At 43.7% G+C, this 140,569-nt stretch overlaps 32 non-coding genes across 32 annotated transcripts; 14 read left to right on the forward strand and 18 right to left on the reverse strand.

Moving 5' to 3' along the window:
- Positions 1 to 28,264: 28,264 nt before the first annotated feature.
- trnan-guu (transfer RNA asparagine (anticodon GUU)) lies at positions 28,265 to 28,338 on the reverse strand. The gene has a single exon. It is a non-coding gene; the product is annotated as a tRNA-Asn (tRNA).
- Positions 28,339 to 29,085: 747 nt separating this feature from the next.
- On the forward strand, positions 29,086 to 29,157 carry trnaq-cug (transfer RNA glutamine (anticodon CUG)). The gene has a single exon. It is a non-coding gene; the product is annotated as a tRNA-Gln (tRNA).
- A 1,514-nt stretch (positions 29,158 to 30,671) lies between these two features.
- trnan-guu (transfer RNA asparagine (anticodon GUU)) lies at positions 30,672 to 30,745 on the reverse strand. The gene has a single exon. It is a non-coding gene; the product is annotated as a tRNA-Asn (tRNA).
- A 747-nt stretch (positions 30,746 to 31,492) lies between these two features.
- On the forward strand, positions 31,493 to 31,564 carry trnaq-cug (transfer RNA glutamine (anticodon CUG)). The gene has a single exon. It is a non-coding gene; the product is annotated as a tRNA-Gln (tRNA).
- A 1,514-nt stretch (positions 31,565 to 33,078) lies between these two features.
- On the reverse strand, positions 33,079 to 33,152 carry trnan-guu (transfer RNA asparagine (anticodon GUU)). The gene has a single exon. It is a non-coding gene; the product is annotated as a tRNA-Asn (tRNA).
- Positions 33,153 to 35,333: 2,181 nt separating this feature from the next.
- On the reverse strand, positions 35,334 to 35,405 carry trnaq-cug (transfer RNA glutamine (anticodon CUG)). The gene has a single exon. It is a non-coding gene; the product is annotated as a tRNA-Gln (tRNA).
- A 1,496-nt stretch (positions 35,406 to 36,901) lies between these two features.
- Positions 36,902 to 36,975, reverse strand: trnan-guu (transfer RNA asparagine (anticodon GUU)). Its single transcript has one exon. It is a non-coding gene; the product is annotated as a tRNA-Asn (tRNA).
- A 747-nt stretch (positions 36,976 to 37,722) lies between these two features.
- trnaq-cug (transfer RNA glutamine (anticodon CUG)) lies at positions 37,723 to 37,794 on the forward strand. Its single transcript has one exon. It is a non-coding gene; the product is annotated as a tRNA-Gln (tRNA).
- A 1,525-nt stretch (positions 37,795 to 39,319) lies between these two features.
- trnan-guu (transfer RNA asparagine (anticodon GUU)) lies at positions 39,320 to 39,393 on the reverse strand. The gene has a single exon. It is a non-coding gene; the product is annotated as a tRNA-Asn (tRNA).
- A 2,181-nt stretch (positions 39,394 to 41,574) lies between these two features.
- Positions 41,575 to 41,646, reverse strand: trnaq-cug (transfer RNA glutamine (anticodon CUG)). Its single transcript has one exon. It is a non-coding gene; the product is annotated as a tRNA-Gln (tRNA).
- Positions 41,647 to 43,142: 1,496 nt separating this feature from the next.
- Positions 43,143 to 43,216, reverse strand: trnan-guu (transfer RNA asparagine (anticodon GUU)). The gene has a single exon. It is a non-coding gene; the product is annotated as a tRNA-Asn (tRNA).
- A 747-nt stretch (positions 43,217 to 43,963) lies between these two features.
- trnaq-cug (transfer RNA glutamine (anticodon CUG)) lies at positions 43,964 to 44,035 on the forward strand. The gene has a single exon. It is a non-coding gene; the product is annotated as a tRNA-Gln (tRNA).
- A 1,514-nt stretch (positions 44,036 to 45,549) lies between these two features.
- On the reverse strand, positions 45,550 to 45,623 carry trnan-guu (transfer RNA asparagine (anticodon GUU)). The gene has a single exon. It is a non-coding gene; the product is annotated as a tRNA-Asn (tRNA).
- Positions 45,624 to 46,370: 747 nt separating this feature from the next.
- Positions 46,371 to 46,442, forward strand: trnaq-cug (transfer RNA glutamine (anticodon CUG)). The gene has a single exon. It is a non-coding gene; the product is annotated as a tRNA-Gln (tRNA).
- A 1,514-nt stretch (positions 46,443 to 47,956) lies between these two features.
- trnan-guu (transfer RNA asparagine (anticodon GUU)) lies at positions 47,957 to 48,030 on the reverse strand. The gene has a single exon. It is a non-coding gene; the product is annotated as a tRNA-Asn (tRNA).
- Positions 48,031 to 48,777: 747 nt separating this feature from the next.
- Positions 48,778 to 48,849, forward strand: trnaq-cug (transfer RNA glutamine (anticodon CUG)). Its single transcript has one exon. It is a non-coding gene; the product is annotated as a tRNA-Gln (tRNA).
- Positions 48,850 to 50,363: 1,514 nt separating this feature from the next.
- trnan-guu (transfer RNA asparagine (anticodon GUU)) lies at positions 50,364 to 50,437 on the reverse strand. Its single transcript has one exon. It is a non-coding gene; the product is annotated as a tRNA-Asn (tRNA).
- A 747-nt stretch (positions 50,438 to 51,184) lies between these two features.
- trnaq-cug (transfer RNA glutamine (anticodon CUG)) lies at positions 51,185 to 51,256 on the forward strand. The gene has a single exon. It is a non-coding gene; the product is annotated as a tRNA-Gln (tRNA).
- Positions 51,257 to 52,770: 1,514 nt separating this feature from the next.
- trnan-guu (transfer RNA asparagine (anticodon GUU)) lies at positions 52,771 to 52,844 on the reverse strand. Its single transcript has one exon. It is a non-coding gene; the product is annotated as a tRNA-Asn (tRNA).
- A 747-nt stretch (positions 52,845 to 53,591) lies between these two features.
- Positions 53,592 to 53,663, forward strand: trnaq-cug (transfer RNA glutamine (anticodon CUG)). The gene has a single exon. It is a non-coding gene; the product is annotated as a tRNA-Gln (tRNA).
- A 1,515-nt stretch (positions 53,664 to 55,178) lies between these two features.
- On the reverse strand, positions 55,179 to 55,252 carry trnan-guu (transfer RNA asparagine (anticodon GUU)). The gene has a single exon. It is a non-coding gene; the product is annotated as a tRNA-Asn (tRNA).
- Positions 55,253 to 55,999: 747 nt separating this feature from the next.
- Positions 56,000 to 56,071, forward strand: trnaq-cug (transfer RNA glutamine (anticodon CUG)). The gene has a single exon. It is a non-coding gene; the product is annotated as a tRNA-Gln (tRNA).
- Positions 56,072 to 57,585: 1,514 nt separating this feature from the next.
- trnan-guu (transfer RNA asparagine (anticodon GUU)) lies at positions 57,586 to 57,659 on the reverse strand. Its single transcript has one exon. It is a non-coding gene; the product is annotated as a tRNA-Asn (tRNA).
- Positions 57,660 to 58,406: 747 nt separating this feature from the next.
- trnaq-cug (transfer RNA glutamine (anticodon CUG)) lies at positions 58,407 to 58,478 on the forward strand. The gene has a single exon. It is a non-coding gene; the product is annotated as a tRNA-Gln (tRNA).
- Positions 58,479 to 59,993: 1,515 nt separating this feature from the next.
- On the reverse strand, positions 59,994 to 60,067 carry trnan-guu (transfer RNA asparagine (anticodon GUU)). Its single transcript has one exon. It is a non-coding gene; the product is annotated as a tRNA-Asn (tRNA).
- Positions 60,068 to 60,814: 747 nt separating this feature from the next.
- Positions 60,815 to 60,886, forward strand: trnaq-cug (transfer RNA glutamine (anticodon CUG)). Its single transcript has one exon. It is a non-coding gene; the product is annotated as a tRNA-Gln (tRNA).
- Positions 60,887 to 62,401: 1,515 nt separating this feature from the next.
- trnan-guu (transfer RNA asparagine (anticodon GUU)) lies at positions 62,402 to 62,475 on the reverse strand. Its single transcript has one exon. It is a non-coding gene; the product is annotated as a tRNA-Asn (tRNA).
- Positions 62,476 to 63,222: 747 nt separating this feature from the next.
- Positions 63,223 to 63,294, forward strand: trnaq-cug (transfer RNA glutamine (anticodon CUG)). The gene has a single exon. It is a non-coding gene; the product is annotated as a tRNA-Gln (tRNA).
- Positions 63,295 to 64,809: 1,515 nt separating this feature from the next.
- On the reverse strand, positions 64,810 to 64,883 carry trnan-guu (transfer RNA asparagine (anticodon GUU)). Its single transcript has one exon. It is a non-coding gene; the product is annotated as a tRNA-Asn (tRNA).
- Positions 64,884 to 65,630: 747 nt separating this feature from the next.
- On the forward strand, positions 65,631 to 65,702 carry trnaq-cug (transfer RNA glutamine (anticodon CUG)). Its single transcript has one exon. It is a non-coding gene; the product is annotated as a tRNA-Gln (tRNA).
- A 1,515-nt stretch (positions 65,703 to 67,217) lies between these two features.
- On the reverse strand, positions 67,218 to 67,291 carry trnan-guu (transfer RNA asparagine (anticodon GUU)). Its single transcript has one exon. It is a non-coding gene; the product is annotated as a tRNA-Asn (tRNA).
- A 747-nt stretch (positions 67,292 to 68,038) lies between these two features.
- On the forward strand, positions 68,039 to 68,110 carry trnaq-cug (transfer RNA glutamine (anticodon CUG)). The gene has a single exon. It is a non-coding gene; the product is annotated as a tRNA-Gln (tRNA).
- The last annotated feature ends 72,459 nt before the right edge of the window (positions 68,111 to 140,569 follow it).

Genomic DNA, 140,569 nt, shown 5'->3' on the forward strand with positions numbered 1-140,569 from the left:
CCAAAAAATCGGAAAAATGTTGTTAAAGTTTTCATATAACTTTCCTTGACATAATGGAATTGAACATTTCAGTTTCTGAATATTTCAGTGAGTGTCCTGTGTTTAGGAAAGAACCGCTGTGTGGGACGTTGGAAGAGCACAAAAACATCCCCATTGGGACGCACGGTGGAGGAAACATCATGGATTGTGGGCTGCTATACTGTTCCAGATTCTTGTTGGTTTATCAAGAAACTGAATTTCAGAGATTATTAACATTTTCTGGAGAGCTGTATTTTGTCAGGAGTGACTGACTGTTAGTATGATGCTGGAAAAGGTCAGATTTTATGACACTCCTAGACTTTGCAAGCATAATCGTATTTTATGAAAGATTAACTTGTCAGTGTGTATCAACTCCAGACCTGGTGTATATGCACAGTAAAATTAATCATCTCTGATACCAGTTAATCCAGCAGAATCCAACACTTCGCGTACACCGAGTCTGGAGGCGCCGGAGCAGTGGGTGTGGCTACGATGACGACAATGAATGATTTGTGGAAAAGCTTAAGCCCGACTATGAACACAAGGAGTCACGCTCCGGTGTTGCTGGTCCGGTTTGAGACTCTGTGACAAATGACCACGTGTCTCCTTTTGTCACCCGAGGATCAACTTAGTTGTTTTAATCCTCTTCACCTCATGCAGTGGCTCAACGGTTCTATTGATGATATTTGGTTTGGGTTTTTTTTTTTTTTTTTTAATACATGGCCACGTGTCATTTTTCACCATTTGCCTGAATGTAACCAGTTGAACACGTCTCCTTTCTAATGCTAATTTACCAGAAAAAAAAAAACCACGCACACACACAACCGGGATATTTTTAAATGTGGAAGAAGTCATGTGAGATGAGATCTGCCGACTGTTGAATGTTTGCTTCAGCTTTAAGCTGTGAGGCTTCAGGGGGATGGTTGGGTTTTGAATGATCAGACCTTGGTTTGAGTTCCTGTCTGCACAGAGTTTGGATGACCTCTTCGTGGCCTTTCTTTTGGTTTTCTGTGTTTCCTCCCACTGTATCCAAAAGGTGTACCCGGTCTAACCTTATTAATCCACGACAAGCCCCGGCGGCAATAATTTGGACAAAACAGTATTAAACACACACACACACACACACACACACACACACACACACACACACACACACACACACACACACACACACACACACACACACACACACACACGATCGATGCTGCTTCAGTCAGAACAACTGCAGCCACTAGATGTCACCATAAATCTCTCTATTATATCAAGTTTGGGACCAGTAGACCTTCAATAAACCATCAATTGTTGTGATAAAACCTGGAACTGTTCAGTTTTCATGTGACGGGTTATAGATTTCTGTTGGATTTCTGAAGGTATATTGGACAATGCAGGCATACATGTTGAAAACGAATGGCTGTATAAAGTGTATTTATCCAATATTGCGAAGTCAACCATCAATAGAATATGAAAAACACCCATTTCCATTTTTTTCTGTTTGTATGTGCTCTTACCAGAGGATTAGTTGACATTTATATGAAAAAATACATTTAAAAAAATGGTCACACATCACTTCCATTTCTCGGTTAATCTGTAGTTTAATAAATTCTCAGAGTTAATTGACACAAAATGCTGTTTTGTGCCTGTTTTCTAAGGTCTGTGATTCTAAGGTTCTATGTTAAACACATTTTACAAAAAGAGACGCTTCCATCAGGCTAGAGATCACAAAGGGAAGCAAAACATCAACTGAGAAGTACCAGAAGTTAAAAAAAAAAAAAGAAAAGAAAGTTATTGTCTATATCATTATAATCACAGAATGTCAGCCTTGGGTATAAAGCCTCTCATCAGTCTGAGACAGTTTAAAGTTATTTTTTAGCAGTAACCTTGCGTGTGTCAAAGAGTCAGGATTTCGCGAGTCAAAACATCATCTTTGTCTCGACAAGGCTTCTGATTCGCTTTAAACCTTGGATTTAGTTTCTCCTCATCCACTTCTCCTCCTCAAGAGGCTGTTTGGAATTGGACGGGTTTGTTTCTTAATAAAAATGATATCCATTGAACGGCGTCTCAGGCAGCGGCAACAGAAAGTCCTTGTGTGGCAGAGAAAGAGACGGATAACCTCTGACCTCCAGGAGGAGCAGGAGCGGGTGGGAAATATGGTTTGAGAGGAGGCGAAATGAGGCAAACGTCTGAAGACGGGAGAGTTAGGAGAGAGAGAGTCGACAAAGGGAAGAAAAACACATTGTAATTCAAGTTCTTGACAGAAGAGGACAAACGGTACGAGAAGAAAGGAGGAGAGAGGAGGATGTATGTTTCCAAACTCCTTCAACTGCGGAAGAAAAGTTACCTGAAAAACTTCAGTAACTCTTCACACCGACTGGAAGCTTCTCCACATTTTTCAAGGAGCCGGACGTCCTTCTCAAAATGTTTCAGTTGCAAACGTAAATCTTTTCAGAAACAAAAAAGCAAAAAGACGTTGTATACATGGGACCTAAATGTGTCTTAACAACGACGACTGTTTTCTTTAATGTGTACAGCTGCACTCTGGGTAATTTACTCACAGCGTGAGGTATTTCTGGTTCTTCCACCGCTCTGACACTTTGACTCGTACGCTTTATGTCTGCTCTCCTTCCACTGCACTGAAAGATGGGCAGAAGCAGATGATTGATCTGACTCCTCACGCTTGAGCCCCTGCAGTTTTACACATATTTGTCTAAAGGATTCCTGTCAGTGTCAAAGACAACATGTCATTCACACATGAGGTGGTACGGAAGCCATCCTGTTCAGCCAGTTCTCGCAGTCTGGATTTCAATACTCTGTCCCAGAATAAGTTTGAATCCTCGGGCACGGACTGTTCCTGCTCTCACTTCTGCAAACACGCAGCCAAACAGCTGAGACTTCAGTCACTGTGGTAACTCCAAATCCTTGTCGGGGTTTGTAGATTTTGTGGAGTCTGTGGATAAAATGAGGCGAGAAAAGTCCCTTTTATTGTTCATCCTTCAAAACACAGATGACCTTGGACGCTCATGATGCATTATGTATTCAATAACAGACTGCAGCGTCTGAATGCAGATTACACACCGCAGCAGGATGGAGACCGGCTGAAACCCACAGCTCCGTCATCTCCAGATTCACACTAAATATTGACATATGAGTCTGTGTTTGACAGAATTATGTACTCTACAATTTAAGATGAGAAGAAGCGACTTCTGATGGGAGTCTGTAGCTACAGTGCCTCCTGCTGGTGATAACCGCACATGACAACCAAAAGCTGTTTGCACTGAAGGAAAGGCAGATTTATGTTTCTCAGTCACAAGAAGGAGAAAATGAAAGGTGAATAAAGCAGAAAAGGGTCATTAAATATGTGATGGATGTCCTCTTTTTTTATTAGATGTGACTTTAACTCAGGAAAATTTGGTATTGTATTATTCAAACTATTTGTTTTAGGAATCAAGGGTCTTGCTCAGGGACGCGTCTTCTGGTCTACCTGCTGCTGATGCTGGGAAAGCCGAAGTCTTGTTATACTCTACAGGTTGTATCAGAAAAAAAGCTTTCAGGATGGCAGGTCAAAGGCCGTTTGAGGAACATTTGAGTCAGATGTCAGTTGAAGTTCCTCCAAATTGACATAGAATTTGTACTTTACACTAAATTAGCAGCAACAACTCAAATAAATCCTCAAAGTGGATCACATGTTTTATTTGAAAATAATAAAGATCTGTGAGAAATGTTAAAAAAAACCAACTAAATTTGGAGGAAGCTTTGGCAACTTGAAATGTGACTTATTGTTCAAAAATCAACAATCCGATTTGAATAAGGAGAAGCAGCACTTGTTGTCTAAATGTGCTCCGTTACCCTCCAGCTTGGCTGACATTCTCAGGCTGAACTCCACAGTCCGTCCCTGCAGTGTGCTTGTGAAGGCATCCGCTGTAAACACAGTTAATTAAAGAAATGTTAGCAGCAGTGACATTTTGCTTACCTTTTCTCAGTGTCTTCTCGCACCTTTAATAACGCGCCTCTCCTCGGTGATGAGCCTGGATACACATGCAAGATTTATGGCATTTTCCTCCAAATGTCAACCAATCCTGCAGTTTACAGTCTGGAGAGGATACGTGAGCTGGAGCATCGCCCATCCAAAAAAACAAAAACAAACTAAACAAACAAAGAAAAAAAGCTGAGACGTTTCGAGCTGATTTTTAATCCTTCACTTATTAATAATATTTTCTGTCTTTGAGACCCAGAAGACATTGCTGGTTCTGGACAACCAAAACACAGTTTTAGTTTGTGTGTTGTATCTTTCAGGGTTGCTCCATTTCCCTGAACTAACGAGCTGCCAGGTGATAAGAAACGACCACTAGCACAGAGACAACAACTCCCAGAAGCCACCAGGAGACAGACAGGCCAACGGGCTCCGGCCACCTGATAGAGGAAGACTGGAGACGAAGAGAGGGAAAGAGTTGTTTCCTCGTTTTTTTCTGAACTTTCTTTTTGAGTTACTACAAAGCAGGTAGAGGAAACCCAGTTTTTCATTTGCCTGATTCTCTGCTCTTCACACCGGATTCTTGCAGTCCTGCTCTGCTCTTCCTCTTGTGGCGCCAAAGTACTAATTGGGTTTTGCATTTGTTCTCCAGATTTAATGACCGTGTAGTGGCTTTTACACACGTATGATGGTTTTTGCATGTGTATTCTGGCTTTTGCTTGCATGTTGTGACTTTTGCACACATCTTGTGGCTTTTGCCATGGCTTTTTCATGTGTATTCTGACTTTTTCATGCACGGCTTTTGCATGCATCTTGTGGCTTTTTTATGCAGGTGTGGCTTTTGTATGTATATTGTGGATTTTGCGTATATGTTGTCGGGTTTTGCATACGTGTTGTGGTTTGCATGGGTGTTATATCTTTTAAGTGTCTTATGGCTGTTGCATGTGCGTGTTGCGGTTTTGCGTTTGTTGCAGCTTATGCATCTTTGCAGCTTTTGCACTCACGCTGCAACTCTTACACCCTGTCTTACTTGTGATCAAAGTAATTTCCACCATGAATTGTCCTCACCTCACTCGCACTCATTTGCAGTCACTGTTGTGACAGAATGATAATTAGCTCACATCAGCCACATGTTTAACGCTGTATAAGAACGTCACAGTGTCTTCCGCTGCTTTCCTAGTTCCAAAGCAGGCGGAGCTCATTTGGAGAAAAGCAGCTTGATGTCTGTATAAACAGACCGATGGGACGTGGCAGGCACAGAGTTAACTTTTCTAATTAAAGTAGTTTGAGGCCGTGCTGATAGCGTTGTCGGAGAATTACAAAGCGCAGGAACTTTCGCGATTGCCATTTAAACTGCGAGTCTCCAGTTAAACCCCGAATGTGTTTAATTAAATAGCAGTCGGGAAGTCATCATGCTTTTTTTTTTTTCCTTTTCACTTTGCAGTTAAGGTGGAGAAATGACATGAAAATTAGTATATGTGCTTTTCCTGAACTCAACTCACTGTTTAATTCAGAAACAATCAAACAGACTGAAAATGATTCAATGTTTTTGTGATATGTCATGGTTGCTTCTTCATTTTTTTTTTTTTTTCTTTTTTTCAGTGCGTTACAGTGTTTATCGTCCCCGTCTATATTCCCTCTTCAGACGGCTCAGGCCTGTCCAATACTCCGCTCATGATAAACTAACTCAAACTGAGCTGAAAGGATTTCTGTCACGGCCCGGCCAGCGTCGTATAATCCTACACATACATTTTTATTGATGTTTCATAATGAGGACATCTATTCCTCTGCCGCAGTTTATTGCTGACAAGGCTGGATTATCAAAGAGGAGTCGGTGAATGCCAGAGGGTGGGTGTGATCGGGTCCACCCTTGCTAGGAGTTCCCAGGTTCACACGATGGCAATTAGCGCGTGGGAATGTGATTAATTGCAAAAAAATTGCCAGGGACTGTGCGCCGCTAAAGCACGACATCAGCTGAAACGATCGGAGCCCTCGGCGAGGTTCTGCGTTTTCTGGACCGTGTTCCTCTTGGGGAGAGGAAGCGACGTGCCGACGGCCCCTCGGTTCATCCAACACTTTATCATAACAGCGTCGGGAATGATGCTTTGTTGAAATCTACACGTTTCTTCGAGAGAAAATCAAGCCAATGGGATTTTTTAAAATATGACTTATAGGTTTAATGTGCTCACATGCAACTTTTAAGTGTTGGTGTTTATGATTAATACTCTAATTTCTGCTAAATTGTACAAAAGCCTTGCAGATTTTTCCCTCTTTTAGTTTATTACTGAAAACCAGAGGCACATCTTCTTATGAAACACCAGACTGGTAATAAAAAAAAACACCACAAAAGTGTCCAAAAAAAAAAAAAAAAATGGAAATTGTAAATCACAGGGCTATTTTTCTGGGACATTTGCTGTCACTGCATAAGAACAACCAGACAGACCCAAATCTTGGCTTCGGAGATGAAGATTGCAGTGAATACAAATGGAAGACATACGAGCCTCGGCGAACTCTGGATGATTAGCAGCGTTCTGCACATTTTGACAGGCAAGTTGACACGTTTCCTCATCACGCTGATAAACACCATGTCAAGCTAATCACTTCAGAAAATGCTGCTGCAGTTTAGAAAAAAAAAAAGAGAGACAGAAAGAAGATGGGATCAGATCAGGTTTTATTACTGCAAACAAACCATTTTTAACAAACTTTAGAGTTTTATAGTCAATCTGTAAAGTTTGATAGCTTCATAAATGTTTTATCAGAAATGTTTAGAATTGTCATATATTTTGATCTCGTAGAAGCTGTTTGTAGGGATGCATTGATGCCATTTTTCCCAAGTTAGCTGCCATATGAGTATTTGTTGAATGCCATAAAGCCTAATTATGCTCTCGATGGATTTGTTTGTCATGGCATGCAGCATTGCTGGTGTGTTTGAGCCCCACATCGCTCTGACTCAGCTGATAAATGTCTGTGCCGGTTAAGTCGCCGGTGTTGTGTGAGTCATCTTTCTCCTCCTCTGGATATTTTGTCAGAACGTAATTTACAGTCTGTCTTTTTTTTGTCATCCTCATTAATAGTGAATACTCTCCAAACATCGCTCGTCGTCTCTTAGCTGTCTGCTGCTGATGAATCCTTCCTTTCTCACACCTAAACGGGAGGCAGCCTTTATAGGAAATGATCATAAATGTCTTGGAGACGGTGCACTTCTACATTATTTGACGTCGATCGAGGCGATCAGACAAGCGCTTATACATCATTTTCTCATCTGCCTGTTTAGAAAAGATGCTGGTTCCTTCCTGAAGTCTTCAAAATACAAGAAAACAATATGGGAACAATTAGTTTTCTCACAAATTTTGTTACGAGTGAGTCAAGACTTTGTGGAAACTGTGCAAACGAACTATGAGCTGTACGATTAGTATGATATCATCAGCATAAATGTTTACGGTGTGCTGTACTGTAAGCATGGAGTTAATCGCTTTCCCAACCTCTCCCTTCATGTCTTGTAAAACCTGGACATCATTTCTGTTTTTCTATTTAATCTACAAAAAAAACAGAAGATGAAGAAACATGTTAACTATTTTGAAAGCAATGCAAGTATTTGGAAACTAAGAATTTCAACACTAAGATGATGAATGAATATGTAAAAACCTGTGCTGCCTGTGTTTCAACAGTTGTGTAAATAGGGCCTTGGTCTCATACTTTAACAGATTGTGGGTTTTAATATTGATCAGAGCTCGTATGATTTTCTATTTCCAAGCGGGACATGACTTTCTGGAGCGGCTGCAGAAGGTTTTTAATGCCGTTCAGTTTATTGTCAGTACTCTCTCAGGTTTTGTAGTCTTTCGATTCCACTTGCAAGAGAAGGTTATTGAGACTGAAAACACCCCAAGAAAAGCCAAGATTTTATGAGCTTCTGTTAACGGCGGAGCGGAGACACACTCGTAGCAAGGTCGGAGCCGGGAGCGCCGTGACCCTGACATCAGAGGCTTTTACACGAACAGCCGGTGAATTCAGAGTTTCCTGCGTGTCAAGGTCCGGTTTGAAGTCTCTCCGTGCGTTCGGGAGTGGCGATGACGTGAGTCACACCAAGGTCGAGCCGACGAAAACAATGAGAAAGTGAAGTGAAAATTAAAAAATCATCTCCCTCTGTTGTTTTCTTCTCTTTCCTCTCTCTAATGATCAGTCACCTTTCTGTGGTAACTAAGAATTAAAGCGCTCCGATGGCTGAATTCACTGTCGGGACGCGTTTGAGGGTCTCGGAGAGAAGCAGAAATGCTCGTCTTTTGAGTGAAGGAGATGAAGCGGCTCTTTGATGAGACAAACAGAGCAGAGAGGAGAAGCAGGTGATACTGGAGGAGCGGGAGAATTAATCAAACACAAAGAACCGAGGGAGAAAAAAAGAAAAAATTACGATTCAATTCGTGTTTCCCTGCTGGAAACGTGAAGTGACAGGAAGACCTTTTCTTCGTCGGCAAACAGTTTTGACACATTGTTCCACGGCCCGTCACAAGTGATCACTTCATTTGTGACGCGGCCGGCGCGACTCATAAATCAGTATTTATGAATGTGCCGCGCGGCGGCGAGGAGCCCGCATGAATGTGTTAATCATCAGGTTATTAAGAGAGCAACTTTAATTCCATGCTCAGGGGAATCCTGCCCGACCCGTCGCCTATCATTTATTACTGTCCTGGCAGAATTAACGGCCACGCGCCATTTAGAGGGGACGGAGGTGGGGTGTGTCTCCGGTAGCGCTGGATCCTCACTTCTTCGTTCTCTGATGCGACGTGAAGGTTTTCTCCTCGAGGGTGAATTCCTCTCGCTGTTGTCAGCTTTTTTTCCCTCTATCTACAGGAGTCAGATTTTTTATAAAAAAAAAAAAGTTACAACAAAACTGCAAGTATTGTGGTTTATGTATTTGTGCAATATGTGCAACCCCTGAGCCACACAGACATTGTGCGGAAGTGTTGGGAGTAAAATCGAAAAAGGCAAACATTGGAAATGTCAGAAGTGATGGCAAATGGCAGCAATTACAAACGCTGCCTTTTGAACAAAACACACACAAACAATGTGTTTTCACGTTAATGTGTAAAGCGTATTGTTCCCTGGATGTGTGTGTGTGTGGTTTCATTACAAAAACAACCAAGTCGTGGCCCAACATGTATATATTCTCAGATTTTCTGCCATTTCTGTGTAAAGGAAAGTATTTTTGAAGCTCAAAGTCCACATTTAGAATTGGACCCACAAACTGGGGTTTTACTGGTTTTCTGTTTGTCAGGATCCTGTTCAGGCAGGCAGCAGGCCGTCCCAGTCTCCCTGGGTCCTGCCTGAACAGGATCCTGACGCTATTCATGTTTTCCTTTTATGGGCTCACAACATTGAGGTTCAATCCTCCAGCTGTCCGTGTACCGAAGTGTCTTCAAGCAAGACACCGAACCCCAAGCTGTTCCGGACTGAGCTGCGTGAGTGACCCCGTAGAGCGCTTTGTGTGCCGTTAATAAATGGAAAAGTGCTGCGTAAGTGAACTAACTTCGTTCTCCGCTCTGTCTGCGCGCCGTGTTCCCTCCAGCTCGTCGTGTTGGTCGTCCTCGGCTGCAGGTGAGAGAGCAGGAGTGGTTCTCACAGAGACGCCGTTGAGGGAGGACTAACGGTGTCAGCAGGTCTCATCAGTGACTCTTGATGTGGAAACGCTGTGCCTGGATGATTTTGTGTCTCATTTCCTCATAATAAATCCAGTCGTGCTGCTGAAGGCTCCACTTCTTCCTCTTCTTTTCTCTTTTTTTTTGTGGGTCTGACCGACCGACTCCTCTCACACCTGCGCCTCATTTTCCTTCGTTTCCCTGAAATGTGTGTTGAGATGAATCATGGCTGCCAATTCTTCATTACAGAACCAAATGAGGTTTTTTACACCAATCAGAATTTTTGGAGATTAGTCCAGTAAGACAAAACCACTTTTTTTCAGCACGGCTGCACTCTTTATCAGAAGCGAGGTCGATGTTTGAAAAACTGCCGGATGGAAATTGAGGAACGATTATCCCGTGTTCTTACTCTTCAAATAAGAAAAGTTTGAATTCTGCACAAATTCCATCAGCCTGTTTTCTCTAACTGGCGCCCAGGAGAGCCGTGCATGATCGCAACATCACGCCTGATTCAAGCTGCAGTTTCACCTCGAACCGATTCACTGAAGAAAAATGTTTTTTTATCGAGCCGTTTCTCACTGGAATAACCTCCCACCACAAATAACTCCAGGAGAGCAGTTCTCTAAAGAAAATTGAAGGAAGCAGTTGTGAATAAGGAAATGACTGTATGTTGCTTGTAGTTTAACTTTTTCAAAGCCACAGTTTTGGTTGATTTTCTGTTTTCCTCTTAGTTTTTGCTTGTGAATGTCTCTGTGGGGGTAATTCTCCATTTATGGATTTTATGACTGATTCACAAATACCACATGATGGAAACATGAAGGACTTTCTGGACCCTGGGAAGATTAGCTGCGGCAACAGGTGGAGTTCCTGTAACAAATACACATATACGACATATTTAAGCACCTCTAACTGAACATTTGAAGAAAAGAAAAAAAAATCAATCTCATGAAAAAGAAACTTATTGTTAAAAGACTCAGCAAAACACTCAAAGTGTCCTTATCTTAGGAAAACAAAGGATTAAAGGACAGATGGATTCGAGAAACAGATCAATACGTTCCCTGTATTTTTGTTTTTTAGGATACATTCATATAAGCACACTCCAGATATAAAATGGAGTTAACCTGCTCATACTGTAACATTATTTTGTGAACAGTTTGGAAGCTGTAATGCAGGAAATAATTCCCTCTGGTTGTTTGAAAACCTCTTCTAATGTGAAACAGGAAGTTCGGCATCGAGCAGAAACCTGCAGCTTGGCGTGAGCGCAGGCTGGGGTGGAATGTGTGTCACGCTCCGTGTGTGAGATTTGCCCTGGGATGACTGTGGTGCATTCAGCAGCGACTTTGAACTTCTGAGATGGAAAAATCCATCTGAATGCTGTCGAGCTGTTCAATTCTCGCTGGGTTAGTTTGAAGTTTGGGAGATTTCTCAGACGCTCACGTCAGTCAGCGCGGTGGCATTAAACAGAGCCTCGGTGCAGTCAGACTACAAATAACAAGGCTTTATTACACGCTTTGCTGGCTCCGAGCGAACCAAAGTATTCTGATACATCTGTTGACGACGTGTCATTTTTCTGAAAATGATCACATTTCTTCGTCATTTGTTATCACCGCCTCTGAAATAGGACTGGCATCATTCCCAGCTGGAAGAACACACCATTGATCTATTGGTGATTTGATTAGTTCATTCTGCATCATGTTTAGCATTTGATGATGATGATTTTTTTTTTTTTTTGAGTTTGGATTTTTTTCCCCACTCCGAACCAGAGTCCTGAATTTTCAGGATTCTTTTCATTTAGTTCAGTTTTATTTCGATGGAGCCAAATTCCACACAGTCATTTCAAGGTGCTTTTACAGCGAGACGAGAGCAAGTAGAGGAGACAGTGGGAAGAAGGAAAAAAATCCTTTAGCAGGAAGAAACCTGCAGAACCAGACTCAGAGGAGGAGATTTCCTGCAGAACCTGGATGGATGGATGGATGGATGGATGGATGGATGGATGGATGCTGTCCAGGTACTCTACTTTCCTCCCACATGCCAAAGCTGTACATTTAGAATTAATTGACGACCTTAAATCTCCCCTACGTGATTGTAAATGTGGTGATGTCTTGTACAGTGTGTAACCTGCATTCATGACCCCAAAAGCAGCACAGAGGACAGATATAGATGGAAGGTACATTAGTAAAGGGAACATACTCACCTCTTGTAAAAACACCCCGTCCTCTGCTCTGTTCAGAATATGGGATGCAAATCCACATCATTGCAACTCTGTTTTATTTACACTTGACACGAAGTCCCGATCAGTCTGCTGCCGGTGGTCGTAGCTGTACAAACCTTCCGGCAGACGGATATGAGCGTTTAAGTGAAACCATTTCCATCGTGCAATTTCATTTTAACAAAGCTCGATAGTAGCTGAAGGGAATATTCAGCCATTTCCTTGCAAATTACAACCCTTATGGCAAATTCTCAAACAATAAATTGTTAAATCCTCCAGACTGTGAAGTGCTTAATTGAACATTTGTTCCCGCGGAGGCAAATCACTTTTTTTTTTTTTTTCCTTTCGATAAAAGTATTTGTAGTATTTTCTCGGAATTGGTGAAAAGCATTCCAGCTGCAAAGCACGTCGTGGCACGCCATCGATCATGAAACGGTAGATAGCATTAAAGCAAAAAAATAAAAAAAACTTGTCATGTTTCTTCCCACTTTAGTGGAAAGTCATCGGGCTGATACGTCTCACCCCTTTGGACTGCTTTGACTTTGGCCGGGTTTTTATAACCTTCTGCAGCAGCCAAGTCCCCTCTGATAGATGATTAATGATCCACTGACTTGCTTTGCCAGAATGAGGCCATCTACATTGTGACTCTATCACTTAAGACAGTGAAGGGCAAAACCCAATAATGTAGACTGCACCATCAATGCAACACCATCCACTCTGCGAGTGTGTGTGTGTGTGTGTGAGAGAGAGAGAGGGTTTTTTTCTCAGTATCATGGGATACATGTTACAGCTCAGCGGGTGTGTGTGGACGAGGACCTGGCGACACTTATTCAAAATTTGACCATTCTTTGGCCATTATGAAACATTAAAGGTTGTTGGATCGATAGTTCCGGAAAGGTCGGGTGACTCGTGTGCAATGTGAAGGAGGGGGCGCTCGGAAAGAACGATCCATCACTCAATAGTGTAATTTAAGTCGTACTCTTTTAGTTTTTTGAACTCATAAATCCTGCTTTTGTCAGCCAAGTTTTCCGCCGTGACAGAAATGCTGGTCACTGCAAAAAGAAAAAGAAAAAAAAATGGTAGCAGCTTCACTCACTAGAGCAGTGAAGACTCTCATACGAATGTTAACACTGGTGATTGTTAGATTATTAATAAAATCTTTAAGTTAACCTTCTTTGCAACTGTGAGCTTACTGTCAGAAGACCCTGCTTCAGTCCATCCAGTTCCTGGAAGTTTCATCCAGTTTAAATGATTCCAAAACATACTTTGTGGAAAAATCAGTGGAAAAATTCCCCTGTAATGAAGTGGTGGGGTGCTGGAGCTTTCCCTGGGAAAACCAAAGCACCCCCCAGAAATATATCAATATGAGCCTTACAATGTGAAAAGCAAAGTAGGTGATCGAAATTATGTGATTCCCGCCTCAGGCCGGCGCCGTGTCACACACTTGTGTCATATTAATGACATTTAGCCATATTTAATGCCAAACAGCCCATTCGACCGTGAATGCATCCTCGGAGCTGTCCACTGCTGGTGGTGCTGAATGACCTGTGTGCTGGTCTGAGAAAACAATGGACAGCAAAATGATATGATAACACACATTGTTCAATATGTTTATAGTATTCCCGCCATAATCTCAGTTCTCTTTATGTCTTGTCTATAGGTCACCATGTATAGTCCTCTTTCCTTCCCTGTTCTCTGCCTCGTATATGAGGTAAAGGTGCTTGTCTTCAGTTATTTCTTCAGGCTGTTGAACGGCCTCATTCTCATCACCGGCAGCTGGTGAATCAATATCTCGTGTCTCGGCGACGTGGTCGTCCGTCTCTGCGTCCCGCTGTTTGCAGGCAGCTTCTGCGACGTCCCGCGACCATGAAACCGGCTCATTAGGTACACCTGTTTTGTGATCACTATAAAAAAGAGAGAGGAAAAAAAAATAACAGAAAACCTGCTGTTTAGACATTTTGTTGAAGAACAACTGCTGGGTAATTCAGGCCTTCAGCGTGTTCTGCACCATCGAGGGTTATGACCTGCTGGCACTGGCTGTGGGTTTGCGTTGCAGAGGTTGTGTGTGCTGCAGAAAATGGCCTCTATCGGATCGGGTGATGTTATCACAGTTTGTGATATCTTATCATACATTCTGCACTATGACTCCTTGTTTGTCATTTAGTCATATGGCCTAAAGACTTTTCCTGGATATAAGTTATGTTTTACACATTACTCGTGAATTTTTGATGGGTAAACCAACAACAACCGTACTGTCTAACATTCACATAAGATGTTATTTCTGTGGTTTAGGGCAAAAAACTATTATCTAGCTTACTATTAAGTGGAATCTCTACAGAGGGAACATGGAAATTAAACTTTATTGAGCATCTGTTGTAAGTCCTTAATGATCTTGTGAGTTTTTAGTGCTGTTGGACTGACGTCAGGGTAGTTTGGGATTGGACTGACTCAAACCAGCCTGGCAGAAAAGACTCCTCTGCTTTTGGTGTCTGACCTCAAGGTTTTTCAAAGATATTAGCGTCCACCTCCGTGCTGCGGCCTCCATGCTTCAATAGTTTGGACAAATCCAAGGTTCTCTTTCATTCCTCTTCTTCGTTTCATGACTGCTGCGTGTTTAGTGGCTGTTCATCAAAGGAGCGACGCGGGTAGCAACCAGACTGGAGAATAAGAAGAAATCAGAAGCGGCACTTTTCATCAACATCTCACAACCTGGATAAAATCTCAAAAGAAAAGTCGACCTGCTTCTCCCAACTCATCTTTTGTGAATCCCAAGTATTTAATTAATGGATTTATTTTATGTAGAACAATGGCTCAAGTGTCAAGGAGACTTTAACATGTGTACAGAAGGGGAGAGTGAACCTCTAACCTTACAATTAAGAGCCGTCTGTCAGCTGAATCACAGTGTGTGAAAACCCTACAGACTAAGATTAATTAATGTAATCCAAAACAACACTTTCTGAACAAAATTTTTTTGTCACAGTTGATATGTTGAAGCAATAAAAACTCCGGGTTTTGGTTCCAGTCAGCGCTGACTGCCAGTTGGAGCGGCAGTCATCAAGTATTTACACCCAGCAATTTGCATGAGCCACTGGCCAAGAAAGACTTATGCACAAATGCCTGCTCGCAGTGGTATTTTAAGCAGTATTTCAACCAGAAACACCTGAAACATGGAGGAAGGGCTGATGGACTGGAGGATGAGCTGCAGGTTCATTGAGGCAACGCTCACAGCAGGCTGGATCCGAAGCAGCAGAGCATGTTTGATTAGTTAACTTGTTCAGCACTGCAGACCCCGCACTTGAACTCTCCAAAAGTTGCATTTTCAGCGCCTCTGAGCACTGCTGTTCTCTGAACGGGGCCCTATTGCACCTTTAGGAAATGATCCACTGTAAAAATCAACAACCTCTACAAGCTTTTGGTCTCTCCTTCAGTCTCACTTCACTGAAAGTGTGTCGAAGTACCACTGAAAACACATATTTGAACTCTTGTCAACCCAGACAAATAAAATCACCTGGACGAGGCCGCTGCATTCAGTGATGCAGGAGGGAGCCATTAAAATCTGGCTCATGTTTCTGTTTCCTCCGCCTTTTGTTTCTTTGTCTACCTCTGCCGCCTTCACTCCGCAAACCGCCTTCCGCGCTCCTAATATGAAACGCATTTCCGGGAGAATCGGCGTGAAACGATACGAAATGACCTGTGTCCGTCGTCTGGCTCCGAAAATTGCCGCAGTAATTGGTTTTGTCTTCAAAAAGCTCTCCGCTCGCTTCATCTTTATGTATTAACCCGCAGCCGGCGGCCGGAGCTTCCTGCCGCTCCATTGTATTCTCAGGTGAGCGAGTGAGTTATTAGGTCTGGTAAACACGGCGTGCCTCCACCCAGACGGCGAGGGGGAAAGATTTTAAAAAATGATGGATAACAAGGAGATTAAAAATAAACAAACCTTGATGTTGGGGAGGAAGAATGGCGGGCGAAGGGGAGCTGGGAGGAGAGTGGCGGTGTCGGCGCGCTCAGGATTGTTTGCTTCATTTATGGAAATCATTCAAGGCCTGTTTGGCTCCTCTCGAACCAGAGAGCCTCTCTATTCATTTCCTGCTGAACAAGCAGCGATTATGCAACAACCTTGAATATCAGTGAATTCCAGGCGGCGATCGGAGACGAGGATTACAGCTGCCGTCAGTCACCCGATCCGCCGGTACAGGTGGGACCCTCAGAGCGGGAGCAGCGAGGGGAGCGACGTGGCGCCGGCTGCTTTGATCGCGACGGCTGCGGTATAAATAATGCACGGGCGGCACATCAATTATTCCTCTTGTCCCTCCAACCTGTAGGATTTTTTTTTCTTTCCCGCCCTCCCCTCCTATCGGAGGAAGCGGCGCCGTAAACAGCCTTGAGACGGGAGAGCTCCGCCAGCCGTCAGCCTCGCCCGACACGCCGGCGAGGACAGAAAGCCGTCCGCCCGGCGCCATCGCTGCAAAACTTCCTTCACTTGTCAACTGAAACTATTTCTCACTCCTGACATCTGTGTTGCCTTTCCATCTTGTCCGCAAATTGAATCACAGATCCCCCCCCTCCCCCTCCCCCTCCCCTACCCGTTTTTTTTTTTTTTTTCTGTGAAAAAAATGAAAGACACTCGATGAATCCACAAACAAGACTCAAACCACAAAGATGAATTTCTTGTCCTGTGGTGCAGCAAATTGTGTTTTTCCTCTCCTCGCCCCACTCCTTGCTCCGGGATACGTCGTCTGTAATTAATAAACATGAAGCAGAGCGATTTCTTTCAGACATCTGGATGCATTTTGAGGAAGGATTTCTTCATTAAGGTGTATGAATGCAGAAATGGGCACCGAAACGTGGATTAATATACAACCGCGCGCGGGGACAAAGAATCTAATTTACGAGCAAACGGAGAGGTTGTCCGTCTTAATCCGGAGCAGAAATTACATATTTCATTCGCGATGGCGAGCGCCATCGATCAAGAGGACCGCGGTAACTCTCTCATTGTCAGGCTCACCTGTGCCTCTTCGCCGGCGCTGGCATTGAATCTTGGAGGATCCAGAATGTGGTGTGTTGATAAACCTTGGCACTCTCCGTCTGCGGAACCCATTTTCGCGGCGGCACGTCGAGAGACGCGCGTCGGATCTCACGCCGCTTTCAGCGGTTTAATGAGATTCTGTGGCGGCGTCGATGGGAGGCAGAGGAGAAACTATCAGAGCGAAATGTCAGCTCCGTGTGATGAAGGGAAAACTTTGCCGTGAAGCGAGGGGGACTGGCACAGATGCGGCTGCTGGAGGCTGGAGCAGGGGCTGATGGGAGGCGGTGAAGCAGTTCACTGCTGCGCGTGCATCGTTCGCTTTGGCAGAGCGCGCCGCGGAGAGAAAATAGCAGGCTGGCAGCGAACGCTGACATGTTCCACCAACACAGACGTCGGTACGGAACAAAACATCAAATTCGACGGTAGTATTCTCGTTCAGCAACATGTTGGAAACTGAAATAGGCAAACTTTTTAGGAACTTCATAAAGTCTACAGAGAGGTACAAATTCAGAATTCTTCAAACCATAAACTGGATTTTTTTTTTTCTGAAAAAAGTTCTTCAAAATAACTTTGCTGCCCCTGGTGCTTTATAAATAAAGCTGAATTGAATTGAACATTTATCATATGTGCATAAATAACCATTTAGGTTTTACTCTGTGCTGTGTTTTCTAAATTAATACAGAATTTCTTTCTTTTAATCTGTTTTCACAGAAAAGCTGAACACACAAGGCAACTGTAACAACCAGCAAGAGAGGCTAACGGTGAGCATAGCACTTAGCTTCTCATCCACCACTGAAATAAAACACACCTTAAACAGTAAAAAACTACAAAACTGAGTTCAAATATCCTTTACACTAAACAAAACCACGCATAATACTTAACGCTCACTGAAGACACAAAGAACTTCTGAAAGACACGGATTGAAGAAAACAAACAGGAAACGATCAATGAAAGGTTTTAGTGAAACACAACAGTTATCTCGATAAAGCCGTTACACACATAAAACCAGTTCATTTTCGTCCTATATTGCACTTTGTAGAAATTGAAGCATCTGTAGCTGGTGATTTTGTACCTGCATCCTGTCTGGTCCTCTGTTTTATATAAAGGGAGGAATAGGTGTGTGTCACTGTCGTCACGTGACATCTAAAGTTAGAGAACGGACTGATAAAGAAGTGTTGAACCAACCTCTGGTCCTGGAAATGAGATGGAGCGTTCCATCTAATGAAACTTCAGCAACTCAGTCTCATCCTATGTTTTCAGTTCAGAGCGTTTCAGTATTTATTCCACACATATCAGGAATGATTTCAGCTGCCCAACAAAGACTTCAAAGCAATCTTCTCTGTCACTTTATCCATATTCAGTTATGGGGTTACATATAGAGACACATATACAGGTAATTTGTGGTTAAGCACATGTTTGTGAACCCAGAAAACATTTGGTTTGGACCCGAACCCCCAAACCTCCTCATGCAAGAGTGTGGACCATTATTCTGAAATCTTGCCTGATGTTCGAGGATTCAGGCCCGGTTTAAGCGCCAATGGCGTTCATTGCTTTGAGCATTTCTGCCGTGTCCACATAAACATAAAAAGTTTTCAAAAAGTTGCTACGTAAGCGAAAAGTTTTTATGAAACGAAAACACAAAAATTATGCCTTTCCTCTTGAAGCGTCTTGTAAACAGAGCCTCAGAGGAGCAGCGGCTGTCGTCTTTCACTTGTAGAGGCATGGACTGTAAAATCCTTCTTATTATATATTGTGCGGTGCTTTGCTCAACGTCCTCTCCAGCATGCAGCGGCGACAGCAGCACTGTCAGGTCGATGCTGGAGCGTTGTCTGACGAGAGGCGCTGCAGCATCTCGCAGCTGTATATGTGTTATTCCCTTGAAAGAGTGAGTGATGGCGGCGTGGAAGCATCCAGAAATATTCGGAGAAACCTTGGAGCAGCCTCTCTATCAGCACGACCGACATCCTGGACCCTGTCTCTCCGGTGGCAGCGACCTCTTTAAGCAGCGTTATGCTCCTCGCCATCCTGGCGATAAAGTTCAGGAATGATGTGAGGAACGTGACAAAGGTTTCAGTGTTAATTCAGCCGTCAAATTTCGTTCACTTTCAGAAACTGATACAGTCTGTTCCTAACACCTTAGAGTCCAATGCTAAAAGATAGATTGATCCTTAATGTGTCCTTTCAACACAATCTGAATGCATTATTTTTAACCATTTAATCCTTTATCTGCAATACTTGGTGTTTTGGTTTTGCTTCATTCACACAACAAATATGCTCCTTTTTAAGATGAAATGGCCTTTTAAAGATACTGTTTTACATTTAACAACCAAACATTACATTTCATTTGTTTTTCCCACATTGAGACAGAGAAAGTTGTGTGTTGCTCTCTGTTTTTGTGCAATGATTTTTTTTCAAAGTTCAGTTTCACCTTTGGGGAGAAAAAACCTTGAATGAAATAAACTTTTTGGAACATCATCCATATACCATTTTTTAAATTATTTATCAAAGTTCAATTGATTATTTTTTTAAATTCAAGGTGTGGCAGTGTTTTGAGATGTCTGGAATTGTAGGAGTGGGGCATCAAATTTGTTTCACTGGCAAATTTTGTGAAAAAAGCCAATCTGAAAGCTCACATTTCACAATAAGAGCAAGATATGTCAGCCAAAAATTCCCTTTCTCAGTACCTCCAGTGTTAAATGTAATTATTGACTTGTTAAGAATCAGGACTCAACTGTCTGGACTCGAGACTCAATAACAGTCTGACAAGAATGGAGTGTAACTGGTTTATTCTGCAAGAAAAGGGATATGTCCATCAGTCCATCCAGACTGGTATCACTGCTTCTACAGTCTCCTCCATCCAGTCGACTCTCTGACCTCTGAAAGTGTGACATTGCAGGCAAAATCGATGAATCGCAGGTCACCCTTTATTTTTGCATAAATTCCTGTGACCTCCTCAGCAGCTTGAAGATCCACTGAACAGAGAAACACAAGTCAGCAACTCCGACTTTTAACTGATATGACTGAGATTTTTTTTATTACCCTCTCCATGAGATCTTCACCTGAGCTCTAAAGAAGGAACATATAATCAGCAGCAGAGAATGTAGTTACTAACAGCTCAGTTTGTTCCAGTGACCTTTCCTGTCCGTCAGGATTCCTCCTCCTTCAACAGCATCAAAGTTCCTGCAGATGAAAATGGGTTGTGAAAACCCACGAAAAGAGCAGAAACTGTGACAATTACACTTTGCTTAATTTCAAAACTCAGTTAACATCTAACAGCTGACATTTTACTTTGATAATGCGATCCTCAAACAACTGTTAGGATTCTTCATGACGATCAAAACCCCTTCTGGGAAAGTAATGATCTCGTTTAAAGACTCAGCTTTCAACACAGTGGAGTGCAGGCTAAATATGTCAGTGTTTCAGTCGTTTCTGTCACAATACACACACACACGCACACACACGCCTATAGAACTGCTACTGTAGCGCTCTGGGCTCTGATTGGTCTTGTTACATCCACAGCTGAATGACTCATCCAGATGTTTCTGGGACTTTCTGATGTTTCTGGGCTTCTACGTCCACAGCTGAATCAATAAAGGATTGCATCTGAAAAAACAAATGAAAAAACATCGATCACCATCATTCATGTTTCCCTTAACTTACTGATCACTTATTGATGAATCCAAAATTGCAAACATCTAAATGATTCATTGCAGCAGTTTGTAACCACTGATTGTGTTCTTATGCACTGATTACAACACAGCAATTATTAGTTATTGACACACACATCAATAACTGGTACAGGACGGGTCAGTGTCTCCAGCAAGCCTGAGAAATTAGGCTTTTTGATAAACACACTCATGGAAAGAGGATAGAAAGAGTAAACAACATAGATATGGAGAAGCTAACACTTAGCATACCCACCACTACTCCCTCGAAAATACTGGTATAACTAAACCAAATTTCTGTCTTTCAATATCTACTGCAGGAGGAGATTTTCATTGGAAAGAAGACAATTCTTCATCTTAACACCAGACAATCCGTGAATCTGCTCTGCTTAACATGTATTTTATGCATATCTTAAATATGCCTTAAATACCTTTTTAACACAGACAAAGAACAGCAGAACAGTAAAATCACCTCACAACAGTTCATGTGAGACATAGATGTATTTTTTTCTGTTGTAGCCTGGAGTTTCTCAATAAAAACCATCAAAGTTTTGTAAAATGTTTTAAAATCATTCATTTCAAATCATTTCACCGACGGCGTCTTGCGTCATTTCCACAAGTACGGCAGGGAGCATATAGGCGGCCATATTTGTTACGTCTGCATTCTCTCAAACATTTCTGAAAGAAAAATGTGAAAACGATGCGTTTTCTCTTGAACTGCTGTTGTGTAAATAATACCTTTTCAAATCACTTCAGTTATGAATCAAAAAGCTTTCATTTTTATTTACAACCCAAACTTACTTTAAGTTTGAATCTTTATCTTTCTATTTGGAATTGAAAATTTTCAGTCCGGTTAAAATATCTCCACCAGTCTTTCTTTTAAAACTAATTGCGAGGCCTCTAAAATAGGCTTCTGTATTTCCTAGGGAAGTGTGGTGAAACGCGATCACGGGCTTCCGTAGTCGCGGGAGTGTGACGTCACCCGTGTACCGAGCCGCCGTTGTGGACACGTTCGAGAGTCGTTGTGAGTTCAATAAATGGCACTGAATGCCGCAGCCGATCAACTGAGTCCTCATTTCCACGCACATGAGTAAAACTCATGACAGGAAGGAAAAACTAACATAAGGATATAGTTTTTATGATCCTTAAATGTGTGTTTTTGTGAAAGAAATTGTAAACAACTCATGTAATTTTGTCCAATGAGGGAAAAAAGTCATGAAGACATGTAAAACTGCATGAAGTCATGAAGATATAAGACGAGAATATTCTGAAAAGTGTTAAAAAAAATTTTTATCAAGATGTTCTCCATCCTATGGATAATTTTAAGGTTTTCGTTTGACCTGCAGTTTGATTATTGAGGGAACAGCAGACACCTGGAGCACCATCTCAGTCTAACCACAGGTGTGTAAAACGCATCGTTTTCAGAATGTCAACGTGAAACTTTTCTGAAACACATACGCCACGTCTTCACTCGAAACATGAAAACGGGGCCTCGGTGCGAGCAGCCGCCTCCGATTCATCGTTCATCATTTAAGAAACCACTTTTATTTGCAGGCTTGTAGAGAGAAATCTGCCTGCAAACGGACTCCTGTTTACCTCTCCTCCTCCTGAATGAGCGCCGATAGTCCGGAGCTCTCGCTGTGACTCACAAGGCTTTGCATTGCAAAAAGGGAGCGAGAGAAAGAAATGGCTGGAAGAAGAAAAACCACCCACTTTCGCCTCTCTTTGAGACTTGTCATCCCAAACCAAAGTCTATTTTCTTGCTGCCAGTCATGCAGGGATAGTACTCCAAGGTCTGTGAAGGTTGAAAGCAAGAGACACGGCGGATGCAAGAAGCCTCTCCTCGTGCTCCTTTGTCACTTCTGACAATACCTATAGCCTTGCAAACTCTTATTTGGAGGCTACGAATGGGCAGATCGGCGGCGGGCGGCGAGATCGCGCGGCATTGAATTTGTCACACGCCGTACACTTTGAGAAAAAGGTCAGCGGAGCGGTTTTGTGATGCGCTGGGATCTGGAGCTTTATTATAAGTGACAATGACACCGAGCCCAGTAATGAAATGGAAGGAACGAGCAGAGAGAGAGAGAGAGAGAGGGGCAGAAGTGCAAAGGAGAGAGGTGGAAGGTAGAGTGACGGCTGTTTATGGCGCGGCTGTGTAAAAGAGCTGTTATGTGAGGTGGTGGGGGTGGGGGGGTGGGTGGGTGGGTGGGTGGGGGTTTGCAACAAGCCCTAAAGCTGAGTTTTTCCCTCAGTGATGCTGCTGCGGCTTCTTCTGCTGCTTCTCCTGCTGCTGCTGCAATCCCTCGGCCCATCACGCCAAGGATCAATTTTAATGTCAGGGCAGACTTTCACGGCGTAATCCTTCTCGCCGGCTTCAAACAGAACGGCAACAATCACAGGGAAAAAGTAGGTCGCACATGACAATCGTGCAAATGCAGATCATTAATTCATTACTGTGATGTGGAGGGCGTCTTTGAATGTTGTGTGTAAATGCATAATTAATTATTGGCATTGGAGCGCTGGGAAAGAAATCGCATGCAACAAAGAGGGAATGTAAATATAAACAGTCCTCGAAATGAAGCGAGGAAGAGGAGAAAGGTGGAAAACAGGCCCGTTTCTTTTCTGAGGGACTTTGCCAGCTGAGGGTCTTGCATCACGGTCTTCTCCGCAGTGAAAAAGAGAGTCAAGTACCGTGAAAAGATTACATGGTTGGAGGGGATTACTTTTCTCACTCGAGAACCTGAGGCATAAATATGCAGGTATGCAGCGTGCGCACTAAAAAAAAATAAAAATAAATAAATAAAAAAACAGCTCAGAGTGGAGGAGCAGAAGCAAAACAAGTTCTCTCCTCCATTATGAGTGCAGCTAAAACAAATGAGAGACATGCAATCCATTGTTTTCATGTATGTTGAAGCACAAGCTATTTTCAGCCTGTCAGATCGATGTCGCGCTGAGAGAAATCAATGAGTTTGGATTGCGTTCTCGCGCGGCGTATATCTTATTGATCCGTCGCCTCGCGTACAAGGCGCAAAAAATCCAAGGCTCTGGCAGGATTGGAGGGCGTTGCGATGTCTGGTGGCGCTGGTGATGTGTCAAAAGGATCAAGGAGGCACATTACGGCGTGACGCCGCCCTCGTTTCTCACTGTGTAATCGAGGATGGATAAGCCCTTGTCTCTCCATGCTTATGTCTTATGTTTTCCCCCTGAGAGCCCACAGGCCCAGGATGTCGTCCCGCCATGGGAATACGCTCATAAACTCTTGCTGAGAGACCCTGTGTTCCTCCTTTATCCTTCCACCACAAACTACAGATGTGGGGAATTAAGAGATAAACAGGGTGGAAATAATCCAATTAGCTCTAATGGGCATGGAAGTGTCTGAGAAGGAGGAGGAGGAGGAGGAGGCGGCGCCGTGAGTCCTCCCAAAGCCTGCTCTAATTACTGTAACTGTGTTTACAAGAAGACATTTCCAAGGTGAGTTATAAAGTAAAGCATGCTAAATTTTACGGGGCGAGGAAGCAGCTCTTAAAGCTGAGGTGACAAACAGAAGAGGCGTGTGATGAATCGGATGTGAAAGACCCAAGGTGCAGAGTCGGGATCAAAACAATGAGTGGCGCCTAATGAAGGCAAAATCAACAAACAAAAGCTGTTCGCTTTCAAAATGAAGAATCGGAGGCAAAAAAATAAAAATCCCATGAGAAAGAGGCGAGGCTGCAAGAAAACTGAAGAGATGAAGTGACAACTCACAACTCTGAGAAAGAAACATACACACAAACTTTGGGTTTTAATTCTGATTTTATTCTGAATAAAAATGAATTTCTGCTTTAAAAAGATTATTATTGACCTTGTAAACACCTAATCCCAAACTAAAATTATCCAAGTTAAATTTAATCCTACATAAAATATCTGATTTATTCTGATTTTAAAGCTGAATGAAATAATCCTTCAATCATGGAAACATTCATTCTACTTTTATTAATTATTAATTACGTTAATTCTGGTCATTTTGCTCATGCTCGTTCTCTTGTCCTGTCCTGAAGGTGAACATATTCCAAGATAGCTGCCCAAAGCAGGCGTTGGACTCAGACGAAGGCTACTTATTTAATTAGAAGACCTAGAAGAAACAGACATAATGAAAAGAATGGATGGGTGGAAGTGTAAGAATGAGGAGCTTTTTAAAGCTGTACCACCAAAGTCAATCATGAAAGAAAAAGAAAAGAAGCAGTTTCATTATAAAAATAACCAACAGCACCACCTTATCTTCTGGCATGCAAACTACATCATTTTCAGTGCTACTTCTGTTTCTGTGTAAAAGAACATTCACTGCAAAACATTTCCATGTAAATGCAAATTCTTTCTGAGATAAAAAACTGAAAAACGACGAGTTTTCACTTGAAAGTTATTTAATGAGGCACAGTTGACTAAAAATTAAGCAAAAACATACTGAACTGAACACAGGCTGGGAACAGGAAACCAAACATGGAAACCAAACAACATAACTTCAAGGACGTCAGGAAACAAAGCACCAAATCATAAATAAAAACACCACAACAACAGACGAGGAATTTCCTGCAGGATTGGTTTGTTGTTTTCTCAGTGTTCATCTGCTCATAAGTCACAATCCAAAGCAACACATTAACAGATCATTCAAAATATGATTGTACGAGTTCACAATATAACATTCATCATGGTATAGAAAATACAGTATGTTTTCTCTGCTGGAAACTGGTCTTTCAGCAAAGGGGTAAAAATATTGGCTTTTAATTCCAATCTGATTTTCTTTGTCTTTCGTTCTTCAATAACCCCAAGACTTGTTAAGCTATATTTTCAATTCAAATCAAATTTATTTCTCTGGCACCAAAAGCAATGCAGTCGTCTCAAGGCACTTTTACAGAGAGACACCCAACAACTCCACAAGAGCAAACAGATGAGAAAATGGAGAGGAAAAATGTCCTTTTAACAAGAAGAAACCTGCAGAACCAAACTCAGAGAAGGTGACTGCTGCCCATGAAGAAGTCTTCATTCTCTGGTTTGCTGAATCATAATGGTGAAGCCAAACACTTCTGAATATACAAATCGCATCAACATACATGAGCAGCAGACAGCTTCCATGTTCTGCACTGCATTATTGAAGGTTTTCTTAATGTACTGACTTTGAAAATCAGGACAAGTCAGGTTGTTCTGAGTGATTTTCTTCGTCCTACATCCATATTTCCATGCAGAGGAGAGTAGTCTAGGTCGCAGTGTGACCATCCATTTGGTACAAGGCATAACTGGTTTAAAAATAATGTGAGTCACATGATACAAAGGCTTTGAAAGTTGCATGACATCGACCCATGTGAATAATCATGGGGGTTGGACTATAGATAGCTCTGTCTACTACCCTCAACAAAACATAAAAAATATACTAACTCACTTATAAGGATGACAATCATATCTTCTGTGGAGTCGAGCTCTGGAGACAAGAGTCAGTCTGCACTGAGGCCACTCTGATGGCTCACTGTGTTGTGCAAGGCAATGAAAAGTGATTACAGTTGTGGTTACGACCTCAAAAAGAAGTCAGCTATTGAAAATATTGATTGTAAAAATAAATGTATCAACTTTCTAGGGAGAGTAACATTGACGTTGTTCTATAATTGTAAAAGCCTCATCTACAGCTCCCATATTATGCTATTTTTCAGTCACGTCATATAGGTCACAGAAGCCCAAAAACATAGTATATAAGTTTGTTTGCCCCAAATTCATCCTATGTTCGGAGTTTGAGCAGTGGCTTGAGTCAGAACAGGTTGTTTGTCACAGCCCACTTTCTGGGATGCACTTGAACGCATCTGGCCACGCCCGCTCTCTCACACATGGTGGGGACACAGTCAGGGGCACATCCCCTCGACTGGTTGAGCTTAAGTTTCAGTTTCATTCTCAAAAATGTGATGTAGCGAGACAAGGAGGAAAAAGACAATTTTAAAATTTGAACGTCTTAATGAGTCTACGGCAACACATACCACCATAAGAAACTCTTTACAAAGTGAAAAAGGCATCATATGTCATTTAATCAGAGCACCGTTTGCAAGCAGATACACACACGGCATAAAAGGATTTTTCCGGGGGCTGAAAAAACACTTGTCTGGGGCGCTGTCACCAACCTGGAGGAGGCGCGATTTGTTTTTGACGTCACAAACCAGAGAATTTCAAAACCGAGCGTTTGAGCACACATTTGCTGAAAGGTCGAGCAAGCAAGAGAAGGAGAAAATAGACTTTTCTCATTCTGGGGGGGTTTGTGGACAGGCTCAGGATGTACATTATTGTTAGAAAACCATTGTAAAGTGCATTTTGCATAATATGGGACCTTTAACACATAACTTATCCTTGTTGCTACGGAGATTGGTGGTCAAGGGTCATGCTGAATAGTTTGGTGGAGCAGCTCTCGATTTAGACGGTTGCCAAGTTGTGACTAAAAACAACTTTGCCAAAGAAATATCACAAAAAAGCATGCTGGTTAAGCATCCACATAATAAGTTTTGGGCTCCAAATCCCAGTTTGAGCCAAAAAATACTGAGTTAAAAAGTAACTCATGTTACCTTCATAGAAGGATCGGTGCAGATTATTAAAACCTATCAGTAGAATAAAAAAACGAAACAAAAGTGCAGCCTACTAATGGGTCTGAATGCCAGTTTGAAATGTGACCAAGTTTCCTGTGAAGTGGATCATTGAGAACTGTCTCACATTGCTACACCTCCTCCAGCACAAGAAACCAATCACACCTCAAATCTGACTGGTCATAACTGCTTTCAGCTGCCTGAGGATCTGACAACAGTGCAGGGATTGGATGGCACCCTTCCAGGAGTCTCTGTACCATGTCGTCAGTGTTGCTGAACTTCTGCTTAGGTTCTGGATCAGCTTGTACTCTGGAGAGTTCATTTATTGTCTTGTCTTTGGGCATTTCACTGCTCCTGAGGAGTTGCGCTCAGTTTCCTGTCGCACCAACTAGTGTCTTTTTGCTAGAGAGAGCAGCAGAAAAGAGCCCAACTATATTGATTTTTAACGATTCCACCCAGTAGCGACCATGAAGGTGCTGTGACAGCGAGTCTCTCCACCGGTCAAAAGCTTTCATTTGGTAGACTAACGCCCAAACTTGTTCTTGTTCCAGCGACCGCAATGTGGAGACCAGGGTGGACGCCTGGCAGTTGGCCTGTCCGCAGGTTCCATGATTTAATTTCACAGCTTGGATGATGACATGACAAGACACCTCAAGATCTTCCTTTGGTCCACACATCGGCAGTGACTCTCAGGTCGCTGTCACAATCATTTGTTGTGTCTTCAATCCCACGTGCTACATTTGCCTGTACTATCTGAAGTTGCACATTGAATGTGTTGAATGTCACTGTTTTGGTTCAAGTGGGCTTCGTCACATGTCTCGGAAGAGGCTTTGTCCATTCTCAAAACGGATTGATTAGTTTGTGGTGTCAGCTTGACAAGATTGGCAGATGTGGCAGATGTGGCAGTAAATGCATGTCATTTATGGACTTTGAAATTGTCAGCAAAGGTTTCACAATGCTAATAAGCCACTAATCCAAGGAGAATGTTGACTGCAGTTGTCAGTGCGACATGAAGTTGAAGAGAAAGAGAGATGAAATGATTTCATCTGTTGAAATGATGGAAGAAGGTCCAACCGGAGAAAAGTGTCACATGAAGGCAGACTGCTGATAGTGAGTCAATGCCAAGACCTTGAAACCTGGCAGGAAGAATGGCCAACGTCCCTGGGTGGGCTTGAACCACCAACCTTTCGGTTAACAGCCAAACGCGCTGACCTATTGCGCCACAGAGACAGACACCAAAAGAGGGCGTGGTCAATTTTTTTAAACCATAATAAACACGATGGCCAAGAAGTATTGGCACAGATTAGTAAAACCTGTCAGTGGAATTAAAATACAAAGAAAAACATACGTGCACCCTTGAAAAATATGACCACCCTATCCAGAATCATCAGTCAATCTAAACACGCCAATCTTCAGCTTTGCATTGAAAAATCGGAGATAAGTCATGGCGCGAATGCCAAAGGCAGTTTGTTCCACAGTGTGGGAGCAGCAAAAGCAGAAGAAAAAAAGAAAAACAAAGAGTCATCTCACTGTTTGTGTGGACCTTGAATGCTTCCAACAGAAGCTGACCTGAGGAAAGCAAGGTCCTGCCATGCTCACGGATAGTTAAAATCTCACAGTGTTAGGAAGGAGTCAGGCCATGAATGGCACTGAAAACAAATGACAGGAGTTTAAAATTGTTTGTAAAATGTCAACGTCGTCTTCTCAATTGGTCATGTGTTGAATCACTGAATCTCATTATTTGACTTTTGCATCTCTGTTGGATGACAAAACACACTGTGTCTTTAGCAGAGGATGATACTGGCCAAGGAACCTCGGGGTTATGGGCCCAGCGCACTGCCGCTTCACCACTCAGCTCTTTATAAATCTTTTTAATGTATGTAGAAATACAAATGCATGAAATGATGCAACGTTTCCAGTTGAAGCCATAATTTTTCCTAGATGTCTGTGAAAGCAAGATATTGGCACCTTGTCAGTGGTTCCATGGTGTAATGGTGAGCACTCTGGACTCTGAATCCAGCTATCCGAGTTCAACTCTCGGTGGAACCTGAATTGCCGTTCACAACACTGAGCCCGTTACAGAGTGGCGGGTTTACCTCTGTTCCTACAGTTATTGAGCTGTGTGCCTCAGTCCACTGGGAAGGACAGGCTTCTCACAAGACAAACTGTAGTACTGTCACAATTGATTTTCTATTTGATTGAAATTTGAAGCCACGCTCGCATGTAAGAGTCGCTGTGTCTGTGGCGAAAATTGGTGAGAGCGTGTGGCCGTTAACTGAAAAGCAGGTGGACCAAGCCCTCCTTGGGAAGTGACTTACTGGCAAATGACTTGGAATCACTTCTGCAGAGCATGTGGTCAAGGTCAAAAAGGCGTTTCACAATTCACATTCCTCTTCCAAAAGACAGAAACCAGTTGAAGCTCCCCTCACCACCTGTAGGTAGTACTGAAGCATTTGTTGTCAGCTAAAACACAACTCGGCCTGAATGCACGTGTGAAATGTGACCAAGTTTCCTGTAAAGTGGGTCATTGAGAACTGTTTCACATTGCTACACCTCCTCCAGCACAAGAAACCAATCACACCTCAAATCTGACTGGTCATAACCGCTTTCAGCTGCCTGAGGATCTGACAACAGTGCAGGGATTGGATGGCACCCTTCCAGGAGTCTCTGTACCATGTCGTCAGTGTTGCTGAACTTCTGCTTAGGTTCTGGATCAGCTTGTACTCTGGAGAGTTCATTTATTGTCTTGTCTTTGGGCATTTCACTGCTCCTGAGGAGTTGCGCTCAGTTTCCTGTCGCACCAACTAGTGTCTTTTTGCTAGAGAGAGCAGCAGAAAAGAGCCCAACTATATTGATTTTTAACGATTCCACCCAGTAGCGACCATGAAGGTGCTGTGACAGCGAGTCTCTCCACCGGTCAAAAGCTTTCATTTGGTAGACTAACGCCCAAACTTGTTCTTGTTCCAGCGACCGCAATGTGGAGACCAGGGTGGACGCCTGGCAGTTGGCCTGTCCACAGGTTCCATGATTTAATTTCACAGCTTGGATGATGACATGACACGACACCTCAAGATCTTCCTTTGGTCCACACATCGGCAGTGACTCTCAGGTCGCTGTCACAATCATTTGTTGTGTCTTCAATCCCACGTGCTACATTTGCCTGTACTATCTGAAGTTGCACATTGAATGTGTTGAATGTCACTGTTTTGGTTCAAGTGGGCTTCGTCACATGTCTCGGAAGAGGCTTTGTCCATTCTCAAAACGGATTGATTAGTTTGTGGTGTCAGCTTGACAAGATTGGCAGATGTGGCAGTAAATGCATGTCATTCATGGACTTTGAAATTGTCAGCAAAGGTTTCACAATGCTAATAAGCCAGCAATCCAAGGAGAGTGTTGACTGCAGTTGTCAGTGCGACATGAAGTCGAAGAGAAAGAGAGATGAAATGATTTCATCTGTTGAAATGATGGAAGAAGGTCCAACCGGAGAAAAGTGTCACATGAAGGCAGACTGCTGATAGTGAGTCAATGCCAAGACCTTGAAACCTGGCAGGAAGAATGGCCAACGTCCCTGGGTGGGCTTGAACCACCAACCTTTCGGTTAACAGCCGAACGCGCTGACCTATTGCGCCACAGAGACAGACACCAAAAGAGGGCGTGGTCAATTTTTTTAAACCATAATAAACACGATGGCCAAGAAGTATTGGCACAGATTAGTAAAACCTGTCAGTGGAATTAAAATACAAAGAAAAACATACGTGCACCCTTGAAAAATATGACCACCCTATCCAGAATCATCAGTCAATCTAAACACGCCAATCTTCAGCTTTGCATTGAAAAATCGGAGATAAGTCATGGCGCGAATGCCAAAGGCAGTTTGTTCCACAGTGTGGGAGCAGCAAAAGCAGAAGAAAAAAAGAAAAACAAAGAGTCATCTCACTGTTTGTGTGGAACTTGAATGCTTCCAACAGAAGCTGACCTGAGGAAAGCAAGGTCCTGCCATGCTCACGGATAGTTAAAATCTCACAGTGTTAGGAAGGAGTCAGGCCATGAATGGCACTGAAAACAAATGACAGGAGTTTAAAATTGTTTGTAAAATGTCAACGTCGTCTTCTCAATTGGTCATGTGTTGAATCACTGAATCTCATTATTTGACTTTTGCATCTCTGTTGGATGACAAAACACACTGTGTCTTTAGCAGAGGATGATACTGGCCAAGGAACCTCGGGGTTATGGGCCCAGCGCACTGCCGCTTCACCACTCAGCTCTTTATAAATCTTTTTAATGTATGTAGAAATACAAATGCATGAAATGATGCAACGTTTCCAGTTGAAGCCATAATTTTTCCTAGATGTCTGTGAAAGCAAGATATTGGCACCTTGTCAGTGGTTCCATGGTGTAATGGTGAGCACTCTGGACTCTGAATCCAGCTATCCGAGTTCAACTCTCGGTGGAACCTGAATTGCCGTTCACAACACTGAGCCCGTTACAGAGTGGCGGGTTTACCTCTGTTCCTACAGTTATTGAGCTGTGTGCCTCAGTCCACTGGGAAGGACAGGCTTCTCACAAGACAAACTGTAGTACTGTCACAATTGATTTTCTATTTGATTGAAATTTGAAGCCACGCTCGCATGTAAGAGTCGCTGTGTCTGTGGCGAAAATTGGTGAGAGCGTGTGGCCGTTAACTGAAAAGCAGGTGGACCAAGCCCTCCTTGGGAAGTGACTTACTGGCAAATGACTTGGAATCACTTCTGCAGAGCATGTGGTCAAGGTCAAAAAGGCGTTTCACAATTCACATTCCTCTTCCAAAAGACAGAAACCAGTTGAAGCTCCCCTCACCACCTGTAGGTAGTACTGAAGCATTTGTTGTCAGCTAAAACACAACTCGGCCTGAATGCACGTGTGAAATGTGACCAAGTTTCCTGTAAAGTGGGTCATTGAGAACTGTTTCACATTGCTACACCTCCTCCAGCACAAGAAACCAATCACACCTCAAATCTGACTGGTCATAACCGCTTTCAGCTGCCTGAGGATCTGACAACAGTGCAGGGATTGGATGGCACCCTTCCAGGAGTCTCTGTACCATGTCGTCAGTGTTGCTGAACTTCTGCTTAGGTTCTGGATCAGCTTGTACTCTGGAGAGTTCATTTATTGTCTTGTCTTTGGGCATTTCACTGCTCCTGAGGAGTTGCGCTCAGTTTCCTGTCGCACCAACTAGTGTCTTTTTGCTAGAGAGAGCAGCAGAAAAGAGCCCAACTATATTGATTTTTAACGATTCCACCCAGTAGCGACCATGAAGGTGCTGTGACAGCGAGTCTCTCCACCGGTCAAAAGCTTTCATTTGGTAGACTAACGCCCAAACTTGTTCTTGTTCCAGCGACCGCAATGTGGAGACCAGGGTGGACGCCTGGCAGTTGGCCTGTCCACAGGTTCCATGATTTAATTTCACAGCTTGGATGATGACATGACACGACACCTCAAAATCTTCCTTTGGTCCACACATCGGCAGTGATTCTCAGGTCGCTGTCACACTCATTTGTTGTGTCTTCAATCCCACGTGCTACATTTGCCTGTACTATCTGAAGTTGCACATTGAATGTGTTGAATGTCACTGTTTTGGTTCAAGTGGGCTTCGTCACATGTCTCGGAAGAGGCTTTGTCCATTCTCAAAACGGATTGATTAGTTTGTGGTGTCAGCTTGACAAGATTGGCAGATGTGGCAGTAAATGCATGTCATTCATGGACTTTGAAATTGTCAGCAAAGGTTTCACAATGCTAATAAGCCAGCAATCCAAGGAGAGTGTTGACTGCAGTTGTCAGTGCGACATGAAGTTGAAGAGAAAGAGAGATGAAATGATTTCATCTGTTGAAATGATGGAAGAAGGTCCAACCGGAGAAAAGTGTCACATGAAGACAGACTGCTGATAGTGAGTCAATGCCAAGACCTTGAAACCTGGCAGGAAGAATGGCTAACGTCCCTGGGTGGGCTTGAACCACCAACCTTTCGGTTAACAGCCGAACGCGCTGACCTATTGCGCCACAGAGACAGACACCAAAAGGGGGCGTGGTCAATTTTTTTAAACCATAATAAACACGATGGCCAAGAAGTATTGGCACAGATTAGTAAAACCTGTCAGTGGAATTAAAATACAAAGAAAAACATACGTGCACCCTTGAAAAATATGACCACCCTATCCAGAATCATCAGTCAATCTAAACACGCCAATCTTCAGCTTTGCATTGAAAAATCGGAGATAAGTCATGGCGCGAATGCCAAAGGCAGTTTGTTCCACAGTGTGGGAGCAGCAAAAGCAGAAGAAAAAAAGAAAAACAAAGAGTCATCTCACTGTTTGTGTGGAACTTGAATGCTTCCAACAGAAGCTGACCTGAGGAAAGCAAGGTCCTGCCATGCTCACGGATAGTTAAAATCTCACAGTGTTAGGAAGGAGTCAGGCCATGAATGGCACTGAAAACAAATGACAGGAGTTTAAAATTGTTTGTAAAATGTCAACGTCGTCTTCTCAATTGGTCATGTGTTGAATCACTGAATCTCATTATTTGACTTTTGCATCTCTGTTGGATGACAAAACACACTGTGTCTTTAGCAGAGGATGATACTGGCCAAGGAACCTCGGGGTTATGGGCCCAGCGCACTGCCGCTTCACCACTCAGCTCTTTATAAATCTTTTTAATGTATGTAGAAATACAAATGCATGAAATGATGCAACGTTTCCAGTTGAAGCCATAATTTTTCCTAGATGTCTGTGAAAGCAAGATATTGGCACCTTGTCAGTGGTTCCATGGTGTAATGGTGAGCACTCTGGACTCTGAATCCAGCAATCCTTTCTCTTCAACTTCATGTCGCACTGACAACTGCAGTCAACACTCTCCTTGGATTACTGGCTTATTAGCATTGTGAAACCTTTGCTGACAATTTCAAAGTCCATGAATGACATGCATTTACTGCCACATCTGCCAATCTTGTCAAGCTGACACCACAAACTAATCAAACCATTTTGAGAATGGACAAAGCCTCTTCCGAGACATGTGACGAAGCCCACTTGAACCAAAACAGAGACATTCAACACATTCAATGTGCAACTTCAGATAGTACAGGCAAATGTAGCACGTGGGATTGAAGACACAACAAATGATTGTGACAGCGACCTGAGAGTCACTGCCGATGTGTGGACCAAAGGAAGATCTTGAGGTGTCTTGTCATGTCATCATCCAAGCTGTGAAATTAAATCATGGAACCTGTGGACAGGCCAACTGCCAGGCGTCCACCCTGGTCTCCACATTGCGGTCGCTGGAACAAGAACAAGTTTGGGCGTTAGTCTACCAAATGAAAGCTTTTGACCGGTGGAGAGACTCGCTGTCACAGCACCTTCATGGTCGCTACTGGATGGAATCGTTAAAAATCAATATAGTTGGGCTCTTTTCTGCTGCTCTCTCTAGCAAAAAGACACGAGTTGGTGCGACAGGAAACTGAGCGCAACTCCTCAGGAGCAGTGAAATGCCCAAAGACAAGACAATAAATGAACTCTCCAGAGTACAAGCTGATCCAGAACCTAAGCAGAAGTTCAGCAATACTGACGACATGGTACAGAGACTCCTGGAAGGGTGCCATCCAATCCCTGCACTGTTGTCAGATCCTCAGGCAGCTGAAAGCGGTTATGACCAGTCAGATTTGAGGTGTGATTGGTTTCTTGTGCTGGAGGAGGTGTAGCAATGTGAAACAGTTCTCAATGACCCACTTTACAGGAAACTTGGTCACATTTCACACGTGCATTCAGGCCGAGTTGTGTTTTAGCTGACAACAAATGCTTCAGTACTACCTACAGGTGGTGAGGGGAGCTTCAACTGGTTTCTGTCTTTTGGAAGAGGAATGTGAATTGTGAAACGCCTTTTTGACCTTGACCACATGCTCTGCAGAAGTGATTCCAAGTCATTTGCCAGTAAGTCACTTCCCAAGGTGGGCTTGGTCCACCAGTATTTTAAGTTAACGGCCACACGCTCTCACCAATTTTCGCCACAGACACAGCGACTCTTACATGCGAGCGTGGCTTCAAATTTCAGTCAAATAGAAAATCAATTGTGACAGTACTACAGTTTGTCTTGTGAGAAGCCTGTCCTTCCCAGTGGACTGAGGCACACAGCTCAATAACTGTAGGAACAGAGGTAAACCCGCCACTCTGTGACGGGCTTAGTGTTGTGAATGGCAATTCAGGTTCCACCGAGAGTTGAACTCGGATAGCTGGATTCAGAGTCCAGAGTGCTCACCATTACACCATGGAACCACTGACAAGGTGCCAATATCTTGCTTTCTGCTTGTTCCTACAGTTATTGAGCTGTGTGCCTCAGTCCACTGGGAAGGACAGGCTTCTCACAAGACAAACTGTAGTACTGTCACAATTGATTTTCTATTTGATTGAAATTTGAAGTCACGCTCGCATGTAAGAGTCGCTGTGTCTGTGGCGAAAATTGGTGAGAGCGTGTGGCCGTTAACTGAAAAGCAGGTGGACCAAGCCCTCCTTGGGAAGTGACTTACTGGCAAATGACTTGGAATCACTTCTGCAGAGCATGTGGTCAAGGTCAAAAAGGCGTTTCACAATTCACATTCCTCTTCCAAAAGACAGAAACCAGTTGAAGCTCCCCTCACCACCTGTAGGTAGTACTGAAGCATTTGTTGTCAGCTAAAACACAACTCGGCCTGAATGCACGTGTGAAATGTGACCAAGTTTCCTGTAAAGTGGGTCATTGAGAACTGTTTCACATTGCTACACCTCCTCCAGCACAAGAAACCAATCACACCTCAAATCTGACTGGTCATAACCGCTTTCAGCTGCCTGAGGATCTGACAACAGTGCAGGGATTGGATGGCACCCTTCCAGGAGTCTCTGTACCATGTCGTCAGTGTTGCTGAACTTCTGCTTAGGTTCTGGATCAGCTTGTACTCTGGAGAGTTCATTTATTGTCTTGTCTTTGGGCATTTCACTGCTCCTGAGGAGTTGCGCTCAGTTTCCTGTCGCACCAACTAGTGTCTTTTTGCTAGAGAGAGCAGCAGAAAAGAGCCCAACTATATTGATTTTTAACGATTCCACCCAGTAGCGACCATGAAGGTGCTGTGACAGCGAGTCTCTCCACCGGTCAAAAGCTTTCATTTGGTAGACTAACGCCCAAACTTGTTCTTGTTCCAGCGACCGCAATGTGGAGACCAGGGTGGACGCCTGGCAGTTGGCCTGTCCACAGGTTCCATGATTTAATTTCACAGCTTGGATGATGACATGACACGACACCTCAAGATCTTCCTTTGGTCCACACATCGGCAGTGATTCTCAGGTCGCTGTCACACTCATTTGTTGTGTCTTCAATCCCACGTGCTACATTTGCCTGTACTATCTGAAGTTGCACATTGAATGTGTTGAATGTCACTGTTTTGGTTCAAGTGGGCTTCGTCACATGTCTCGGAAGAGGCTTTGTCCATTCTCAAAACGGATTGATTAGTTTGTGGCGTCAGCTTGACAAGATTGGCAGATGTGGCAGTAAATGCATGTCATTCATGGACTTTGAAATTGTCAGCAAAGGTTTCACAATGCTAATAAGCCAGCAATCCAAGGAGAGTGTTGACTGCAGTTGTCAGTGCGACATGAAGTTGAAGAGAAAGAGAGATGAAATGATTTCATCTGTTGAAATGATGGAAGAAGGTCCAACCGGAGAAAAGTGTCACATGAAGGCAGACTGCTGATAGTGAGTCAATGCCAAGACCTTGAAACCTGGCAGGAAGAATGGCCAACGTCCCTGGGTGGGCTTGAACCACCAACCTTTCGGTTAACAGCCGAACGCGCTGACCTATTGCGCCACAGAGACAGACACCAAAAGGGGGCGTGGTCAATTTTTTTAAACCATAATAAACACGATGGCCAAGAAGTATTGGCACAGATTAGTAAAACCTGTCAGTGGAATTAAAATACAAAGAAAAACATACGTGCACCCTTGAAAAATATGACCACCCTATCCAGAATCATCAGTCAATCTAAACACGCCAATCTTCAGCTTTGCATTGAAAAATCGGAGATAAGTCATGGCGCGAATGCCAAAGGCAGTTTGTTCCACAGTGTGGGAGCAGCAAAAGCAGAAGAAAAAAAGAAAAACAAAGAGTCATCTCACTGTTTGTGTGGAACTTGAATGCTTCCAACAGAAGCTGACCTGAGGAAAGCAAGGTCCTGCCATGCTCACGGATAGTTAAAATCTCACAGTGTTAGGAAGGAGTCAGGCCATGAATGGCACTGAAAACAAATGACAGGAGTTTAAAATTGTTTGTAAAATGTCAACGTCGTCTTCTCAATTGGTCATGTGTTGAATCACTGAATCTCATTATTTGACTTTTGCATCTCTGTTGGATGACAAAACACACTGTGTCTTTAGCAGAGGATGATACTGGCCAAGGAACCTCGGGGTTATGGGCCCAGCGCACTGCCGCTTCACCACTCAGCTCTTTATAAATCTTTTTAATGTATGTAGAAATACAAATGCATGAAATGATGCAACGTTTCCAGTTGAAGCCATAATTTTTCCTAGATGTCTGTGAAAGCAAGATATTGGCACCTTGTCAGTGGTTCCATGGTGTAATGGTGAGCACTCTGGACTCTGAATCCAGCAATCCGAGTTCAACTCTCGGTGGAACCTGAATTGCCGTTCACAACACTGAGCCCGTTACAGAGTGACGGGTTTACCTCTGTTCCTACAGTTATTGAGCTGTGTGCCTCAGTCCACTGGGAAGGACAGGCTTCTCACAAGACAAACTGTAGTACTGTCACAATTGATTTTCTATTTGATTGAAATTTGAAGCCACGCTCGCATGTAAGAGTCGCTGTGTCTGTGGCGAAAATTGGTGAGAGCGTGTGGCCGTTAACTGAAAAGCTGGTGGACCAAGCCCACCTTGGGAAGTGACTTACTGGCAAATGACTTGGAATCACTTCTGCAGAGCATGTGGTCAAGGTCAAAAAGGCGTTTCACAATTCACATTCCTCTTCCAAAAGACAGAAACCAGTTGAAGCTCCCCTCACCACCTGTAGGTAGTACTGAAGCATTTGTTGTCAGCTAAAACACAACTCGGCCTGAATGCACGTGTGAAATGTGACCAAGTTTCCTGTAAAGTGGGTCATTGAGAACTGTTTCACATTGCTACACCTCCTCCAGCACAAGAAACCAATCACACCTCAAATCTGACTGGTCATAACCGCTTTCAGCTGCCTGAGGATCTGACAACAGTGCAGGGATTGGATGGCACCCTTCCAGGAGTCTCTGTACCATGTCGTCAGTGTTGCTGAACTTCTGCTTAGGTTCTGGATCAGCTTGTACTCTGGAGAGTTCATTTATTGTCTTGTCTTTGGGCATTTCACTGCTCCTGAGGAGTTGCGCTCAGTTTCCTGTCAGCACCAACTAGTGTCTTTTTGCTAGAGAGAGCAGCAGAAAAGAGCCCAACTATATTGATTTTTAACGATTCCACCCAGTAGCGACCATGAAGGTGCTGTGACAGCGAGTCTCTCCACCGGTCAAAAGCTTTCATTTGGTAGACTAACGCCCAAACTTGTTCTTGTTCCAGCGACCGCAATGTGGAGACCAGGGTGGACGCCTGGCAGTTGGCCTGTCCGCAGGTTCCATGATTTAATTTCACAGCTTGGATGATGACATGACAAGACACCTCAAGATCTTCCTTTGGTCCACACATCGGCAGTGATTCTCAGGTCGCTGTCACACTCATTTGTTGTGTCTTCAATCCCACGTGCTACATTTGCCTGTACTATCTGAAGTTGCACATTGAATGTGTTGAATGTCACTGTTTTGGTTCAAGTGGGCTTCGTCACATGTCTCGGAAGAGGCTTTGTCCATTCTCAAAACGGATTGATTAGTTTGTGGTGTCAGCTTGACAAGATTGGCAGATGTGGCAGATGTGGCAGTAAATGCATGTCATTTATGGACTTTGAAATTGTCAGCAAAGGTTTCACAATGCTAATAAGCCAGCAATCCAAGGAGAAGTGTTGACTGCAGTTGTCAGTGCGACATGAAGTTGAAGAGAAAGAGAGATGAAATGATTTCATCTGTTGAAATGATGGAAGAAGGTCCAACCGGAGAAAAGTGTCACATGAAGACAGACTGCTGATAGTGAGTCAATGCCAAGACCTTGAAACCTGGCAGGAAGAATGGCCAACGTCCCTGGGTGGGCTTGAACCACCAACCTTTCGGTTAACAGCCGAACGCGCTGACCTATTGCGCCACAGAGACAGACACCAAAAGTGGGCGTGGTCAATTTTTTTAAACCATAATAAACACGATGGCCAAGAAGTATTGGCACAGATTAGTAAAACCTGTCAGTGGAATTAAAATACAAAGAAAAACATACGTGCACCCTTGAAAAATATGACCACCCTATCCAGAATCATCAGTCAATCTAAACACGCCAATCTTCAGCTTTGCATTGAAAAATCGGAGATAAGTCATGGCGCGAATGCCAAAGGCAGTTTGTTCCACAGTGTGGGAGCAGCAAAAGCAGAAGAAAAAAAGAAAAACAAAGAGTCATCTCACTGTTTGTGTGGAACTTGAATGCTTCCAACAGAAGCTGACCTGAGGAAAGCAAGGTCCTGCCATGCTCACGGATAGTTAAAATCTCACAGTGTTAGGAAGGAGTCAGGCCATGAATGGCACTGAAAACAAATGACAGGAGTTTAAAATTGTTTGTAAAATGTCAACGTCGTCTTCTCAATTGGTCATGTGTTGAATCACTGAATCTCATTATTTGACTTTTGCATCTCTGTTGGATGACAAAACACACTGTGTCTTTAGCAGAGGATGATACTGGCCAAGGAACCTCGGGGTTATGGGCCCAGCGCACTGCCGCTTCACCACTCAGCTCTTTATAAATCTTTTTAATGTATGTAGAAATACAAATGCATGAAATGATGCAACGTTTCCAGTTGAAGCCATAATTTTTCCTAGATGTCTGTGAAAGCAAGATATTGGCACCTTGTCAGTGGTTCCATGGTGTAATGGTGAGCACTCTGGACTCTGAATCCAGCAATCCTTTCTCTTCAACTTCATGTCGCACTGACAACTGCAGTCAACACTCTCCTTGGATTACTGGCTTATTAGCATTGTGAAACCTTTGCTGACAATTTCAAAGTCCATGAATGACATGCATTTACTGCCACATCTGCCAATCTTGTCAAGCTGACACCACAAACTAATCAAACCATTTTGAGAATGGACAAAGCCTCTTCCGAGACATGTGACGAAGCCCACTTGAACCAAAACAGTGACATTCAACACATTCAATGTGCAACTTCAGATAGTACAGGCAAATGTAGCACGTGGGATTGAAGACACAACAAATGATTGTGACAGCGACCTGAGAGTCACTGCCGATGTGTGGACCAAAGGAAGATCTTGAGGTGTCTTGTCATGTCATCATCCAAGCTGTGAAATTAAATCATGGAACCTGTGGACAGGCCAACTGCCAGGCGTCCACCCTGGTCTCCACATTGCGGTCGCTGGAACAAGAACAAGTTTGGGCGTTAGTCTACCAAATGAAAGCTTTTGACCGGTGGAGAGACTCGCTGTCACAGCACCTTCATGGTCGCTACTGGATGGAATCGTTAAAAATCAATATAGTTGGGCTCTTTTCTGCTGCTCTCTCTAGCAAAAAGACACGAGTTGGTGCGACAGGAAACTGAGCGCAACTCCTCAGGAGCAGTGAAATGCCCAAAGACAAGACAATAAATGAACTCTCCAGAGTACAAGCTGATCCAGAACCTAAGCAGAAGTTCAGCAATACTGACGACATGGTACAGAGACTCCTGGAAGGGTGCCATCCAATCCCTGCACTGTTGTCAGATCCTCAGGCAGCTGAAAGCGGTTATGACCAGTCAGATTTGAGGTGTGATTGGTTTCTTGTGCTGGAGGAGGTGTAGCAATGTGAAACAGTTCTCAATGACCCACTTTACAGGAAACTTGGTCACATTTCACACGTGCATTCAGGCCGAGTTGTGTTTTAGCTGACAACAAATGCTTCAGTACTACCTACAGGTGGTGAGGGGAGCTTCAACTGGTTTCTGTCTTTTGGAAGAGGAATGTGAATTGTGAAACGCCTTTTTGACCTTGACCACATGCTCTGCAGAAGTGATTCCAAGTCATTTGCCAGTAAGTCACTTCCCAAGGTGGGCTTGGTCCACCAGTATTTTAAGTTAACGGCCACACGCTCTCACCAATTTTCGCCACAGACACAGCGACTCTTACATGCGAGCGTGGCTTCAAATTTCAGTCAAATAGAAAATCAATTGTGACAGTACTACAGTTTGTCTTGTGAGAAGCCTGTCCTTCCCAGTGGACTGAGGCACACAGCTCAATAACTGTAGGAACAGAGGTAAACCCGCCACTCTGTGACGGGCTTAGTGTTGTGAATGGCAATTCAGGTTCCACCGAAAGTTGAACTCGGATAGCTGGATTCAGAGTCCAGAGTGCTCACCATTACACCATGGAACCACTGACAAGGTGCCAATATCTTGCTTTCTGCTTGTTCCTACAGTTATTGAGCTGTGTGCCTCAGTCCACTGGGAAGGACAGGCTTCTCACAAGACAAACTGTAGTACTGTCACAATTGATTTTCTATTTGATTGAAATTTGAAGTCACGCTCGCATGTAAGAGTCGCTGTGTCTGTGGCGAAAATTGGTGAGAGCGTGTGGCCGTTAACTGAAAAGCAGGTGGACCAAGCCCTCCTTGGGAAGTGACTTACTGGCAAATGACTTGGAATCACTTCTGCAGAGCATGTGGTCAAGGTCAAAAAGGCGTTTCACAATTCACATTCCTCTTCCAAAAGACAGAAACCAGTTGAAGCTCCCCTAACCACCTGTAGGTAGTACTGAAGCATTTGTTGTCAGCTAAAACACAACTCGGCCTGAATGCACGTGTGAAATGTGACCAAGTTTCCTGTAAAGTGGGTCATTGAGAACTGTTTCACATTGCTACACCTCCTCCAGCACAAGAAACCAATCACACCTCAAATCTGACTGGTCATAACCGCTTTCAGCTGCCTGAGGATCTGACAACAGTGCAGGGATTGGATGGCACCCTTCCAGGAGTCTCTGTACCATGTCGTCAGTGTTGCTGAACTTCTGCTTAGGTTCTGGATCAGCTTGTACTCTGGAGAGTTCATTTATTGTCTTGTCTTTGGGCATTTCACTGCTCCTGAGGAGTTGCGCTCAGTTTCCTGTCGCACCAACTAGTGTCTTTTTGCTAGAGAGAGCAGCAGAAAAGAGCCCAACTATATTGATTTTTAACGATTCCACCCAGTAGCGACCATGAAGGTGCTGTGACAGCGAGTCTCTCCACCGGTCAAAAGCTTTCATTTGGTAGACTAACGCCCAAACTTGTTCTTGTTCCAGCGACCGCAATGTGGAGACCAGGGTGGACGCCTGGCAGTTGGCCTGTCCACAGGTTCCATGATTTAATTTCACAGCTTGGATGATGACATGACACGACACCTCAAGATCTTCCTTTGGTCCACACATCGGCAGTGATTCTCAGGTCGCTGTCACACTCATTTGTTGTGTCTTCAATCCCACGTGCTACATTTGCCTGTACTATCTGAAGTTGCACATTGAATGTGTTGAATGTCACTGTTTTGGTTCAAGTGGGCTTCGTCACATGTCTCGGAAGAGGCTTTGTCCATTCTCAAAACGGATTGATTAGTTTGTGGCGTCAGCTTGACAAGATTGGCAGATGTGGCAGTAAATGCATGTCATTCATGGACTTTGAAATTGTCAGCAAAGGTTTCACAATGCTAATAAGCCAGCAATCCAAGGAGAGTGTTGACTGCAGTTGTCAGTGCGACATGAAGTTGAAGAGAAAGAGAGATGAAATGATTTCATCTGTTGAAATGATGGAAGAAGGTCCAACCGGAGAAAAGTGTCACATGAAGGCAGACTGCTGATAGTGAGTCAATGCCAAGACCTTGAAACCTGGCAGGAAGAATGGCCAACGTCCCTGGGTGGGCTTGAACCACCAACCTTTCGGTTAACAGCCGAACGCGCTGACCTATTGCGCCACAGAGACAGACACCAAAAGGGGGCGTGGTCAATTTTTTTAAACCATAATAAACACGATGGCCAAGAAGTATTGGCACAGATTAGTAAAACCTGTCAGTGGAATTAAAATACAAAGAAAAACATACGTGCACCCTTGAAAAATATGACCACCCTATCCAGAATCATCAGTCAATCTAAACACGCCAATCTTCAGCTTTGCATTGAAAAATCGGAGATAAGTCATGGCGCGAATGCCAAAGGCAGTTTGTTCCACAGTGTGGGAGCAGCAAAAGCAGAAGAAAAAAAGAAAAACAAAGAGTCATCTCACTGTTTGTGTGGAACTTGAATGCTTCCAACAGAAGCTGACCTGAGGAAAGCAAGGTCCTGCCATGCTCACGGATAGTTAAAATCTCACAGTGTTAGGAAGGAGTCAGGCCATGAATGGCACTGAAAACAAATGACAGGAGTTTAAAATTGTTTGTAAAATGTCAACGTCGTCTTCTCAATTGGTCATGTGTTGAATCACTGAATCTCATTATTTGACTTTTGCATCTCTGTTGGATGACAAAACACACTGTGTCTTTAGCAGAGGATGATACTGGCCAAGGAACCTCGGGGTTATGGGCCCAGCGCACTGCCGCTTCACCACTCAGCTCTTTATAAATCTTTTTAATGTATGTAGAAATACAAATGCATGAAATGATGCAACGTTTCCAGTTGAAGCCATAATTTTTCCTAGATGTCTGTGAAAGCAAGATATTGGCACCTTGTCAGTGGTTCCATGGTGTAATGGTGAGCACTCTGGACTCTGAATCCAGCAATCCGAGTTCAACTCTCGGTGGAACCTGAATTGCCGTTCACAACACTGAGCCCGTTACAGAGTGACGGGTTTACCTCTTTTCCTACAGTTATTGAGCTGTGTGCCTCAGTCCACTGGGAAGGACAGGCTTCTCACAAGACAAACTGTAGTACTGTCACAATTGATTTTCTATTTGATTGAAATTTGAAGCCACGCTCGCATGTAAGAGTCGCTGTGTCTGTGGCGAAAATTGGTGAGAGCGTGTGGCCGTTAACTGAAAAGCTGGTGGACCAAGCCCACCTTGGGAAGTGACTTACTGGCAAATGACTTGGAATCACTTCTGCAGAGCATGTGGTCAAGGTCAAAAAGGCGTTTCACAATTCACATTCCTCTTCCAAAAGACAGAAACCAGTTGAAGCTCCCCTCACCACCTGTAGGTAGTACTGAAGCATTTGTTGTCAGCTAAAACACAACTCGGCCTGAATGCACGTGTGAAATGTGACCAAGTTTCCTGTAAAGTGGGTCATTGAGAACTGTTTCACATTGCTACACCTCCTCCAGCACAAGAAACCAATCACACCTCAAATCTGACTGGTCATAACCGCTTTCAGCTGCCTGAGGATCTGACAACAGTGCAGGGATTGGATGGCACCCTTCCAGGAGTCTCTGTACCATGTCGTCAGTGTTGCTGAACTTCTGCTTAGGTTCTGGATCAGCTTGTACTCTGGAGAGTTCATTTATTGTCTTGTCTTTGGGCATTTCACTGCTCCTGAGGAGTTGCGCTCAGTTTCCTGTCACACCAACTAGTGTCTTTTTGCTAGAGAGAGCAGCAGAAAAGAGCCCAACTATATTGATTTTTAACGATTCCACCCAGTAGCGACCATGAAGGTGCTGTGACAGCGAGTCTCTCCACCGGTCAAAAGCTTTCATTTGGTAGACTAACGCCCAAACTTGTTCTTGTTCCAGCGACCGCAATGTGGAGACCAGGGTGGACGCCTGGCAGTTGGCCTGTCCACAGGTTCCATGATTTAATTTCACAGCTTGGATGATGACATGACACGACACCTCAAGATCTTCCTTTGGTCCACACATCGGCAGTGATTCTCAGGTCGCTGTCACACTCATTTGTTGTGTCTTCAATCCCACGTGCTACATTTGCCTGTACTATCTGAAGTTGCACATTGAATGTGTTGAATGTCACTGTTTTGGTTCAAGTGGGCTTCGTCACATGTCTCGGAAGAGGCTTTGTCCATTCTCAAAACGGATTGATTAGTTTGTGGTGTCAGCTTGACAAGATTGGCAGATGTGGCAGTAAATGCATGTCATTCATGGACTTTGAAATTGTCAGCAAAGGTTTCACAATGCTAATAAGCCAGCAATCCAAGGAGAGTGTTGACTGCAGTTGTCAGTGCGACATGAAGTCGAAGAGAAAGAGAGATGAAATGATTTCATCTGTTGAAATGATGGAAGAAGGTCCAACCGGAGAAAAGTGTCACATGAAGGCAGACTGCTGATAGTGAGTCAATGCCAAGACCTTGAAACCTGGCAGGAAGAATGGCCAACGTCCCTGGGTGGGCTTGAACCACCAACCTTTCGGTTAACAGCCGAACGCGCTGACCTATTGCGCCACAGAGACAGACACCAAAAGTGGGCGTGGTCAATTTTTTTAAACCATAATAAACACGATGGCCAAGAAGTATTGGCACAGATTAGTAAAACCTGTCAGTGGAATTAAAATACAAAGAAAAACATACGTGCACCCTTGAAAAACATGACCACCCTATCCAGAATCATCAGTCAATCTAAACACGCATATCTTCAGCTTTGCATTGAAAAATCGGAGATAAGTCATGGCGCGAATGCCAAAGGCAGTTTGTTCCACAGTGTGGGAGCAGCAAAAGCAGAAGAAAAAAAGAAAAACAAAGAGTCATCTCACTGTTTGTGTGGAACTTGAATGCTTCCAACAGAAGCTGACCTGAGGAAAGCAAGGTCCTGCCATGCTCACGGATAGTTAAAATCTCACAGTGTTAGGAAGGAGTCAGGCCATGAATGGCACTGAAAACAAATGACAGGAGTTTAAAATTGTTTGTAAAATGTCAACGTCGTCTTCTCAATTGGTCATGTGTTGAATCACTGAATCTCATTATTTGACTTTTGCATCTCTGTTGGATGACAAAACACACTGTGTCTTTAGCAGAGGATGATACTGGCCAAGGAACCTCGGGGTTATGGGCCCAGCGCACTGCCGCTTCACCACTCAGCTCTTTATAAATCTTTTTAATGTATGTAGAAATACAAATGCATGAAATGATGCAACGTTTCCAGTTGAAGCCATAATTTTTCCTAGATGTCTGTGAAAGCAAGATATTGGCACCTTGTCAGTGGTTCCATGGTGTAATGGTGAGCACTCTGGACTCTGAATCCAGCAATCCGAGTTCAACTCTCGGTGGAACCTGAATTGCCGTTCACAACACTGAGCCCGTTACAGAGTGGCGGGTTTACCTCTGTTCCTACAGTTATTGAGCTGTGTGCCTCAGTCCACTGGGAAGGACAGGCTTCTCACAAGACAAACTGTAGTACTGTCACAATTGATTTTCTATTTGATTGAAATTTGAAGTCACGCTCGCATGTAAGAGTCGCTGTGTCTGTGGCGAAAATTGGTGAGAGCGTGTGGCCGTTAACTGAAAAGCAGGTGGACCAAGCCCTCCTTGGGAAGTGACTTACTGGCAAATGACTTGGAATCACTTCTGCAGAGCATGTGGTCAAGGTCAAAAAGGCGTTTCACAATTCACATTCCTCTTCCAAAAGACAGAAACCAGTTGAAGCTCCCCTCACCACCTGTAGGTAGTACTGAAGCATTTGTTGTCAGCTAAAACACAACTCGGCCTGAATGCACGTGTGAAATGTGACCAAGTTTCCTGTAAAGTGGGTCATTGAGAACTGTTTCACATTGCTACACCTCCTCCAGCACAAGAAACCAATCACACCTCAAATCTGACTGGTCATAACCGCTTTCAGCTGCCTGAGGATCTCACAACAGTGCAGGGATTGGATGGCACCCTTCCAGGAGTCTCTGTACCATGTCGTCAGTGTTGCTGAACTTCTGCTTAGGTTCTGGATCAGCTTGTACTCTGGAGAGTTCATTTATTGTCTTGTCTTTGGGCATTTCACTGCTCCTGAGGAGTTGCGCTCAGTTTCCTGTCGCACCAACTAGTGTCTTTTTGCTAGAGAGAGCAGCAGAAAAGAGCCCAACTATATTGATTTTTAACGATTCCACCCAGTAGCGACCATGAAGGTGCTGTGACAGCGAGTCTCTCCACCGGTCAAAAGCTTTCATTTGGTAGACTAACGCCCAAACTTGTTCTTGTTCCAGCGACCGCAATGTGGAGACCAGGGTGGACGCCTGGCAGTTGGCCTGTCCACAGGTTCCATGATTTAATTTCACAGCTTGGATGATGACATGACACGACACCTCAAGATCTTCCTTTGGTCCACACATCGGCAGTGATTCTCAGGTCGCTGTCACACTCATTTGTTGTGTCTTCAATCCCACGTGCTACATTTGCCTGTACTATCTGAAGTTGCACATTGAATGTGTTGAATGTCACTGTTTTGGTTCAAGTGGGCTTCGTCACATGTCTCGGAAGAGGCTTTGTCCATTCTCAAAACGGATTGATTAGTTTGTGGCGTCAGCTTGACAAGATTGGCAGATGTGGCAGTAAATGCATGTCATTCATGGACTTTGAAATTGTCAGCAAAGGTTTCACAATGCTAATAAGCCAGCAATCCAAGGAGAGTGTTGACTGCAGTTGTCAGTGCGACATGAAGTTGAAGAGAAAGAGAGATGAAATGATTTCATCTGTTGAAATGATGGAAGAAGGTCCAACCGGAGAAAAGTGTCACATGAAGGCAGACTGCTGATAGTGAGTCAATGCCAAGACCTTGAAACCTGGCAGGAAGAATGGCCAACGTCCCTGGGTGGGCTTGAACCACCAACCTTTCGGTTAACAGCCGAACGCGCTGACCTATTGCGCCACAGAGACAGACACCAAAAGGGGGCGTGGTCAATTTTTTTAAACCATAATAAACACGATGGCCAAGAAGTATTGGCACAGATTAGTAAAACCTGTCAGTGGAATTAAAATACAAAGAAAAACATACGTGCACCCTTGAAAAATATGACCACCCTATCCAGAATCATCAGTCAATCTAAACACGCCAATCTTCAGCTTTGCATTGAAAAATCGGAGATAAGTCATGGCGCGAATGCCAAAGGCAGTTTGTTCCACAGTGTGGGAGCAGCAAAAGCAGAAGAAAAAAAGAAAAACAAAGAGTCATCTCACTGTTTGTGTGGAACTTGAATGCTTCCAACAGAAGCTGACCTGAGGAAAGCAAGGTCCTGCCATGCTCACGGATAGTTAAAATCTCACAGTGTTAGGAAGGAGTCAGGCCATGAATGGCACTGAAAACAAATGACAGGAGTTTAAAATTGTTTGTAAAATGTCAACGTCGTCTTCTCAATTGGTCATGTGTTGAATCACTGAATCTCATTATTTGACTTTTGCATCTCTGTTGGATGACAAAACACACTGTGTCTTTAGCAGAGGATGATACTGGCCAAGGAACCTCGGGGTTATGGGCCCAGCGCACTGCCGCTTCACCACTCAGCTCTTTATAAATCTTTTTAATGTATGTAGAAATACAAATGCATGAAATGATGCAACGTTTCCAGTTGAAGCCATAATTTTTCCTAGATGTCTGTGAAAGCAAGATATTGGCACCTTGTCAGTGGTTCCATGGTGTAATGGTGAGCACTCTGGACTCTGAATCCAGCAATCCGAGTTCAACTCTCGGTGGAACCTGAATTGCCGTTCACAACACTGAGCCCGTTACAGAGTGACGGGTTTACCTCTGTTCCTACAGTTATTGAGCTGTGTGCCTCAGTCCACTGGGAAGGACAGGCTTCTCACAAGACAAACTGTAGTACTGTCACAATTGATTTTCTATTTGATTGAAATTTGAAGCCACGCTCGCATGTAAGAGTCGCTGTGTCTGTGGCGAAAATTGGTGAGAGCGTGTGGCCGTTAACTGAAAAGCTGGTGGACCAAGCCCACCTTGGGAAGTGACTTACTGGCAAATGACTTGGAATCACTTCTGCAGAGCATGTGGTCAAGGTCAAAAAGGCGTTTCACAATTCACATTCCTCTTCCAAAAGACAGAAACCAGTTGAAGCTCCCCTCACCACCTGTAGGTAGTACTGAAGCATTTGTTGTCAGCTAAAACACAACTCGGCCTGAATGCACGTGTGAAATGTGACCAAGTTTCCTGTAAAGTGGGTCATTGAGAACTGTTTCACATTGCTACACCTCCTCCAGCACAAGAAACCAATCACACCTCAAATCTGACTGGTCATAACCGCTTTCAGCTGCCTGAGGATCTGACAACAGTGCAGGGATTGGATGGCACCCTTCCAGGAGTCTCTGTACCATGTCGTCAGTGTTGCTGAACTTCTGCTTAGGTTCTGGATCAGCTTGTACTCTGGAGAGTTCATTTATTGTCTTGTCTTTGGGCATTTCACTGCTCCTGAGGAGTTGCGCTCAGTTTCCTGTCACACCAACTAGTGTCTTTTTGCTAGAGAGAGCAGCAGAAAAGAGCCCAACTATATTGATTTTTAACGATTCCACCCAGTAGCGACCATGAAGGTGCTGTGACAGCGAGTCTCTCCACCGGTCAAAAGCTTTCATTTGGTAGACTAACGCCCAAACTTGTTCTTGTTCCAGCGACCGCAATGTGGAGACCAGGGTGGACGCCTGGCAGTTGGCCTGTCCACAGGTTCCATGATTTAATTTCACAGCTTGGATGATGACATGACACGACACCTCAAGATCTTCCTTTGGTCCACACATCGGCAGTGATTCTCAGGTCGCTGTCACACTCATTTGTTGTGTCTTCAATCCCACGTGCTACATTTGCCTGTACTATCTGAAGTTGCACATTGAATGTGTTGAATGTCACTGTTTTGGTTCAAGTGGGCTTCGTCACATGTCTCGGAAGAGGCTTTGTCCATTCTCAAAATGGTTTGATTAGTTTGTGGTGTCAGCTTGACAAGATTGGCAGATGTGGCAGTAAATGCATGTCATTCATGGACTTTGAAATTGTCAGCAAAGGTTTCACAATGCTAATAAGCCAGCAATCCAAGGAGAGTGTTGACTGCAGTTGTCAGTGCGACATGAAGTTGAAGAGAAAGAGAGATGAAATGATTTCATCTGTTGAAATGATGGAAGAAGGTCCAACCGGAGAAAAGTGTCACATGAAGGCAGACTGCTGATAGTGAGTCAATGCCAAGACCTTGAAACCTGGCAGGAAGAATGGCCAACGTCCCTGGGTGGGCTTGAACCACCAACCTTTCGGTTAACAGCCGAACGCGCTGACCTATTGCGCCACAGAGACAGACACCAAAAGTGGGCGTGGTCAATTTTTTTAAACCATAATAAACACGATGGCCAAGAAGTATTGGCACAGATTAGTAAAACCTGTCAGTGGAATTAAAATACAAAGAAAAACATACGTGCACCCTTGAAAAACATGACCACCCTATCCAGAATCATCAGTCAATCTAAACACGCATATCTTCAGCTTTGCATTGAAAAATCGGAGATAAGTCATGGCGCGAATGCCAAAGGCAGTTTGTTCCACAGTGTGGGAGCAGCAAAAGCAGAAGAAAAAAAGAAAAACAAAGAGTCATCTCACTGTTTGTGTGGAACTTGAATGCTTCCAACAGAAGCTGACCTGAGGAAAGCAAGGTCCTGCCATGCTCACGGATAGTTAAAATCTCACAGTGTTAGGAAGGAGTCAGGCCATGAATGGCACTGAAAACAAATGACAGGAGTTTAAAATTGTTTGTAAAATGTCAACGTCGTCTTCTCAATTGGTCATGTGTTGAATCACTGAATCTCATTATTTGACTTTTGCATCTCTGTTGGATGACAAAACACACTGTGTCTTTAGCAGAGGATGATACTGGCCAAGGAACCTCGGGGTTATGGGCCCAGCGCACTGCCGCTTCACCACTCAGCTCTTTATAAATCTTTTTAATGTATGTAGAAATACAAATGCATGAAATGATGCAACGTTTCCAGTTGAAGCCATAATTTTTCCTAGATGTCTGTGAAAGCAAGATATTGGCACCTTGTCAGTGGTTCCATGGTGTAATGGTGAGCACTCTGGACTCTGAATCCAGCAATCCGAGTTCAACTCTCGGTGGAACCTGAATTGCCGTTCACAACACTGAGCCCGTTACAGAGTGGCGGGTTTACCTCTGTTCCTACAGTTATTGAGCTGTGTGCCTCAGTCCACTGGGAAGGACAGGCTTCTCACAAGACAAACCGTAGTACTGTCACAATTGATTTTCTATTTGATTGAAATTTGAAGCCACGCTCGCATGTAAGAGTCGCTGTGTCTGTGGCGAAAATTGGTGAGAGCGTGTGGCCGTTAACTGAAAAGCAGGTGGACCAAGCCCTCCTTGGGAAGTGACTTACTGGCAAATGACTTGGAATCACTTCTGCAGAGCATGTGGTCAAGGTCAAAAAGGCGTTTCACAATTCACATTCCTCTTCCAAAAGGCAGAAACCAGTTGAAGCTCCCCTCACCACCTGTAGGTAGTACTGAAGCATTTGTTGTCAGCTAAAACACAACTCGGCCTGAATGCACGTGTGAAATGTGACCAAGTTTCCTGTAAAGTGGGTCATTGAGAACTGTTTCACATTGCTACACCTCCTCCAGCACAAGAAACCAATCACACCTCAAATCTGACTGGTCATAACCGCTTTCAGCTGCCTGAGGATCTCACAACAGTGCAGGGATTGGATGGCACCCTTCCAGGAGTCTCTGTACCATGTCGTCAGTGTTGCTGAACTTCTGCTTAGGTTCTGGATCAGCTTGTACTCTGGAGAGTTCATTTATTGTCTTGTCTTTGGGCATTTCACTGCTCCTGAGGAGTTGCGCTCAGTTTCCTGTCGCACCAACTAGTGTCTTTTTGCTAGAGAGAGCAGCAGAAAAGAGCCCAACTATATTGATTTTTAACGATTCCACCCAGTAGCGACCATGAAGGTGCTGTGACAGCGAGTCTCTCCACCGGTCAAAAGCTTTCATTTGGTAGACTAACGCCCAAACTTGTTCTTGTTCCAGCGACCGCAATGTGGAGACCAGGGTGGACGCCTGGCAGTTGGCCTGTCCACAGGTTCCATGATTTAATTTCACAGCTTGGATGATGACATGACACGACACCTCAAGATCTTCCTTTGGTCCACACATCGGCAGTGACTCTCAGGTCGCTGTCACAATCATTTGTTGTGTCTTCAATCCCACGTGCTACATTTGCCTGTACTATCTGAAGTTGCACATTGAATGTGTTGAATGTCACTGTTTTGGTTCAAGTGGGCTTCGTCACATGTCTCGGAAGAGGCTTTGTCCATTCTCAAAACGGATTGATTAGTTTGTGGTGTCAGCTTGACAAGATTGGCAGATGTGGCAGTAAATGCATGTCATTCATGGACTTTGAAATTGTCAGCAAAGGTTTCACAATGCTAATAAGCCAGCAATCCAAGGAGAGTGTTGACTGCAGTTGTCAGTGCGACATGAAGTCGAAGAGAAAGAGAGATGAAATGATTTCATCTGTTGAAATGATGGAAGAAGGTCCAACCGGAGAAAAGTGTCACATGAAGGCAGACTGCTGATAGTGAGTCAATGCCAAGACCTTGAAACCTGGCAGGAAGAATGGCCAACGTCCCTGGGTGGGCTTGAACCACCAACCTTTCGGTTAACAGCCGAACGCGCTGACCTATTGCGCCACAGAGACAGACACCAAAAGTGGGCGTGGTCAATTTTTTTAAACCATAATAAACACGATGGCCAAGAAGTATTGGCACAGATTAGTAAAACCTGTCAGTGGAATTAAAATACAAAGAAAAACATACGTGCACCCTTGAAAAATATGACCACCCTATCCAGAATCATCAGTCAATCTAAACACGCCAATCTTCAGCTTTGCATTGAAAAATCGGAGATAAGTCATGGCGCGAATGCCAAAGGCAGTTTGTTCCACAGTGTGGGAGCAGCAAAAGCAGAAGAAAAAAAGAAAAACAAAGAGTCATCTCACTGTTTGTGTGGAACTTGAATGCTTCCAACAGAAGCTGACCTGAGGAAAGCAAGGTCCTGCCATGCTCACGGATAGTTAAAATCTCACAGTGTTAGGAAGGAGTCAGGCCATGAATGGCACTGAAAACAAATGACAGGAGTTTAAAATTGTTTGTAAAATGTCAACGTCGTCTTCTCAATTGGTCATGTGTTGAATCACTGAATCTCATTATTTGACTTTTGCATCTCTGTTGGATGACAAAACACACTGTGTCTTTAGCAGAGGATGATACTGGCCAAGGAACCTCGGGGTTATGGGCCCAGCGCACTGCCGCTTCACCACTCAGCTCTTTATAAATCTTTTTAATGTATGTAGAAATACAAATGCATGAAATGATGCAACGTTTCCAGTTGAAGCCATAATTTTTCCTAGATGTCTGTGAAAGCAAGATATTGGCACCTTGTCAGTGGTTCCATGGTGTAATGGTGAGCACTCTGGACTCTGAATCCAGCTATCCGAGTTCAACTTTCGGTGGAACCTGAATTGCCATTCACAACACTGAGCCCGTCACAGAGTGGCGGGTTTACCTCTGTTCCTACAGTTATTGAGCTGTGTGCCTCAGTCCACTGGGAAGGACAGGCTTCTCACAAGACAAACTGTAGTACTGTCACAATTGATTTTCTATTTGACTGAAATTTGAAGCCACGCTCGCATGTAAGAGTCGCTGTGTCTGTGGCGAAAATTGGTGAGAGCGTGTGGCCGTTAACTTAAAATACTGGTGGACCAAGCCCACCTTGGGAAGTGACTTACTGGCAAATGACTTGGAATCACTTCTGCAGAGCATGTGGTCAAGGTCAAAAAGGCGTTTCACAATTCACATTCCTCTTCCAAAAGACAGAAACCAGTTGAAGCTCCCCTCACCACCTGTAGGTAGTACTGAAGCATTTGTTGTCAGCTAAAACACAACTCGGCCTGAATGCACGTGTGAAATGTGACCAAGTTTCCTGTAAAGTGGGTCATTGAGAACTGTTTCACATTGCTACACCTCCTCCAGCACAAGAAACCAATCACACCTCAAATCTGACTGGTCATAACCGCTTTCAGCTGCCTGAGGATCTGACAACAGTGCAGGGATTGGATGGCACCCTTCCAGGAGTCTCTGTACCATGTCGTCAGTGTTGCTGAACTTCTGCTTAGGTTCTGGATCAGCTTGTACTCTGGAGAGTTCATTTATTGTCTTGTCTTTGGGCATTTCACTGCTCCTGAGGAGTTGCGCTCAGTTTCCTGTCACACCAACTAGTGTCTTTTTGCTAGAGAGAGCAGCAGAAAAGAGCCCAACTATATTGATTTTTAACGATTCCACCCAGTAGCGACCATGAAGGTGCTGTGACAGCGAGTCTCTCCACCGGTCAAAAGCTTTCATTTGGTAGACTAACGCCCAAACTTGTTCTTGTTCCAGCGACCGCAATGTGGAGACCAGGGTGGACGCCTGGCAGTTGGCCTGTCCACAGGTTCCATGATTTAATTTCACAGCTTGGATGATGACATGACACGACACCTCAAGATCTTCCTTTGGTCCACACATCGGCAGTGATTCTCAGGTCGCTGTCACACTCATTTGTTGTGTCTTCAATCCCACGTGCTACATTTGCCTGTACTATCTGAAGTTGCACATTGAATGTGTTGAATGTCACTGTTTTGGTTCAAGTGGGCTTCGTCACATGTCTCGGAAGAGGCTTTGTCCATTCTCAAAACGGATTGATTAGTTTGTGGCGTCAGCTTGACAAGATTGGCAGATGTGGCAGTAAATGCATGTCATTCATGGACTTTGAAATTGTCAGCAAAGGTTTCACAATGCTAATAAGCCAGCAATCCAAGGAGAGTGTTGACTGCAGTTGTCAGTGCGACATGAAGTTGAAGAGAAAGAGAGATGAAATGATTTCATCTGTTGAAATGATGGAAGAAGGTCCAACCGGAGAAAAGTGTCACATGAAGGCAGACTGCTGATAGTGAGTCAATGCCAAGACCTTGAAACCTGGCAGGAAGAATGGCCAACGTCCCTGGGTGGGCTTGAACCACCAACCTTTCGGTTAACAGCCGAACGCGCTGACCTATTGCGCCACAGAGACAGACACCAAAAGGGGGCGTGGTCAATTTTTTTAAACCATAATAAACACGATGGCCAAGAAGTATTGGCACAGATTAGTAAAACCTGTCAGTGGAATTAAAATACAAAGAAAAACATACGTGCACCCTTGAAAAATATGACCACCCTATCCAGAATCATCAGTCAATCTAAACACGCCAATCTTCAGCTTTGCATTGAAAAATCGGAGATAAGTCATGGCGCGAATGCCAAAGGCAGTTTGTTCCACAGTGTGGGAGCAGCAAAAGCAGAAGAAAAAAAGAAAAACAAAGAGTCATCTCACTGTTTGTGTGGAACTTGAATGCTTCCAACAGAAGCTGACCTGAGGAAAGCAAGGTCCTGCCATGCTCACGGATAGTTAAAATCTCACAGTGTTAGGAAGGAGTCAGGCCATGAATGGCACTGAAAACAAATGACAGGAGTTTAAAATTGTTTGTAAAATGTCAACGTCGTCTTCTCAATTGGTCATGTGTTGAATCACTGAATCTCATTATTTGACTTTTGCATCTCTGTTGGATGACAAAACACACTGTGTCTTTAGCAGAGGATGATACTGGCCAAGGAACCTCGGGGTTATGGGCCCAGCGCACTGCCGCTTCACCACTCAGCTCTTTATAAATCTTTTTAATGTATGTAGAAATACAAATGCATGAAATGATGCAACGTTTCCAGTTGAAGCCATAATTTTTCCTAGATGTCTGTGAAAGCAAGATATTGGCACCTTGTCAGTGGTTCCATGGTGTAATGGTGAGCACTCTGGACTCTGAATCCAGCAATCCGAGTTCAACTCTCGGTGGAACCTGAATTGCCGTTCACAACACTGAGCCCGTTACAGAGTGGCGGGTTTACCTCTGTTCCTACAGTTATTGAGCTGTGTGCCTCAGTCCACTGGGAAGGACAGGCTTCTCACAAGACAAACTGTAGTACTGTCACAATTGATTTTCTATTTGATTGAAATTTGAAGCCACGCTCGCATGTAAGAGTCGCTGTGTCTGTGGCGAAAATTGGTGAGAGCGTGTGGCCGTTAACTGAAAAGCTGGTGGACCAAGCCCACCTTGGGAAGTGACTTACTGGCAAATGACTTGGAATCACTTCTGCAGAGCATGTGGTCAAGGTCAAAAAGGCGTTTCACAATTCACATTCCTCTTCCAAAAGACAGAAACCAGTTGAAGCTCCCCTCACCACCTGTAGGTAGTACTGAAGCATTTGTTGTCAGCTAAAACACAACTCGGCCTGAATGCACGTGTGAAATGTGACCAAGTTTCCTGTAAAGTGGGTCATTGAGAACTGTTTCACATTGCTACACCTCCTCCAGCACAAGAAACCAATCACACCTCAAATCTGACTGGTCATAACCGCTTTCAGCTGCCTGAGGATCTGACAACAGTGCAGGGATTGGATGGCACCCTTCCAGGAGTCTCTGTACCATGTCGTCAGTGTTGCTGAACTTCTGCTTAGGTTCTGGATCAGCTTGTACTCTGGAGAGTTCATTTATTGTCTTGTCTTTGGGCATTTCACTGCTCCTGAGGAGTTGCGCTCAGTTTCCTGTCACACCAACTAGTGTCTTTTTGCTAGAGAGAGCAGCAGAAAAGAGCCCAACTATATTGATTTTTAACGATTCCACCCAGTAGCGACCATGAAGGTGCTGTGACAGCGAGTCTCTCCACCGGTCAAAAGCTTTCATTTGGTAGACTAACGCCCAAACTTGTTCTTGTTCCAGCGACCGCAATGTGGAGACCAGGGTGGACGCCTGGCAGTTGGCCTGTCCGCAGGTTCCATGATTTAATTTCACAGCTTGGATGATGACATGACAAGACACCTCAAGATCTTCCTTTGGTCCACACATCGGCAGTGATTCTCAGGTCGCTGTCACACTCATTTGTTGTGTCTTCAATCCCACGTGCTACATTTGCCTGTACTATCTGAAGTTGCACATTGAATGTGTTGAATGTCACTGTTTTGGTTCAAGTGGGCTTCGTCACATGTCTCGGAAGAGGCTTTGTCCATTCTCAAAACGGATTGATTAGTTTGTGGCGTCAGCTTGACAAGATTGGCAGATGTGGCAGTAAATGCATGTCATTCATGGACTTTGAAATTGTCAGCAAAGGTTTCACAATGCTAATAAGCCAGCAATCCAAGGAGAGTGTTGACTGCAGTTGTCAGTGCGACATGAAGTTGAAGAGAAAGAGAGATGAAATGATTTCATCTGTTGAAATGATGGAAGAAGGTCCAACCGGAGAAAAGTGTCACATGAAGGCAGACTGCTGATAGTGAGTCAATGCCAAGACCTTGAAACCTGGCAGGAAGAATGGCCAACGTCCCTGGGTGGGCTTGAACCACCAACCTTTCGGTTAACAGCCGAACGCGCTGACCTATTGCGCCACAGAGACAGACACCAAAAGGGGGCGTGGTCAATTTTTTTAAACCATAATAAACACGATGGCCAAGAAGTATTGGCACAGATTAGTAAAACCTGTCAGTGGAATTAAAATACAAAGAAAAACATACGTGCACCCTTGAAAAATATGACCACCCTATCCAGAATCATCAGTCAATCTAAACACGCCAATCTTCAGCTTTGCATTGAAAAATCGGAGATAAGTCATGGTGCGAATGCCAAAGGCAGTTTGTTCCACAGTGTGGGAGCAGCAAAAGCAGAAGAAAAAAAGAAAAACAAAGAGTCATCTCACTGTTTGTGTGGAACTTGAATGCTTCCAACAGAAGCTGACCTGAGGAAAGCAAGGTCCTGCCATGCTCACGGATAGTTAAAATCTCACAGTGTTAGGAAGGAGTCAGGCCATGAATGGCACTGAAAACAAATGACAGGAGTTTAAAATTGTTTGTAAAATGTCAACGTCGTCTTCTCAATTGGTCATGTGTTGAATCACTGAATCTCATTATTTGACTTTTGCATCTCTGTTGGATGACAAAACACACTGTGTCTTTAGCAGAGGATGATACTGGCCAAGGAACCTCGGGGTTATGGGCCCAGCGCACTGCCGCTTCACCACTCAGCTCTTTATAAATCTTTTTAATGTATGTAGAAATACAAATGCATGAAATGATGCAACGTTTCCAGTTGAAGCCATAATTTTTCCTAGATGTCTGTGAAAGCAAGATATTGGCACCTTGTCAGTGGTTCCATGGTGTAATGGTGAGCACTCTGGACTCTGAATCCAGCAATCCGAGTTCAACTCTCGGTGGAACCTGAATTGCCGTTCACAACACTGAGCCCGTTACAGAGTGGCGGGTTTACCTCTGTTCCTACAGTTATTGAGCTGTGTGCCTCAGTCCACTGGGAAGGACAGGCTTCTCACAAGACAAACTGTAGTACTGTCACAATTGATTTTCTATTTGATTGAAATTTGAAGCCACGCTCGCATGTAAGAGTCGCTGTGTCTGTGGCGAAAATTGGTGAGAGCGTGTGGCCGTTAACTTAAAATACTGGTGGACCAAGCCCACCTTGGGAAGTGACTTACTGGCAAATGACTTGGAATCACTTCTGCAGAGCATGTGGTCAAGGTCAAAAAGGCGTTTCACAATTCACATTCCTCTTCCAAAAGACAGAAACCAGTTGAAGCTCCCCTCACCACCTGTAGGTAGTACTGAAGCATTTGTTGTCAGCTAAAACACAACTCGGCCTGAATGCACGTGTGAAATGTGACCAAGTTTCCTGTAAAGTGGGTCATTGAGAACTGTTTCACATTGCTACACCTCCTCCAGCACAAGAAACCAATCACACCTCAAATCTGACTGGTCATAACCGCTTTCAGCTGCCTGAGGATCTGACAACAGTGCAGGGATTGGATGGCACCCTTCCAGGAGTCTCTGTACCATGTCGTCAGTGTTGCTGAACTTCTGCTTAGGTTCTGGATCAGCTTGTACTCTGGAGAGTTCATTTATTGTCTTGTCTTTGGGCATTTCACTGCTCCTGAGGAGTTGCGCTCAGTTTCCTGTCACACCAACTAGTGTCTTTTTGCTAGAGAGAGCAGCAGAAAAGAGCCCAACTATATTGATTTTTAACGATTCCACCCAGTAGCGACCATGAAGGTGCTGTGACAGCGAGTCTCTCCACCGGTCAAAAGCTTTCATTTGGTAGACTAACGCCCAAACTTGTTCTTGTTCCAGCGACCGCAATGTGGAGACCAGGGTGGACGCCTGGCAGTTGGCCTGTCCACAGGTTCCATGATTTAATTTCACAGCTTGGATGATGACATGACACGACACCTCAAGATCTTCCTTTGGTCCACACATCGGCAGTGATTCTCAGGTCGCTGTCACACTCATTTGTTGTGTCTTCAATCCCACGTGCTACATTTGCCTGTACTATCTGAAGTTGCACATTGAATGTGTTGAATGTCACTGTTTTGGTTCAAGTGGGCTTCGTCACATGTCTCGGAAGAGGCTTTGTCCATTCTCAAAACGGATTGATTAGTTTGTGGTGTCAGCTTGACAAGATTGGCAGATGTGGCAGTAAATGCATGTCATTCATGGACTTTGAAATTGTCAGCAAAGGTTTCACAATGCTAATAAGCCAGCAATCCAAGGAGAGTGTTGACTGCAGTTGTCAGTGCGACATGAAGTCGAAGAGAAAGAGAGATGAAATGATTTCATCTGTTGAAATGATGGAAGAAGGTCCAACCGGAGAAAAGTGTCACATGAAGGCAGACTGCTGATAGTGAGTCAATGCCAAGACCTTGAAACCTGGCAGGAAGAATGGCCAACGTCCCTGGGTGGGCTTGAACCACCAACCTTTCGGTTAACAGCCGAACGCGCTGACCTATTGCGCCACAGAGACAGACACCAAAAGTGGGCGTGGTCAATTTTTTTAAACCATAATAAACACGATGGCCAAGAAGTATTGGCACAGATTAGTAAAACCTGTCAGTGGAATTAAAATACAAAGAAAAACATACGTGCACCCTTGAAAAACATGACCACCCTATCCAGAATCATCAGTCAATCTAAACACGCATATCTTCAGCTTTGCATTGAAAAATCGGAGATAAGTCATGGCGCGAATGCCAAAGGCAGTTTGTTCCACAGTGTGGGAGCAGCAAAAGCAGAAGAAAAAAAGAAAAACAAAGAGTCATCTCACTGTTTGTGTGGAACTTGAATGCTTCCAACAGAAGCTGACCTGAGGAAAGCAAGGTCCTGCCATGCTCACGGATAGTTAAAATCTCACAGTGTTAGGAAGGAGTCAGGCCATGAATGGCACTGAAAACAAATGACAGGAGTTTAAAATTGTTTGTAAAATGTCAACGTCGTCTTCTCAATTGGTCATGTGTTGAATCACTGAATCTCATTATTTGACTTTTGCATCTCTGTTGGATGACAAAACACACTGTGTCTTTAGCAGAGGATGATACTGGCCAAGGAACCTCGGGGTTATGGGCCCAGCGCACTGCCGCTTCACCACTCAGCTCTTTATAAATCTTTTTAATGTATGTAGAAATACAAATGCATGAAATGATGCAACGTTTCCAGTTGAAGCCATAATTTTTCCTAGATGTCTGTGAAAGCAAGATATTGGCACCTTGTCAGTGGTTCCATGGTGTAATGGTGAGCACTCTGGACTCTGAATCCAGCAATCCGAGTTCAACTCTCGGTGGAACCTGAATTGCCATTCACAACACTAAGCCCGTCACAGAGTGGCGGGTTTACCTCTGTTCCTACAGTTATTGAGCTGTGTGCCTCAGTCCACTGGGAAGGACAGGCTTCTCACAAGACAAACTGTAGTACTGTCACAATTGACTTTCTATTTGACTGAAATTTGAAGCCACGCTCGCATGTAAGAGTCGCTGTGTCTGTGGCGAAAATTGGTGAGAGCGTGTGGCCGTTAACTTAAAATACTGGTGGACCAAGCCCACCTTGGGAAGTGACTTACTGGCAAATGACTTGGAATCACTTCTGCAGAGCATGTGGTCAAGGTCAAAAAGGCGTTTCACAATTCACATTCCTCTTCCAAAAGACAGAAACCAGTTGAAGCTCCCCTCACCACCTGTAGGTAGTACTGAAGCATTTGTTGTCAGCTAAAACACAACTCGGCCTGAATGCACGTGTGAAATGTGACCAAGTTTCCTGTAAAGTGGGTCATTGAGAACTGTTTCACATTGCTACACCTCCTCCAGCACAAGAAACCAATCACACCTCAAATCTGACTGGTCATAACCGCTTTCAGCTGCCTGAGGATCTGACAACAGTGCAGGGATTGGATGGCACCCTTCCAGGAGTCTCTGTACCATGTCGTCAGTGTTGCTGAACTTCTGCTTAGGTTCTGGATCAGCTTGTACTCTGGAGAGTTCATTTATTGTCTTGTCTTTGGGCATTTCACTGCTCCTGAGGAGTTGCGCTCAGTTTCCTGTCACACCAACTAGTGTCTTTTTGCTAGAGAGAGCAGCAGAAAAGAGCCCAACTATATTGATTTTTAACGATTCCACCCAGTAGCGACCATGAAGGTGCTGTGACAGCGAGTCTCTCCACCGGTCAAAAGCTTTCATTTGGTAGACTAACGCCCAAACTTGTTCTTGTTCCAGCGACCGCAATGTGGAGACCAGGGTGGACGCCTGGCAGTTGGCCTGTCCACAGGTTCCATGATTTAATTTCACAGCTTGGATGATGACATGACAAGACACCTCAAGATCTTCCTTTGGTCCACACATCGGCAGTGACTCTCAGGTCGCTGTCACAATCATTTGTTGTGTCTTCAATCCCACGTGCTACATTTGCCTGTACTATCTGAAGTTGCACATTGAATGTGTTGAATGTCACTGTTTTGGTTCAAGTGGGCTTCGTCACATGTCTCGGAAGAGGCTTTGTCCATTCTCAAAATGGTTTGATTAGTTTGTGGTGTCAGCTTGACAAGATTGGCAGATGTGGCAGTAAATGCATGTCATTCATGGACTTTGAAATTGTCAGCAAAGGTTTCACAATGCTAATAAGCCAGTAATCCAAGGAGAGTGTTGACTGCAGTTGTCAGTGCGACATGAAGTTGAAGAGAAAGAGAGATGAAATCATTTCATCTGTTGAAATGATGGAAGAAGGTCCAACCGGAGAAAAGTGTCACATGAGGGCAGACTGCTGATAGTGAGTCAATGCCAAGACCTTGAAACCTGGCAGGAAGAATGGCCAACGTCCCTGGGTGGGCTTGAACCACCAACCTTTCGGTTAACAGCCGAACGCGCTGACCTATTGCGCCACAGAGACAGACACCAAAAGTGGGCGTGGTCAATTTTTTTAAACCATAATAAACACGATGGCCAAGAAGTATTGGCACAGATTAGTAAAACCTGTCAGTGGAATTAAAATACAAAGAAAAACATACGTGCACCCTTGAAAAATATGACCACCCTATCCAGAATCATCAGTCAATCTAAACACGCCAATCTTCAGCTTTGCATTGAAAAATCGGAGATAAGTCATGGCGCAAATGCCAAAGGCAGTTTGTTCCACAGTGTGGGAGCAGCAAAAGCAGAAGAAAAAAAGAAAAACAAAGAGTCATCTCACTGTTTGTGTGGAACTTGAATGCTTCCAACAGAAGCTGACCTGAGGAAAGCAAGGTCCTGCCATGCTCATGGATAGTTAAAATCTCACAGTGTTAGGAAGGAGTCAGGCCATGAATGGCACTGAAAACAAATGACAGGAGTTTAAAATTGTTTGTAAAATGTCAACGTCGTCTTCTCAATTGGTCATGTGTTGAATCACTGAATCTCATTATTTGACTTTTGCATCTCTGTTGGATGACAAAACACATTGTGTCTTTAGCAGAGGATGATACTGGCCAAGGAACCTCGGGGTTATGGGCCCAGCACACTGCCGCTTCACCACTCAGCTCTTTATAAATCTTTTTAATGTATGTAGAAATACAAATGCATGAAATGATGCAACGTTTCCAGTTGAAGCCATAATTTTTCCTAGATGTCTGTGAAAGCAAGATATTGGCACCCTGTCAGTGGTTCCATGGTGTAATGGTGAGCACTCTGGACTCTGAATCCAGCAATCCGAGTTCAACTCTCGGTGGAACCTGAATTGCCATTCACAACACTAAGCCCGTCACAGAGTGGCGGGTTTACCTCTGTTCCTACAGTTACTGAGCTGTGTGCCTCAGTCCACTGGGAAGGACAGGCTTCTCACAAGACAAACTGTAGTACTGTCACAATTGACTTTCTATTTGACTGAAATTTGAAGCCACGCTCGCATGTAAGAGTCGCTGTGTCTGTGGCGAAAATTGGTGAGAGCGTGTGGCCGTTAACTTAAAATACTGGTGGACCAAGCCCACCTTGGGAAGTGACTTACTGGCAAATGACTTGGAATCACTTCTGCAGAGCATGTGGTCAAGGTCAAAAAGGCGTTTCACAATTCACATTCCTCTTCCAAAAGACAGAAACCAGTTGAAGCTCCCCTCACCACCTGTAGGTAGTACTGAAGCATTTGTTGTCAGCTAAAACACAACTCGGCCTGAATGCACGTGTGAAATGTGACCAAGTTTCCTGTAAAGTGGGTCATTGAGAACTGTTTCACATTGCTACACCTCCTCCAGCACAAGAAACCAATCACACCTCAAATCTGACTGGTCATAACCGCTTTCAGCTGCCTGAGGATCTGACAACAGTGCAGGGATTGGATGGCACCCTTCCAGGAGTCTCTGTACCATGTCGTCAGTGTTGCTGAACTTCTGCTTAGGTTCTGGATCAGCTTGTACTCTGGAGAGTTCATTTATTGTCTTGTCTTTGGGCATTTCACTGCTCCTGAGGAGTTGCGCTCAGTTTCCTGTCACACCAACTAGTGTCTTTTTGCTAGAGAGAGCAGCAGAAAAGAGCCCAACTATATTGATTTTTAACGATTCCACCCAGTAGCGACCATGAAGGTGCTGTGACAGCGAGTCTCTCCACCGGTCAAAAGCTTTCATTTGGTAGACTAACGCCCAAACTTGTTCTTGTTCCAGCGACCGCAATGTGGAGACCAGGGTGGACGCCTGGCAGTTGGCCTGTCCACAGGTTCCATGATTTAATTTCACAGCTTGGATGATGACATGACAAGACACCTCAAGATCTTCCTTTGGTCCACACATCGGCAGTGACTCTCAGGTCGCTGTCACAATCATTTGTTGTGTCTTCAATCCCACGTGCTACATTTGCCTGTACTATCTGAAGTTGCACATTGAATGTGTTGAATGTCACTGTTTTGGTTCAAGTGGGCTTCGTCACATGTCTCGGAAGAGGCTTTGTCCATTCTCAAAATGGTTTGATTAGTTTGTGGTGTCAGCTTGACAAGATTGGCAGATGTGGCAGTAAATGCATGTCATTCATGGACTTTGAAATTGTCAGCAAAGGTTTCACAATGCTAATAAGCCAGTAATCCAAGGAGAGTGTTGACTGCAGTTGTCAGTGCGACATGAAGTTGAAGAGAAAGAGAGATGAAATGATTTCATCTGTTGAAATGATGGAAGAAGGTCCAACCGGAGAAAAGTGTCACATGAGGGCAGACTGCTGATAGTGAGTCAATGCCAAGACCTTGAAACCTGGCAGGAAGAATGGCCAACGTCCCTGGGTGGGCTTGAACCACCAACCTTTCGGTTAACAGCCGAACGCGCTGACCTATTGCGCCACAGAGACAGACACCAAAAGTGGGCGTGGTCAATTTTTTTAAACCATAATAAACACGATGGCCAAGAAGTATTGGCACAGATTAGTAAAACCTGTCAGTGGAATTAAAATACAAAGAAAAACATACGTGCACCCTTGAAAAATATGACCACCCTATCCAGAATCATCAGTCAATCTAAACACGCCAATCTTCAGCTTTGCATTGAAAAATCGGAGATAAGTCATGGCGCAAATGCCAAAGGCAGTTTGTTCCACAGTGTGGGAGCAGCAAAAGCAGAAGAAAAAAAGAAAAACAAAGAGTCATCTCACTGTTTGTGTGGAACTTGAATGCTTCCAACAGAAGCTGACCTGAGGAAAGCAAGGTCCTGCCATGCTCACGGATAGTTAAAATCTCACAGTGTTAGGAAGGAGTCAGGCCATGAATGGCACTGAAAACAAATGACAGGAGTTTAAAATTGTTTGTAAAATGTCAACGTCGTCTTCTCAATTGGTCATGTGTTGAATCACTGAATCTCATTATTTGACTTTTGCATCTCTGTTGGATGACAAAACACATTGTGTCTTTAGCAGAGGATGATACTGGCCAAGGAACCTCGGGGTTATGGGCCCAGCACACTGCCGCTTCACCACTCAGCTCTTTATAAATCTTTTTAATGTATGTAGAAATACAAATGCATGAAATGATGCAACGTTTCCAGTTGAAGCCATAATTTTTCCTAGATGTCTGTGAAAGCAAGATATTGGCACCCTGTCAGTGGTTCCATGGTGTAATGGTGAGCACTCTGGACTCTGAATCCAGCAATCCGAGTTCAACTCTCGGTGGAACCTGAATTGCCATTCACAACACTAAGCCCGTCACAGAGTGGCGGGTTTACCTCTGTTCCTACAGTTACTGAGCTGTGTGCCTCAGTCCACTGGGAAGGACAGGCTTCTCACAAGACAAACTGTAGTACTGTCACAATTGACTTTCTATTTGACTGAAATTTGAAGCCACGCTCGCATGTAAGAGTCGCTGTGTCTGTGGCGAAAATTGGTGAGAGCGTGTGGCCGTTAACTTAAAATACTGGTGGACCAAGCCCACCTTGGGAAGTGACTTACTGGCAAATGACTTGGAATCACTTCTGCAGAGCATGTGGTCAAGGTCAAAAAGGCGTTTCACAATTCACATTCCTCTTCCAAAAGACAGAAACCAGTTGAAGCTCCCCTCACCACCTGTAGGTAGTACTGAAGCATTTGTTGTCAGCTAAAACACAACTCGGCCTGAATGCACGTGTGAAATGTGACCAAGTTTCCTGTAAAGTGGGTCATTGAGAACTGTTTCACATTGCTACACCTCCTCCAGCACAAGAAACCAATCACACCTCAAATCTGACTGGTCATAACCGCTTTCAGCTGCCTGAGGATCTGACAACAGTGCAGGGATTGGATGGCACCCTTCCAGGAGTCTCTGTACCATGTCGTCAGTATTGCTGAACTTCTGCTTAGGTTCTGGATCAGCTTGTACTCTGGAGAGTTCATTTATTGTCTTGTCTTTGGGCATTTCACTGCTCCTGAGGAGTTGCGCTCAGTTTCCTGTCGCACCAACTAGTGTCTTTTTGCTAGAGAGAGCAGCAGAAAAGAGCCCAACTATATTGATTTTTAACGATTCCATCCAGTAGCGACCATGAAGGTGCTGTGACAGCGAGTCTCTCCACCGGTCAAAAGCTTTCATTTGGTAGACTAACGCCCAAACTTGTTCTTGTTCCAGCGACCGCAATGTGGAGACCAGGGTGGACGCCTGGCAGTTGGCCTGTCCACAGGTTCCATGATTTAATTTCACAGCTTGGATGATGACATGACAAGACACCTCAAGATCTTCCTTTGGTCCACACATCGGCAGTGACTCTCAGGTCGCTGTCACAATCATTTGTTGTGTCTTCAATCCCACGTGCTACATTTGCCTGTACTATCTGAAGTTGCACATTGAATGTGTTGAATGTCACTGTTTTGGTTCAAGTGGGCTTCGTCACATGTCTCGGAAGAGGCTTTGTCCATTCTCAAAACGGATTGATTAGTTTGTGGTGTCAGCTTGACAAGATTGGCAGATGTGGCAGTAAATGCATGTCATTCATGGACTTTGAAATTGTCAGCAAAGGTTTCACAATGCTAATAAGCCAGCAATCCAAGGAGAGTGTTGACTGCAGTTGTCAGTGCGACATGAAGTTGAAGAGAAAGAGAGATGAAATGATTTCATCTGTTGAAATGATGGAAGAAGGTCCAACCGGAGAAAAGTGTCACATGAAGGCAGACTGCTGATAGTGAGTCAATGCCAAGACCTTGAAACCTGGCAGGAAGAATGGCCAACGTCCCTGGGTGGGCTTGAACCACCAACCTTTCGGTTAACAGCCGAACGCGCTGACCTATTGCGCCACAGAGACAGACACCAAAAGTGGGCGTGGTCAATTTTTTTAAACCATAATAAACACGATGGCCAAGAAGTATTGGCACAGATTAGTAAAACCTGTCAGTGGAATTAAAATACAAAGAAAAACATACGTGCACCCTTGAAAAATATGACCACCCTATCCAGAATCATCAGTCAATCTAAACACGCCAATCTTCAGCTTTGCATTGAAAAATCGGAGATAAGTCATGGCGCGAATGCCAAAGGCAGTTTGTTCCACAGTGTGGGAGCAGCAAAAGCAGAAGAAAAAAAGAAAAACAAAGAGTCATCTCACTGTTTGTGTGGAACTTGAATGCTTCCAACAGAAGCTGACCTGAGGAAAGCAAGGTCCTGCCATGCTCACGGATAGTTAAAATCTCACAGTGTTAGGAAGGAGTCAGGCCATGAATGGCACTGAAAACAAATGACAGGAGTTTAAAATTGTTTGTAAAATGTCAACGTCGTCTTCTCAATTGGTCATGTGTTGAATCACTGAATCTCATTATTTGACTTTTGCATCTCTGTTGGATGACAAAACACACTGTGTCTTTAGCAGAGGATGATACTGGCCAAGGAACCTCGGGGTTATGGGCCCAGCACACTGCCGCTTCACCACTCAGCTCTTTATAAATCTTTTTAATGTATGTAGAAATACAAATGCATGAAATGATGCAACGTTTCCATTCGAAGCCATAATTTTTCCTAGATGTCTGTGAAAGCAAGATATTGGCACCTTGTCAGTGGTTCCATGGTGTAATGGTGAGCACTCTGGACTCTGAATCCAGCAATCCGAGTTCAACTCTCGGTGGAACCTGCATTGCCATTCACAACACTGAGCCCGTTACAGAGTGGCGGGTTTACCTCTGTTCCTACAATTATTGAGCTGTGTGCCTCAGTCCACTGGGAAGGACAGGCTTCTCACAAGACAACCACCGCAGCACCGACATAACAGTTGCGTTTATCCTATAAAATCTGTTCAAATTAAAATGGTGATATGTAACACAATAATAAAATAAAATAATAAAAAGCTTAAAGTTCAGCACACACACACACACATTTTGCCCTCATACACAAAGACCACCAACTTTTTCTGTCAGTTCTGCACCTCATGCTGTCCAGGTACATTTGTTCATCTTCCTCCTCCTCTTCTCCACCTTTCAGTAGCATTTCTTTGCCCTCCTCTGTCAAAGTTGTCACTGTATCACCTTCCCATTCACTCTTATTCCCAGTACCCGAGAGTTTCAGCAAAAAGCACTCCATGTTTTATCACGAGTTGCAACCACGAAAACTGTGCGCTGCTCCCATCAGCAGGAAGCGGTCAGTTCAAAGGTGATTGCATGGCCTGCACCTATTGGCTGATTCAGGCCACATGTTTTTTTTTTCTCTTTCTTTTGTAATAACTAAAATAAAATGAAAAAAAAAAAATTTCTTGGCACTCATCAATTAATCAGGCAACAAATTCTACTATTCACACACACACACACAATGCAAAAAATATTTTAATTCATTGTTCTTGTGGGTGCTATGGGGGTGCTATGGCTCCCCCTGGGATAGCCTAGACATTTTGTTAATCGCAGTATTCAATACTCAATACCAATATGGCAAAAGTGCAGAGTACAGTATTAGAAATGCTTTTTCATTAGCTTCCTTTTAACTTTCTTGACTTTTGTATTTTAAAAGCTCTTTTATTTTCTTTATATCTTGTTTAGTTTCTAAGACTGTAGTTTAAATGCTCTTCATTTACCTGGTGTTACAAATAAACTTGCATTGCCTTGTCTTGCCTTAAGCTCTCCAGTCAGCTTACCAGATGAACACTGATGATGGACCGATGATGCACGTTAGAGTTGGCTTCTCCCTCTTGCTTTGGGTTCTGAAGGAGTCACGGTCGCCACATTGGCAACAAAACATGCAGCTTTTCTGATGGCAATCCTTCTTTGTGTTCTCCTGTGGTGTTGTTGTGCGTTGCAACTAACCTTGTCCTGCTGTTTGTAAAGCTTGGAACAGTCCAAACGTGAAGTAACTCGAGAAATATTTCCGTAGTTCTTAGCTTGCTGAGGTCTGGGGAACTTCAGCTGACAGCTGACATTCTCATCATGCAGTCACCTGTGGCGGCTTGTCTGAGTAAGCAACAGTACCTAAGAGGGGCGGGGCTTAGAGAAAGATCAATTGTCACCAATTAGTGTTTCCCAATTGGGGAGAAATGATGGTTGACAAGAAGAAGCAGAACAATAGAGATTTTATTTACTTATTTACTAAGCTCAAAATTTTGGAAAAATTTAATCATGGTAACAAGACAAAAATTGGGAAATACAAATGACAAACAACAACAGTAACTTGTTAAAAAGACTGTAAATAACTGATTTTTATCAAGAGATAATTCTTTCTTGAGCAAAACTCAAGTTGACTTAAGTCTTGGCCCTCAGTAGAAGCGTTGTTTTTCATGTGGTGCTTTAAGAATTAATGGCCAACTAATGCCAAACACAGTCATGCTTCAAACTTTATGTTCACCTTTTTTTTTCATGATAGCTGGAATTTGGATGACTGTGGCTTGGTTGGTAGATTGGTAGTATTTTACTTCTCATTTCCCCCTGCCTACCTGTCGAAGTGTCCTTGAGCAAGACGCCGAACTCCAAAATGTTCCCAATGGATTAAATGAACGCCTGCTCTTCCAATGGTGTATGAATGGTTAAATGTGAATTGACATTGTAAAGTGCATTGGGCCCTGCTCAAGCAGTGGGAAAGTGCTTTATAAGTGAACTCCAGTTCCCAGATTTTGAAAGAAAATTACTTTAATTTCATGCTCTTAAACTGAAATGTAAGATTATTCTTCACACATCAGGCTTATGGACACAGTCGTCAGTATCAGTGATGCCAGCAATGCTGTTAATTGGATAGAAAATGACACCGTTGGAATTGCACACAATGATATTGCAGGCCACTCAAGTCACTCTGCACATACCCTTAAAGGGGGTTCTGGTGACTTAATACTTAAAGGGAACTACAACATGTGTGTCCCTGGTAATAAGGGATCAGTTCAGTCAGCAAAACATTGTGGCTCATTGATGTTTTCTTAATTATTTTTGGATATCAGCTGTAGAGAAAAATATCAAGCTTTGGGCGCTTGCAATGCTCCGTTGTTGGTCTCATTGTTTTTTTTGCCAATCGCGGTCAGGGCAATTGTGTCTGAAGTGGCATTTAAATGATAAATCCCACTCTGACTGATGAAAATATTTCTCCAATAAAGGACATCTCTACATGTGAGACCCTGGGCGCGTCCTCCTGCTGCTTTTTTCAAATCTTGTTAGCGGAGAGGTGATCATGTTGACACACTGCTCCAAACGCATTACGACCAGCAGCCATCAGGTTGGCCAATCCCCTCAGTAATGCCATTAGGACAGCGTGAGACGACGAGGGTGTGCACATCATTAGCTCCTATGCAAATCACATCCTGCAGGAAGGTAAACAAAGAGCCACTCCTCATTGGAGTCCTGCTATTGCCTCTCACAGAGGATGCCTCAATCTGTTTCGGCGCCTCTCCGGATTGCAAATGCAAAGAAGATTTTTAAGAAAACACATTTCTGAAACGTTATGTCAGCTTTTATCCTGTGAGAAAAAGCTTTGAACCCTGCAAATGTCCAATAATCTGCTGTAATACCTTCTTTAAGGCTTAGCTCAAACACTCTTCCCTTTATGTACTCTCCTTTTTTCACAAGCATCAGAGTGTATTGACCATGTTTATTATCGTGTTTGTCCTACGCAGTCTACTGTTTAACTTGAGGCATTATGACAAGCAGATATGGAATAAAAGAGCTCCGACAAGAGTGTTGTGTCAGGAAGCTCTTCACAGAGCACACTCACATTCCAATCCCTCTCTTCAGCTTATCCATATCTAATGTTTACCATTTTCTGGAACTCAGGCACTCAGACGTTCCCCTTCAGAAGAACAATATTACACTTGTTCAAATAAACAGCTAAATGTCCCCAAAAAACCTCCTCTTCACTCAGTGTTGTGTCAGTTTGGCAAAGGAAGAGGATTCAACCCTGTTTATATATGAGGGGCAGATTCTGGGGTTAATATATGATACATATCATACCATATATCAAGGCTGTTTCTTAAGTATTTAGAAACAGTGATCTTTCTTCCTCTTTGACTACCAGCCAACTCTTCAAAGAATAAAAGAGCTTAAATACACCTTGCATTGATCATTTGCATTGAAACACAGTTGTTCCCAAAAGAAATTCATAGGACTTTGTAGTACAATATGTCAATAAAATCCTCCAGACAAGGCTCAAGTGTGCTTCTCACACAGTTTTTGCTATTCTGTTTTAATCAGAAAACGCAAACATTTTGTTTTTATTTGGGAGAGGTTTACATGACAGTGGTGCTCGGAGTTACTGAAAAACCAGCTTTTTGAAAATGGTTCCCAAGGTGGAGGTTTTCGAAAATGCTCTGTCTCCATGGAAAAAGGGGGAAATGCAGCTTTCAAAATGCTGCTGCAGTGCTTGTGCACCACTCCCATGGCAAATAGCTTTACTGTTAGGATTTCATTTAAAAAAAACAAACAACAGCACCCACTAGTGGTACAGCATGAAAGCTACTTAATTTTCTGCATTTCTACCTTGTACGAACGTGGTTTTTAAAGCATTGTTGCGTAAATGCAAAAATGATGCATTTTTTCTTAAAACAGTCTAAAGAAAGCTCGGTTTCCCAAAAACCTAATCTTACACCTACTGGTCACTTCCAAAAATCCAACTTGAAACTTTTACTCTGTATTCAAACATTTTTGTTTGGCCAAGTGGAGACCATCTCAAAGCATTTGAATCCAGTCAACTATACTTTGTTATGTCTTAGAAGATGTTTCAACTCTCATCCAAGTGGCTTCTTCACTTGGTGCCGCTGCGTCGACTAGGCCGACTCGTCTGTCACAAATTCATTCGTCTTTTTAATCTGCTTTGTCCAAATTAGCGTCCTGGAGGGTGGAACTGTTGCAGAAAACAGTGTCCAAAGAGATAAAGCTTGAACAGGTTGGCCATCCATCACAAAGGGAACCAATCAGAATTACACAAGCACACATTTCAAGAACCCTAATTAATCAAGCAAATCTTTGTTTGGAAACCGTGCAAACATCACACAGTCAACCCAGGTAAGTTTCTTCTGACAACAGATATTTCAGTCACAGCTGTTTTTTTCAATTTGCATCACGTAAAATATTGGTCCCATGTAATTTTTGCAAAATTATTTGAATATAGTCTTAAGTGTGTTACTTTGGTGGAAGGTAGAAGGGTTGTATCCCTCACTAAATCTCTCTGTCTGTTCTATCCTTTTTTCGTTCTGCCCCAACTGGAGCAGCAGAAAGTCTCCATCCCTCAGTCTGGTTCTGAGAAGTAAAATAACATTGATTTAAAAATCTCAAGTATTTATTGAAAATGGTATGGTTTAGAGAAAATACACATTTTGTGCCATATGTGAAATTGCGATGCACAAAATACCAATCAGCCATTCCAACAACCACAACCGTTATGCTTTCTAGCTATTGACTGAAGACGTGACATTCTTGACGAAACATTTCCAACAAACAAGCAAATGTAAAAATTGGAACCATTTAATTGGACGCCTCCTTTCATATTCCATTTGTAACGTGAAGAACAAACCCTCAATTTGATGAGAAAAACAACTTTCATTTGTCACATCGTCAAATTCACAACAGAGCTACTTTCTCCAGTTTTATAGATTAAAAAAAAAACACAACTAACAAGCATACTTTTTTTCCAATCTTGAAACTCATCTCCAGGCTTATTTCTAGCGTGAAGAAAATCAAACCAATTAGACCGTGTGTTTTATTCTCACTCCATCCGACTTCTTCTTTGGTGCACTAACAAATTTTTAATGAGACGAACGATCTCTCCATTCACTTCCTTTCTCTTTAGAGTGTGTCAGTGTTTTGTGAATTCATTACTCATTCATACTTTCACTCGCTTTCAGTCCATTTCCATGCACTTTTCATATTTTAAAGCCCACTTGAGCTTTGCTGTAAATTGAGTGTAATGACTAGTCCGCGTGGGAAGGCTGCTATGATAAAAAGAGAAGTCAGGAAGGAGAAAAAGGAGGGGGGAGGAAATGTCCTGGTGTATCATGATGAAATGAAAAGATTTGAATTGCTTTGAGATCATTGAAAGCTTGTTCTGAGGAAGAACAGCAAGATCAAATACTGAAAAGACATTTCCACCCTTGAAACGCAAGCCTTGGAGAAGAATTACAGTTCGCTTCCTCAGAACTTTTCCCAAAATTAAACATACCGAATGAAAAACTGGACACAGGATGAGGCAGACAGGGTCAAACTGGAACAACCATTAAAACATGAAACCACATTGTGCTATCCACGGATATTTTAATAGTATAAAGTTAGTGTAAAACACTCCTTTGTAAAATTTGCAAATGAGAAAATGTGTAGAAAAACTTTATACGCGAAACATTAGACCATTTCTTGGTTGAAAAGCTGCAAAGTTTTACATGTCTTAACAACATACGGTTGACCAGCTCTATCATACTCAAGACCTTAATTTTAAGGTCTTGGTCTTGACTCGGTCTGGGCTTCCATGGTTTTGACTGCAACACTACATCCTACTATAAACAAATACCCATAACTCTGTCCTGTCAGGTCTCTGTCTGTGCTTCCTTCCACGTCTTTATGTCAAGTCGGTCACTTACCTGTTAGTCACTTCCTGTTTTATTGCTTACTTCTTCTTGTACTTCTGTCTCTGTGCTTCTCATTGAGCTGATTTGTTTCACCTGTGTCACTGACAATAGCCACTGTTCCTCTCTGTGTTTGACACCCCGTCTCTCCGATGTTTTTCCGTCTTGTGCTTTTGCCCTTTTTGACTTCAGACCTGCCTTTGGGAACCTCGTCTTGTGCTGGTGAGTAGGCTACCTGGTGTACTGAACTTGTTTTGGGCCCTGACTCCATTCCTGGTTGATGTTTTGCTTACCTGTTTGTAATGAAATCTGTAAACACTCGGGCTACCTGCATGCAGTATATTATTTCTATTTTCAAGTTAAAGACAGTTGACATGACTAGAAGGAGGTGATGCACTTCCAGGAAAAAGTAGCAGCAGCAAAGCAATTTATTCATTCAATGCATAAATACCATAAATCTACTGTGATTGGAAGAAACCAGCAAGCTAATGTTAAATGGTTGCTTGCATGAACAAGTGTGAAATGCAATCATGCAATGTAAAATAATAGCACTACTTTTAGATAATAACAGTTTTCGAGCTGCTGTCTCTCTCTGTTCATCTTTCCAGTTGTTAGCGCTCACTTCAGTCAAAGTTATTTTCTTGAGAGTCTTTGTTTCACTGTAACATCAGCATCAATAGCCTGTGCTAAACATTGGACTTTCTTTCTTGTAGCTGCTGTTGTAGGCTGGAAATCGCTTTGCTGTTTTGTTGCTGTTTCTTGGCCATAGATCTGTTTCCTCATCCAGAAACCAGAGCCACTTCAAGAAACTCCTAAAAAAAAAAAAAAAAAAAAAAAAAAAAATCCACAACAGTGATCAGACATCAAAGTAAGTGGCAGGAAGGATCTTTGAATGAAACGTAGACTGTCTTAACGGTTCTGTCAGTCAGCCTCAGCAGAAGCCGCAGTGTATCAACTGAAGCTGCCGCTGTAGAAGTGGCATATATTTAATTCCGAATGAGCAACGTAAGAGTCAGAGAGTGCGAGCGCCTTTGAATGTTAATTGCGGAGATTCACGCTTAGCTTTTAAGAGCCATTCTAAGGTGAGAGACTCCGGCTCCCACTGCAGTCCTCACCGCCTGGATGTGTCAAACACGCTTTGATGTTTTCCACGATCTGGCAAAAAGAAAAAAAAGGGGGGAAAAAAAGTGCCCACTAGCACCTCGAGAACACCGCGGCACTTCCTGCTGCTACAGAGTCAGGGAGAGTGTGAAAGCAGGAGGAGGCTGTGAGACAAAGAAACGACAAATCGGAAAAGAAAGGTAAACAGAAGCAGGAGGGGAGGAGAGGGATGATTGTGGGGGCATCTGGTCCCAGAATTCCCCCGCAGACTTGTTTTGATCCTCAGGTAAGAGGACGTGTGTGTTTACTCCCTTTGTGGGATCCAAAACCTGAAATCTCTCCTCACTCGCAGAGTCTAACATACCGAGGCCCGCTGGTATCGAAATATCTGGACCCCATAACATTATCCTGAATCTTTATTGTCTCCTAGAGTTTTCCCTTGAAAGTCTGCTGTACCAACATGGCTCTGTTCACCGACATTGTACGGTCCTAAATGAGTTTATACATTTTATTGACGTTTCTTTGTCAATTTTGGTAAAGGTTCTCCTGATATTTTAATATGCAGGTCAACAATGTACATGAGAAATTGATTTTTACTAAAACTGTTGAGGAATGTCCTTATTTGAGGAGAACAAGGCCCCGTTTACACGACAACCGTGCTGAGAGCCACTGAAAATGCAGCTTTTTGAAAACACTCAGACTCCCATAACTTTTCTGAAACGCAAAACACAAGAATGCACGCAAGTCCAGGTTGAGCTTTTAGGAGCCAATATCTAGTTTAGCCCTGTTTCAAGAGTCATGTCTACGAGACAAACCCTAGACAAACTGGACATTGTCTAGTTTAGCGTACCATTTATGTTGTTGTTGCTTAAGTCCCTGTGTGAATAACATTTTATTACAAAATTAATTGTTTTTGCCTTTATTCGTCAGTGTTTTGAAAATGATACCTATTTGCATGAAAATAGCAGAAATTCCACAAAAACAATTTAGTTAGCATGACAAGCCACGACCTGGTACATCACGGTTAGCATCAGGTGGTAGTAGTTAGCATCACACTGTAGCAGTTAGCATCAGGTGCTAGTAGTTAGCATCAGGTGGTAGTAGTTAGCATCACACTGTAGCAGTTAGCATCAGGTGCTAGTAGTTAGCATCCGGTGGTAGCAGTTAGCATCCGGTGGTAGTAGTTAGCATCCGGTGGTAGTACTGAAGTCAGTCTGCATTAAATAAATGCAAGTCACAGCTGACTGGTGTTTTAAATGCCCTTCACTGCTCTGAGTCCAAAGCTGCAGATGCCTCCCTCAGAGGAGCTTTTTCTTCTTTTGTTTTTTGTTTTCTGTGAAGCTGCAGTCTATTTGTCACCAGAGTTTGTCACTTTAAGACTGAACCATTATTGACCCGACAGCGTGTGGGAAGTTTCTGCAGATATCAGAGGCATCACAATCAGGACTGTCTTCCCCTTCATCCTACACTTCTTCCAAGTACATGTTCCACTTCTAAGTTAAAAAGAAAAAAAGGTCAGGTTTTAAATTAAAATCAGGTTATTTTTTTCGCTTATATTGGTTTTCTTTTGTTTGGTGCCTTGCCTCTACCAGAGAGTGGTGAATACATCGTCCTAATAAATTCTGAGATACTAGAATCTCATTGTAACATCTGCAATAAAACATCCTACACAGAAACAAAGAATGAATGAATTATGGCAAAACAAACACACAAAGAAGCTCAAACTCTTTTTACTGACTTTGAGCTTCTTCGTCTGTTTGTTCTGCCAGTATAAAGTTTGGGAACTTTTCACTGAAAAATATCTTCCACTGAATGTGTTGCTGCTGCTGCTGCCGTGGCATAACCCCTCAGAATAGCCTCCATTCTAGTCAGTGTTATTCCACTGGATGCATCACGGCTGCGTTTTACATGTGCTGCTGTGCAAAAGATGCGCAGCGAGTCTATTTTCTCCACATGCCGCAGCCCATGTACAAGGAAATGGAGGAAGGGATGTTGCAATTCCGACGTGATCTTGTCATCTTGCGATCTCACAAACCCTGTTCGGTCACCAGGGCTCCGCATCAGAAATGCATGCAGTGGGTTATGGCACAAAACTGCTGGTCAGGACGCGACAAAGCACAACACATTCGAAGCGCGTTAAACCCAGACTCCATGAAGCTCAACTGTCATTACATGCCCCTCCATACAGCTCCATCCACTCACTGCCCCCCGCCCGCCTCCACGCCACGGGGAGCAGAGCTTTCAGCCGCTCTGGGACTCACCACCACCTGATCTCCACGACTCGGCCACTCTCCCCATCTTCACATCTAAACCCAAACCGTCTGTTCAGACGCTTTTACTCTCCATAATCGCATCCCTTTGTACCTTGCTTTTTTAATTGTGTTCTGTTTTTATTATTTTGTTTGATTTTATTTGTTGTTCTCTGTACAGCAACCTTGGTTCACCTGAAAGACGCTTTCAAATAAAATGTATTATTATGATCACCTGGTAGCACTACACCCATAAATCATCACGTACCACAGAAAATAGGGGCTTTAAAATAAAGAAGATAATCGTTTCTAATCACTTAATCAAAAAAGTACAACAGAAATAATACTTATTTGCAACCCTATAATAAAATTCAAGGTGCCTTCCCATCACAGTGAATGTAAAATACTGGAAACAATAAAATAGTACAGAAATCCAATATAAAGCTAGTGAAGGTCAGCATCAAACTGCAAAGTTTGAGCCATCCTTTAGTTTTCTGGGAGTTTCTTCTGCGTCTGTATGTTTGGTTCTCACCGAAGCACATTTGTTTGAAGATTGAGATGCATGGATATAGATCACTACGTAATGACGTACCTGTTCTGAGGTCTTGCAGTCAGTGGTGCAGTGGTCTTTAAGGAACTGGGTGCACTTCTTTTAAAGCAGCCCAGAAACACCATTTTTTGAGAAACAGTCTCATGCAGTGAAAACCCGTCCATAGTATTTGCTCGTTGTCACATAATTTTGCATCAAGACCCGCCCCACTCTGCCTCTGATTGGCTCGTCAGCCCTCATGCTGCCAGGTAAACATCAACAGCAACCAATCAAGTCTGTGAATGCAGTAAGTATGAGCCAAATCACTGCAGGGAAGCAGGTCATGGCTTCATCAACCTCAGGACAAAATAGGCTATCAGGCTCATACACACTGCTGAGTGGTGCACTGTGAGGCATTTGGAAGAGACTGTACACAACACTGACTGAAAAAACAAATCACCTACAAGATTGTTTTGATCCTTTTTCTTGTACCAAACACGACATTTGCTGCCATGTGTGATCATTTCCTGCAGCAACACACCCAACACAACGGTATCACATGTCGTCTTGCGCTCGTTGGAGTTGTTGACACTACAGTGACACACCCGTCGGCGGTGGGATTTGCACCCGCAAGCTCCTGATCACAACATTGCTTCTACCTCAAGACCACAATCGCCTCAAAAGTGCAATCTCTCTGTGTGAGCATGCAGTTTAGCTTCATTTATCCTCCCCTTTCATCTTCACCCTACTCCATTCATCCTCGTCCCGAACCCACTCCATCTGCATAATCGTCATTTCCCACCCACCCCTCGTTTCATCCGCTTTCCTTTATTCCTTACAAGCACCACGTCTTTCCTCACATATCTCCTCTAACAGATTACTTTGATCAGCTCAACCAGTGTAAGTTGGTTTTGCTGGTCACCCAGAGGTCATGAGTTCAGCTATTCTCATGCAGTCGCATCCACAACGATGTTCTGATCGACCATTTTGAAACAAGTAGAAGTTGCAGTCCGTCATCTGGCTAGTATATGTAAGTACTAATTAAAAGTAGTATTTCTCTCATTTAAAATATCCGGTTTCCGAGTCATTTAAAGTGAGTTCGGTGTCACTGGTACATATTATCTCCAAATAATTTCTATTAGTAACTATGGACTTGGTCTGTACAATAAAAATTCCCTTGTCTATTTCATTTTAGTTCAGGAACCACATAGCAGCCCAAATTCGTCTTGAATAGACCTGACTGGAAAAATAGTGCAATAATAGTCTTTAAATTTAAACTGTCAAGATCTTTTTGTAGGTGTGGCACAGAATATACAAGATGAAAAGGTTTATATTTTTGCATAAAATAAACAATTACCACCAAAAATTACTGTAATCCCAACGTGAAATCAATTCTAAAGAAACCTGGTGCTAGATAACAGTGAAATTCTGAAAAAAAAAAAAAAGATCATCATGCATGCTGTGACAAACTCACCCTGACAACATGTCTTTGAGGCGAGTTTGCTGGCATCGAGGTAACTAGCGTTCATTACAGCGTCACACATGTCTCAGCTTTGGTCTTGGTGTCGTGTTGTGTTCACCACTAAACTAAATAAAATCAATGTTTTCTTTGAAATTTTGTCAATTTTCTTGGAGGTTTGCTGGCCAGATTGGAGCCTCTTGCACATCTTAAGGTGGACACTCCTGGTTTAAGCTGGTTTAAGCTGATTAGCTTTTCAACCTTTCTTCGTTTCCATTTATTTTAGCTATTTTAGAGCTTTCAACATTACTTTTCAGTTGTTTCACAAGTGTGTGCACATTCTTTATTTTTTTCAGATACTTTACTTGGATGCAGTCATAATTAGCTTGTCAAGAATTTCAACATTTATGAGGTGAGTACAGGCGACACAGTGGGACAATGACCCTTTCTTCAATTCTTGACATGTGAGATAATGGTAATTCTGAAAAACATTCTGGTATGTCATTGTATGAATGCTGTAAGGATCCAGTACAGGGGGGAGTCACATGTGGCTTCAGGATGTAGACCAGCTTCATCAGGTATGTGGTGCTAATTGTCCAACTTTTAACACGTTAACGCGATAAAACTCATTATTACAACGTGCTTTTGAATGACTGCAGCCTAGTTTGGTCCGCTGGGACAGCTGTGGCTCACTTCAGAGAGCAGCTCGTCCTTCCATTGCAAGGCTGTTAGACTTTCCTTGAGAAAGAGAGTGAAACTCCAAATTGCTCCCTTTGGACGTTTCTGCAGCAATCATCACTGAGTGTGTGTGTGGGTGGATGGGTGACTCTTGCTAACAATGGAAAGCACCCTGGGACTGCTGAATCCTGTGTCATATGAGTGAAATCAATTTACTATTTATTCGATTCTCAGATATGCTCGAACAACTTCTTGGGATTTCTGACGAAACAAAAAAAGAAAATGTCGTTTCATTGCAAAACTTTCCTCAGGCTCCCTTTTCAAGAGAAAATGAAAAAGTTTTATAGCATTTCAGAAGTCTGTTTACAAAACCACAGCACTTGGAGCCACTGAAAGTGCATCTTTTGGAAAATGGTTCCTAAACTGGAAGTTATTGGAAACACCTTGACCGTGTCTTTGTGGAAATGGGGGGAAAAAGCAACTTTTTGAAAAACTCTGTGGACACAGGAGAAAACGCAACTCCAGCTCCATCACCATGGAAACCGGGGAAAATGAAATTATTGACAATTATTTCAGTCCATCTCCTGGGAAATGGGGTGAAAACACTACTTTTTTAAACTACTCAGACATCATCGCCATGGAAATGGCAGAAAATACAACTTTTCTGAAGCACTGCGACTGCGCATGGACATCACGACCGCAGTAAGTAGTTCTGAGTGTACAGATAGATGGACACTAACAATGCCTTGAATGAACGCTGTGTGTTGCTTTACACGTCTGTCCATCATCAGTCAGTCGATCGTCTTTTACATGTGTGTCCGTTTTTGTGTTGACGTAGGTTTTTTACTGCTTTCCGAACGGAGCATGAAATATCTCATCACGTAAGTATCTCAGATGTGATTGGGCAATCATGTTTTAGGGATAAAGACACTAGAATTTTAACGCTGAAAGGCATGAATGACTCAATTAGTTCCAGTCGTAGCAACTCAAAGTTTGAAGAGTTTCTTAACAAGTTTGTAAAACTTTCTCAACACACAGCAGAACGGGTCAATCTTCGATTGATAACCTCGGCTGATTTTCGCTGGCGTGCCTGTCTCACTAGGTTGTGAAATATTAATGTCGTGGATAATGCCAGTTTGTAATTACAAGAGGGGGAGAAAAAGAAGAGGAATGAAGCGGGAGGGCCTTCACGGTTGAATCTGTGAACTTTCTGCAGTACTGCTGATGTTACACTGAAGGCCGAGTACAAGGCAATCAATACCGCCGGCATTAGCAATTCCCCTCAAAAGCTATCTTGGACATGTTCAATTAACAATGAATGGTAGATGGATTTTGTGAGTTCTCACTTTGTTAAGATCTGGACTTTGAAATGAGTTTTTGTTCTGCATTGCCTCCGTCGATGGTGAATTAGTGCGGGAGCATTTTATTTAGTCATTAGACGTCGACGATTAAAGGACGGCATTTCTTACCCTCATCCCAAAGTGTCTTTAAGAAGAATATGAGATCTGCTGTACAATCAACAGCATTCATCCACACACACACACACACACACACACACACACGCACCAATGGTGATTGCTGCTGCCACCTCCATCGGGAGCAATTTGGGGTTTCACTGTCTTTCTCAAGGAATCTCCGTCAACCAAGCCACAACTGATCCAGTAGATGACACGAGGCGACAGCCGTCCTAGCAGCATGTCATTTATGTTGGTACGCACCAATACCATGTTTTCAAAAGACAAGTAGGACTTTTATCCTTAAGCTGCTTTCCGATACCGTGAACCGATATGAGCATTTATTAAACACCATGTTATGTGTCGCTGCAAACTGCCTCTACACAGCCTCTGCCTCAACAGTACCCAATCTGCGGGCCGTGGACCGGTACTGGTCTTTAAAGAGAGAACGTATAATGTTTTATTTTGAAAGTTTACATTTGAATTTCCATTCGTCTGCCTTGAGTTTGTGGTGTTGGGGCGTGGTTTGAGCTCAGCTGTATGGGAGAGAGTGTGAAGCAGTCCTCAGGGAAGTCACAGGAGAGGTAAGAGGGACACCTGTACCTAATGATCAGTGATTACCTCTCCCTCTCTCCAGTAGCTGGCTGGGGTTTAAAGAGGGGTGGCTCCAGGGGGCTGACCGAGACGACAGCAGACCGAGACGACAGCAGACACCAGGCCGATGTGCTGCAGCAGTGGACGGACCAGTAGAACGGCTTTGAGGGGTTCTTCACCTTTTATGTCTAGTCGTGTCAGAGACACGAATTAAAGTGAAGTTCTGCCAAATGGGCTGCGTCTATTCTGTGCAGGAGGACTGACACAGAGGGAAAGAGCTGTTACAGAGCTGTATTTTGGAAAACCCTTCACTTCTGCTAGTGCTTATTTCCTGGTCTTAAAGGTGCTGTAGGTAGGATTTTGCTAGTCAATGCTAATTTTTCTGTGTTTTCTTTGGATTAAATGTTAGAGTATCCTTTGATAATCCTTTAGGAGTGTAGCATAATTGCACTACCGCGAGGGCGCAGCGTTTCCATCTGTCTCTGTTCTGAGCGGAAAAGGAATCTCGACAGCTCCAGGTATCTTTGACCAATCAGAAGAGCCTCAGAGGCTCTAACCATGATTGGTCGAGGGGCGTTCATCGCACGCTCTTGTGGGAGGGGCTTAACTTGCGTAAGGGCATGATGCCAGAGAAAACAGGACAGGATTGGCTGTGCTGGGTTTCAAATCGCCGTCTTACTTAGGTAACCCTAAGCAAGATGGCGGAGATGCGGAATCCTGCCTACAGCACCTTTAACTCTATCAGTTTGTTTCTTCATGCATCGATAAGTCCTTGTTACGGTGTTTTTATACACCGTCCTGCCAGTCCGTGGTGCAAAAAAAAGGTTGTGCACTGCTGGTCTACAGCATGCACTCTGTAAACACATAGCATCTATTTATCTATCTCTTTCCAGTAAGCCGCAATTCGTTCATGGTGGAGAACATGGCTGACAAAAACAGGATTTCTGAGTTCATATAACTAAAACAGTAAGTCTTCAATGTGAGAGAGAAACCACACCGCTGAGACGTGATCCTCCGTTGGATTGTACGACCCCCTTCACAAGTCACCTGACTTTTCGAGAACTGTCGATCGAAGAACCTTCAGTGTTTCGTAATGGTCAAAGAATGATCAAGTTCTGCATAAGTGTCCTCATTCACACACACCCACTGAGCTAAAATATGTATCTGGTGAAACTGTAACAAATACACACACATGCAGCTCAAATAGCTTCAACAGCTCTAATTACTAAATACAACTAAATCACTAAAATGGATAAATTTGCTGAAATAATTAAAACAGTTCAAATGTGGAAAGTAAAAGTAGATAAAGCACTCAAAAAAGGCAAAAAAAAAAAAGGAAAAAAACAACCTTTTTTGCAGTGCCAAAAACCATTTTGGCACTGCAGCTTGTGTCTTATTACACTGTGTGAGAATAATATGGAAATCAAAGAAAGATAAAGGTACAAGAAAGGTACAAGGTCTTCAATCCCTCTTCAGCAGCCTCTCCTGTGATTTTTCTTTTCTTTTTTTCTTCTTCATATCTGAGGTTGGCACGGTGTCTGGCAGGTTAAATTAGCCGTAAGTTGATTAATTTAAGTGTCTGGCACCGAAACGTCGCCTCATGTTGCTGCTTGTAGTTTAGTGAAAGGAAAAGATGAAGGGAAAAAAAAAGTCTTTTCTCAGGTCAGGTAGCATTACATGTAGAATAAACATGACCTGTGCTAGAAACAGCATGGAACAGCTCAATAAATAAATAAATAAAAGACTCAGAAGAATGTGAGTGAGTTTTTTTTTTTCTTTTTTAAACACACAGAGAGTGTGATGCATGCTGGGCTTCAGCTGCAGGATCTGTGAGCCAAATAGCAATATCTCCCAGCATGAGGCGCGCAGCCCTCCGGCGATATCCTTCTCGCAGAGAGCCAAGGTCACTCGGCTAACTACAGTATCTCATCTCGCAATGCGAAAGGATTAGCGCTTCCTTCGGCGCCCCTCCGGTGGGGATGCGTCCTCGCTATCGCCCGCCTTCAACAAGCCCTTCATCATCAAGAGCCATCGGCTTCCCGCTTCGCACGCCGTTTTTCTTATTCGTGTAAAAATCTCACGGCTTATCCAGATGCACACTTAATTACACCTGTGGAAAGCCCAGGAAAAAAAAAAAAAAGGAAGAAGAAGGAGGAGAAGAGCAGGAGCGCTTTTTTGGCGTTTTTCCAAGGACACGGTCATCCACCTCCTCCCACTCTGTCCCTGCTCTCCTTCACTTCTCAGCCGGCGTTCGACTGGAAATGGTGCTTTCTGCATCCGTCTCAGTTCGTCCACGTTTCTTCCTCCGCTTCGGCCAAATAAAATCATCAGCCTCGGATGAAAAAAAAACGGTCTCTGAGGAGAGTAATCTGCAACCTTTTTTCCCAGCGATTAGCGAGTAAACTTTACTGCGGCGGCGGTGCCACTTTGCATCAGCGAGCTGAACCGAGATCATCGAGACAAACTTTCCCGAGCCGGCCGACGACCGGAGAACCGCGGACAAATAAATTACGCTTCCTGTCGTGTAATTAATTGCGTTATTGGCGTGTTGCTGTTTTGTGGCTCTGCAGCCACGGGCAATTAGGATCAGACGATGTGAGATATGAAGAATCGAGCGTCGCCGTCCCGAGCGCCGCCTCCGCCGACTCAAGCAGCGGCTCCACATGAGAGCGAAAGACCCCAGGAGTATTTCACAGAGAGGATTATCAATCCGCCGCTGCCAGGAGAAAAACTATCTCTCCGCTGGGAGATGCTGTTATTTCAAATCTTTGTCCAATTATATAATGCTCGCAGGGGCCTCGCTTGTGTGTCGGGGTGTGCAGGCCGATCGGGGCGTGCGCCGGGTTTGAGGGGGATATAATCAGAAGTATCAAGCGTTCCGCAGCCGGTAGGGAAAAGCGATGTTTCCAAAGAGAGGGTCTCCCGAGGAGGCGGCGGAGGAATCTGGTTCATGAGAAAATCGTGATCAAAAGCGTGGAAGAACTCCGGGGGTGAGGACAAAAAAGACGCGTCCCGTCGAGCTCATCTCGAAAATTGATTGGGCGATGCCCTCGCTTTTGATCTCCCCGCAGGTTGTGGGCGTCGGACGGGTTATTGGCATCGCGTGACGCCTGCAGGGCCTCGTCCAAAACGAGCCGCCGGCGCCGAGAGGCAAAGGTCACGGAAACTTCTGCAGAGACTTATCTGAGAGAGACGCTGAAGCGAAGTTCTGCACACATTTCTGTGCAGCGAAGCTCCGAGGTTGTGTTTGCGCTTCGGGATAAAGCCACGGGTTCACTGGAACTGGAGAAGAAAACCTCCCTGCGAGCGAAGATCTGCTCCGTGGCACAAATTCCTTCTGCCTGTTAGATTAATGACCTGAGAGGATCAGAAAGGCGCGAATTTGACTGGTGTGAGTTCAAGAGGAAACATACCGGATGACCACGGTCTTCAGAGCTGATCTGTAGAGAATGGAGGAGTGTGTACACTTTGATTTGATTGCATTATGCTAAACTGGGCTGGAGAAAACAATCCAATACTTCAAGATTAGTTTGATCATTTTGAGCGATTTCAAAAAGTTGCACTGTCTTCGATTTCCATCAGAGCGTTTTCTAAAAGCTTTCTGTGTCTGCAAAGAACCGAAACAGCAAAACGCAATAAAAGTTTTGACAACCTCATGCAAATTAGGATTCAATTCATTAACATGAAAAACTTTCAGAAAGCAGCTTAATTAATGGAGGTACAGCACATTTGTCAATTGACGGCAAATTTACGTCCATAACTTCCTTTTCCCGCTACATTATAACTGCCAATGAATTCAGAAAACATCTGGTCGGTCATCGAGGTAACACCTCAGACAGGTGAGAAGAAAACACACAGTGGACAGTCTTAAAAAATCATGTTCATTCACACAAATGTAGCATAAATATAACCATTTTTCAATTTTGTGAAATTCTGTAAAATGTTAGTTTTTTTTTTTGCAAACTTACAAACAAACTTATCAATATAGCAGAAACTGCTTTGTTCCTCCTGGAGGTTTTTTCGGATGAGCCCCGAGTCTCCAAATGTTTTGACAACCTGGAAGGAAAAACCAATTTGCTAAGTCTTAAATGTGATGTTTGTTTCTGCGGCCGAAGGGTCGTCGCCAATCATTAGAGTTCAAGTCAGCTTGGAATGGAAATTCCTGCCGAACGCGATTCTTGAGGTCAAGGGGCGTCATTGACTTTCTGCATGGGTTTGTTTAGTTGCAGGTTGTGTCTTTTTTTTTTTTTTTTTTTTAGAAACTCCACTTTGGGTGCAGCTCAGCTGAATTCGAGCGTGGTCTGTTTTATTCATGGTGTCAGTCACTGCTCCTCCTTCCCCGCTGCGACATCCTGAATGATGTGCTGGTTCAAAGGTCTCTTTTGAATCCAGGCTCACACGGTTTCCTGGAGCTTCTAATCAAACTGGGCGGTCGCTGTCGTTTCCATCATTTGTCAAGGAAAAGGTTCATTTTCATTTTTCTTGGGTGTCGTTTACGTGACGCTTCAAGTGAAAATGCACCGTTTCGCGTTTTTGTTCGAAAACGATGTTCGTTTACACTGAAACAGCGGAAACACAAGAGTTCAAAAACTTTCACCTTGAGAGCTATCTACAAAAAGTTGCATTTCCACAAAGATTTAACACTAGATTTCATCAAATTCAGTGAGATATATTCCTTTAAAGAATAGTTTCAGACGACTTTAAGCTGGGCTGTGATCAGTGTATTCCCTGCAGAAGACAAGAGCTGCTGAGGTATTACTGCAATTTATTATTATAACTCCAGCTTTAAATCATTCAAAGGTTTGGAGTATTGGGAATGGGGCTGGACGAGGTTGTTAATAATCAATGTACATGCTGCAGTGGATGGGGGTGTCGGGGGGGGCGGGGCATGTCTGCTATTCGCATTGATAGATAGACGTACCTGCAAACATCAGCGCTTCTGGGGACGGAGTCAGCACACGCATTCATTTAAGAAACATAAATAATAAATACGAAACATCAAATTTGGAATGATTCCTGTTTCGCAGTAATATCTGGAAGGTTCCTCCATCAATGCATTGGTCGATTTTCCAGCGCCGTCCCGCCAAAGACCGAGCCAATAAACACACATAGAGACACACATACAGACGGAAACGGACAACTGCACTTTAGTAAACGGAGTTTGATAGTTTTTATCCTTACCCTTTAATATTTAAAACACAATGTTGTAGTTTTGTTACAATTTATTACCCTGATAATACAGCTTCCAACCAAGTAATGAATCTGATTTAAGCTTTATTATGTTAGCGAGCTCCAGGTGATAAAATCTAGCAGACATTAGCCAAATGAGCTCCGTGGCGTCCCGTGACAAACCCAGCCAGCAGGAGCGCCGCTCTCTACTCGAGCTGTGTTATAAACACCAGATCCAGGAAATCATAATGAGCCCCCCCCCCCCCCCCCCACACACACACACACACACAACCCACCCCTTTGATATTTCACACACAGTATCGCCAGCCAGTTTGTACACTCGGTGCTGAATACCATGGCAACAAATGCCACCGTTTTCACCATCACAACCACAGATGTTGCCAAAAGCGAGGAGGGAAAGAGGAAAAAAAAAAGAAAAAGATCTCACAGTGCATCATTCTAAATGGAGCTCCATTTCTGCTGCTCAGTTCCCAGTGCAACCATGATGTCTGCACCACACACACACACACACACACACACACACACGCGGTGCCAGCAGCCGTCGTCCCTCCGTGTATGTTCAGCTGGCCTGTCAAGTCCCCATCCAGCCAAGTGCCCACCCATCTGCTGCGCCCAAGACGGCATGCAAATGCCGGAGCGGAGCGAGAGAACGTTCCGTCAGCTGAACAACTTATCTGCATGCAGGCCGGCTCCTCCGGGGCCCTCCGGAGGTCCGGGGCCCCGGGGCACAGTGCAGCCCTGGCAGAGATCTGCTGATATGAGAGACAGTCCCGGCCCTGATTAGGCAAGTCGTTGGGTTCATATTTCCTTTAGATTTATTTAATATCCATCATGTGTCGCCCTGTATGTCCGGAATTAATGCTGGGAAACATCTAGAGAAGCAGAACATTCTTTAAGACCCTTTTACATGAGAATGTTCTACATAAAAACACGTCGTTTTTCCATTTTCGTCACAGAAAAGTCACGCTGCTGTTGTTTTTCTCACACGTCTGGCTGTTTTTCGGCACATTGGAACCCCTCTGCCTTCTCAAATCTTTACATGAAGACAGAGCAAGCAGAGGTTCAAAGAACTGCACTCATTGTACTGACCTCGGAGGGAAATTTACTCGACTGTTTGGACTGACATAAATCTCCTGGAGACGTTTTCAAACGAAAGCCTCATCGGGGAGAAGCAGCAGCAGCCCAAATGTTTAGGTTTTATTTTTTTCTTTCTTTCTGGGGCCTCAGGGGGTTAAAGGTAAGCAGTTGCTTAGCTCAGGGCATAAATCTGACCAGGTCTCTGCAGGCCTGAAGCTATTATGGCTCAGTGAACTCTGGCTCCTGCGGGTTCACCTTGCTGAGTTAAGTCACCGCTGTTATCCTATTAGCAAGGTTTACTCCTGGGAAGCAGCTGTCTTAATCCGCTGTGAAAATTCAGCGGGAAAGTGGACAAATATAGACTTCTGATCGTGACGTTTTAACCTCTTTTGCAAGCAAAACGGAATTCCCTCAGTACAATCAAGAAAGGGTGCAAAAACCTTAAGTTTTAGTACAAATTCAATCTGCTTCTCTTTTTTTAACTTCATGAGACTCCAGTAATAAAGACTTTCTACTGCTGTCAATAACCATAATCATATTTTCAATTCAACATTCCTATAATAACGGTCCAATTTTGAATTTTAAAATTCTGCTTGCACAACAGTTTCAAGTTAAAACATGTGGTTTTTGCATTTTTGTTTCAGAAAGTTTTGCAGTTAGACAGCAGCATTAAATGCATGGAAATGCAACTTAAAAAGTTGCATTTCCAGTGGCTCCCACCACTGTTATCAAGTAAACGGACACCCAAAATTCAACAGACATTTTGCATTTTCATTTGAAAACATCAACAAGTTCACAAGTCACGTGACGCCGCGTGCTGAAGCGAAGCCAAGCAGCTTTAGGTTTGAATCATTTATGCATTTCGTGACACGGAAGTTCCCCTGTTGGGAAAATCCCATTTCTCAGCTTGGGAGCATTCAGATTACAACAGGAAACAGCTGACAAGTCTGTCTGCGAAAGATCTGCAGGCGAATACCAAATAACATCATCGCCGAGACGAGAATGAAAAGGATGGTGTAGGATGCTGTCGGCAGCACGTCTACACCAGGAAAGTCATAAAAGGAGCCAATGCAGTCTGGCTCCAACGGCGAGGAGATTCTGGTTATTATCGTTTGTCATGTAGACGTACGGTTATGACTGCGTCGACTGCGGTGTTTCAGTATTCTACGCAGCAGAAGCGATGATCCACACCGGATCTCCATGAGTCTTTCAACCGGCGCTCTGACATAGGAGTGTAAATAGTGGTTTTATGTTTTTTTTTTTCCAACCCTTTCAATGATTCTGTGCTGCAGCGTCGTCTCTCTGTAGAAGCACCGAATGGAAGACGGCTCGATATTTTTCATTACGCCAGAACCTCAGTGCCGCAGTCTGTCACAAACTGGAACACTGCAGCAGACGTTTGGTGCGAATCCTGGATTCAGAAACAGTTTAGAAACAATCAACATGTTTTTATATGACAGTCAGAACAACAAGTAAACAACATGGCCGCCTCCAGCAGTGTCGCTTTATTGCTTCTGCCACAGACCAGAGAACACTTCGTGTTCCGGAGCACCACCATGAAAATTACATCGTTTAGCAATTCTGCCACTTCCTGTTCCAAACGTTGCCGTGTAAAGGTGAAATGTTTCTGAAACAGGAATGCAAAAACTTGAGACGTGGCATGTATTTGAGAAATTCTACATGTTGAAAATTCTAGAATGTGTCAGAAGTTTAGAGTTTGTTAAGTCCTCAAGTGTGTTTGTGTGTACATGTTCTCGAGTGTGTGTAAGCCTGCTATAGTGTATCTAGGAGTTCTACAATGTGTGTAAGAGTTTTCGAGTGTGTCTGGGAGAGAGAGAGATTGTGTGTAAGAGTTCTACAATGAATGCAGAAGTTCTAGAATGTGTTTAAAAGTTCTAGAATGAATGTGAGAGTTGTAGATTGAATGTAAGTGTTCAAGAATGTGTGAAACTGTAGAATACTGTTGAAACTTCTGTAGAATATGTCAAACTATTTCCCAACAAGTCAAAGTTTTGTTGGAGATGCTGAATTTGAGTCAATTCTTGAATGTGTGTAATATTTTTGAACATGTCAGTCAGTTTTCTAGAACCTCTGACCAATCTGACCAAATTCTACAGTGTATAAATATTCTACAGTGTGTTTCCAGTATGAGTTCCAGAATGTGTGAGAGTTATACAATATGGTGCTGCAGGTTCTTTTTTTTTTTTGCTTATTGACTGATGTTTCTTTTCTCTTTCTTTTCTTGTTCCTTCTGTCTGTTTTAGGGTGATTAGAACTGACTGACTACATGCTTTTTTGTAATATGAATGTGTGATTGAACATGGTCTGTTAGAAGAAAATGAAGTTTGAAAAAAATCAAACTTGCAAATTCTACATTCCACCAGAGATGTAGAATTTGCAAGCGTAAAGGAGATTTCAGAGTTGTAGAATGTCTCAGTCCTAAAATATATTTAAATATCCTTGAACAACACAACACCCTCACTTGAAAATATTTAATTCCCAAGTATTTCAATCAAAACGTAAAAAAAAGGGTTTAACATAAGAAGAAGCCAATGCCAGGTATTGATCTCTACATTTTCAAGAGGAGTTTCTTAAAGCATTGGATGAACCTGGACCTGTTAATGTAAAGCCAAAAGCAGAAAAAGTGAAATCCATGTGAAGAGGAGGAGGAGGAGGATGAAGATGTGAGTGAGGATGCTGAGGGGAGCAGCAGAGCCTCGTGTCCCTCATGGCCAGCGCACAGGAATTAAAATGCGTGCTCGTCACCGCCTCGCAGCGACTGTACCGGCAGCGCGAGCGGTGGGAAGCGGTTCCCATCCCTCCTCCTCCTCCTCCTCCTCCTCAGACGCGGAGGGGCGGGGAGGAGAGAGGAGGAGGAGGGGAGGGGGACGCGCGGCTGTGCGCTGCACCTCCTCCCGGTGTTTCCTCTCCCCTCCGATACTTAAGCAGACAGCGGTGCGAGGTTGCCAGTTTGGAGTGTTTCCCTGCGTCCAGCATGCGGCTGTAGGCTGTTCCTGCCCTCCAGCGGAGCCTGCGCTCCTCCTCGCGCTCGTCCTGCGCCTCCTGCGCCGCACCGCTCGGGAATAACGGGACCGGACTTGGCTGCACCGCGTGCACTTTTTTTCGGTGAGTGCGTGCACCTTTCCTTTGAACTCCGCTCACCACCTTTTTTTTTTTTTTTTAATTCTAATTATACCCCGCTAAGCTCCGTGCGTCAAAGTGCGCAGCGCGCGCGCGCGCTGTTTGGCTTAAAGTCTCCGCGCGCCGCTGACCAGGTGTTGCTCTGCAACTTGGAGCTGCAGGAATCTGCAGGTTTGTGTTCTTTTTGCGGCAAAAATCAGCATCCATGTGTGGTTTTCTGTCATGTCGTCCGTGCACAGCTCACTGTTTGGGATTCTGCGCGTCCGTCGGGGTTCTGCCCTCTCCAGGCTTTCATGTGGGCACAGTCCAGCCACTGCTGGGTCCCGCTGAAAAACTTCTCTCAGTACTGGCTGGGGTTGTTTTTTGGCTTTGGTACTGTGGCTCCAGGCTACCTCTTGCATCTTTCTGACTTAGAAAAAGCAAAGTGCTCCACCAAGGCTGCACAACACAACGCAGTGAGCATTTTACAATAAATAGTTTCCATGCATTGTGCATTTATACTCTGGAATTTTAAATGTAACCTTTAAAATGTGATTAATTCCCCTGTCGGCTGCGTGCATCCGAACCTTAAAAAGCTGGAAAAATGGCCCAAAAACAGCAAACTATGCAAACAGATGAAAGTCATCTATGGAAATGTTTAGTTTATTCATTGTATTGTCGTTGCAGGATTTGTCACACCTTGCATTTTGCTACACCATTGGTGTCAAACATAAGGCTTGTGGACCAAAGCTGGTCTGCCAAACTACCAAACAGATTGTAAAAATTAAAAAAATACACGTATAGATATATTTCTTAGAAATATTTGACAGATAAAACCTGAGCTGAGATGTCAGTGATGCTGCAATGAAAGGGAGCAGACTAGTTTCAGCCTGAAAGCCAAGCTGTCTGGGCTTTAATGCAACAGTTTATTGGATGTTTCACTGTAATTCGCAACATAAAAATTGTGTTTTATGTTGAGATTTTAGTCATTTTCTGTTGTAATTGTGGAGATGTCACCATTTCCATCACACATACTCTGCGCTGCTACAAAGAAAAACTTAAAAAGTTTGAATTTAAAGGTTTTTATGGCACTACTTTACAGTTCCAGCCCACTCAGGCTGTAACTGAGCTGCATGTGGCCCCTGTGTTCGACAGTGTGTTATACACTATGTACCCATTCAGTATGTTCTGATCAGCTTGTGCCAAACAGCGGTTGACTCCCCAGCAGAGGGCGCAGAGCTCAGATACCTCTCCAGGCAGCCACTATGTTTGCTACCACAGCGTCAATCAGCAGTAATCGACAGAATTTTTTTTTTTTTTTTTTGCAAACTTGTGGAGCTTCTCTTGAGGATTTCCTCCTCTGCTGTGTGCCGCCTCATTTACTGATGAAGGTGTCTAGCGGCCTAATTTGCCACTGAAACCACCTCTCCTCGCCATTAGAACTAATAAGCAAGTGGAATATATTAGCTCAGCCCCGCTCCTCATCACGGCCCCGATCAGATTGCATGGCGTGACCTTGGGGGACCGGCGCTGCAGTATTTGGAAAGGGGGGGGGGCAATGGAGACGGGGTTGACGGAGGGGATCTATTATCAAGGAACCCAATTACATCAGGAAAATGTAGATGCCATAAGCAATTGCCATTTGTTGCACCGAATAAGAGAGTGGAGCTATTTTGAGAGAATCCTGATAATATGTTCTTCAGACAGTATTTCCAAGGCTGGATTCCACATCTGTACATCGGGTGCATTGTAATTTGAAAGAATTCCTCTGAACCCAAAGTCCTTTGTGGGCCTCCCTTCTTCTTCTACTTCTTTTTTTTTTTTAACAATGGTGCGCTGAAGGAGCAATGAGTCACACTGAATCATGGCAACTCTCACCAGCTGCCAGCCAGATGAAGACAGCGCTGCGAGGAGAAAAGTCTGATGAAACTACAGCCGCCGAAGCCGCCGCCAAAGCCGCCGCCGCTGCTACTCGCTTCGACTTCAAAGCGCAGGCACAATGAGCGAGAAACGTATAACGTATATCGTTCAGCAAGGGAGGAGGAAGAGATGGAGGACGTCAGACGGCTCATTCAGAGTTCCGCTAAGAATCCAACCTCCAGTTTGGCTTTTTGTCTTTAAAGCCCCGTTTACGCGACGGCGTTTTCAAGGGAAAGTGCGGCGCTTTCGTTCTGTTTTGGGGGGGTCTGTTTTAGGCCTGTGCGGTATACCGGTTTGTACCGAATACCGGTTTTTATTTTCATTATGATATGAATTTTTCATATACCGCAATACCGGTGAACAGCCCAAACAACGCCCGGAACGTGCGCGGCGGTAAAGTGTTTCAGCAGGGACCCATTTCACTGCCGGCGAGAGCTCTCAAAGTGAAGTACACGCTGTTTACCCAGAGGAACTAATAACAAAAAGAGGAGACGTCTGTGGTTTGGAGGTTTTTCGGCTTTAAAAGGTCGGACGTGGATCAAAATCTTTTGCAAATGCTGTCGAGCAGAAGTGTTAGCCGGCGGTGCTAACGCTAGCAATTAGCTTCACCACCTTAGCCGAAAACACATTTTAGAGTACCAGGAACGTCATCAACTAAGATTCACACCCTCCACATCCACAGCTCAATCTGCAGCAGCAGTCAGACGTCCATTCAAGATGCGTTCGCTAAAGGGACTGCATATGAGGAAAAAAAAAAAAAAAAAAAAAACAAGCAGCGGGTCGAGATAACGATCGCAATCACGCAATCTGGACATGAAAAAAAAAAATTATACAGTCCATATGACAGTAAAATGGGCTATTTAAAACCAATCAACTGTAGTAATTATTTTATTATTAGAGGAAAATGTGTGTAACAACACTCTTGCATGAAAAAAAAAAAATACCGTCAAATACCGTGAAACCAGTATGAATTTAAAAAAACCTGATATGAAATTTTTGGCATACCGCCCAGCCCTAGTCTGTTTACAGAACAAGGCTGCTCGGAGCCGCTGAAAGTGCAACTTTTTTACCCAGGTTTCTCAGGATGGAACTTCAGGACTCTGTTATGTACAAACGACGGAAGTGCTACTACTGCGCAGGCTCATCACTGCTCTTCAAGATGGACGAAAGCAAACATGGCGGCCTCCATATTCGAGTTCTGTTGGTCATATTGGTAGGTTAAGAGTGGAGTCACCTCTAATGATACTCCCCGTTGTTAATATTTGCAGCGTATTGTTCTCTGCATGCATATGTGTGAGATTTCATTACAAAAATAAAAACAGCACCACCTGGTGGCCTGGCATGCTGACGACATCATTTTTAACACTTATGCTGTTGCCTTCTAAATGCAAAACTTTGTTGAAATGATGCTTTTTCACTTGAAATCTCGTGGACCGGGGCCTGAAATCTCCCCTGCCAGGTATTTCTTCCACGTCTGCAGCCACCGAGTGAAGTCGTCTCGGGGCTTCGCTGTAATCACTTATTCAGACTGTGAACTCCAGACGGAAGAATCCCCCGGCGGCTCGCCGCAGACCAAGTCAGGGCCCCCCCCACCCCCACCCCCCCCCCCCCCCCCACCCCCACCCCCTCCACCCCCTCTTTAAGTACAGCGAAGGTCTGGGATGATGGAAGAATGTTCCCGGATCCCCCGGGTGGACGTGGCGGTTCTGACATGCGGCTGGTACAAGCGTACTTCACTAGCAGTTAGTGTCTTTTTGTCAGGGCCTCTCGGCTCCGTCACACACTGTCTTTTTCCCACTCAGCGTATTCCCCTCGGACTTCTCCCCGGCTTTTTGATTTGCCCTCTGTTTCCACTTAACAGTCCTGGCTTTTTTCCAAGAAACACCTCAGCACCCTCCTCCTTCTCTCTCCCTCTCTCTCTCTCTCTTTTCTTGTTGCAAGCATTAGCAGACGTCTTCTCCTCTGTCCACATGTGGAGAAAATGTGCGCTTGCACTTATAAAAACCCCCCCCTCCGTCATATCTCGGCTCCATTTTCCACTTTCGGGAGGCCGTCGCGGGCGATTACGAAATGACAATATGCCTCCGCAACAAAAGAAGGCGTCCTCTGATTGCCGGTCGTAATCTCTCTCCCGGCGCAATCAGCGACGTGGAGACGACACATCAGGCCCGCAATTAGGCTTGTCAAATTAGAGCGTGGCTTTTATCTGCGACTCGCCGGTTTGATAATGCTTATTGGCAGGTGCCTTCAGAGGATCAATGGCAGAAAGGGAATCCACACAGCTGATATGCGTTATGTGGAAAAAAAAGAAAAAAGAAAAAGTACTGACTGTACCGTACAGCAGATGTCTGCTCCAAACATACGTCTCCATATGAAAACATCCTCAGGAGCTTTCGCAGCCCTGCTCATCGGTCCTCTGTGCTTTAATGGACATGTTCACCACTCGTGTCAAGTTAAATATGTTTTTTTATAACGTGCCAGAGGAGCCACAAGAAATGCAAGTATGCAACACAGACTGTGTTTATAACAAAGGCCACGGCTTGAATATAGAAACAACAACATGTAATTCAGACGCTGAAACTAAAATACCAAGATCAAGTTTATTTTGTCTTCGGATTTGTAACAAGTAGAAAATCCACAGGGTGAAGTAAAAACCATGACAGGAATACATAAACCACGGCGCACGCACATGAACCACAAGGGGAGCAGCCAACTCACCACAGCACCAAAAACACAACAGAAAAACAAATGAACGTAAAAGCCACAAGAGAAATACAAAAGTTACAACACAAATACAAAAGCCGCTCTTTTGCTGTTCTTGGCCCGAAGCTCTGGAACTCTCTTCCTCTGCATTTAAAGTCTGTCCACTGAACTTAATGTTTTTAAATGTCATCTGCTCTTTTTTCGTTTAGCGTTTGATGTTTAGGCCCTTTTATTACTGTGTTTCTTAAAGTGTTTTTACTTATTTATTTTATTTTACTCTGTTAAGCGCCTTGTGCTCCTTTTGGCGGTTGGAAGGCGCTTTAGAAATAAGATTTGATTGATTGATTGATTGATTGAAAAGCTGCAACACAAATGCAAAACATCCAACCCAAACACAAACGCCACAGTGATCTGAAGAGCAGCGAGGGAGCAGCATGCCAGTTTAGCAGCCAGGATTTTTTTTTTTTTTTTTTGTTAGTTTGCAGAAGTTTTTGCTACATGACTGATATTGCAGGACTTTTGCATTTTTCAGTTCTGTTCAGTGTTCAGCTTCGTGCATTGCATTGACCTCTTCTGGGTCACCGTCGTTTCGTCTGGCTCGATCGTCAGCGTCACATTGTGCGTTTCTCCTTCGGCGTTGTCGTTAATGCAGAGCATCTTTTGTACCTTTTATTTTCCACCCCGCTGTCATGTTGACAGGCTTGTTGCGACCTTGTCTGGAAAATGCATTCATTCTTTACTTAAAGAGGAAACGCAGAGCTATACCTCCACTTCCACTTCACGAGGCTTTGCTCACGGCTGCTGTGATTTTATGTGTTCGGTCTTTCAGTTGCATATTCATCTCAATTTGCCGGCTGCAAAAGGAAAACAAAGCCATTTTGTCAGTGGGCTCAACATGCATCCCATTCTTTTTTTTTTTTGTGTGTGTGTGGGTTTATTTGAAGGAAAGGCTAATTGTTATGCCTCGGAGGTCCATTGTTAATTAGAAGTTATCTGGGGCTGCTGTCACATGGTCAGAGCTCTAATTGGCAGTCAAAGCTGTGTACCACCTGGCCTAGCCTTTAACTCACCAGGTGCTCCCAGCAAAGCCCACAGCCTTGGCATTATGTCTGAAGAGACACGGCGGAGACCCAGAGAGAGGGAGGGGGAACAGGGAAAGAGGAACAAAAAAAAAACAAAAATACAGGGAAGCACCTCATGCTGGACAATGTTCTGTCTTGTGGAAGGAGGCAAGAAAAGAAGAGATTGAGTCAAGCTCGCGCCGCAGCATTTCACGTGGAAATGCATCGTTTCAGAAAAGGCTTGCGTGTCCATGACAATGTTTTGAAGGCATAAGGTCCACAGAAATGGCAGAAAAATGCTGAAAATGGTGTAATTTTTGAGGAAACTACACACACGTGCACTGAGAACAATACGCTATAAACATGAAGTTTATGGTGAGTACACAGTCATTCGTACCAACAGTGAAGCTGGATTTCTCTGTCACTGTTGTTAGGTCTACGTTAGATCTACTCTCGAATGACCAGGCTTCGGTGTGCAAGCTACAGTCATTTCAGAAAAGTTGCGTTTTTATTGGCTCCGAGCATCGTCGTCGTTTAAACGGACACTCAAAATGCAATGAAAGTTTTCCCTTTCTGTCATGTAAACGGGGCTTTAGCAGCTTCGCCACTAACGTGTGCTGTCAACTCGGCCAAAAAAACATCTGCACAGACACCTAGTTATTTCACGATGTGTGTCCGTTGAGCTAAAATGAGTTTTGCACCCGAAATGCCATGGATATTTAGTGTTTTCACTTGAAACAGAGCCAAAGCGGAATGTTTGGCGCCGTCCTACATCACACCTCCTCTTTTTCAGGTTTCTAGCGCCACAGGGGAGGCGAGGTTTCAACCCATCAGACCTCCACACAGCACTGGGCAGGTTTGTTTACCTGAGGCAGGGAAAAAAAAAAAAATAAAAACAAGTTCCACAGAAGAACTGGAACAACAGCAGCTTTTTATTGTCTCTTTCCACATCGGTCCGCTCAGAGAGCAGCAGAGGAGGAAGCAATCCTGTGATCACGTCTATTCTGCTTTCCGTGGAGAAAGATGAATGTGAAAATCAATCCGGGACAGTCATCCTCCTGAAAACAGAGCCCACCTATTATCCGTTTATTCAGCGCGGTTACGACGCCGAGCCGAGAACCGCCGAGAAAAGGCGGCGATTTAATCAAGAGATGGGACGGCTGCTTTTTTACAGTGAGTCAGACGCCGGGAACTCTGGCACTCAGCTCAGTCGTGTCAGACACGGGCGGAAACCACATTACCTGCACAGCAATCACCGTGGGCAGGACTGTTGACTGAAAGCAGGAGCATAAAAGGCGCCGAAGGCATTAATAAACACAAAACACCGTGTCCTGTAGCTTAGAAACAACCGGTACGTGACATTTTTCAGCTTTTTAGAAAGCGCTGATTAGCATAACCATGTTTACCAGTGTTTCCAACTAATTACCCCAACTACAGGCCGTCGTTTGTGTGCGCGTGTGTGTGTGTGTGTGTGTGTGTGTGTGTGTGTGTGTGTGTGTGTGTGTGTGTGTGTGTGTGTGTGTGTGAAATTAGTTTGAAAAACAGTCTTAATAGAAACGATGTGGTCTGAGGCTGCATAATAAGTCTTTATAGGCAGTGGAGTTGTTCAGGTTATACCCAGCGATTTTTCTGTCAGCACTGCCGGTTGAAGTTCTTGAAGTCATGACCTGCCCGACTTGGTCTCTGATTGGCTGCTACTCGCTACGTCCGCTGCTGTGATTGGCTCATGTCAATGAGGGCTGACGAGCCAATCAGAGGCAGAGTAGGGTGGGTCAATACCAACCAGTTACTGCTAATTCTACTGAAATGATGTAACAATCTCCTCCTCCTTGGTGTTGAAGGGTTAAGATCAGGGGTGTTAAAACATTTTGTTCCTCTCCTCTTGAGTGAACCAGACAGGCAAAATACTGCTTTAATAACATTTGAATTTAAAATGTGAATGTTTTTCTTTTCTTTACCGCAGAGTATATATGATGAAAATGTCTGCATTTTCATAAAGCCAATGGTTTACTGTAGAAAGTGACCACAATCTCAACATAAAGCAAATTTTAATGAAAACTTCTGGTGCAAAATTCAATAAAACGTCCCAAAAACTTCTCCGATCGGATCAGAACATCCCGAACAAAAATCAGAATATCCAGTGAATCCATGAGAAACAAGTGGAACGTTTAACATGAAGGTCATATTATTTAATTGTTGATACTCAGCGAGATCGTCCAGTGAGCTGAATCTAAAATGGAATGAGTCAACCTTATCTCCCAGCGTGCTGACGCTGGATGGACCGCCGTCTGACGGACTCCTTCTCCTCCGGCACAAAAGGCTGAGCTTCAATAACTCCGCATACAGTCAACAAAGGCTGCAGCACAACATACAGTCCTGTCAGTTATTGGATTTTTGATTCACGCTGTGAAATGTAATTACAAACCTGGTTTCAGAAATATCTCTCTTATTGCCGTTTTACTACGTATTGATTCCATCTGCTGCGGGGATCTTTTGAGGAGCTGCGTGTGTCTCCATGTTGCACCACATGGTTTCTACAGAGACTTCTTTCTTTTGACATAAGGTGAAATGCGCCCACAGTCGAGAGGTTTCAGGTCAGACAGTTTTATTTTTTTTCCTTAACATTTTCTTCCTTTGAACGTCCCAGCTCTGCTGCGCCTTACAGGAGACGTAACCTGCTCTGCCCTGCAGCTACTTCCACTTTATTCAGGTGGCACAACAAACACAACACTCTTATTGAACCTTTTTTTTTTTTTAAATCTATATAACTGATTTATTGTTTAAGCAAAGGATTAACTCGTGAAAAACTATCATGATCTCGATCGGGGGCATCAGACTCATTTCATATAGTCCAATTTTATGTTTAAATGAAGCCATAATAAGCTATAAATTTACATTTTAAAGGCTTTTCTTTGTTGTGGCACAGAGCATGAGTGATGGAAATGTCGATATTTTCACAAAACCAAACAATTACGATGGAGAATTTCAGCTTGAGTCTAACTTTAAATTGTAAATTCTGTGAAAAATCCAGTGAAAGCCTTAGAAAAGAAAAAAAAATTCCAACAAAACAAAGCAAACTTGATGGAACTATTGTTTGTGTAAGTATTTTCATTTCAGAAAAATTTCGAGTTTACACAGCAACGTGCATTTACACGGAAACAGTAGAAAATCTGAAAATAATGTAGTTTTCTTATACGTCTACTAGGGGGTGCTGTTGTTTGTTCTAGTAATGAAATCTCACACACATTTAAAAAGTTGAGTTTTGCTCTGTTTCCATAGAAACAAGAGTTTTTACAGAAAGTTGAGCCTTCAGTGACCCCCCATGCACCGCTATGATGTACACAGGCACCTGAAAATCCGTTTTCACGTTTAATCTGAGTCTTTGAATACATCCATTTGGAGCGATGGAGCAGAGGTGCCGTGTCGCCTCCACCCTCGGACAGACACTCCTCCTCATGCGGCTGTTGTGTTTTTCACCTGTGATCCTCATTCGTCTTGACTAAGTGGCTCCAGAGGCGTCTGGGTCAGGTCTTGGTTCTGTCGGGTGGTCAAAGGCCAGGCAGGTGCTTCACAAACAAACCCTCTGATCAGACGTTCCTCTCGTGACGGAGCTCCAGGGGTACAGAAGCGTCTCTCCGCCTCTCCGCGCCACAAAGTCAACGCCTTTGTTTGGTCACGCCCGGCCTGGTGGCGCCTCTTTGTTCCGCCGTCACAATGGGGGAATTGGACTCGCGGAGCGGATTCAGACAATGCGCCGTGTCTTTGGACGGATGGAGCCGAGCGCGGCGCTCCGGAAGCGTTTGGCGGCCGGGTGGTGTCGGCGGCCGCCTCGGGCGAAGCGTGTTTCACAGTGGAGATCCAGAACGGAGCGGCGCGATTTCTTGTTCTCACTTATTATTATTATTATTTTTCTGTTGTGTTTTCCATTCACGCCTTAGGAAACACGTGTTCTTGTATCGTCGGCCGGCTGGACACACACACACACACACACACACACACACACACACACACACACACACACACACACACACACACACACACGCACAGATACATTTCCACCAGAGGAAGAGAGGGAGTTATTTTCAGCGTGGGTTTAATGAACGTCTCGGCAGCCGCAACAATAAGTCATCACTAAGTCGCAAATGTCAGTTTAAGAGGAGAAAAAAAAAACAAAAAAACCAACAGACTGGCCGTGAAGAATAGCCAAAATAGCAAATGAGTGCCGTATACAGACTAATCATAATAAACAGGCCTATCACTGCTCTCTAATTACTGACAGCAGAATCATTACTTCCACTAACGCTCCGCTGCAGCCGCCGTTAATAAGACTTCATTAATTAAACATACTATGGAAAACAGCCGCCTCGCTCGCCGAGGAAGACTTCTCCTTGACTGGACTGGAGTTACAGCGGCGCGGCTTAATTCTGCTCCGGAGGTCATTTCAGGAATAATGAGCGAGAAGAAATGTAAATACTCGTCTCCGCTTAACTGCGCTAAGAATACCTGCGACGGGCCAAACTTCACATTTAGCTTCGTAATGAGCCGCTCATTTTAATGCGGGCTGGACCGATTGAGGGGAGGAGAGTCGCCCAGTATGTGAGCGCTGAGGTGTTTTTTTAGGCAGTTTTATTTTGGAAAAGGCGAGAAAAATCCTCAACCTTTAAACACACTCTTTTTTTTTTTTTCATTTTCTGAGATCGATATGAGCTTCAAGTGAGTAGAGAGCCAGAGTTTGAATAAAATGAACTAATTCCAGCCTGAATATTGTCAGTTTTTTTGGAGCTTCCAATTCAAATAGTTCAGTTTCGTCCCATTTTAAGCAAGTAAGTGAAAATTTCGGCAAGAAATTGAGCAGAAACTCACCTAACTTCTGCTGTTCCATGGTTAAAGCAGAGCTTGGTTATCTCTAAAGGGGCAATTTGTGGTGCAGCCGGCAGGAAAAAAACATGAATAACAAAGACAACTTTCGTACAAAAATAAACATATATCAACCGATTTACAATTTCTGAGCAAATCAACGGCGGTAAAAATGTGTTTCTGCACGTCGGTGAACCGAACCGGGGGCAATAAATTCATCTGTGGAGACAGGGCGGCTCGGTTAGTCAAAATTCATGAGCCTTTTTCTGAGGGTTCAGTTCAATTTTATTTCCGTAGCGCCAAATGCAGCACAGTCATTCCAAGGCGCTATTAGGGAGAAACAGCAACAATTCCACATGAGCAGGCAGAGGAGACGGCGGGAAGGAAAGAGACCTGCAGAACCAGAGTCAGAGGAGGAGATTAATGAAGCAACAGTAAAACGTTTTAAAACAAAAATGATGGCCAGAGCCGCTGAAAACTCAACGTTTTGAAGTGAAAGCAGGAAACTTCCAGTGTTTTAGCCGTTCGTTTACACTATAAGGATGTCCACTGAAAAATGGAAGTGCTTGCAAATGGCTCCCGAGGTGGAACTTTTTGAAAATGCTGCATCTCCATGGAAACTGGGTACATGCAACTTTTTAAAAAAAACACTTCTTCTGCACACAGATGGAGGAAAAGCTGCTGTTGGGAGTGTCCAGACCAGGGGTCTGCAGCCTTTCTGACCAGAAGAGCCATTTTTGTGACTTTCAGTCAAGTCAAGTTGTTCTGGAGCCAAAAAACAGATTTAACCTTTAAAATGAGGCGAATGCAGCTCAGGAAGTTTCATATATAGTTGTTATGCACATACAAAAACTATATCTTATGATGTATTCATGAAGTTAGGGTTCAGAATAGTGAACATTTTGTTAAATTTAACCTATTTTTACAGCTGATTTTAACAGTTTTGCTGCTTTTTTCAAGCATTTTTTTTTTGACAATTTTGAAATTTTAGCAGTTTTAACCATTTTACCTCCTTTTAAGCAGTTTTGCATGCTTTTTTCCCAACCATGTTTATGTTGCCACATGTGGGCCACATGTGGCTCCAGAGCCGCAGGTTGCACACCCCTGGTCCAGACAATCCAGCTTAGTTGTCTCCCCATTGGTGAAGTGTTGTCTGTACTTTCCTCTGTGTGTGTTTTCATGTGTCTGTGTGTGTGAGTGTACAGTGAATCTTTGAAGCCTTCAACACACACCCCGTCTGTTAAAGGCCGGCTTTGTGCTGCAGCGATCGGACAGCCAAGCTGCTTGAAATCCCCACATGAACCGCTGCAATTTATTCACTCTGATGAGACAAACACGTCTTTCCCACCTTGTTTTTTCACTTCCTGGGTTGAATTCACATCAACAGTTTGTATAAAGAACTGTTTACAAACAGGGCCGTTCAAGGGGGAACATAAACACCGATAAAGTTAATAAGCAAAGAACTGGACCAACAATAACATCCAGGCTTTAATAATTAAGAGTCGATTAATCCTGGCCGTTTGTGCACGTGGAGGCGATCAGCTCCAGTTCAGCTCCAAGAAAAGGGACAAACAATTCAGAAGTGTTTGGACGAGTTCTGCTTCGCTGTGGCGCTTTGAAGCAGCCATTAGTGGTGCAAATGGAGAAAGGAAAGTCTGAGAAGCTCTCGGCTGCGAAGGCAAGTAGCGGATTTGTGCTGATTGACCGAAAGGAAGGATAAGATTTTTACTAGGCGCTGCAGCCAGAGGTTGTGTTGTGGCAAATAGTGAACTCATGCTTACCTACATTGTTTTCACCATAAATGGACTTAGACTTCACAAAACATTTCTGAAATGATGCGTTTTCACTCAAACCCTGATGTAAATGTACCTACCTCCTCCTGTAGAGACGCTCAGAGCAGCTGAAGTCTCCTAAACCTGGATCTCCTGCAGAGTGTAGCAAAACCCGCCTTTCCTTCCACGACCTCCATCGCCTGGACTCACTGCAGGATCCAGTTTTGGTTCCGCTGGGGCATTTTAAACAGTCTTTAACTGCACTGAGTAAATCTCCAGCAGCACTTCAACCTGCACGTCTTGACAGTATTGATCTTACTGCACTGTACAGGAACGGTGTGTTTGTCTGTGTGAAGCAGATCGTTCGTTAGATTGTAGGTTTGCCTGAACCGGGTCTCTCCTGAGAATGAAGCCTCCGCTACCAATTAATGAAATGAATGAAACGCCTTTTCTTTTTTTTTTCTTAAAGAAGTCAATAAGTTAACAGATGCTGCACTGCCGAGACGTAAATCAATCCGATTGTAGATTTAGAACGTCCAACGAATTGCACGTGTTTTTATCTGTTTCAGCTGTCGTACTTCATGAGCAGAAAAGACCGCGAAGGTACCGCCGGTGCAGGAGGTGACGTTAATAATTACTGTTGATTCCTCAGTCGGGTTTTTATTGTCTTGTTGGATTTGTTCTTATCTGTGAGTCAGAAATACGACCGCGTGTTCTTCATCACACCGGGAATCAGCGGATAACAGGACTGAACCGTGTTATCGTCTGGGGTATGTCCTTTGACATACTTGATCCTAGATGTGTTGGTGATATTTAATAATTTGTCCTATTTAACTGTTAGACAGTGAACTAATTACTGCTGTGAGGACTGCGGCGTCAAACCCTGCATTTATAATCAGCTAGAACTTGAGAGTCACAGTTACAGTTGATGGCATTCAGTATTTACCATAGAATGTAGAATAAAGTTTTGTTAATAATAGTATTTCGGTATCCAATGATGATTTACTGAATCAGAAGCTCTTCAGTGTGAAATCTACCTGCCAGCCGAGGAGAAAATAACTGTTATCGGGTGAAATAATGCGTCGCTAAAACAAGACAGGTTGATATTAACATCTTAAGAACTGACGTTAAATCAATTTTCTTGCTTCGCTCTTCAAAGACGAGCACATTAAGCTAAGTGTCCATCCTTTGCCTCGTCCCAGTGAGGGCTGCAGGGAGCGGAGCCTGCCTCGGCGAACACTCGGTCAATTGCAGAGTACAGGCCGGACAGGTTGGCAATCCATCACCGAGCTCACACAGAGACACGCAATCACTCACACCAACGTGCAATTTAAGAATCGGCAAATAGCTCATTGAGAGAGAGATCACAGGACCGTGATCAAATCTGCACACACGATTTGCACAAGTCTCACAGAAAGGCCCAGAACCGAAGTCGGGTTAAGAAAATCTAACCCTCCACACAGAGCAGGGAGCAGCATCGACCGTGTCCTGGTGAAAACGTCTGGTTTTTGTCTGTTAGTTTCAGGAAAGTTTCTCTGTTGGACACGCTGCATATCAAGTCGTCCCCAATGTGTGTTTTTTAATGAACGCCATTTAACAATGGCGAGTTCTCGGACATGCGTTCGGACAGACAACAAGCTTGGAGGTGACTTTCAACTACAAAACTACCAAGTCCCAGGAGCAGAAGAACTATTTACTGTGGCCACTGGGGCGCATGACGCAGTCACAGCATTTCAGAAAAATCGTGTATTTCCTCATTTACGTGGATACAGATTTGGAGAGTTTTCAAAAAGTTGCATTTTCAGAGACTCTGAGCATCACTGTCATGTGAGCAAAAATTCCTATGAACATTTTCTGTTTTTTTTTTTTTTTGTCAAGCGATTATAGTTTTTTGGACTAATTAATCATAAAAGTGACCATAATTAATCACATCATTTGTGAATTTGTAATCAACATACAAATGACCAATTGAAAGCACAGAAATGGTTATATCGTAGTCTCTGAACTTAAATTGAGCATTATTTTAATTGTGAACCGTTTCACATCACAAAACACCAAAGTTGAGGTGCTCAAAGGAATTCCACTTTGTTGAACAGTCCAGAACATGAACGGCCACAGGAGGATCTCTGCAACATTTTCACGCTGCAAATGAAGAAGCTCCTCCTCATAATTCGCCTGAACTGAACAGAGATGAAAAAAACAACATCCCAATGACAGTAAAATGAAATTTTCTCTCCTATTTCTTTTCTTTAAGACAATTGCTAACCCTAGCTCCAATTCTGTGACTAATCATTGACAGTCCTACAGTAATTAATGGTGATTAATGTGATTAAAAATGGCAGCCCTGCTGTTTATACTTGAATACGTCATGTAAACAAGGCCTAAACTGGTTAATTTATGACTTTTGTGGAGGGATCATGATCAATCACACTTTCCTTTCACATCTAAAACACATTTTGGACTGAAAACATGACTTCGCACAGATCAGAACAGAATTAGCGTCTCTGATGGACGACTCGGGATTCGACTCAAGTCTAAAAACATCATATAAATATGTATTTCTGCATTTCTGCAGTTCTCTACTCCAGAACTTTATAGACACTTCTGTTCAATCTGTCTTTGAAATTCAGGTTGGTAACTCATTTCATGTGGAATAAAGAGCTTGGAACTCATGGAAATGGGAGCAGGTCTTCATCAGAGCGCCACACGCACACTTCTGAATAATTACACTGTCCAATTCAGTTCTCTAATGAATATTGGAAGTACATCTGGCTGGCTTTTGCATGGATATGGCACATATATCAGCCGCCTTCTAATTTTCGAGTTTTTATTGCCCCGAAGGCAGAAATAAAAACCCTATTAAATCAAACTTGATTTTCTCCGTTTGGGTTTGGATGTGTCGAAGTGAGGAGCGAAGGTAGAGAGATGAGACGGAGCTCATTTCTGAGCGTGAATTAAAAAACGCGGAGGGGATGAAAACCCGTCGCTTGTGTAATGAACGCCGTGCGCTTTTTCCCTCTGATAACAGCCGTGACCTTCTTGGATTAGTTTCCGGCCCGAATGTTGGGATTGTCTCGTTCGTCTGTGGACGGACAGGCGTCGGCGCTCACCTCCTTTTTCTTTGTCGACTTTTACAAGGAAAAAAAAAATCAGGTGAAAACTTCTTGTTTTCGCATTTTGACTACAGAAAAGTTCAGCGTTCACGACAGCAGAAACACTTGAAACGATGTGGTTTTTCATTTTGGGTCATGAGTTGGTTTACTGCAACAAAGGGCAGCCCAAATATAAGATCCCATCACTAAATTTAAGAGCATTACTCTTAAAACTAGTGAAATTATCTGTCCATGCAGCAAGTAAATTTGACTTAAAAATAGATGTTGATATAACAATTTAAAATCAAGAAATAAGTCTTTCTATCTTAAATATATCTTAAATCAAGTAGGATGAGACACTGTGGCGGAAACAAGATGAATGAACTTGATAAGATTTTGATTTTTTTGCAATTTCTGCGGTGTGTTTCTGTAATGAAATGGCATGGGATAATACTGGAATTTTATCTGGCTAAAATAATCGCAATTCAAGATATTATCACGATAAATTGAAACTGTCAAATTACAACATGCTGGAATCACTTGGTAACATGCATCCTTTAATGTCGTGAATTATCCCTTAAACAGATGCAACTGGCATTGTGGTGTTAGGAAAAAAATGTTTTTGGGACTCCCTTAAATTAAAATAAACAATAAAATTGCAATAACAACCTTGTTCTCATTGTCCATCGACTGATCCTGTGCAGAAGACCTCTTTACTGCGGCTGTGATGAGGCTATGCAGGCGCAGCGTTTTCACATGTCGACGTGGCGACGGAGCCGGAGCAAGTTCCACCTGGGAAATCTTTCCAAAATGGCTCCGAGCGCCGTGGTCATGCAAGCAGACACCCAAAACGCAATGAAAGTTTTTCATTTTCACTTGAAATTGTTGACGTGTGAACTGATGGCTGTTTTGTCCGTGTGCTTCAAAAATTTGCTGCAGAGCTGAAGAGCGTGTGTGTGTGTGTGTGTGTGTGTGTGTGTGTGTGTGTGTGTGTGTGTGTGTGTGTTTGTACGGTGTTTAGCGCAGGAAGGCAACAGATTTCCCTTCAGAACACCTTGGTTTTTGGGGCTATCTGTCTTCCTCTGCCGGCTGAGCAGGACCTTCCCGCCCCCCCGTCCTGCCCGGTGGCTTGTTGAAGAGGAACATCGCTTCCATTTACTGGGACAAACTGTACGCGGTTTACTCGCCTCCTCCCCGTTTAGCCCCGTCTGCTGACTCGGCATCGCGCCGAGTTCGAATCATTCATTTAGACGCTTATTTATTCAGTCATTTTCCCGCCAATGAACACGAGCCCATTACGCCATCCGCAAATGTCGCAGCGAACCAAGGTCACCCGCTCGGTATCTCCTTGCCGCGCTGCTGAACTGTTCAGGGTGATTGGTGTGGCTGACATTTTGCGTCCTTGTTTAGCGCTCCTCCATATTTCACGGTATTGTTGAGCCTAGCAGCTCCGGTTAGCGCGGTTATTTGTATCTGCGTCGACGTCTGGATCGGGGAAAGTGCTTTAATTGGGATTTGAATAATTAGCGAGCTAAAGGTTTGTTAGCTTGTGAAAATGTGTAGTGGCACACATTCCCTCTCCCGGCACAGGAAATCGCTCCAACCGGTTAGGTGTGGATTTTGAGTAAATGGGGCAGGTTTGGTTAAAGGCTGAACTCCGGAGGTAGAGGTTGGAGGGCTTCTTTACCTTTGGGCCGCACCGGTCAAGCTGTTACTGCCTGTTCGCAGTCATTATGCAGAGCTAAGCCATGCCAGCTGCTGACTGCAGGCCTAATGAACACATGAGGGAGCGGTATGGATTTTTTTATCCGGCTGTAAAGTCAATTAGCACAAACACGGCTCTGACTTCAGCTGATCTTTTTCGACCCATCAATGTGAAAAGGTTTATAATTGGTGTGTCATTCTTAATCTCGAATTCATTAAACAGATGGGTTTTTCTGTTTGTTTGCATAAAACATTGAGTGTGGCTGTGTGTTTATTCTTTTTAGGCTTATTTGGAACCAAAGCCATGATGTTTAGAGGTTTGGTGTCGAACACTGTTGTAGTTTTGAGGCCACTTGCAGTTCAATTTCATCTTGCGTGGGCAGGACCAGTAAAATATGAAAAGTTAACCTTAAAGTTTAAACTTTAAAGGTTTTCTTTGTGATAGTGCAGAATATACCTGTTGAAAATATCGATATTTTCACAAAAACTGAACAATTATTGTTGAAAAAGACTACAATCGCAGTTATCTGGTGGACCGTATCAGACCCCGTTTTGGCTCACGGACCTTCTGTTTGACAGCTGTGGTTTAAGGCGTGGCTGGCGCTCCTGTCTTGTGTTTGGCTGGTTCCTCATGGCACAGAGCTGTGTGAAATTCCCATTTGCATTAAAGTTGAAACAGCAGTTTTATAGACTGCTTTGTTTTTTTGTAGGATAACACAAAGTTACAGAAGCCGCCCTTAAAAAAGCTAATTTCCAAACATAACTCTTAATCCATGCAGTGTTTTTTCCACTTTAATGGTTTTTCACAGTATAAGCTCTGCTTTATGTTCCGATAAGAAAAACTTCAGCCGCTTCATTGCTAGGTTTTTTTCAAGCTGGAGCATACTGGTTGCATTTTGACCATGATGCCTCCTGTCATGGTTTAAAATCGCCAGTCATGTATTGTACGGTGTGAGAGATTTACAGACAGTCGTCTCCGGTGAATGGCCTTAATGTCGCACTATGGTGTCTGAAATCCAGGTTCCGCAGCATAACAGCTGATCGTCTTTAATCAATCAGTCATGGATGACAGTTAGTTTTGACGGTCACAGATGTGAAACTCTGAGTCTAATCAGCAGGTATTTAGACCACATTCGGTTAAAGCCTATAAACAGGCGTAAGGGTGATATTGCACACATATACACACACGTGCCTGGAAGCTGATCCACTAATAAGACAAACTGAGGATTGAGCGCACAAATTAACACACGTTATTGATTTAGTGCATTTGCTTTCATGAATATGGAAGATCAGGCTCCAGGAGGGAGTAAAATACCAGGAAGGAGTTTATACTGATAGATTAAATGCGTATTGCCATTGACATCTGCTAATGCCTACATTGTTCAGACGAGAGACATTTTCCCAGCTGGCTCTCCATGACTTTAATTTGCATACTTTCAGGTATTTTCTATATTGCACTTTAGATTTTTTTTCTTTGTGATCACTTATCTTCTGGAATGTCTTTGTCTTGCTTTCTATATGTATTTGCTGTAATGCTCAAAGATGTTTGTAGCGCTTACACATAAGGGAACTCATGGTTTTATTCTCAGGCCTTGTTTAACTGACAACATTTGTAATCACAATGCATCATTTTTGCTTTTTCAGTTCAGAAAACATTTTGTTCTATTCAGTATTCTCTTTTCTCCTCTTCAGGCAAGTCGGCTTCGTCACACCTCTGTAACACCCGCTGATATTAAGACGCGTCATCAACCAATATCGGATCACACATCTGACAAAGACGGGAGACACGCGACGAAGGTATGTTGAAAAATATTCGAACAGAAGAAAACAGAACGCTTATAAATGGACTAAAGGCATGATGAGTTTACACAGACACTGAAAACACAATGAAAGTTTTCTGTTTTATGTAATTGGAGTTTTAATAAATCACCTGCAAACCTCGCTCATCCATGCAGGATCTTCGTGAATAAGATGGTCGACAGCCCATGTGCTTTATGGTCCCATGTATGATAGCTTTATCTTTTTTTCGTCAGAAAACCAATTAGCTGTAGTTTTTGTCTTGCTATCTCTCCAGGTTTAGTCTTCATTCGAGTTTGAGGAGGTAATCCCTCCCGGAAGGAAAGTGATTTTCCTCTCCGAAAAATTTCCTCCTGTGTTCTTGAGGTGAAGGGCAGCTTCGCTCGCCTCGGAAACCTTTTGGGATTTCCACAGAAAATTGAAAACTCTTGCTTCACCCAAACCCGAACCTGCCTTCTTCTTCTTCTTTTTTTCCCCTCCTACATCATTTGGAGAAAAACCGAGCGCATCTTCCTGCATAATTAAGAAGGACTATTTTTAGTGGGGGGGGGTGTGCGGCTCGGTACCTGACCGCACGGCCCAGAAACCTCACAAACATGCAAATGAGCGGGAAGATCCGGGGACGGCGCTGCCAGCAGAGCAGCGAGCGCTGCAGATGTTAATACTGCTGCCGGCCTCCCTGCCTCCCCGGTGTGCCGCTTTCTGCACAGTCATTCATCTCGGAAGAGAAGAACCCCCCCACCCCCCCACCCCCCCACCCCCCCCTCTCCACCCCCACCCCCAATCCCAGCAAGGTCCTGCTGCCGCGCTGCCATCAGAGTGTGATTACAGCTCCCATCATGTTTTGGCCTCTACTAATGAGAAACTTTTCTTCTTCGTCTTCTTCTTTTTTTAATCTGAGGCTGCTACAGAAATATATTTTGTATTTAAGATATGCACGGTCAGAGGATTAATTGGAGCATTTAGCACCACTGGTACCGTTTTATGGGAGCGTAATTTAAATGTATCATGAGATATTAAGGAATGTAAATAAAAGCAGTTTGCTGTCTGGAATTAAAATGATTTAATACCTAATGAAGGCGCAGGAATGCAGTTCTCTTAAGGCTTATGTTATTACTGTAAATTCCCAGATACGACTCACTGCCTTTACGCCCAAGTCTTTATAGACTTCCAGGGTATTTAGACGTACACTCATCTTTTATTTACAGTTTATCCTGCTCCTGTAATTAATTTGCCGTCCATGCAAACTTAATGCTTTCCCTTTGTTTTTGTTTTTGGGGGGGGTTGGTTTTGATAAAAGCAGTATTTCCGCAGCGGCTTATTCCATCAGTGAAAGTAAAGGTGGCAGGAATTAATTAGTATGTGGCGCACAGCAGTGCTTCGCTGAGAGGAAATGGAGAAAGTGGCATTAACACATGGCGGCGGTGACCATTTGGAAAACCCCGGGGCTGAAATCCAACAGTGACCGAACAGCAGAGGAAGAACAGCACGGCGGCGACAGTGGCTGCTGATGTGTTTACATTTATGGATGTAATTTGACAAAGCGTAGAAAAGTCAAAGGGAGACACAATCAGACTATAAGTTCTGCTTTGGGAACCGTTTTCAAAAGGTTGCATTTTCAGTGGCTTTGTAGTTGTGTAAAAAGGACACTCATAAAGCAATGGAAGTTTTCTATAGTCACTGGAAAACACTGTTGTGTAACTGGAACCTTCACACCGTGGGTTTTGAAAACCCGGTTGCTCAGTGCAGCAGCTTGTGTTTAGTGTTTTTTTTTTTTTTAAGAATGATTACAATCAATCTGTCACGGACGCACTTGTCAACAGTTAGCTTTGAGTGTCAGATATGTGAAGTTCTGAGTCTAATCACCGGGTATTTTCATAGACTTCCAACATCTTCTCATTAAGCGCCTGATTGGTTTAGGCCTATAAATAGACGCAAGAGTGATTTTTCACACACACACACACACACACACACACACACACACACACACACACGGAAGTCAATCTATAATGGGATGTACTGAGGAGCGAGCGCACAAATCAACACGCATCATTGATTTAATCCATTTGATTTCATGAATATTGAATATCAGGCTCCAGGAAAGAGTTTATGCTAATAGATTAATGTACATTGAGTAATGCCATCCACATGGAGACATTTTCTCAGCTGGCCCTCCATGACTTTGATTTGAAATTGTGCCTCAGATTTTAATTGTCTTCTGAAATGTCTTTTTCCCGCTTTCCACATTCAGATTTATTTACGAGTCATGCTAGGAGTCATGACAGTCTGGATCTCCCTGTTGTTGTTACTGTCCTTCTACGAGCACATGTGCAGCATAACCAAGGCTGTGTAGCATCTTCACAAAAGTCGTGTTTTCCTCTATTTCCATGGAGATGAAGTTGGAGTGTTTTTGAGAAGTTGTGTTTTCAGTGACTCTGAGCACCGCTGTTGTAAACAGACAACCAAACCCGACAAAATGGGACTTATATGTAATATGCTGCAGGTACTATTAATGCAATTCCTAATTCTAATTAGGAATTAGAATTCTAATTCTTATTGTATTTCTAATTCTATTATTCCTGCCACTGTCACTATTGCTCATGTTACTTATACTGATGCCAATACTTGTCAGAGTGATTTAAAGTGAGAACAATCCTCATAACATCCAACAAACTCGCAAAACAAGATGAAACAAAACTTGATCAATAAGAATAAAAACCCAAAGCCAAGGCAGGAAATAGGAAATGTTCAATAAAGTTACAAAAAAGATTGCAACCACACACAAAAAAGATGAATAATTAAATTAATAAATAAAAAGCTGGCCATAAAAGCACACCGCATAATAAAGGTAATGACATTACATAAAAGCCTGAGACCATAAAAATAGGATTTAGGAGGTGATTATAAAGACGGCATTGATTCTGAGCGCTTTATCTCCTCCTGAATTAATAGAGGTGGTTTTACAGCACGGTTACACAATGCGTGCTGGAAGTGATTTTCATGTGGATGCATTGACTGAGTGGATAAAAAGAGGTGATGGAAGAACCAAGGACACTGTCACCAAATCGCCGCGTTCCCACATCAGAAATGCGGAGGAGTTGTTTGGACTGTTGCCTCACGGCGAGAAGCCTCCTGCTTCAAACCCGCTGGCCGTGGTGAGTTTGCACCTTCTCGCTGATCAGGGTTTCCTCTTCAACTGGTGCTCCTCACAAACATTTTTGATCAAACCAATCTGACCCGCCAAACCCGTTGGTCGTTTGTGTTGCGGCATCTTTGGACCGGAACATGTCACAGGAAAACCTGCTGTCTGATCCACCTCAGTGCGAGACCCCCCCCCCCCCCCACTGAGACCTCCCCCACCCCCCATATCATCTTTCTCAAGCGTGCGGCTTTCAGACCTCGTCGTTTCCATTCCCGCTGATCAAACGAGGTAAACTCTCCTGTGAAGCTGGTGTCACAGGCGCCGCTATCAAAGAGTAATGGGGGGGTGGAGGGTTGGGGGGGGGGGGGTGCGAGCTGGAGGAAATGAAACAGACGGATTCTCACCTCCGGTTGTTAATCAAACAACTCGGGATTTTTCTTTTTTTTTTTTTTGTGACTTCACGTCTTTAAGTTTCTCATCATCCGGGTAAACACGCTGCAGTCTCTTTTGTCAGATTAGGTCAATCCGTCTCATACGGGCCGGTAATCAGCTTAAAGGATAATAGCACCATTATTGAGTTTCTCCTTATCACCAGTGGCTGGTGATCTCCCGTGTCCACCTCTGACAGTTTCCATTCGCTATCTCCCAATTTGAATTAACTCATTTCATCTCCTCCCCGGTGCCGCAGAAGGCTTTGTGGGGACTCGATGTTTCGCACTTCTTCACCCAACTGAGCGAGGAAACAGTCGGAGATATTCAGTCAGGCCGGTTTTCTCTTCCTCCTCCTCCTCCTCCTCCTCCCAAGCCTCAGGAAATATGTTTTCCCAGCTAAACGTGACCTGAGGGACTCCGTCACCGACAATTAATGGAACGGCAGTGATGGAGTCGGCCCCCACACCGACATGTGGAGGACATATGGCGCTGACTGAACGCCATCCATCCCCTCTATTTCCGCTCTGAACAGAGGAGAAATCTCCCGAGGTCGTCATGTTTCACTCACATGAAGATCCCAGATAAGTCAATAGCTTATATATGCTTATCATCCGCTCTCGTGTTTCTCTTCTTTTTAGGTCGTGAAATCCCCACAATTAATGAATTCTCCTTCTGTTATTGACTCTTTGCTGCCGATGGGAAAGTCGCTGTAATCTCTTCAATCAAAACACAGATAACGACACACTCGCTACAGCAGCAGCAAGTGCAGAACATTTGTATTATCATTTACGCCCCACTGGTAAAAAAAAAACAAAAACAAAATTAAAAAATGAATCCAATGCGGATGTGCAGAAAAGCTGTAATTCCAGGGGAAATTCCAGCATGGGGCAATGATGTTGGTTTCAAAAAGAGCCCAAATCTAATTGGAAACCTTTAAAAAATGTTGAATTTCAGAGTGCAAATAAACATATTTAAAGCCCAGTTTCAGAACATGTTCTGGTCTCTATCACTAGTTTCTACAACCATGTTGGCTTCTCTTATACAGCCAATGCTTCGAAACAGCAGTTTGATTAAACATATTTCTGATTGACAAAAAAAATCTTGGTTAGAATATGAAAGTTTTACACTATTCCAACAGTTTCTATTCTAGATAAATGCGTTAATTTGTGACTTTTGTGCCTTTTAAAAAATCCTGGATACAATCTAGTATGATCCACTCCCATGAAATGTACATTTGAAGCCCTGTTTTCGTGACAATATTGGAAACACATTTTCATTTGCATCTATACAGGCAGAAAGCCTAAACAGGAAAGAGTTTTCATGTTGAATCGCTATATTTTAATTTAAAAAATGCTTTACTGATGTTTATTCTCTGCAGAAAATGTCCTCTTCTTATAAAAGTTTGGCCTCAGCCACATCGCGACTTGTCGATCAAGTCGTCTGAGTCTTGCTGTGCTTCATTTGAAATTCTGAATTTTTTTCCCCCCAAAATCTCTGGAAAAGACTGGTTGCATAATTAGAAGTGTACATATCAAGTGCTGCTAATCAGCCTAATCAACAGAGAGGGTTGAAGTGAAATCCTAATCAAGATCCAGCGTCTTTCCTTCTGATTTCTGAGAAGCTGTAGGAGGAAAAAGTACATTTAAAAAAAACAAAAAAACAAGAAAAAAAAAACAAGTGTTGCTAATTGTTTAATTTACCTGACCGGAAAATAAAATGTGACTTGACGCTGTGCGTTCACACCCTGTCATGTATTCTTGTGAGAGCGGCACAGAGAGACGCGGCGCCGCTCGCTGCACGAGGCATGATCACAAACACTGTGCTGCGATCAAAGCGCCACTGTTGCCCATGACGACGTATTGATCATCTGTGCGCGGCGTGAACAGCTGCGCATTAGAGTGGCTTGTAGTGCTGTCAGAAGAAGCCTGTCACGGCGACTCGCTGGAAAACTCCAAATGAATAGTTTTGTTTTTTTTGTGTGTGCGTGTTTTGTTTTATCTGCTGGAGCCAGTTCACATATGTCTTTCAAGGCTGATCTGCAACATGAAGCTGCCGTGATTCAGAGAAAAAAAGGATTTGTTTCAGTTACGGATGCACCGATAGCAGTTTCATTGCTTTTTTTTTTATGAATTTGGCTTAATGGTATTTATTAAGTAAAAAAAAAAAAAAGGCAAGCAAATAGATAGTTTATACATTTAAAAAGCATTTACGATGCCTTATAGAGATGTAGGTAAAAGTTAATGTGAGAGGAAAGGTAAGTGGAAAGGCAAAGTATTCTTCAAACAACTGGAGAGAGTCCTCGGAGGGCTCCTCCGGGTGCCCGAGCAAAAAAAAAAAAAAAATATCTTTGAAGCATCCTTGAAGCAAGCAACTTATTTAGAGTACGTCGAATGTGTGAGCTGCGGGAAGGTGTGGAATGCCAAACACAGGCTGCCGACAGAAAAACCGAAAAAACACATTTCCAGCTAAATATTAAAGCTGCCTCCTCCGGAGGATAAGACCCGCCGCTCCCATCTGATAGTTCGTAGCTGGAAGAAATCCCCAGAAATTGCACTTTTCCAAGCTTAAGGGTAGATTATGTAAGATTTATGTAAAACAGCACCCCCTGCAGGCACAGCGTGAAGCGGCGAATCAGAATCAAAACAAAGGCGGCCTCCCACTCTGTGCTCCACATTTATCCAGAGGACGGAATGCAAGAGGCAACGCGAAGACACCCGAAAACCGAAAAGCACTGACTCAGTTTGAGCTGAAGAAGAAAAGGCTTAGCAGCTAAAGAATGTGATTATCAAGTCACGACAGCGGGAGCGAAAGTCATCGTTTTATTCACCGTCCCTTCAAAGCCATCCCGGCTTTATTGCCTTGTTGAGAATATAATGGTAGAATATAACTGTTATCTAAGATTAAAATACAAGTCGCCACACATTCTTAAACTATGACGTCAATGGGACGCAACTGGATGGGTTTTTATTTTCTTTTTCAGCACGAAGGCAACAAGGAAAATCATTTTTGCTGCATTTCGACAGACAAGAGCAGAAAACTGTTACTAAATTATATAAATTTTACTTAAGTTCGCTTTCTTCTTCTATAGCACAGTAATTACAAACCACTTTTAAAGGCAAAAAACAATTTCTCTTTCATGAAAAACTCCCCTTTAACAGGAAGAAACCAGACTCAGAGGAGAAGATTTTCTATAGAACCCAGACTCATCTGTTGCACAGAAGCAGCATTCCATAAGTTGTATTTTCCACATTTCTAGAGAGTCTAAGTGGGAGAATTTTTCCAAAAGGTTGTGTTTTCGTTTCTCAACACCAAAAAACTCAATGAAAGTTTTGCGTTTTCAACCTGAAATGTCATGTTAATTTAACAATCACAGAAATTGACCTTGTCCACACAACCCTTCCATTCATTCATCCCTTCATCCGTGCTTACATTCGTCCTCCATTCACACCTTTTGTCTCATTGAGATGCTGTAACCGTTTGACTGGGCGACACAGAGAGACTCACAATCGTCGTTCATCCACATGGAGAATATGATGGGAATTCCACACAGAAAGGCCCTGATCCCCAAACCCAGCGCCGTCGTCTCATCATCTGTCCGGTACTTTGGGTAGAACCTGAAATAATGTTCTCATTAACCTCACCTGAACTCTGCTTTGAAGCCGACGTCTTCAGGCCAACGTGCCGAGTGGAGGAGAAAAAAAAAAAAAGAAAAAAGAAAAACGTCGGTGCCTCGTTCGTTGCAGCGCTTCCTGTGTGAAAGCCGTGAATAAGCCCCCCCGGGGGATTATCATTACAGGTTTTACATGAGCGTCTAACCGCAGGAGCGTTTGATCTCTGACAGCTGATGGGAAAATAACAAAGGTGTCTCGACGTTCAATTATAGTCGTAACAAATCCGCCGGACATGGCGTGGGCGCGACTCCGGAGGAAGTTATCGTTTTGTTCCTTCTATCGGGTAATGGAGACAGAGCTGTGATTACGTGCTGGATGTTCCTCAGAGCTTATTTATGCTGGTAAATTATAGCTGATCCGAGGTGTGTGATGAGCAGCGCGCATCCCCAGAATGCTGCACCAGAAGGTAATTATCCGGAGGGATTAGAGCAGAGCTAATACTCTGAAAATGTGCTTATTTGTCTCTTTGATAAGACTTAGGAAGAGTCGAAGAGGCAGAATTACACTTATTAAAAGTAAAAGACACCGGCAATTTGTGTATTTGTTTGTTTGTTTGCTGCTTATTGGATTTCACGTCGGGACATCAGCGATTGGAAATGTGACTCCACTCCCCGCCTGTCTGGAAGATCTTATCCGCCGCTGAGTAATTGATTTCAAAGGCAGCCTCACGTCGGCCGCTATTTTCAGATTTTATCCTTATTATTTCTGACAATAGGAGTCTCAGTTATTGCTAACGCGGCTTTCAATATTTATGTGTCGCGTCAGATTTCGGAATTATTGATGCCATCAGGCTTGTCGGCTTCAATCGGCGGTTGGGAGGAGAGAGGGGCCGACAGCTGGGAGGAGGGGGCTCCGGCGCCGGAACTGAACGAGGTGATTGGAAAACCGCACGGCGCCCAGAAAAGACGATTTTACTGAAAGGACACGTTTATGTTCTTCCCAGATCAGACGAAAAATGACATTTTGGATGTTTGTTTTAGATGTCGATGGGGCTTGGAGCCGCTGATGACGCGGCTTTTTGAAACTGGCTCGGTCTCCATGGAAACGGGGGGAGGCGTGCCATGCTCGCTCCGCTGTTTTTGAAACTTTGCCAAGCTTTTCTGAAACCTAAACTTCGATGTTCCTCTTATGCAATGTGCAAAAAGCTGAGCAGCCAGCCGTCGACACATGCAACATTTAGACGCCTGCACTTCTCCGGTTTTTCGGGCGGAAGATGCATCTGCCTGAGAACCGGCTCTGGAGGAATGTAATGGGTGAAGATGTACCCGGTAACCTCGGTCCCCACAGCCCCGCCGTAAAAAAAAAAAACGAAAAAAAAAAACGCCGGCTTTACGCATTCTCTGGCGGTAAAATACATTTATTTGACTTTGGGGCCGGCGGATACGCAGAGGCACTCCAGCCGGAGCCCGGGGCGGGATGAGAAGCACTCCCTCCTCCTCCGTCTGCCTGGATGGCTCATCAGCAGATCGCGTTGTAGGCCGCCGCTCATTTTTCATCTCTGGTTAATAACAAGATGTTCCTCGCCGCGTTTTCAGAATTGCTCCGACCTCGGTGTCGCGAGCCGGGGTCACAGCGGCTCTTCGTGGACTGATAGCGGGTGTTAAGGAGCCGACTGGTGACGGATGGGTTCAGGCTGAACCCGCTGGACATCCGTTCTCTCACTGGCGCTCATGTAGATGGAAATGGCTTTGATTTGATGGAAGATCTTAAAATAAGTCTGAATTTGCTTTGAATGAGTAACTTTAATGAGGCACTGGGTCTGTGCTCATAACAGGAGCATTTAATTAATTTAAAAAAATAGAGTAAGGCAAGCAAATACTGCACAGATTCTGTTCGCTTTCTGGAAAGAAAAAAAAAATCTCACAGCATGAAATTACAAAATGTGAGCTTGTCATCGATTTCAATACGTCTGTCACTCACCGTGAGCCACGAGAGCAAAAACACAATCCAGGAAAACAAAAGCGAGAGACTGGCAGGTTGTGACTGAAGCAGAGAAAACGGGAACATTTCACTTCTTTTACTTACTTTTTTGAACAACAGCACTTGGTACACGAACGCTTCCTGAGTGTTGTTAAATGCAAAGCAGGTTAGAAGAATATGATCGACGTTGCTCTGAATCAAGTTGAGCTTCGTGCTTCAGAGAGCCACGCCGATGAGTTATTTATTTACTTCACAAGCAGAAGATCACCACCCTGCAGGGTCTGCTGGTCTTCCACGTCTCAGTGAGTCCTGTGAAACGTGGTCCAGGTTGGGGTTTGGATGCAGGATCCTTAAAACACTCCTGTTACAGAAACAGGAACAGAAGAAATCAAAATTGCCAAACAAAAGCCTGAAAGTAGTACTCGCATGGAGGAGATCAGCTCCCCGTCCGTTGTTGTGTGGCCTTCTGTATGCATTGATGCTCTGAAGTGTTGCTTTAATGCAATGGCACGGCTCTCACGTGTCTCTTTGCCAATGAAAAAGCAGCCGGCACTGAACCAGCATCTGGTTCTTCTTGGTGGAAACTGAGACCTCAGTTTGATCGGCGAGTTAAAAAAGACAAGTTTTGGATGGTTCTGTCACCATCAAATAAAAAAGAATTAGTTAGGAGGATGATGGTACTGATTTGCTTCTTCTTGTTGTCAGGCTCTCAAATATCCCATTCAAGTCATTCCTGCAAAAAAATCATCATCATTGGTGTCTTCTTCATGCAAAAATAGGCACAAGTACTCAATGAGAAACAGAATCATTGAAAATAAAAGCAAGGTACAAGAGAATGGTCATGAGAAACGTGGGGGGCTTTCTCGATGCAAACTGGTCCGGTAGAGGGAATAAATCAAAATCGTCCTGGGCGTGGGGAATCGGCGAAGTGTGGGGTCATAAAAGTGACATAACTGCTTCTGGGAGGATTTATTGGTTCCTCGTAATGCGTCCCGATAGAAGCTGTTCACACAAAACAAGACAAAGCCCCGAAGAACCATGTTCAGACGCCACGGGACTGGAAATGGACGAGCGCAGGAAATCCTTCTGCCTTCCACCAGTTCACTACCTTTGATTAATTTTAGAGCTGGAATGAATTGCCGGTTGCAGTGCTTTGTTTTCATTCAGCATTTGCAGAAAGGTTCATCTTCCTCTGACGTGTGTTTGCATGTTACAAGGTTCCCCGCCGTTCAGTTGGCTCTACATTTAATTTTCTCTCTTCATTTATCACGAATTGCTTCAACTTAATAAAAAAAAAAACCCAACCATTCAGCATAGATAAAAAACCCAGCGGGTTTCATTCAGACAGCACAATGTCCGAGCTTCGGTCCGGGCTGCTTGTGGCTTTACGTTCATTTTCAGGTGAATTTAATAAACGGGTGTGTTGAGGCGTGACCTTTTCTGACCGCTGTGGATGTGAGGACTCTGCCATCAATCAGTCCTCAGTCGTTTTTACCAAAACAGGCAGCTCAGAAGTGCAAAATTCCCTCACGGATCCATATAAATGCTAATATTTATTGACAACTGGCATGAAATTAATATTTAATTACGCATTTCATTTCTGCTCCCCGCTCGTTACGTCTCGCCTCCTTTTCCTCCATTCCACTTCTCCACACTGTAAGCAGGGAGGAATCCGGAGACGAGACGTGACCTTCAGATGGCAGATTATCCTCCTCGCAGGTAAATTGTGTTTATTCTGCACAGAAAGCCAAAGCAGAACGTCAAGCCATGTTTCCAGACGCCCGGTGCTCAGCCAGAGACCGTGACAGTGAGGAGCATTTCCTCACAGTCATGTCTGCAGGTAATTTTTTTCGCAGCTCCTCACTGAGATGCATGAAGGAAACCAGCCTGGTGATCAAATGCTGAACACCAAGAAGACCAGATTGTTACGGTGACTGAGCATTTACTGCGACCGTACTGCCCGCATGCGCAGGAGCAGCATTCCAGGAAGTTGCATTTTCTCTCGTTTCCACGAACGGAATTCAAGCGTTTACAAAAAGTTCAGCCTTGTGTTTTTGAACGTTTTCCGTTCTCACTTGAAATCATTGAGTTGTAGCTGGAGCTTGTATCTCATTCACAGTTAATTTTCTTGCATTTTATACTTTTTTGCCCCTTTTTTTTTTAAACGGTTCGTTCAATTTTACACAACATCCACGTGTCGTTTTTCCGCTGGTTCAGCAACGTATTAAAAAAGTAAATAAAAACAGACTTACATAGGGCTGGGTACCCTTTAACGGTACCTCAGTGGTACCGACCGAAGAACTTCGGTATTTACTGGTACCGAACAAGAGACGTGCGTACGGGTATCAGTTTCGGTTCTTAAAGTGGCTGCGCGGTCAATAAACATGTGCGGAAACGATCGTTAAGTTCTTCTCTTTTACTGAAAAAACTATGCATCGCATCACTGAACATATCGGCACGTCTTGCCGGCTCACACTCTTTTTCTAACAGCATGCAGAGAGAGCCTGCAGAGCCGTTCTTCCTCTGTGGTGTCTGTGTAAAATAAGGTTGAACATGGAAACAGCACACCTAGTGGCGTGAAGTGCAAATGCAGTCATGGCGTCGTCTGTGCTCCGTGAAGGCAGGTACCGAAAAAAGTACCGGTCAGGAACCGGTACCGTACGTGAGGTATCGAAAAAGTACTTGTACCCGAAAAATATCTAATGGTACCCAGCCCTAGACTTACATAAAGAAATCAGCACACATATAGTGTAGAAAACTATAGATAGAGTTTAAAAATATATATATTTTTTATCTTGCACAGAATTGTATCAATTGCATTGTCCTCTTTGCAATGTTCAAACGTTTTAAGGCTTTTGTAGGAGGTTGACTTTGCAGCGAACTGCCTGCATAGAAACAGGACATTAAATCAATGGGAATGGTGATTTCTAATGCATTGATCTGGTTTGGTCATGGCTCTTCAGCATCGATCCAGAAGTCTGAGACGACGCTAAAACTGGCTTTACCACGATTTACTTCTTTCGTTTTTTTGTTTCCTCCATTACTCAAAAAAGGACCTAATATGATGAAAAGGGAAATGAAAGAGTCGCCCCTGGCGTCACTGTGTAGTTAAAGAGAAACCTAATCCTGGCTGGATGGGGCACGCTCACTGTAATTAAGGCAATCAGATAAAACTGTAATTTCCCACTCAGAGCCGATCAGGTTAACATTGATTAGCTGAGTTTATGCAAATGGAGCTGTGGTTCAATTCTTCAGAATCCTCAGCAAAGCGTAGAGCTTGAGACCTCTCTCGGTGTCCGGGCCTCGCTCGCCGTCGACCTCCTCCTGAGTTTTGCTTCCTATTTAGATGTCCGGCGATAGCGCCGCCGGGATCATTTCCTGGGACTTTAACGGCAGGCGGCCACCGTGTCGGGGTGGATAAGCCGCCGGCGATGGCGGTGGACGCCCTCCCGCCGTCCCAGATTACAGGCCTGATCTCTCCCAGAGGACGCGGCGGGCGGCCGGTCCCCTCCCGGAGGAGCCGCCCGGAGGAGTCCTCCCCTTATCTGTGGCCGGTTCTATCTCCCGCTGGGGCGTCACGTCTCTGTCGGGGTGAGGACGGACTCAGGGGCGGGACGCGTGCAGAGAGCGGTTTGACTCATCTGAGATGATGATGATGATGATGATGATGATGAAGGCTCGCTAGCAGGTCTCTCGATGAGCGCGACGGAGAAAATGACACAGAGCTCACATGCTTTTAAATCACCTTCGCTGGAAGCTGCGAGCAGGAGGCGGCTCATGGCCCGTGTTCCACATGTCAGCACCAGTGCAGGACTTTTCCTACCAGGCCTATAGACGTTACTAAAGTTAGACTGAATATGCAGAATTATTTTAAAAAATCATGTTAACTGGCATTTTCCCAGAAGGTCACCATCCATTTATATTCTCCACTGATTTCTAGGGATGTGGAAATATGAAAATTATGGCTAACATGAATATTGCTAATGTGTCTGTGGATAACGACTTCTGTGGAAACATCAGAAATGCTGAAAGCGATGCAGTCAGCATGTCTGGCCACGAGCTGGCTTTGTATTGAAACCAGAGAAAAGTGAGTGCAGAGAACACGATGGCGAGCGCATGGACGTTTATACGGACAGAAGCTGAATTGCATTATGGGAAGCAGCATTTTCAAAAAGTTGCATTTTACTGGGATGCATCAAAGACTGAAATAAATTAGTTTTTAAATGCAAGAGGAACTATTTTCCTTATAATGAATTGATCAAAATTAACCCATTATTGCCCTAGTGTTAGATGATGCTCGTTGAGAGATCCAATAACTTTGATCTTTTATTTTTATTTCTTTTTTTTCCACGAGCACAGCGGTTTTAGTTCCCTTCAGCTTTATTGTTTCCAGCTACTCCATGAGAATTCCAGTGTCAGTTAATGCTGGACAAATCAGGTTGTAGCCAGTGGTTTGGCGGATACCTACTTACCTTTCACTGAGCATTGCATACACCCTCTTTTAAATCCCCCATGATGCACCACTCAGCAATTTCTGTGAGCCAAATTGCTTATTTTCTCCCTCGGATGATGAAGCCTTGACACTTCTACTCGTTATTTCTCACTTTATTCACTGATTTGATCGGCTAATGTCGAAGTCGGTGGAGTAGGGCAATAAATAAATAAGAAGGTAAATAATTCTAAATTATTTCAGAATTTTTTACTCCACTTCTGGATGTGACACAGTTCAGCTGAACATGTTTCTCCTGGTTGACACACACACACACACAGATTCTCCCATTTAGCCGCCTCAGCACCTGGAAACGAACCGGATTCCTCTGACTGGGCTCCTCACCCGTCCCGGTCCGGAGGCAGGTGGCGGCGGCGGCGGCGGCGGCGGATTCACATTATTAACAACCTGCAGTGGTCCGATAACAGGGTGGCAGTAGATTAGGTCCGGGCAGAGCCTCGCTGTTCTTCCTGAGCTGGTCCAGGTTATTTAATGCAGCCTGTCTTAATCCAGCACACGCTGGAAGAGTCTGCCAAAAAAAAAAAAAAAAAAAAACCCATCTGTTCCTATAATGTCCGCTTATGGAAGAAGTTTTTCTGAGTTTCTGAAAACTTTTGTAAAACCTTTGATGAATTTGGAATATTTGTCTGACTTTAAATAAATCACATAATGTGTCATATTTTCATAAAAGAGACGATGGACGTCTTCGACCTCAAGCACCGGCAGTTTTTTTTCTCTTTCTTTGGGTGCTTTTGCATTTTTCGTGCTTCAGTGAGAAACGCTTCTCGTCAAACACTCTCAATTCCCTCTCCGATCAATACAGCCAAACGCTTGAGAGGGAAGAGCTCCTCGTGTGTCGTGTCGAGCGCCGCGCTCTCGTTTGTTCTGCGTTAATCTCTACAGCTTGGCTTCAAGACCGCGTCTTTGTATATTTAGTACATGCGACTCTCACATCCAGTGCCTTCCAGCAGAGACCAGGTGTCTGCAGCCAGCTGTGGAAGCCAGTCAGAGATATAATCATCAGTCCATTGGTATCGATCAGCAGCGGTGTGAGCCCTCTGTGGATGTACAGTATCGCTTTATGGCCACTAAGCTGCCTCAGTCTGTAGCTGTCAGTCAAGGGTTAGTGCCTTTCTACAGCTCAGCGTCAAAAGAGACTGAAAGGTTTTTCTTCTTTCTTCCCATCTAGAGGCTTTTGCAACACACCACCGACATGTTACCTCCTGTCTTCATCAGAATCTGGTTGATGAAATGCCCACAGGAAGCACTCAGTGCCCGTTTCCACCTGACTTTCACGTGTTCCAGGTGATCAGATTGCGCTTCGAACCCTGACTCAGAATGTTTACACTTTTCAAGCTAACTATTAGAGTCCAGATTGTATTCCTAAACCTCCACGTCACTTCTACTCAAAGGTCAAAACAAACAAACTGCTATTTGAAGGAATACTCCGAAGATTTTGGACCCACGCCCTATCCCGATCGTTTACAAAGTGAGATAAGCTCATAAATACCTTTGTTGTGTCTCTGCCTCCAGCGGCTGGATCCCAGCTGTTAGCATCATAGTTAGCTTAGCTCAGCTGCTGGAGGTGAAGAGGAGACAGAGCCGGACTGACGAAAGTGGACAAAATACTCCTTCCAGTGGTCCGGGGGATGGCGTATTAGCACATGAAGTAAATCCGAATGATTATAAAACATTTTAAAAGACGTGTTTTCCTTTTCAATCCGTTAAAATAACGAGACCTGCGCATGCGCAGTGCTCCGCGGAAGGATATACCGGCGCACAGCAGTAGAAGCATAGACTCAGCCGCTGTGCGCCAATATCCTTCCGCGGAGCACTATGCTTGTGCAGATCTGTGTGTATCATAACGTTATTTTAACGGATTGAAAAAGAAAACACGTCTTTTAAGATGTTTTATAACCATTCGGATTTACTTCACGCGCTAATACCCCGTCCCCTGGACCACTGGAAGGAGTATTTTGTCCACTTTCGTCAGTCCGGCTCTGTTTCCTCTTCACCTCCAGCACTTGAGCTAAGCTAACTACGATGCTAACAGCTGGGATCCAGCCGCTGGAGGCACAGACAGAAATAAGGTATTTATGAGCTTATCTCACTTTGTAAATGATCAGGATAGGGCGTGGGTCCAAAATCTTTGGAGTATTCCTTTAACAGTGAACTGATGTTCACTCTACACACACACACACACACACACACACACACACACACACACACACACACACACACACACACACACACATACATACACGTGTGTCTCCAGTGGCGGTGTAACTTTAAGTGTTATTGATATTATCACAGAAAATCCACCTGACTGTTTGGTGGCAGCGGCCTTGAACGCATCGCTCCAGGAGATCCTCATTCGTCAGGAAAACACCGCTGAGCGAGTCCTTCAATGGACGACAAAATGCTAAATGCCTAAAGTGAGCATCGCGCTGCAAACATTACATGTGGTCGTACAGAAAAGCGGCGGGAACCAAGCTTCTTTTCTGTTTCCTGATGAGGACATCATCCCTCTTCCCGCTGCGCTGCAGCAAACAAACTCACGCTGTAAACATTTTGAACAAACAACCAATGCTTTCGATCTCCGGAGAGGAAACTCGACTTATCTCTGTTCTCTTCTTGAAAATAAATAAATAAATGAAATAAAATAAAAATGCAAAAGTGAATCTGGAACAAGATCAGAGACAGACTGAACTCCTCGGTGGGTCTGAGTGAGTGGCACGCTTATGGAGGGATCGTTTTTTTCCGCTCAGCGCGGTTGATGTTTTCAGAGATCTACACTCCCAGCTAAAGTCTGAGCAGCGGCGTCTTGGAATGCGGAAGCGCGCCGTCGGAAACGTGCCAGATCCCCGGCGCGTCCTCAGAGGCCTGTTGGTCTTCAGTCGCTCCTGTAAAACACGCCGCCTCGCCCTCCGGTCGCATCTGCATGAAGAAGAAACGTGCAGCTTTGGAGAGGGACAGTCAATGTATGTGATCAAAAACAAAAGAAAAAGGGATTTATCTGTATCAAGGTAGGCATTATTTATGTGAGCAGAAAATGCAAATTGGCGGGTTTATTCCGTCCAAGGCTTCCCACACCTTCCCCCAGAGCTGCTGATTGATGGGACAGACATCGGCTGGTGGATGGAGAACTTCCCTGACAAAACACATTAATACCGAGGCCTGTTTTACATTCTCCAGCAGGCTGCATCTGGCTCTCCGTCTGCTGGTGGTGCAGGGAAATTTCAAAATAAAAACCATTGTCTGCATGCAAAATGGACTCGTCAGAAACGCTGATACCCCCCGCCTGCCTGCCCCGACGTTGTGTGAAGGCGCAATCGGACGATGGATTTCATTTCATGTGAGGCGTCTCCGCTCTGTAAATGATTAATGGGACAGACGTCTCGTTGTGGACACCGAACGTGCTCGACAACACACATCAATAATCAGCGCTGCTTTGCATTCTGTCCATTTGAAGAGCAGGGAGGGCGAGGAGGGGGGGAAAAAAACAAAAAAAACCCAAAAACATTTGACTGCATGCAAAACGGCTGGAGATTTTCCATTTAGGAGGAATCATCAGGAGTCGTTTTCGGAGGAGGCAGCGGTCACAGCGTGCTCCACCTCCGTCCTCATCTCCCCGTCTCCACGCTCACCGGGAGCGCTGTCAGTCTGAAAATCACCGGCCGCCTGATACCGAGCCCTGAAGAGCAGTCGGTGGGTACAAACTGTTCCCGTACACCTCGCATCGCGCTAAAAACTTTTGTTGCTTTCATTAGCATATTGATTGTGTTTGGGCTTTTTTCTTTTTTTTTTTGTGCTTGTCACAAAGAAGGAGCTCAGGGTGAGGTGAAATGATTTGAGGGGAAGATTTGCTGCGACTTTTCAGGGCACGGTTTCAAAGGGAAGCAACTTTCCAGTTCAGTGCAGAAGAATCAGAACTTAGAACGGCGGCAGTTTTCACAGCTGACGGGACTGAAGATGTCAGGAAGCAGGAGAGACGCGGCTCCTGAAAATCTGTCATTTTCAAGGTGGACGGCGAACCGTTTACACCACGACGTTTTCAATGGAAACAGAAAACTATTGTTGTGTTTTCAAGTGTCCGAATCCATGATGATGATTCTTAGAGCCACTGAAAATGCAACATTTTGAAAAAGGGTGTAAAAGTGGAACGTTTCAAAACATTCCGACTTCGTTTCCATGAAAACGGGGGGAAAAAAATGTAACTTTTTCAAAAACACTAGGACTCCATCTTCATGGAAACATGTAAAAATGCAACTTTTAGAAAACATACTGATGGAAACAGGTTTCCATGGAAACGGAGAAAGTGCGACTTTTTGTAAACGCTCCGAGTCCATTTCTCTGTCCATGGAAACAGAGAAAAACGCAGCTTTTCGAAAACAGACCGACTTCGTTTCCATGGAAACAGAGGAAAATACAAATTTTAGAAAACACTCCGACCCTGTCTTCATGGAAACACGGGAAAACACAACTTTTCTGAAACAGTACTATGCATGCTCGCCACAGCTGGAGTTAATATTTCTTCTGTAAATGTTCAGTTGACGGACAACAACATTTACCAGTGACAACAATCCAACTTGATCACCTGTCCATATGAATGTCCGTGTTCTCCCATTGTCGATGTTTATAGTGTACTTTTGTCTGCATTATGAAAATAAACAGCAGCAAACACTAGTGAAAATTACATTGTTTCTGCTGTGTCCTTGTAAACAGACGTTTTCAAAACGGTGCCGTGTAAATCCGAAACTTTTCTGAAACGAAAACTCAAAAGTGACGCCTCGTCGTGTTCTGGCCGTACTTAGTTCTTCCTGTGGCACATCCACACTGTACAGCGGAGGCTGCACACCAGGAACATTGTACCAGAGCGTCACTTCTTGCTTCTGTGACACCGTCTTGTTCCCATCTCAAGCCTCGCCTCTGTCAAAGTCACTCACATCATTACTCCTGCCTGTTTTTTTTTTTTTTTTTTTTTGTCACACATCAAACGAGGACAAAATGTTCACTTGCTGCCTGATTTATCCCGCCCACTGACAGGCACCACTGCCACACCATCATCACTTCATCACAGTGGTCATAAAGTTATGGCTGATAAGGGGGAGAAAAAATAGAAAAACAACCAATTAAGCTGAGATTTATGTGAGGATTGCACGGCTGCATTTCATTTGGGTTTACACGGCGGTAAATCATGACGGGAGTCATCTCGGGGCGCAGAAACAGTCTTTCCTGGAGCTGCTTGGGGTGACAGCGGGGAGAAAACCTCTGACAGGAGCCGGCTCGGAGGTGGGCGGCCATCTGCCCGAACGGTCGGGGAGGGAGGGGGGGCGAGAGGAACAGCGCTCAGCGCCGGGCCCGTCTGAAGAACGACCCATCAGAAAGTCACAGCTCTGGAGGAAAAGCTGGGTGGAGGTGAGGAGGGACGGAGAGAAAACACACCGGCACCAGGGGAGAGCAGACAGAAAGTTAATCATGTTCGAGAGCAGCGTGTTGCTGCATGGGGACGAGGTGCATGATGGGAGGTCCCAGAGCAGCGCCAGCCCAAACTGGATTAACAAAAAGAGATGAGTGAAGGTCGCCTGACAGAACATTTTAATCGTTCAGTCGTTTAATTGACAGGAAACAGCGCAGTTCTTCAGTTTACATTCTACACAGAAACTTTTTAAGCGCAAACTCATCGTTTTTCGTTTTGTGTTTAAGAAAAATTTCACGCTTAAAGTTTTAAAAATGAAATGATGAAAATTTCAAAAATGGTGAAAACGATGTGGGTATGTGAGGCCGTGAGTTGGTACTGTTGGCTGTTTTTCACACACGTGTTCAGAGGACAATACGCGATGAGCATGAACAATGAAAATACATTTATACGAACAGACGGCCAGGTTGGACTGTTAATCCAGGAGCATATGGACTGAGAGTCATGACACTCTGGAGGAAAATGCTGTTCTCATTGTCCATCTGCTGAGCATGTGCAGAAGAGCTGATTACCACAGCCGTGACGTGCATCAGTAGCAGAGCCCTAAGCGTTTTCCAAATGTTTCCTTTTTTTGATGTGAAAATGCAATGAAAATTTCCAGTTCTGATTTGAAATGGTTGTAAATGGGGCCTTAAAGCTTTGGCTCAATGTTTAAAGTAAAACAAACACACCAAAATACTTTGAAATTGTTCAGTAACTCCAAAACAAAAACCCATTCAGTGAAGAGTTTTGGAGAAATCCTCTTAGATTTGCTCGGTAGCCTTGGAGGCAGTTTTGATGGACTTTGGTCTTTTTTTTTTCTTTTTTTTTTTTTTTGAGGATACCCGTTGAATATTTCTTTCTGTGGTTTCCATTGATAAACTCATTCTTCTGCTGAATGTTTGACTGAGCCTGTGAAATGATCTGAAATAAAACAGCATGTTGTGGTTTTTTTACCAGCAGGCTCCTAAAATGAGATAACAGAGAAGAGAATCACTCCTCGCTGTGGGAAACTGGAACATTTTCTGAATCAAAATAAAAGTTTACACTTGAAACGTCTCTGGCCCGGGTCAACAGGTTCGCCGTGCTTTCTGGAAGTACATCTGAAACCCAGATCCGGAGTAAATAATGTGCTTCACTCCCAAGTGGCGGCATTAGTGGAAATAAATACGCTCCGTGCTTATTTTCCTCTGTAGAATTAGATTTGTGTGAATGATTGCCTCGCTGCCACGAGGCGCCCGGCGCGTTGTTCCCATTTACATCATCCGCCTCCTTCCTTTAACGTCCTTGTTGTTGTTCTGTCTGCCGTTATTAACACAACCCGATTAAACCTTTATTTATTTGCCCTCGCCCTGCATTTGATTACACGTTTTCCTTCATTATCGGGAGATTCTATTACCCCTGCTCCTCGGGTTTCGGCAGATCGCCGCAGACCTCCGTCGGTCACGTGTTCCTGTAGTCGCCCGGAGCGATCCGCTTTCTCCGGTGTGTTAACTCCTCCGTGAGGCTGCCTCATTCGCTCCGGGGCCGGAGTCGGGCCAGTTTGAAACAAGCCTTCTTCACGTTCATTTGAAACACTCTGTATTCGTCGGTCTTCTCCTGGAAGAACCACCTCGGGCCCCGCCGTTATGTTCTGCATCGCCTCGTTCCAGCTCCGGCTCGACGATGTTTACAACCTGAAATATTCACAGCTGAGCCTCTGTGGGAGTTTGATGGTGCCTGTGTGTCTGGACGACTCCATCAAGTCGACGAGACGTCTTAAACTGCCAGAAAACTAAAAGTTCTGACACTTTGGGATGTTTACATGCACAGGATGAATTATTAACGGAAGGCTAGTGGGACTTTATTATTAATATTGTGGCTATAAGACACAGGCGGGTGATGCATAATTAATCAGTGGTTGAAATCACGTGTCTGGGCGACATGTTAAAGTCGATAAAGGTTTGTGTTGAACCGTATCTCTGCGACTCATTAAAGATCTGGATATTCAAGTTCATTTGGTTTCCATTCCGTTTGCACTGACAGGCAACCAGCAAGAGAGATCCTGATTCTTCAATCTTGGCTTCTCTTCTCTTGGTTCTCTGCAGATTTTTTTTTTTAAAAAAAGAGAGAGAGAGAGACTTGAATCCTCCTTCTGATATGCACGGCCCTTTGGGGCCCAATCGAGCTCCAGCATTTCGTGAAAGAAGCGAGGAACACTTCGACTCTCACAGAGCAGCAGGATTACTTGAGGTTCCTTATTTCTCGCAAAAGTCAAATAGGATTTCCGCAATGCAGAAGAAATGCAAAGTGTGCACAAGGAATATGTGTAGATTTTCACCAAAAAACAGACAAAAATTCAACTTTAATGATGCGTTCTGGTGCAAAATGCATGTTTTTACACCCTGGCTGTACTGCTTTGAAGGCAATGCTAGTTTGCTAGCTATTCTTACGTTTTTCTTTAGAAAGATTTGAGTTTTCTTTGAGATTTTTTTACCATTTGCGTGTTAGTTTGGCGGGTCGGATCAGAGCCTCTTCCTCTTTCCGTGGAGATGGAGTGTTTTTTCAAAAAGTTGTGCTTTTGCGTTGTCATGTAAACGGACACCCAAAGCACAGAAAAAAAACTTTGCATTTTCACTTGAAAACATTGTGCAAACAGTGTCTTACAGAGTGTCTCGGGCCAGCTCCTCAAAATTGCAACTGAGCATAAAGACCTGCTGTGTGAGCGTAACTGTCTTTTTTCTGTGGTTCATCAAATCGGGATCACAGGTTTCATTTTTGCGCGTTTCATGAAAAAACCTGATTAGATCGGGTCTTCAGATGGGTTTTCATGCAACTGAATCTGTTAAAGCTGACGCAGTATTTGCAGTGTCAGTGATCATTCTAATCCAGTAACATAAAACAACAGATTGTTAAAGATCCGTGTGAGAGCGCTGTAGTCTACACACGGAACACGAATCCAAGTTCACTTTAAAAATATGTGAATAACACGCCGCTGTTGGCAAAGGGCCCTGTCACCTTGAAAATGTCACGTGTTAGATAAACAGCAGCATTTTAAATGTGACCACTTTGCATATCCTATTCAGTCTTCTGAAAGCGGAGAAGACACGGTAAAGCCAGGAGTCTCGGGTAAAAACACAGCAGTGTGAGGGAGGCTTTACAGCGAAGACGCTGTCAGACTTGTGCTTTGAATGGCGCGTAAAGTAAATGGAGCTCCTATTGAATGTCCCCCTTTCATACGAGCCACGTTTAATAATGCGGCGGCCGGCAAAGCATTACATTCACGTCTCCGAGCCTGACCTCCAGCAGCATCGCTTCCATTTGTTGTATTGTCGTCAGAGGTGATTCAGGCTCCTATTCAAGTCAAAACTCATTGTTTTTGCTTTTTTTTTCCCCTCTTTTAGGAAAGTTTCATGCTTAAACAGCACATATACGTGTATATATATATATAGAACTATATATATACATATAGTAAGTCCAGGAGAATATGGACTGCATTCAGTGGATTTAAGATTCTAGAATGACTCCAAAAAGCAACTAAAGAGCAAGAAAACACAAAGCACGCCCGCTGTTTTCTGGCATCCTTCAAAACAGTTATGACTGAAACTTTACAGAGAATTGCTTTTTCTTGATTGCTTTCACAATAAAGTCTGAAGATTTTCTTTCAAGGTATTAATATATTAAACTAATTCATACATTGGCAATGTCAGTTGATGACAGCTCACCAATTTATAGTAAATCAGGCTTAAATTAGTCCAAAGAAAACCCCAAACCACCTCAAACAATCAGCATTGGTGAGGCACGCAGTGCATAGCTGGCTAGCATTAGCCCGCCGCCAAAAGGAGCTTTATTTGAAAAGCTACAAAGTGTTTTTTTTTTCTTTCTTTCTTTATCTGGCATAAAAGCAGCAAACTGAAGTCTGACGATAATCACTTCAGTGAGGAACGGAGTATGCCAGAAGAAACTGGCTTCAGCGTTTCAGGGAGACCGAGCATCTCGGTGGAAAGACGCAGCGAGGTTCGTGGTTTTAAAGACACACAGAGTAAACCGAGCCTCCATTGAATGTCCCTTTTCATCGGAGCCACCTTGGTTACGTTGACGTCTCCGAGCCTGACCTCAAACAACATTTCTTCCATTTACTCTAATCTCGTCGGAGGACTTTGAGCACCTTTCAATCTGCTCTTTCTGATTCTTCTGTCTGCGCTCGAGCAGGAAACACAAGCAGGCCTTCCTCCTCTTCCTCCTCCTCCTCTTCCTCCTCCTCCTCCTCCTCCTCCTCCTCCTCTTACTCTTCCACCTCTCCTTTTTTTTTATTATTAAAATAAAGCACTGAGCTGAAAGTCAATATCTGTGAAAATGAAGTACTCCAGACCAGAGCGTTGAAGCCTCAAAGATGTGATGCCATCAAATGTAAAAATATCTGGAGCCTTTTCATTTTTTATTCTCTGACTGATATTATTAGTTATGGAGCAGAAATTTCACAGAAAATCCCTCTGGATTTCTTGGCGGGTGCCTTTAACATCTCCCCTCATTCATCCCGTCTGGTGCGCTTTCTGATATTGAATGTTGATGAGAGCCGAGATTCAGGTTTCCTCGCTCGGCGCTTTGGCTCAATATCGCTCATATAAAGAAATTGAGCCGTGGGGCTCGCTTCCTCTGTCTCTGCAGCCCGTTTTCCACACGTGGAACATGCAACCTGACCGGCTTTATCAGTCTGCCCGCGTAATGGGCTCTTGTCATTCAGACAGAGGCTCGCATTATGTAAATTCTCCTCTTCAGGCGGTGGTGAAACTGCCTCGAAAATATAAAAAGTAGTCCCCATTATTCACTGGGAAGAGGCCGGGCTGACTGCGCGGCGGGGCGTCGCTCAGAAAAAGAGCCTAACCTCTCTCTGTGTGAGCTTTAGTCTCACCAATACAGAAATAAAAGGTGACAAAAGATGCCGGCAAGTAATTAGCAGCGGGATGGCTTTTTTCCTCGAAGTGTTGTTATGATCATGGTTATTTGGCAATTTGCAAGGAGAATCCTGCAATTTACTGCTGTGTTTTCTAATGCGGACGTCGTGATTTGTTTGATAAGACTCGATCACTTTACACCGGGGGTGTCAAACATCAGGCCTGTGGGTCAGAACCGGCTGACAGGAGGCTCCGATTCGGCCCGTTGAACGACCATGTAGATAAATATTGCAAAAATAAACAAATGTCTTAGGAGTAGTGGACACAACACAACACTGAGCCCTGAGCGGAGATATCAGTGACGCTGCCATGAATACTAGCTAACCAGCGTTAGCCTCAAAGTCGTGTTGGTAAGGTGAGGTTGTGAAAACATGCAGAATGCAACAGATTTTAATGGACTTTGCTCCAGGAGGTTTCATTAAAATTGGCTTAGTGTTGAGATTGTAGTCATTTTCCAAAGTTATTATTTGATACTGTGAAATTATAGACATTTAGCACCACAACAAAGAAAAACGTAACATTTCTGGAATGCTGACACACACACACACACACACACACACACAAACGCACACAGGGTTGAGTTCGTTGACGAAGGCAAAATATGAAAAATATTAGTCAATGAGCCTTTTTCACGTACAAAAATTGAATAAAAACTACATAAAAAGTGACACATGAAGGCGAAAACGACACTTGATGCAACGAATCAAAACGAGAAAAGTTAGGGTTGTCCCAACGAAAACGTGCACACACACATTAGCGGCATTTAAAAAAAGTTGTTTGTTTCCCACATTTCCATGGAGATGGAGTTGGAGCATTTTCAAAGACTTGCTTCTTCTGTGGCTCCAAACATAGTTTTGCTGTGAACAGACAGCTAAAATGCAATAAAGCTTTTCTGTTTCCACTTGAAAACCTTGTCCTGTTCACATTTCCTGAATTCAGAAATGTTTCCTATCAGCTTTGACCAAACTGAATCAAAATTACATTAACATTAGTTTTCACTCCTCTTCTTCATTGACCTTCCTTCGCTTTTTACTACAAAAGAAAAAATTTCTGATCAGCATAACTAATTTCAGTCTTTAAAGTCTTTTTGGGCTCTCGCAACGCAGCAATGATTTCATAAAAGAAGAGTCTTCAGTTTTTTTCCTTAACTCACCTCTGTTCTCACTCTCCACTGCGCTCATTCTTTTCCGTTATCAATTTCATTGTCCATTAGATCGAGAATTGTAAAACTGCCAGAGACGAGACTTTTGCCCTCCAGCCGGAGGCAGGAATCATTTTTATAGTCTAATCTAACTGGAACAGGATGATCTGGAGGCCTTAAAATGCATTTTGTGGTTTATTTAATTGTCTGTCGTTTATAAAGTACTGTTGATTGAGTGTGTGGATTAAATTTTAAAGGTTCCTCGTTTGCACTATCGGCAGAAAGATGTGTCTGAACGAGTGAGAGCCACAACATGTACCAACAAATCGTGATCATGGAGATTTATAATGAAAATATAAGTGTTTCTCAAGTCTATTCATTAATTTTCTTATGTGACCGACCACTTTTATGTAAAGAAAATACAAAGATCAAATTTCAAGGGCAGAAAACCTGGAAATTCAACACATAGTGAATAAAAGGCTCTTTAATGGACTCCATTAAAACATTATAGCCTTTGTAGAGGCAGAATTTATAGCACAGTTGTTGAACTGATGTGTTTAGTCTCAAAAAAAGGAAGGATTTTACTCTAGTTAGTTGAATTTAGAGCAGATAAGTGTTTATAGAAGTCCTGGGTGAAATGTGCTCAACTGTATTGTCAGTTTGCATTACGTGGGCATCCACATCAACTGAGGCCTGGAGCTAGCTGAACAATCAGAACAGTGTTCTCCTCCAGAGGGTCGTGACTCCCAGTCCAAATGTTGTCTTGTGAGTGGGACTGGAGACTAAAACAGAGAGTGAGATCGTCTGCAAAGAGGCGTTTCCAAATGAGGGTTGTGTGCGCCTCATTGTCAAAAACTGATTATTATAGACAATAAAAAAATACCTCCAAGCAATGGAATGAGAAATAAACTTGCCAGTGTTGTAAGAAAATATCAATCCTATGCAGTTGTTTTATGAAAAATAGGTTTACTGGATAGGACAGTCATTATATTCATTCAGTGAGGATATATTCAAAAATATTTTAGTACATTCAGATCGGTCCCAATTATTACATTGTTGGTTGTTGGGGGAATTGAAACCAAATTGTGAATTGTCAATCACTCCTCACAGTGTTACACAATCCCAGTATTATTTATACAAGTGGTCGACTGCTATTTCATGCATCTCTAAAATTAACGTCAGTAAATCCCTTCAGTAGATCAATAGTCTGTCATGACTTTATTTCCTTAGAAGTGACAGTAGAGCAAGTTTAGATCTATTACCTGATTTCCACATGTTTATGTCTCAATAACTTCCCGTTAAGACTCAGATAAACATGAACTGACTCTTTACATGACATTTACTCAGCGTGAACCTCCATGAAAAACCTTGTGTATTTTTCCCCCAGCAAGACCGGAAACATTCTGTAAGGATCTGATTTTGTATTAATGTATTTATAATGTAGCTAATGTATTAGAATATTTATGGGCTTGGCTTCCAGTCATCTCACACCTAATTTCAGCGAGTGAGTGAGTGTTATATGTGTATTTCTGTGTGTATGCATAGAATTATGTATGTCTAGCGAGTTGTGTATACACTGGGTATAGATTTATTTTGTATGTTTTTAATAGGTATTTTTTTAGATGGAGTTATGAGCGAGGGAGAGGATCCCAGAGAAAAATTCTTAGATAGATAGATAGATAGATAGATAGATAGATAGATAGAGTGAAAATATAATTTTTTTGTGTGTATTTTGTTTCAGACTGAGGTTTTGACATGTTTACGAATTGATAAAAAAAAATTAAAAAAAATCCCGACTGAAAAAAAATCAATTACCTGAATCAATCTAACAGAGGAACAACCATTAAGTTTTGTTTATCAAGTCATCCAATTATTTTGTCATTTTCGCGCCGTCTGCCAAATGATTACACCGTCAATTTCAAATGGAAAATCAAATTCGAGGAAAATGTTGAATGGGGTTTTTGATGGTTAACTTTGATTTTATTACTGTTGCCGTTATATAAGTATTCAACAAAGTGCCAATTAGTGCCTGAATGTCAGTTCTTCCTGACAGGAAAACAAACATTTTATAGCGGTTGACAGGAATGAGGACTCAAGTCAACGTAGTTGAAATGACATGAAGACAGACTCAATAAATAGATTTAAAACTGTCAGCAGCGTTTTTAATCCTCCTGTGAAATCCTGTGGAGTGACTCACCTGATTGATTCGTGGAAACTTTTCCAAATCATCGACTTCTGCATTATTATTATTCTGTGTCAGATGCCTGGATGACAAACCAGCGTCTTGCATCATACCGACGGTCAGCTCTCCAATGGAAACCTCTTGTCAAAAATTTTTTTTTTTTAAATTGATGTTGACGTGATGAAGGTCAGGTTCACGCGTGGCTCAAATAGGCTTAGATACACTGTACCTGTAAATCGAACAAGAAAAACAATTTCTAAGAAACTTTTCGCTGTAGCTACACAGAAAAGTTGGTGACTTCTCAAAGAAACACATCACACCTCCCCCACTCTGTTTCCCACCCTGCTGCTCTCTCCTGGTTACCCTCCTCCTCACTTTCCTCCTCTTCCTCCCCCGTCCCTCTCTCCCTCTCTGAAGTCTGAACAGACGCTTTGCTGTCTCAGCTTGCCGATCTTTGATCAGCGCGCCGCTCGGTCGGACAAGGTCGACGGTGAGATGACGGTTGTCAGGAGCAGGGAGTCGCCACCTGTTTGAGAATATACATCCCCCGAACCCCCACCCCCACTTCCCCCCGTCTCCCCATCCTTCAACCCTTCAAACTGAGTGGGCTCAACAGCCTGTTTCATGGAAGCAGCAGTGCTCCTTGATGTGTCCATTATTTGCGTCCCCAGGTATCCTTGTCAGACTCGAAGCTGGGCCCGGCCGTCGCCGGCTCCGGGCTGTATGCAAATGAGCCAGTAGCAGCACGACTGATCAATGTCGAGGTCTTTGGTACGTCTCGAGTTACGACCTTCTGAAAGCAATGTCCATTCCCATGAAAATGCCCCCCAAAAAAAGTTGTTTTCTTGTAGTGAGGGCTGCTGATTTCAGACAGACGACCAAACGGGATTGTTGTTATTGTCAACTCTAAAACTAGCAAGTTCCAGCAGAATCTGGACTGGGAGTCACGATGATCTTATTGTCCATCGACTGAGCATGAGCAGAAGAACTGTTTACGCTGGGGTTTCTGGTGTCGATGCAGAGACCAACTTTTCCAGAAAGTTGTGTTTTTCCTTGTTTCTACGGCAACCAATTTGTAGCAATTTATGCCTTCAGAGCCGTTGTCGAAAAAGTAGCGTTTTCAGTAGCTCCGAGCGTCGTTGTCGTGTAAACAGGCACCCAAAACTCCAGGAGAGTTTCCCGTTCTCACTTGAAACCTTCCTCAGTGCAGCAGATCAACAGCTCCTCGGTGTGTTTTCCCTTTTGTGACTGAAATCAAAGTATCTGAAACCCGATACTCTTCGAATGACCCGATCAATTTCTAATCAGGAAAGAGCCGTCGCCTCGTTCCCTTTTTGTAATTGAGTCTCCCACAGGTCTTCGGCGTGGCGGTCTCCTCAGCCCGCAGCGTCGGGCGGCGGGTCGCGGCTATATATTCCGTGGCGTGCTTCTTGATCTTATCCCCGGAGAGCGTCTGCCGCTCGCTAAATATAGAGGCATTTGTGGAATCCTGAAAACACGGCCGCCGAGTGCCGGTATGGAAGAGCAGAGCCCCGGCTTAGAGGCAGAGGTGGCCTTTTCATGTAGAAAACCAAACCCCGGGAGGTCTGCCGGCTTTGTTCCGTTCTGAAAAGCCGAGGTCTGAGGAAAAAAAAAAAAAAGAAACCAAACTGCTTTTTACTGGACTGTATTTTGGGAATCTTTAGCGGCGGCGTGTCTGATGAACTCCGAATGGCTCCGAATCGACTGATGCCCCTCAACAGGTCGCTGCACCTTCGCTGATGGTCGCTCGTCCTCCAAATGGCTTTGATTGAGCAAATGTGGAGCAGGACGGTGATGAACGTGATTAATTATAGAAATGTGTGCTGGCAACGAAGCTTTTTCTTCTTCTTTTTTAGATGTGTTGCTGCCATCAAATTCTTTTTTTTTCTTTGTGTGTGTGTGTTTGTGTGTGTGTGTGTTGGGATGAAAAAAAACAAGCATTTAAATGCCAAAACTTTTATTTTTTCAATGGATGGATGGGACTACTACTATATCTTTACATTTGGCACCGTGTCCCAGCCTTTTTGGGATCTCTGCTGTATTTCTATGACCATTTATTCTTCTCTTCAACTGTACGTTGAGGCTGTTTCACCATTTACTTGATTTCCCACAGTTTAGTTTTTCGACAATTCATGCACAACTTGAATCATTTTAAGTATTTCAAGGATTGTTTCCTTTCTTTTAAAGTCTTGTAATATGTACTCATGGTGTTCCTAGGCAGATCGAGCTGCTTTGCTTTCTCAGATTTTAAAGCATTAGATGCAAAATGATAGCTTAATGGTTGGATGGATGGATTGTGTCCAAACCTACGCAGGTGTTGATAAAGTAACCAAACTTTCACAGAGACTTCTCTCTGAAACAGAATTGTGAATACTTTGTTTTTATCTATTCCAATCTATTGTAGTGCATTAGTGCTGATTGAGGTCTTTGTGGAGCCGGAGCACACAGTCCTTCCTCCCACACGTTACACAGAAGCCGCTCGGTTTTCAGTGATTAACCCGTTTGTCTAAAAAGATGTTTCAATTCCAGGTTTGCTTGTTTTAATTGCCCACTTACAAAGTGAAAGACCAGGCGAAGACCACGGAAGGTGTGTTTTCCCTCATGAGCGTTTAATAAATGTGATTTTCGTGTTGTTGTTTTTTGTGTGTGTGTACCTGATTAGTGGATCATTCGGCGTTCTTTCATTTTGCCTCGGTAAATAAAAGCTGCTTCCCGTTATTGACGTGAAAAGAGGCCGATGACGGACGGCTCCTGTTTTGTTGCAGTGATTTTCAGTGGAGACGTCGCTCGAGTCTGATGGTCTTTTTTTAAAAGCTGCGAGGGAGAGAGAGA

Source organism: Salarias fasciatus, chromosome 22, assembly GCF_902148845.1.
Source record: "Salarias fasciatus chromosome 22, fSalaFa1.1, whole genome shotgun sequence".
NCBI lineage: Eukaryota > Metazoa > Chordata > Actinopteri > Blenniiformes > Blenniidae > Salarias > Salarias fasciatus.